The sequence below is a fragment of the Ursus arctos genome, unplaced genomic scaffold (assembly GCF_023065955.2).
Source record: "Ursus arctos isolate Adak ecotype North America unplaced genomic scaffold, UrsArc2.0 scaffold_26, whole genome shotgun sequence".
NCBI lineage: Eukaryota > Metazoa > Chordata > Mammalia > Carnivora > Ursidae > Ursus > Ursus arctos.
The window spans coordinates 22889485-23029485 of record NW_026622941.1 but is presented as its reverse complement, the minus strand read 5'-3'; the positions used below and the strand labels follow the sequence as shown (position 1 = coordinate 23029485).

Genomic DNA, 140001 nt, shown 5'->3' with positions numbered 1-140001 from the left:
CTCCATGTCACTTGGTATCAGGAAAATACAAATCAAAACCACAATGAGATACCACCACACACTAATCAGAATAGCTAAAATTAACAAGTCAGGAAATGAGAGATGTTGGCAAGCATGTGGAGAAACATCTTGGGAGGCAAGGAGACAAGGAGGCCCCCTAAACTGTTGGTGGGAATGCAAGCTGGTACAGCCACTCTGGAAAACAATATGGAGGTTCCTCAAAAAGTTGAAAATAGAGCTACCCTATGACCCAGCAATTGCACTACTAGGAATTTACCCCAATGATACAAATGTAGTGATCTGAAGGGGCACTGAAAGAGCCCATCAACAGATGAATGGATAAAGAAGATGTGGTGTGCATACACACACACACACACACACACACACACACAATGGAATATTACTCAGCCATCAATAAAATGAAATCTTGCCATTTGCAACAACGTGGATGGACGTTGAGGGTATTATGCTAAGCGAAATAAGTTAATCAGAGAAAAACAATTATCATATGGTCTCACTGATATGCAGAATTTAAGAAACAAAACAGGATCATATGGGAAGGGAGGGAAAAATAAAACCAGATGAAATCAGAGAGGGGGACAAACCACAAAAGACTTTTAATCATAAGAAACAAACAGAGGGTTGCTGGAGGGGAGGGGAGTAGAGGAACGGGGTAACTGTGTAATGGGCATTAAGGAAGGCATGTGATGTGATGAGCACTGGGTATTATATAAGACTGAAGAATCTTAAACTCCACCTCTGAAACTAATAATACACTCTGTGTTAATTAATTAAAAAAACTAAACACAAACAAAAAAATCCCTACTAAAAGAGACAGGACATGCTGGCAGACTCAGATCTACATGGGGTACAAGAATATCGGAAGAGTCAAGAATGTCTACGATTTTGGACTGAGCAACTGGAGGACTGTAGCTGTCACTGGTTGCGATGGTTTAGAGGGAGGAAGGAATCTCAGAAGCTCAGTTTCAGAATGTGGAGTTTGAGATGTTACTAAATACTCAGTTGGGGTTGTCAAATAGGTGGTGGATGTGTGGTCTGGATTCTGGGGAGAGGTTCAGCTTGGAGGTAGAAGTCTGGGAGTCCTCAGCATAAACATGGCATGGAAAGCTATGGGTCCTGTTAGATCAGCCAGGCAGTGGAGGTAAATAGAAAGAAGTCCGAGGCCTGAGCCTTACTGCATGTCAACTTTTAACAGCCTGGGTGATGAGATGAGGTGGAACCAGGAAAAGAAACTGAAAAGGAGCACCAGAAAGGTAGAAGGCAGAGAACGGAAAATCCAGTGAGTGTGGTGTCCTGGAAGCCAAGTAGGGAAAGGATTTCAAGAAAGAGAAATGACTAGGAAATGACCTTCAGTTAGCAGTAAGGGAGGAAGTTATTGGTGACTTGACAAGAGAAATTTCATTATAATGTGTCCCAAAGTAAATGGCAGGAGAGAAGTTAGACGTCTGAGTATGGACACTGCTTTTTCTTTTTTTTGTTTAAAGATTTTATTTATTTGGGAGAGACAGAGCGTGACAGCACAAGCAGGGGGAGGGGCAGAAAGAGAGGGAGAAGCAGGCTCCCCGCTGAGCCAGAGTCCCATGTGGGGCTCGATTCCAGGACCCTGGGATCATGACCTGAGCTGAAGGCAGACGCTTAACTGATTGAGCCACCCAGGCGCCCCTGGACACTGCTTTTTAAGCATTTGCTGTGACTTCTATACAACACTGTGCCTATAGTTAACGAGATGGTGCTGTGCACTTAAAACTACGGGAGGCTACCCTTGCCAGCACCCGCCCCAGCCAGCGATTCTCTGCTCACCTCCATCCAGCGAGATGCACTGCACTCGGAGGCAGACAGAGCAGGCACGGACAGAGCGTTGGTGGCCAGGCTGGGACAGGGGCTGCTGTTTCTGGCACTGAACCTACCCGTGCAGATTTATTCGAACCCAACAACTGTTGTAATACTTCAAAGGAACTCCTCCCAGAATACCTGGACTGCCCCAAGTCCAGCTAGCCACCACCATGCCAACTGGGAGCTCTCTGCAGTCAACAGCCAGTCTCTCCGTGATCTCCTTCTTTCTTCTACATCTCTACTGTTAAGAGACTTGGGCCAAGAAACATCTGTACTTCCCCATCTTCTAAACACAATCCAAATGGTGTCTAGACATCCAGCCCTCATTGAATCTGCTATTTCCATACCTTATTTTGTTGACACAGAAAATACTGAGGATCCCAGATTTGATTGGTTGAAGAACATGTGAAGGGTCTATTGTGCAGATGATGAACGTCTATTAAATCTACTGGAGTTTCATGTGTAAGATGAAGAGACAACAACCAAGATTAGTTAAGAGATGATTTCTTTGGGGCGCCTGGGTGGCTCAGTCGTTAAGCACCTGCCTTCGGCTCAGGTCATGATCGCAGGCTCCTGGGATCGAGCCCCCCATAGGGCTCCCTGCTTGGCAAGAAGCCTGCTTCTCCCTCTCACACTTCCCCTTGCTTGTGTTCCCTTTTTCGCTGTCTCTGTCAAATAAATAAATAAAATCTTTTAAAAAAAAAAAGGAGAGAGATGATTTCTTTAAATGCGGCTTAAGAAATATGGACATGTATAATTCTACCTTGAAGATGAGAACAGATCTTTTCTTACCTAGATATAAAGGATGGGGTGTGAACAGATCCAGTTTTCATTTGGTTCATGAAATCCTTAAGGCCATGAAACAAGTAATAGAAAAAGCTTCCATGATTCTACTTATATGTACATTAGAAGGAATTTCCAGGTGTGGCTGTAAATCCTGGATGCACTGTGTCAGCAGTCCTAATTGAACGCATATGTACTCCAGATAAAGTTTTACATTGTTAAGCTATCACTGTTTTTGGGAACTGAACTCTTTCCTCTGAGACTTCGGATTTGACATTGCATTTAATTTTGTATATAGAAACTGACATGAGCCAGGGCGATGATGGATTGGAATCTACCCCAGATTGAAGTGTAACAAGTACATTTTACGTATATACTGATCACTGATTCCTGTTCAACAACAGTGCCAGATTCACTTAGCTAAACTGATTCCAAAGAGTCGAAGTACATTGATCTCAAGAAATTTCAAAATGCTTTTTATTTCTGTATATGTTGAATACTTTTTACAATTACAAAAAGATCTGTTGTGAAGGTAAAATTGACAAATCTTGAAATTAAAAAGGCAAAATATGTGTAGGAACAAAATCATAAATCAAGTATTTGGAAGTAAAGACTGGAAGCTTGCTTACATTAAATTCCACAAATGTTTATGTTCTTTCTGCAAATACAATTTTTTAAAAACTCTGAATCAGAATAGCCACATTTGGAACACTTTCTGTTAGTCAATATTTTTAGATAGAACCAGGTCCTAAGTCTAAAGTGGGTTTGATTCTGGAAAGTAAATCTTTTCACAACTGCCTCGATGCACAGAAAGTTTTTAAAAAATAGACATTGTAAGGACTTTTGTACGCACTGATGCTTAGATGTTCCCATATCTTAATACAGCCACAGGAGCCTCGCTAACCAAAGTCATTTTTTCCTATCTTTAGGAACCTACACCGAAACAACGATATCCAACAGGTGTCAAGGTACTGTGTGTGTGAATGAACATTCTGCTTTGTTTCACACCTGAATGCTGTAATCTATTTTGGCTTATATGTTTGTGTATTTATGCTTTGATTCATAGTAACTTCTCATGTTTTAGAATTGATTTGCATTGAACATAAACTGTAAATAAAAAGAAATGCCTGAAAGAGAAAAAAAAATACAGGAGGGTAGACCTCATGTAACGTATTCTGATGACCAAAAAAAAAAAAAAAGAGGGGCGCGTGGCTGGCTCAGTTGGTTAAGCCCGCAACTCTTGACCTCGGGGTTGTGAGTTTGAGCCCCACATTTGGTGTCGAGATTACTTAAAAATAAAAATAAAATAAAATCTTTGAGGGGCACCTGGGTGGCTCGGTCAGTTAAGCGTCTGCGTTCAGCTCAGGTCATGATCCCAGAGTCCTGGGATGGAGAACTGCATCGGGCTCCCTGCTCAGCGGTGGGTCTGAACCTCCCCCCTGCTCATGCTCTCTCTCTCTCTCCTGTTCTCTGTCTCTCAAATAAACACATAAAATCTTAAAAAAAGAAAAAATTAAAGAAAAGGGACAAAAGGAAACTTTTGAAGATAATATATATGTTTATTATCTTGATTATGGTGATGGTATATTCATATGTCCAAACTTATCACATTGTAAACATTAAATAAATAAATATTTGAAGTATTTGTATATTCACTATACATCAATATGATGGGGGAAAAAAAAAGAAAAATAAAGGAGTTTGCTATAAAAGGAAGAAAAGTAATGGACAATACCAGGGGGAGAAGTAGAGTCAAGGGAGTTTTGGGTTTTGCAGTTTTTTCCAGGGGAGAGAAATAATATCACATCTGCACATTTATGGGAATGATCCAATCCGGAGGCGAAACTAGGAGGCCGCAGAAGAGAGAGCTGGGAACGGTCAACCCGTCCCTGAGCATGTGTCAGGGGGTGAGACCTAAGTCCCGTGCGCTCAGGCTTAGCTGGCTGCAGAGGTGGCCCACCCACAGGCCAAGGGAAGGCACCACGTATGGGCGCAGACACAGGTAGGTACAGGGGAGAGACGGTGAATGTTCTCTTCTGATTGCTTCAGTGACCTCCGCAAAGCCAAAAAGGAGGGAGTGTTGGAAGTTCGAGGAGAGAGGAGAAAGTATAAAATAACGTAGGAGAGAGTGCGAGAGACTGCATTCGCGAAGCACAGGGTGACTGCTGGACAGTATTGCAGAAGAGACAGTATGAAGATCGGTGATCCCCAGTTTCACATGAGACCGGCTAGCGTGGTTGTGTGCTGTTTAGCTGCCTGGGGGCTGCCTTAGAATAGGTGGACCGTTGGAGTTAACTAGGGTTGTCATTTATCTAACAAGTACCACATGAGATGTGAGAAAGAGCAGAGTTGAGAGTGGATATAAACCAGTGACTCAACAGTGAACATGGGGCTTAACGAGGTAGGGAGAAAACAGAGGGACCTAAGGATGGGCATGAGGGACAGTGCAGCAGGAGTAGATCAGTGGGTAGAAGATCCAGGTAGGGTCAGAGAATGGCGAAGCTGGGGTACTGGAAGGCGTGAGCTCAAAAGTTGGAAGATGGCACTCACCAAGTACAGAATCCAGAATCTGAGGTATGACAGGGCTGCAGTGACTGGCAATGACAAGACCACGGGTATGGCCACGGCAGCGTGGGGCTGTGGTAGCGTGCACTAGTAACTACGTAAGCCCAAGTTTATTTTCTTTTTCCAAGAGGAGGGCTCAGCTCACATCTAACGACTGAGCTGTCTGACTTAGGTGCTCTGTAGCTTTATACATCTGGCTTGCGTATCCTTCCAAAAAAAGCCCTTTGAGTGGTTCATGTTTCCAAATTATAGACGAGAAAACCAAACAGAACACACACAAGTACTTTTTAAGTGGAAGAGGTATTTCATTCCTCCCAAATGTGCAATCATAAATACTTGAACTAGAGCCCTATTGAGTTTGCAAGGCAAACATGTTTCTATTTCTCCTGCCTGGCAGGTAAGAATTCATGTTGGGGTTGTGTTACATAAATATTGCATTCCCTTTCTTGTTTTTATGTTCTACAAAATGGAATCACTTATTCACCATGACTTCTCCCCCATAAAACTACTCACGAAGTAACCAGCACACAGAGTTGAACAATAAATCAAACACTCGATGTAAAACCTGGACATTCTCCACTTACCTAAATCAATAGACTTGGGTTTGACACGTTATGGGAAAAATTAAGTTTCTCAGACAAGCGCGTCTACTCTTGAAAATCAGTAAGCAGGTGTGAAACTATTACAAAGGGAGAATGATCCTGACCGCTGTAATACATACCAGCACTCAACAGGTCATAAGAGGGAGACATCATTACTTTTTTCTTTATTAAGCATCTTTCCTTCATTTGTTTTTCCACGGCCTACAAAATCTGCTGGGACAAAACTGGGCTAAATTTCCTGACACTCAACAAGGCTTTTTTTTTTTTTTTTTTTTTTATCAGCAATGACCACGGGGTGCTGAGATTTATTCTTTTCACTAATCGGGTCAGAAGGTGCTCATGGAGCACACATGGGATTTCTTGGCATTCTCTGCAGGGACGAGACGAGGCTGAAGTGTGTCTGAGACCCTGTGGAGACCCCCAGGCGCCTGCTCCCTTCATGTCATCGTAAATGCCAAATACAGGTGCACGGAGGCACTGTGAAAAAACAAGAAAAAGAACGCAAAATAGCCTGCTACTTCCACGGTGAAAATCACAGCAATATATTCTGTTTTATCTTGGAGGGAGCCTCTTCGGGACAATCTGTTGATGAATTCATTGCTTCTGAGTGAATCAGTTGGGATGTTCATTTATTTGAACAAACAGACAGCATCACAAACGCTAGATAGATACGGTGACCGTATCTATCGTATCTATGACTTGGGCTTTCCTCCCTTCTTGAAAAATGCCCCTCCTGCCAAAATAGGCCAATGTCCTCGGAGTCTGCTAGTTGCTTTTAGTGGGAGTGGGGTGGGTAATTTCAAGCCTGTGGATTATGCTTAATAAAGTCAAATTTAGCCTTTCATGAGCATTTTCAACCTCTCGTCTTGCTCGTGTTCCCTCCACCCTGCCCATCAGGGCCTTCTGACTGCACTTGGCTCACTCCTCCTGCTATAATTAATGACAAGACCCGCAATGCAGCACAGCCCTGAAGAGCATGGGCTCAGTACCTGCATTGCTGGAGGCCTTCTCGAAAGTCTGCATCTTGGACAAGTGACTTAACCTCTCTATGGTATTTTCCTTATCTGAGAACTGACCATACAACAGTATCAGTAAACAGTAAAATACATAGAAGGCTGCCTAGCTCCTAGGAGGCTTTCTGAGAGTCAGCTATCTTATTGCCAAAAATATATCAGACCTGGGGTAGTTTTCCCTAGCGTCTCTATGTCTTGAACATTTTTATCAGTTATCTACGGCTGGGAAGCAAATCACTCGGGGTTTAGAGGCCCAGATCAATAGGCATTGATTATGTCAGTTTCTACGAGTCAGGAATCTGGGACTGTTTAGCTAGGTAGTTCCACTTCCAAGACCACTCATCTGATTATTGGCAGGCCTCAATCCTTCTCCACGTGGGCCTCTCAACGGGGTTGCCTCACAGTGTGGCAGCTGTCGTCCCCCAGGGTGAGCAATCCAAGAGAAAGAGAAGAATCTCACACACACATCCTGAGAGGAAGGGAAGGAGAGAGGCCAAAAATAGCATCGGTCTTTGAAACCTAATTTGGGAGGTGATATCCATCTCTACCATGCCCTACTCATTATCGGCAAGCCGCTACATCAAGCCCACACTTAGGTAAGAGATTACACAAAGGCAGAAAGCCCCGGGGATGGTCTACCATCCCACCGACTGTGGACTGATCTAGAAAGTGGCCCTAAAGTATTTTGCCTCTACATATAGAGGAAGAATATTATTTTTACCAATGAGAACAGGTTTCTAACATCTACCATCTTGATAAACAGACAAACATGAGTTTTGTCCATAAAAATCCATATTTAACATCCAAGAAGCTAATTTGCCAAGGCCTGGTTGATGGAGGAGAGAGGACAGCAGAAAACCTGGCTTTTTCCAGACAGTGCTGATGACCACTGTGGAATACCCGGGAAACAGCACGCCAACAGATCACCCCTGGAGATACGACTTAAACAAATTGGCATATACATAATAAGATGCCGACTATATTGAAGTTTTGGTTTGGTTTGGTTTGGTTTGGTTTGGTTTTGGGGGGGAGGGGCCAAGGAAGTGGAAGAGAGAGAATGCCAAGCAGGCTCCACACCCAGCATGGAGCCCAACACAGGCTCAATCTCACACCATGAGAGTATGACCTGAGCTGAAATCAAAAGTCAGATGCTTAACTGACTGAGCCACCCACGTGCACCCACACTGAAGTTTTTTAAAGTAAATTATAGGGGTGCCTGGGTGGCTCAGTCGGTTAAGCATCTGCCTTCAGCTCAGGTCTGATCCCACGGTCTTGGGATTGAGCCTGCTTCTCCCTCTGCTCCTTGCCCTGCTCACGCTTGTGCTCTCTGTGTCAAATAAATAAAATCTTTAAAAAAATTAAAAAAATAAATTATAGACTTTTAACACCTTCCTCTAAGATTTTCTATAAGTCCTACCCAAGTCCTACACCTACGAAAGCCCCTAATTTAAAAAAAATATGGCTGTAAGTAGAAGCATAAAAGAAAATATAAAAAGTAAATGGTAGACCTTACATATTTTTCTAACTTACATGAGTCTCAGAATGGAAAATCCAGACAAGTGGAATGTCTGTGTTGAATCTCACTGCACAGTAGCTCAAAGATGAGAAAGTACTTTGTTGACTTAATAAAGCTCCCTTTGGCAGTTCGAACAGCCGAGGTGGCATTTCTGCTTCAGAGACATCTGAGGAGTTGGTCTTCCACCAGCTCTCAAATACAACTGAGGAAAAGGGAGGCATCCAAAACTGATAAAATGGGAGCAACATGAAAATTTTCTTTAAGTTTAAAAACAAAGGTTTTAAATAAACAAAAGCATATTATCCATGCTATAATCTCAAATATAGGAGAGAAAAGCCTGAGTGATAAAATTTTGCTTTTCTTCAATTTCTATTTTTCTGAAACAAAACTAGAATTGGTAGTATTATCATTGATGTTTTACCAATGATAACAGAGAGGTTAAGCAACTTGCCCAGGGTCACACAGCTCATAGGTAGCATAGCTGGGATTTGAAACCAGGCAGTCTAGCTCCAGTGTCAGCCCCTTTAGCCTCCATACTCTGCTGCCAAGGAAGACAGTAACAGAAGGAAGTGAAATCAGAGAATTCTACATGGAAGAGGTGGCCTTTAAACAAAATATTTCCACAAGAACAAAATCCTGAGTAAGAGAGCCATTTGTTTTTCTCAAAATGGTGGGAAAATGTCTGCATCAACAGAAGGCCCTCTTCCATTTTCCACCCATGTCACAACTGAAAGGGTTTATGGGAAATTTGGAGAGTCAGTGAAGAGCAAGAAAACAGATTATAGCAGTTTACCATTATCGTTCTAGACATTATCTTCTTCTGGAAGGCAGTCCCAAGGTCTGAATCGATACATATTCCTGTTTGTATCCTCAGTTTCAGGAGATAAGAACAACTTTCATATTATGTACACATCTGTGTCAGAAAGGAAGTGCCAGATTTTTCTGACACCAAGCAACCTTTTTACAGTCAAACGTACCACTGTCAAATAGAATCTCTGGGATGGTGAAAATGTTCTACATTTGCTCTATTCAATACAGTCACCACCAGTCACATGTGGTTATGGCACACTTAAAATGTGGGTAGTGTGAATTTTTTATCTTATTTTAATTAAATTTAAATAGCCATACGTTGGCTGCAGAGATCGTAATATGAATTCAAATTCTTCCAAAACCTCTGGTGTGGCCCCCGGGGAATGGGTGGTGTATAGACTGGTCAGCCGAGTTCTCAAGAACTGCAGCTTGTGGACTAATAGGCAGGATTTGCTTTGAGACTGGAAGTGGCTTGCCATAGCAATTTCCTCAAGTTCAGGAAATACAAAGTTGGAAGATAACTGAATTCCAACTTACAAGCTTTCTAGAGTGAATTTTAACTGCCCATTGACACTGAAAGTCCAACGTGGAAAAACTCTATTCAGGGGCGCCTGCGTGGCTCCGTTGATTAAGCATCTGACTCTTGATTTTGGCTCAGGTCATGATCTCAGGATCCTAAGATCGAGCCCCAGGTCAGGCTCTGCACTCAGTGGGGCGTCTGTTTGAGATTCTCACCCTTTCTCTTCCTCTCTAAAATGAATAAGTATATATAGACGTATTTTTAAAAGCTCTATTTAGTGGCACCCAGGTGGCTCAGTTGGTTAAGCAGTTGCTTTCGGCTTGGGTCATGATCCCAGGTTCCTGGAATCCAGTCCCAGCCTGCTTCTCCCTCTCCCTTTGCGCCTCCACCGTGCTTGTGCTCTCTCTCTCTCAAATAAATGAATAAAGTCTTTAGGGAAAAAAAAAAAAAAAGCTCTATTAAAGCATGCATGCACACACGTAGTTTAATAAACAATTTTTCGAAATGCAATAGCCGTGTAAATAGAGGACAAGTTGTACCTTAATTTTGAACTTTGGAGTTTGGAAGAAGTGTTCACTATTGGAAAAAATGCATCATTTAAAGGCAACACACTGGTTTTGAGTGATCAGTCCACACCCCAGGATCAGTGTGCATTTGAAGCTGTCCTCCTCATGCTGATACCACACACAGGTGTAAGCATTTGGCTCCACTGTGCCTTTCTGAAGAGTCATGTCTATACATTTACATATGGAAACACTGATTATTTTATTATAAATTACTTTTCCTTCAGCTTTCCTTTATCACGTGTGTGTGTTTAAATTATGTGTGTAGATAGATCATCTTATCTGTGGGTTTGATTTTAGGATAGTAAAGGAAGCATTATCAAATATTTGCAATAAAAAGGATACTTTGGGTTTCAAGTCTTGAGAGCCTTTGCCCTTGCGTGTGCTGGCCTGCTGCTGGCTTTGCTGGTTCTCATGTCAACACTCCAAGGATGTTGTCATCTTTGGGAACCCTCGCTTCCAAGCAAGTACCACCTCCTTAGAAGTTTCCATTCACACAGAGCTGTTGGTTAGTTTAGCCCCTCTGTTTCTACACAGGGTACAGACTCTTGGGATGTGTGGGCATTTTCTAATAATATATATATTCCCCACTACCCCTTAAATTTTCTGAAGGCCATCTTGTAGCCAAAAGAGATGATAAATTTCACTGCCCACATTTGAGTAGGTACTTATAATCAAATTAGTCAAGGATTCACCTGAGGTGACAATGTTCAAGTTTTAATAACATATTCCTAAAGTTCATGTATTCTATGAACTCAACGTCTGATAAACATTGGTCTATCCAATTTGATTGTAATCTTGATCACTGTTAATAAGAGAGATCTACATAAAATACCTGTGACTAGATTTTTTTTACTATATCCCAATCAATATTCACATCATTTTAAACTATTTTTCTTTCTTCCTCTTTTTCTTTTTTCTTCCTTTCTCTTTCTTCTTCTTCCTCCTCTTCTTCTTCCTCCTCCTCCTCCTCCTCCTCCTTCTTCGTCCTATTATTACTTTAGTCTATGTCAGAATGGATACTTTCCTTCTTTCCTTTCCCAGAATCCAGTTTATACTGAACTTCCCATTGTGGTTCTGCATTCCATCTTTCACTGACTACAAAATACTTCAATCTCTCCTATACTTCTTTGAATCAGCTTTATTCTTATGTTGACTCACTCATTCATGAATTAAGTAAGTTTTTTGACTCATGTTTATTCTATATTTGTGCGGGAGTCATATTATTAGCTTTTGCAATCTATACTTGGAAAGTTTGGGATGGATGGAAAGTTTGCAGTCTATACCTGGAAAGTCACTGAGATGTCCAATGGAGTCACTTGCTGGGACTAATTAAACTGCCTTAGAATTGCACCACATGGGCTGCTTAAGCCTAGTCATGTGTCAGTGGAATTTTCCTCCACTGACTCTCTTCCTCTGTTTCCTTTTCTTTTCATTCTGTATATTTGTTTTTGTATCTTTTCTTGGCCAAATCTATTAATCTGTCCACATCTTGTCTAACTTGCATTTGGAGTTATTTCTCTTTTCATTACTGGGTCCAGGAACTAGTGGGTAAAGGACAATTGTATGCTGGAAAATAACAATTGGCTCTTTGAGGTGGCATAGGGGCTGATTTTCCAGTGTCTACTGATTTCTGTGTTATAAATACTTCCAATATGGCCAATGATAAGCTAGCAATGTGATGTCCCTGAATGCAAAGTTAGGAAGCGCCAAGCACAATCTTGTAAGCCAGTGCAGCCAGCTGCCACACAGAGCTGGTCATATTCCTGAGTATATTCTCAAGTCCTTAGAAAATAGTGGTTGGGCCACATTCTCTTCTATAATATGGTCCAGGAATTAGTGCGTAATGGACTTCGAGGCTGGTCAAGAGAGCACCCTGTGTATATGTGAGTCTGTGACACACATGGCTGATGATTTACTCCTCATTATTGGCAGTAATTATTGTAATAACTGACAGTCTGGTTTTATCACCTGCTCCTTTAGTATTCTCTCTCATGAAGATGAGGATCAATTTTCTGTTGGGTGAAATGTGACAGACAGAGAATATGGTCTGTTAGCCTCTTTTGTTTCTCTGTTCATCTATTTGCGAGCACAAATCAATTAAGAAAGTATTTTACACCCGCTGGGAAGGAGACGAGCTCTTTGAGATCTGACCAAAGAGTTTTGTGCTTCTGTCTTGGCTTTTGACTGTACCTATGAATGAGAACTGAAAGTAAAAATTCTCTGATGCCTGTGTGTCTATCATTGAGAACAGTCTTTGCCTCTTTTTGACGAAAGGTGAAATATTAATAAATTAGATTATAAAGCATTAATAAATTATATTATAATGTCCTTAAAAATGGGATCTGGGGCAATTCCTTAAAAGAGTCAATCTGCCAAGACTCAATTAGAAGAAATAATGATATGAATAGGCCTGTATCTACTTAAAAAAACTGAATAAAAAATTAATAACCTTCCAAAACAGAAAACTACGGGTCCAGACAGGTTCACTGGTAAATTCCAACAAACATTTTAGGAATAAATTATACTAATTCTCTACAATCTCTCTTGGAGGATAGAAACAGAGAGAGTACTTCCTAACTCATTCTATAATGCCAGAATTACCCTACTACCAAAACCAAAGACATTACAAGAAAACTGCAGACCAATATCTCTTATGAAATAGATGCAAAAATCCTCAACAAAATATTAGCAAATCAAATAAAAAAAAAGTATAAAAAGAATTATATATCACAACCAAGTGGTATTTATGCCAGGTATGCCAGGTTGGTAACAATATTTGAAAATCGATTGATATAATCTGTCATATCAGTAGACGAAACAAGAAAGCCCACATGATCGTGTCAATAGATGCATGAAAAATATTTGACAAAATCCAATACCCATTCGTAATAATAGTAATAAAAACCTCTCAGGAAATTAGGAATAGAGGGGAAGTTTACTATTTTGATAAATACCATCCTCAAATAATATTATACCTAATGGTGAGAAGCTTAAAGAATTCTCACCAAAATCAGATACAAAGCAAGGATGTCGTCTCCCACTATTCCTTTTCAACATTGTACTGGAAGACCTTGATAATACAGTAAGAAAATAAAATAAAAGTTATACAGATTGAGAAAGAAGACATAAGATCATCTTTGTTCACAGATGACATGATCATCTATGTAGAAAAATCCAGAAGTATCTACAAAAAAAGTCCTGAAACTAAGTGATTATAGCAAGGTTTTAGGGTACAAGGTTAACATTAAAAAGTCAATTGCTTTGAACCAACGTATACCAGCAATGAATAACTGGAATTTGAAATTTAAAAACATAATGCCATTTATATTAGCAGCCCAAAATGAAGTACTAAGGTATAAAATTAACAAAATATGTACAAGATCTACATAAGGAAAACTACAAAACTCTGATGAATAAAATCAAAAAAGAAACTAAAAACAGTTGTCCTCTCTTATCCACAGGAAATACATTCCAAGACCCCCCAGTGGATGTCTCAGGCCACAGATAGAACCAAGCCCTACGTATCCTACACTGTTTTTACTATACATACATATATATGATAAAGCTGAATTTATAAATTAGGCACAGTAAAATAGTAACAACAATAACTAGAAAATAAAACAGAATAATTATAACAATGTGCTGTAATAAAAGTTATGTGAATGTACACTCTCTCAAAGTATCTTATTGTACTGTATTCACCCTTCTTTTGGGGGGGGGTGCAAAAATGTGATTTTATTAAAGCACAGGGACAGGACGTGTAGGCAGAAAGAGCTGCCTCACCCTTCTTGTGATGATGTCAGATGATAACGTGCCTATATGATGAGATAGGTAAGATGAATACGTGGCATTGTGATGTAGCATTAGGCCGCTATTAACCTTGTTTTAATCCAAATTTTAGAGGTGTAGGGGTGCCTGGGTGCCTCAGATGGTTACGCGTCTGCCTTCGGCTCAGGTCACGATCTCCAGGTCCTGGGATGGAGCCCCATGTAGGGCTCCCGGCTCAGCGGGGAGTCTTCTTCTCCCTGTCTGCTCTCCCCCTGCTCATGCTCTCTCTCTGCATCTCTCTGTCTCAAATGAATACATAAAATATTTAAAAAAAATCTTTAGAGGGGTAGTAGCTCTGGGAGATGAGAAAGTCTAGGTCAGTTGTGTCCAAGGGCAGTATGCATATAGTGGCTCAGGCACTCCTTAAATGCAAATGTTGCAGCTTTACCCCTACGCTTCCCTCCCAGCAGCTCTGATTCAGCAGATCTGGGATGCAGCCTGGGGTGAGCATCTTTAAAAGGAGTCAAGGGTATAACTATGTACATGAATGGCTTACTTAAAGTAAAAATAAAGATTACCTAGATCCTAGGGTGTTAGTCTTCATTTGAAGGCCTAAGGAACTGATAAGATTTTAGAAGGAGAGAAACTTATGAACCATGTAAGGAAGTCTTCAGGCATTTTGAAATGGAGCATCTGAGCAGGTGGTAAATGGTAGCGTTGAGAAGCCTTATAGGAGAATGACTTGAACTTAACTTTATGTGCTCTAAGCAAGATCTTCAGAACTACCAGTCAATTGGTTTGGCTAAAGAAGAGAATGTTTGGGCAGTGATGATTTAGTGAAAAGTCCTTTCGGTTATAGAAAAGCATCCTACCGAATAATAAAAAGAACAAAACAACATTAGATGGGAGAAATTGAAAGTAATAATAATAGCTAATGTATACTGAACATTTAACTATGTGCCAGGCACATTCTAATTACTTTATGTGTATTAGCTCTTTTGGTCCTCATGAAAGCTGTAGGGTTTTTAGTCTCCATTTTATAGGTAAAGAAAATAAGATGTCACACAGACACCAGTTAAGATGCTAATATCCAGCTGGGAGATGATGAGGGTTTGAAGTAAGGCATTAATGAGCATTAAGAGCAAAAGACAAATTTGAGAAATAGTAAAGAGAAAAAAATTATGGAAATTATAAATGATGAAATTGGTGGAGAGTGAAGGAAAGATAGGATCTGAAGTTGACTGGCAATTGTTTGGGCTACTAGTTAAAGAGTATTGTTACTGAGAAAGATAGGAAATGCAAAAGGAGCCTACCAAGCATGCAACATATGGTAGGCCTGTGTGTGTGTGTGTGTGTGTGTGTGTGTATACTTGTTGAGAAAAGGATTTGAGAGTAAATGTAAGTTAATTATACATAAGATAAAAATTTCCTACTGAGTTGGAGATGCCTCTGGATCAAACACATGGGAATGTACATGGGAAATATGAGTAAAGAGTTCTTGAAGCAAGTGGCACTGGAGTAGAGGTATTGTTAAAGTCAAGGAATGCTTTCAATGGTAGTAATAAAATACCTGACCAATAGTGACAAGGCAATAAAGACACCGAATTATATCATAAAACAGACATCTTGAACATGGGCAATTCCGGATTTGGGAGGGTGGCTCAACAGCCCAGGCTCGCTCTCTGCTTTGCCATCTTCAATATATTGGCTTTTGATTTTGGGTTTGTCACTCATGATTGCAGGATGGCTGTTGGCAGCTCCCTGAAACACAAATCTATAAACAAAATTTAAAACTGGAGAAGGGAATGGCACCAGCATGTTCTCCTTGCCTGACTTTTTTGTTGTTTTCTGATCAGAAGGTAAAATCCTTCTTAGAAGCACTTAGATACTTCCCCTTAGGCCTTATTGATTAGAACTTGGTTCCTTGGTCCTCCCTAGCTCAAGAGTGTGGGAAAACAGCTATACTGAAAAGTAAAATGAGATTGTCATTGCTGCTTTAGATTAATAATCATTCATTCCTCAGAACTAAGCATATTCTGCACCCCCACCCTAGAAAAAAATAAGGGTTTTGCTAGAAGAAGAAAGAGGGGGAAATGGTGTTTGGGTAGTTAAATAACAGTATCAGCCGAAGAGGAACTCACCCTTGGAGAGCATTTAAGATCAATGGGAAAAAAGTTGAGGACAGAGGATGAAATCCCGAGGGAGAACAATATCTAAAGAGCTATTAAAAGGTAGAAGAGGACATGATGGGATTGAAAAGGCATAGTCTGAAAATGTCCACTCTCCGTTGAGAACCACAAGTCTCTACAGCAAGTCTTCAGGAAAGCCTGTAAGAGGACAACAGCAGTTGAAATGGATCTTGAAGATTGGATATCATTGAGACAAGCAAGCTGGGGGAAAAGAAATTCCAAGTAGTGTTACGTAAAAGCAATGATGGAAGATTTCCCATGTGCTTAGGCGCACAGCATGTGCTCTAGTCTGGCTCATGTGAAAGCATTTGAGTGCAAGTTTAACATTCTGATGAGTAGGGGGGAAATCTAATCAGAACTGAGGACTAGGAAGATTACTGGCCATCTGGGTGTTGGGTGGATTAGGGTGAGGGGAGACTGAAGGCTGTTGGAGAGGGATAACAGTAATTCAGGGGGAAGGCATAACAAAATGACTAGAGTAGGGCAGTGAGAGTGGGGACAGAATGGGAAGACTAGGAGACCTTGTGGAGATAGAATTGGGAAGTCTTGGTGATAGATGGATGTGGGGGGCTCATATCTTTCCCTCCTACTTTAAATGCTACTCGTGAAGACATGAACTGTATTAAAGTTTGGAGCCTGGATGACTGCGAGGATGTTGGTGGCATCAGCAGAAAGAAGGAAGACAACAGGAGAAGGAGGCTTAAGAGGGATGATTATGTGCTTGAATTTGGACCAGTTGGGCTTGAAATAACAGTGATGAACCAGATATGGGCCTTTGGAAATAAAGTTCTGGAGATCAGGAAAGAGATTAGAATTAGAGGCATATAGGGTGCCTGGGTGGCCCAGTCAGTTAAGCGGCTGCCTTTGGCTCAGGTCATGATCCCAGGGTCCTGGGATCAAGCCCCATATTGGGCTCCCTGCTCAGCAAGGAGCCTGCTTCTTCCTCTCCCTCTGCCTGCTGCTCCCCCTGCTTGTGCTCTCTCTCTCTCTGTCAAATAAATAAATAAAATCTTTAAAAAAAAAGATTTAGAGGCATAGTTTTGTAAATTATCAGACTAGAAGTGACAGTTGAAATCACCTAGGGACAGAGTATAAAGCAAGGAGATACAAGGTCAGATACACGTGGGATCACTATCTTGCCTACATCTAGAAGGCATGAGAAAAAAAAAAGAGTTGGGATTATAATTAAGAAAAAAGGACCTGCCAGAAAGACTGGAGAATATTCGGAATAGCACAGTGTCATGGAAGGGAAGGGTTTCAAGGACAGAGTGGCCAGCTTTATGAGTCAGTTTGGGAGGTGCCCTGAAAGACTATAGAGAACTAGTGGGAAGATATACAGCATCCTTTCAACACAGATGGGAACTAACTTCTTTTTAAAAGCAACTGGAAGAGGCGTGCCTGCTGACTCAGTTGGTAAAGCATGCAGCTCTCAATCTTGGAGTTGTAAGTTTGAGCCCCCACATTCGGTGTAGATTATTTAAAAATAAAAATCTTAAAAAAAAAACAACAATCTGGAAGAAAGATTCCATAAATTCTCCTCAGACATTTTTCTTTTTCTTTTTTTTAATTTTTAAAATTTTAAGTATACTCAACGCCACACATGGGCTTGAACTCATGACCACAAGATCAAGAGTCACACACTCCACCAACTAAGCCAGCTAGGCACCCCAGACTTTGTTCTTGGTTAATAAGTGATGTTTTTAATATTCTAGAATATCTTTTGTTGTACCTTCATTTTATATCCTTTGCTTAATACTCACAGAAGATGAATGGCTGGTACTTGTTCTATGGTGACTGGGATTGAAGGATTTGTAGGAAATATGTGGGCCATACAAAGGAAGCCTCTAATACTAGGCACTGTGCGTGTATTAACTCGTGTCTCTCTTATAACATACTTCCAAATTAGCTACTCCTTTCCTTGTATTAGTGATTTTTTAAAAACTCAATCTGTGTTTCAGAGAGGTTAAACAACTTGTTAAAGGTTGTGCATTACAAATCAGTGCAACTGGGGATGCAAATTCAGATCGGAATCTAAAGCCAGTGCTTTTCCCTAATCTATGTCATTTGTTTGACGATCATTTATTAAATAGCTCCTTGGTCTTCTCTTAACTTAGTCTGGAGATTGCTGTAGGATTAGGCTTGAGTCTGATTTGTTCTTTGAGGGACCTAAACAAAGAATCAAACTAAAAGTGTGAAAGAGTTGTAAAAACACTAACCTTTTTTTCCTCTTTAGCTAGAAATAGTTTACCCAAAGATTATTAAGTTACTTAGTGGCAGTTACTTAGTGGAAATTACTACTTCTTCCATGGTCGATGGGACGTCTTTGGGTATTTACCCTTTCCCTCCTTGGCTACCACCACTCGTAGGATCATCCAACTTGATTTTCTTCCATTTTTGATGGGGTAGCCAACTCTCTCTGATTAGTGAGTCTAATTTTACATGGGAATGAGGTTCTAGAAGATGTACAATAGGCTAAAAATAAGTCCAATGGGTCCAAAACATCCTGGAAAAACCTACATTTCCCATAAAATACAGTATAAATGATTTTTGAATATTGAACTTGGAGTGTGTATGTGTACATATACGTGTACATATATTTCATATGTATATGAAATACAAAAAAAAAAACCACTTTGCAGTATTTTTCATTTTGAGAAATAGAGAGGAATGATTTTCTTCTCCTAAATTTGTAGAGTGGAATTTTAGAGTAGACTTCCCTCTACTCTTTATGACAGAAAGCAACATTACCTTCTGCTAATTCTCTTTCCCAAGTCTGAGGAACTGAGAGTATTTGTGTTTTTCTTCCTCTAGATAAGATTTTGTAAGATTCAGAAGAGAAATTCTGCAAGTAGTTGTTATATAATTTTTGTAATGTTACAACAACAGACGTTGCTCATAACAGTTATGAAAAATGGAGCTCAGCTCTCTGGGGCTCTGAAGTCAATCTCAAAGTTAGTGTCCCTGGGGACTGTTAGAAATTCTGTCTTCCTCAAGCGCAGTCACAGGCACTGCCTACTGGTAAAGATATGGAATACATCAAGTTTTGAGAATTCAGCTGCCTTTAATATCAAAATTTTAACCGTGATTGTCTTGAAGTTTAGTGCTGCTGGCAGAGTAACAGTCTTGGCTGATGATGACCTTCTTCATTTGAAAAAAGCACTTTTGGTGTCTGGGAGGGAAGCTTTGGGAGAGTTTACATGTAACAATGAGGGAGAACTGTGGGACCCTCCTCTCAACATTGGAGGGAAAAGGGAGGACGACATGGCCAGATTGTTCTCATACTCTTCTGGGGGTGTTATTCCCTAATTCCTCTTTCATTTTTAGCTTCTCTTAAAGCTCAATATACCCCCTTTCTCTCTTCCTCTGTTGCTAACATTGAGCAAGGGACAGGCCGGGTTAGGTAGGGAGAGATAGGTAGGGGGCTATGTGACCAGGCTCACAGAAATCCCAGAAATGCTGAGGCCTAATGAAACCAGAGATAAGGCAACATAACCAGACAAACCATGCTTTGTCTTGAACACCAGAGATGAGATATTTGAAGGAGAAGTAATCGTGGTGCTATCAGTGGTGACATCAAGAAGATTGAAGTTCCCTGGTCAGTTTTCTATAAAAGACTGACCATAAAAACCCTCTGTGGCAACCCGCTCAGGACCCCTCTCACTGTAGAGAGCTTTCTTTCTGTTCTCACTTTCCCCTAATAAACTATCACTTCACCCTTTTGTGTCCGAGAGATTCATTCTTCGACTCCGGGAGACAAGAGCCGTGCAACATTCCTGGTGCATTGGCTGGGAAAATCATCCCACTTCCTCCATCAGTAGATGAGTAATGTGGGCTCTTTTTGTTCTGAGAGACTTATCTCCCCTGCTTAGCCCTCCTCTTTCGTAAAACACAGAGCACCTGTTGGCCATGTAAGAGCAACTAGCGTGGCTCCCAATCTTAAAGACTCAAGTGACAGGCTTCTGGGAACTACTTGGTTAATCCCCCTGTCTTGTGGGAAGGGAATGTTGGCCCCATCCTAACCAGCTCACGTATCCTCTTACTTCATACGTTTTTTCTCAAATGGCTTCTCCTTTTCTCTGGGAACTCTGTTTGTATTAGGGCCTCGTCTACTGATAGGTCATCAAGTATATAGGAGAAAGGATGCTTGGGCGCTTTACTGCCAAAAATAAACCAAACATTAAATTGGACTTTTGCTTACTAGAGCCCTGGGCGCAAACACAACAAAGGGGAGTTCCATATGAGAACTTCGAAGATACACGGGACAGACTTCCCCCTAACTAATTACAGGCCTCATCCAGGGAGTGCACAGAAGGACTGGTCATCCAGTGCTCTGAGCCTGCCCCTGGACATCATAAACGACCATAGGGTTTCCAAGACACGTAAAAGGATGGAGACCAGCTCTGGAGGTCACAGCCCTCCTCCACAAGCAGCACATATCTGCCCACAAATTCCTAGAGAGCAGTTTGCATCCTTGACTATGGTTGAGCTACCTACAAGATTATAGTGTCTTTCATTCAGTGTTAGCCCAGAGGAGGGGGAGGGTCGGGTGCTGGGTGCAGGTCACCAAGGGATGCCTTGGCTAAGGGACAGAGAGCTGATATGCAGGGATGCCTTCATAGTCACCTCTCTGTGACAGGTGCAGGGTACTACCAGAATCATGACATGGGAAATAGGCTATCCTTCACAGGGACTCCTCTGGACTGTGTACTGCAAAATTGGGTAATATGCCCCTGTAAAATTTTTCTATTGTCTTCCATGGGTTAAAAATGGCAGGTTCTTCAAGGCAAGGTAAAATAAGGTGTGACCTTTGCGGCACAACCTCCACGGCAGGTGTCTTCTTCAGTTCCCAAGGACTCTCCCTTTGGGATGCCTTTTAACCCACCGGAAACCATTTGGTTTGCAAAATTTAGGAAAGGACTGAGCTCAGGTAACACTACATTGCCTCAGTGGGATCTATCAGTTAGATCTCTTCTGCAAAAAACAGGGCTTTATACCAGGACCCTGGCCTAAGGGCCTCTTGCAGAATGTTTTTGCCCAAACGTGTCTGACTAGTAAATGCCCTCCTGACCTATGGGGCGATAATTATCCAAACAGGCCTCCTCAGAATAAACCCAGGTTGCTTGAGGAAACACAGGCCATCCCTAACAAAGGGGATACTTACTCTCTCTTTCTCACTGCTCCTCCTAATAGATGTGAGGGCTTCTCCCTCATTTATTTTCTAGGTTAATGGCTATAATTGGAACCAACTGTCTCTGGTTAGTCTACCTCAGGATGGGGACTTCACAGAATATTACCAAGCAGCTGCCGAAATTCCCTTTGTTTTGGGGAAATGTTTTCTGTTTTCTTCGGCTGGACATGGACTGCCTAATTCCACTTGGTGGTGGAAAAACAAACTAACGAAAATCTGCATCTGCTCATTTGTCCAAGCCAACAGGCTTTTAGGACAAGGAACCTTCTTTCTCTGCCTTCTGGCAGCACTCTGCCTCTTCTGCCTGCCCGTCCCCCTCTTGTTTCTGCACCCCCTTGGATGCAGCCTGCATACACGGCCCACTTCAGATTTGCCCACCAGGGCAGGGTCTCAGGTAAAAATTAACATTGGTGAACAAACAGACTTTTAAAATAGGATCCGGGTGGAATATAATTTGGTATTTAAACTAACTTAAGTTTATTGGCTTAATTAAGATAGATATATCTTTAAAGTTAGCAGTATTAAATGTGAAACTTTTATTCTACCAAGATTTACTGGGGGTCAAATAAGCTCGTGTTACCTCTTTTGCAGTTTGTCAGCAAAAAGATGACTTAAAATGATAGTTAATTATCTGTCTCTAAGTTTTCATAGGTAATTGTTAAGACAGCTTTCAAAGTCTTTGGTAACCTGAAACTTTAAAGTTTTGCTTGGATGATAAGTGGGATTAAATTCATTGGACATCTAGGTCTTTTGCAAAGAGGATTAAGTGCTAAAGCATTGATTACTAGATGTAGGTTTGTGTTTTTGACTTACTATTGCAAAGAAATTAAGGATATTTGGGTCTGTTGGTAAACATGCTTTGTGTGTAACCAGTTGGTAAATTTGCCGCCAATGGGCTACTACTTAGTTTTCACTGGAGACAGGTTTCTAAGAGTTCAAACTCTGCTAAATGAAATTAAGGCTGATGGAAATAAGGGAAGCAACTCCACGTGGAAAAGTAGGAGATATGTAAGAAAGATATGAGGAATGGGAATGCACTTTTGTTGAAGGTAAAAGAAAGTAATTGTGTCCTAAATGAGACTGGTTGTTTGGAAAGAAATGGCTTGGGACAAAACCTGAACGCAAAGGAAAATTGTAGAAGGCTTGTGAAGGGAATCTTTGGAATTTTAGGTGTGGTCAGGATGGACTAAGATTGAAGTAAATGGATTTTAAAAGTACGTTGTAATAAGACTGAAAGTCTGCTTTCTTCTCCGCTAAAAAGACAAAAGTTTTGTTGAATTGTTGGACTGTTCTTGATAAGAAAATGTAAACTTTTTCTCTTTTCTTTGTCTGCCCAGAAAAACCAGTTTCTCTATTTTGCCTTTATCAGGTCTTTTAATGATCCCTAATCCTATTTAGGCATGTGCTTTAAAACTTTCTAAGGTTTTGGGGCGCCTAGGTGGCTCATTTGGTTGAGTGTCTTACCTTTGGCTCAGGTCGTGGTGCTACAGGATTTCGTTTCCTTTAGTGCCCGTAGTTCTTAGTTCCATCGCTTTGAAGAACGAAGAGGTAGACCAGACAGAGTGGTGGGCAGCAAAGCAAAGTTTACGGATGACAGACATTAAAGAGGGCACATGACGTAATGAGCCCTGGGTATTATGTAAGATGGATGAAACACTGACCTCTAGCTCAGTAACCAATAATACATTATATGTTAATTAATTGAATTTAAATTTTAAAAAATGAGAAAAAAGAATTTACAAAAAAAAAAAGCAAAGTTTATTGAGCTATAATAAAGTTTATTGAGTGAAAGTACAAAGCTCTCCAAGAAGGAAGAGACTTGAGAGGGTTGCCAATTTTGCATTTAAATCTAGGGTTTTTATGGGCTCTTTGGTGTGGACTGCTTTAATCTGATTAATCCCCCCGTGTGCCTGTCACCCAATCAGGTTTTTGTCCATTCACGTGGGAAAGGGTGGAGGTCTCCTTCCAGGGTAGTGTAAATTCCCTTCAAGGGTGGTTTCCTCTGGTCCCTGCCTGCCTTTCTTCAGATTGGCCTTCATTACTGGGATGGAGCCCGGCTCAGGCTCCCTGCTCAGTGGGGAGTTGGCTTCTGTCTCTCCCACTGCCCCCGACCATGTGCACATGCATCCACGAGCCCGTGTTCTCTCTCTCTCTCTCAAATAAATAAAATCTTTAAAAAAAAAAAATTCTAAAGTTTTAACAAACTTCCCTAAGATTTAAATTGTAAACAAAGTCTTGTTGACTAATTAGGCTTGTTTATTTGGTATGTTACCTTCTGGTATAAGGTCATCATCACTAGATATTCTGGTTATCGAAGTGTTATGTGTCATAGAAATAACTGAATTTCCTTGTCAATTGCATCATAATGACCTCTGATATCAGATCATTAACAAAGTCCATTTCTGAGTTCTTGCCATTTATAATTGTTCTTACTCTCTTGTAAGATGAGTTTCATCTTCAAGGAGATTACTAAACAGGAGTTTCAGGACAAATAAAGGTATTCAATATCTTTAAGATCATAAAACTGAAATGCATAAGAATTTCCAGAACTAACTAAAAGCTGCATTCAAAAGGAACAAGAATTAGTAATATGGGACTGAATGAACTAAAAAGATGATTATAGTTTTGTCACTCCTGTTTGAAACATTGCTGGTTCTTTAATATTTGCTCTTCTAGATTAAGGAAACTTTCTCTTAAGATAGCTGTGACTTATAGAAATACGATAAAGTATTCATTTGTGAACAAATTCAAGCATTTAACTTTTCTCTCTACCTGAACCCTCTGAAATTCAAAAGGTCTCAGTAAGCTTTTTTCCATGGCAATCATAGTCATTTGCATAAGTTCAATAAGAATCTGTTCTCCTTTTAACAGGACACCATTGGGAACATTGGTTATTTTACTAAGGCTTTGACTGGAATCTCATATTTGAGAGAGACATGCATAGATTCAGATATGATCAAACAGCTTTAGCGAACTAAGGTTGACTTTATGAAACACGGAGCCATAAAGCCTTAGAAATGTTGGCCTGATCCTTGCTTACAGAGTTCCCAGCAGCCTTACCAGGTGAGTAAAGAATGTCATTTCCTGGCAGGTGCAGGAACATCAGGCTATATTGGGGACCTTGGAAGAAGAATTTACCAAATCTACAGGCATTGCAGGCATGTCTGATGGCAAGTACTTGGCTTGGCTTCGGGCCTAGAGATTCTACTAAAAGTTCAATCTAAATTCCTTATAAAAGTTCCAGCAAAGCAGACTTTAAAAGACCTATATGGCTGGGGCGCCTGGGTGGCTCAGTCGGTTAAGCGTCTGCCTTCAGCTCAGGTCATGATCCTGGGGTCGTAGGGCCAAGCAGGGCTCCCGACTTGGCAGGGAGTCTGCTTCTCTCTCTGCCCCTCCCCATGCTCATGTTCTCTCTGTCTTTCTCAAATAAATAAATAAAATAAAATGAAATAAAATAAAATAAAGATATATATGGCCAATTGCTATTCTTGCTGAGTTTAGTAAGTAATTAGGCCAGGTTTGTTAAAACCGGACTTGCTTTGCAAACCAATTCATCCTGATTTGGCTATCTCTGATTAAAGATGAGGATTATTACTGAGTAAAATTATGTTTCAATAACCCACCTTTGTGGATGTTAAATTCCAGTTCTGATTGTCTTTAAATGTTTGTTGTTTGCCTAAACTAGACAACTCGAGGTCAGCTTCAAAAAATTGCCCCAAAACTCATGTATGGACAGTCTTTGTGCCTGTTCCTCTATGGGCCATTCAAAAGGATCCCTCAACCTCCTTGGAAGACACTTCCGCTTATTTATGTGAACCAACTGAAGATCTCCAATTCTTAATATGGGCACATAATCCACTAAGAAGGTAATCCATACATTACACTTAACCATCCTATGGACTATACTCTAGGCCACCTTGGCCTTTAAATGTACTATCTTAACACCTGAAATCATTAATGTAACTCTAGGGATGTCCCTGATTCCTACTTGTTGGTCCGATTGTTCCCACCAGTTGGTCCAATAGTATGGAAAAAAAGAAGACACGTTATTTTCCAACTAAGGGCCATGAGTTCCTCCCATTTCACTAACTTAACTGACCAATCAAAGAGGCAAAATAAACTTTTCCATACAATTAGGTGTTAGCACTCTACTGTATGCTGGTGAATAGAGACTCGTCCTTCCTGCCTCCCGATTATGACAACAATGTCATCCTCATGTCTGAAGGAGAAACCACAGCTTTTGCCTCCACCATCCTAGGAATTCCAGGCATGACAATAGGTTTACAACATGAATAAGTGAAACAGCCGGTCTTCTTAGCAGAGCCTTAAATGACACCTCACAGGCATTAGATGCATTCAGCCCAGAATTAAGTGTAGCCAGAGCGGGACTTCCCCAGAACTGGGCTACTATTGACTATCTATAATTGCTACATCATTTGGGGTGTGAGGAATTTGCTCACATGTATTGTTTTAACATAACAGACAACTCCCACAAGGTATCCCATTTAATAGAGGACATATGTGATCAATTGAGTAAGATCAGGATGTCCATCGGTCCATTTAACCGATTTGGTGATTGGGGATCTTATCTAAGGGATGTGATCATATTTGGGGGCCTAATACTTGTTTTATGCTATCCTTTAGCATGTGCTGATGCATGTACCTGTTTGCTGCCCATCATGACCCTCTAGAGCCATACCACAAGCCCCTGGACCGAACCCTGGATGGATTCTACTGCCACACAGCCTGCAGCCCCATTTCAGTGGGAAGCAGCCAAAGCCGTCATCATCCCATTTCCTAAGGGCAATTAGGGTTACTATTGCAGGGGGAGGAATGAGTAAGGGACAGGGCAGGCTAGGTAGGGAGAGATAGGTAGGGGGCTATGTGATCAGGCTCACAGAAATCCCAGAAATTAGGCTGAGGCCTAATGAAACCAGAGATAAGGGAACATAACCAGACCACCTGGTTTGTCTTAAACATGAAAGATGAGATATTCAAAGGAGAAGTAATCATGGTTCTATCAGTGGTGACATCAAGAAGATTGAAGTTCCCTGGTCAGTTTTCTATAAAAGACTGACCAGAAAAGCCTTCTGTGGCAACCCGCTCAGGACTCATCTCACTGTAGAGAGCCTTCGTTCTGTTCTCATCTTCCCTTAATAAACTACCACTTCACCCTTTTGTTTCTGTGAGAGTCATTCTTGGACTCTGACTCTGCTGGACAAGAACCCTCTCATCCTGTAACATCAAAAGAATCCTTGGGAAGTCATTGACAGGCATGCTCTAGAATTTACATATTAATTCAGTCAGGTCTATTGCCCCATCATGCATGCTCTTTTCTCTTACCATGCTTTATTTTCTCATAAAATTTACTACTTGCTACTTGATTTTTAAAAAATAACACTCTATGGAGATATAATTCATGTATCATACGATTCACCATTTAAAGGGTATTGTTTTTCGTATACTCACAGAGTGGTGCAACCATTACCACAATCCAATTTTAGAACATTTTAATCACCCCAAAAAGAAACCCTGTACCCATTAGCAATCACTCCTCATTACCCGCTTTCCCTAGATTGGCAACGACCATCCCTTTTCTGTCTCGGTGAATCTTTGTATTCTAGACATTTCAGAAAAATGGAATCATACAATATGTGGTCATTTGTGACTGTCTTATTTCATTTCATGTAATGTTTTCAAGGCTAATTCATGTATGTAAGCATGTATCAGTATTTCATTTCTTTTATTGCTAAATAATATTTCATTGTATAAACCCATTCATAAGTGCATGAACATTTTGCTATCTGACTTAATGTTTATTTTCTGTTTCCCACACTAAAATATGAATTCTATGAGCATAAGAACATTTTTTTCCCACTTTATGCCTAGAATCTTGCCCAGAATCTGACATGTAAAGAGATCAATACATTTGTTGAATGATTTAATCATTCATTCACCTAACCACCACTGCTAAGTACCCCCTACACACATTTGTGCTCAGCATTGGGACCTGCCTTCAAGAATCTCATAATCCAATGACGTACCTTCCGTGCAAACAAATAATTAAAAGAAAATGGATTTTAATAAAGGGTATGGACAAAGCACAGCGTACAGCCAAAAGGTTCAGGTTTGCTTGAGAGACTCAGCGAGGACTTCCTAGCAAAGATCTAGAATGTAAATCTAAAATGATTTACAAAAACAGAACGTTGCCAGAATGAGCCATCAACCAGGAGGGTATTTAAGGGTATTTAAGCAAAGCCCGGGAGCCTAACCTGGAAAAGTAGCAGCGCTGGAACTCCTGTGAAGTGGGGAGGCATCCCACAGAGGATGAACTGGGCCCAGGCAATGTTCAAATCAGAACGAATTCTATATGCTCAAAGGATTAAGGATTATTTTTCCAGATCCAAAAGAACCTGGCAAAAACCCGAGGATGGGCTGTGGAACTGAAACAAAGAGTGGCAGAAAGAGAAACTGGCAAACTTTTAAAAACCAGACACATGTTCTTTCCATTAAAAAATACGTTTAAAATGTTCTGCTTTCGATGATGAGAATCCGCTGTATAATTTTGAACAGGACGTGCGCGAAAGTTACTTCGGGGATAGTGGGAAGTGAGGCGGGCAGGCAGCAGACTAAGAGAAAGGAGTGGCGATCATAATCGTTTCCTCCTTCTCCTTGGCATCGCGGCACTCGCCGTCAGTAACTGAGGGGTAACGTGTGGAAACGTGTTGGGAAACACTGGCACCACCCAGGAGTGAGTGGTGGGGGAGGCCAGCACGGGCGCTGGGTCTGACTCGGTGCTGGGAGAGACTCTACCCTCTGGGGGCGGTCTGGGGGAAACACAGCCTCAAGACTCTTCCTGCTGATGCAATCTGCCAGAGAGCCCGCGATCTCCGCTGCGAGAGGGCCGGGCTGCACTCCCGCCCGCCACGTGTACCAGCCGCCACGCGGGCCGCTTCCCCGGGCATTCATTCCCGCCGCCGCCGCGCGCCGCAGCCGTCCGCCCGCGCACCCCACGAGGGCCTGGGACGCACCGGCCTTGCCCTGCGCGCAGTTGCGGCGCTCCCCACGGCCCACCGAACCATGAAGGTAACTGCTTACGATTTGGGCTGTGTTTTACAAAAACGTGTGTATGGATCGAGCCTGCGATGCCTCAGAGACACGGCTGGCAGAAAGGGAACGGAAGAAAGACTACCGTGGTGTGTTTCCACGCAGACGTTTTTCGTACCTTCTTTGTCGCTCATCGTTGGTCGGGACCTTCCATTCTTTTCTTTTCAAACTTGCTCACAGGATGTGCCTCCTCAGGCTTTTTCACAACTGCATTTGTGAGCGGAGATGAAAGGCTGCTCGCAGCTCCCTCCCCTACCTGTTTTGAAGTTTGAAAAGGAAGAGGAAGCTTTTTTCAATTGCTAAGATGCACAGGAGGTGGGGGATTTGGGGGGAAGAGGTCTTGGGGGTGTTTCTGCCTGAAAACAGGGGTTTCCTGGTGGGTGTGTGGAATGAAGGAGGGAGGTGAAGAGCCAGGGGATGAGAGGGAAAACTGCCTCAGCGCTATTAAAAGCAGAAAGCTAGTCTTTTGCTTGTGGGAATTAAAAGCTTCTACCCTTTGCAAGTCATATTAGCCTAAGGGCATTCTTTTATTAAACTGAGGGAGCCGCCCTAATGGTTTTCATTCTTATGCTAATCAAGGATAATTAGCCTAGCTGCCTATTACCTCCAATGGTTTAGGTGTAGGAAAGACGCTGGTGTCTTCCTCTTCTTACAGCCTTGGAAAACTGCAATGACATTAAAAACTGAAGAGCAGCTTTTTAAAAGGAAAGTGAAGGATGAGCAGGTAGCCCTGTCACCTAAATATCATGGGAGGGGGCGCCTGGGTGGCTCAGTCGGTCAAGCGTCTGCCTTCCCCTCAGGTCGTAATCCCAGGATCGGGGATCGAGGCCTGCAATGGGCTCCCTGCTCAACTGGGAGCCTGCTTCTCCCTCCGCCCCTCACCCAGGCTCGTGCTCTCTCTCAAATAAGTGAATAAAAAATACCTTGGAAAGAAGAGATATGCAGCCTGAACTTTTGGGAGAAATCAGCCCATGTTTCAGCATTTTGAAGGAGGGAGATTGAAGGATGGTTCTCAACTGCACGTACTTACCCACAAGCCATCCCAATCTACAATTCCACTTACAAGAAATAATGTGTAAATGGTGTCTCTTTCACCAAACAAAAATTTCTGCTAAGATAATCGGGAACTGAGTAGAAGCGCTGTTCCTTGTTAAAATGAGATCATGCAAGTGTGCTGCAGTGAAAAATCTAGCAGCCTTTCCTTCCATAGTCACATGTTCTATTTCTGCCCTGCTCGTTCCTGTCTAATTTCAACTGAAAAATACACTTTGATCACCTATAGGGTTAGTGAGTAAAAGGAGAAAATTAGGAGAATAAACACTTCCTATCCCAGGTTTCCCTGTGCTACGTGGAGTTGTAGTTTTTACGCATTTTTGTAAATTCATGGATGCTTTAACATGAGTCCCAAAACCCCTGTCCCTTCTACAAGGTACTTTTATAACACAGGGAACCAGAAGATATCTTCAAGTCGTCTCATATCTCTTTTCTGATATTTTACTGACATTGGGAAAGAAAAGATTGTTTTCTAGGTATGATCTAAGAAGTACATGAGGTTCCTTTAAGTTTGTTGTTTTTACCAAAAATTTCTACTTTCCTCTCGCCTTTTTTTTTTTTTTTTAATGTTACTTGCACATGGCACCAAGATAGGCTCTGATCTTGGCACATGTTCCAGACATGGCTCCCTTCCCTGGGAGCTTCTATTTTAAGATGGACACGTACAGCATGTGCAACTGAGTAAAGAAAACTAGCATATACATTGAATGGAATGTGCATAAGAAGAGTAGTGCCTATTATGATTGACTGAATTAAGGTGGAGATTTGAAAGAGTTGTATATCTAAAGAGATAGAGACAAGAGAAGTCATTGTCAGGGATGTATAGTTAAGTGAAGGAAGCCAGAGGGTTTGACTGGCAGCAAGAGTAGAGAGGGCTGTTTGTTTGTGTGCAGAGGGTAGGACCTGGGGCCTGGCAGGGAGGGGAGTTTACTTTCCAGACACAGGATGTGGCCCAGGCAAGGCTCGGGGATGCATACATAGCTAGTGCAGCAGGCCTAACAAAAGGGCATTGGTAGAAACTGGTGGTGAAAAAAAAGGGAAAAAGGGAGGAAAAAAAGAGAAGACAAGAATTTAATTTGGGCTTATATTTTATTTAGTGAGTTTCCATAATAAATCATTTCATTTGATTTTAGAACTACAGAGAGAAAGGAAGGAAAGAACATTTTCCATTTGTATATGAGAATTTCTCTTGCCCAATCAGCTCACTGAACCCTGAGAAGGTCCAATGATTTGAAATGGGTTTAAAACCTTACAAAAGAAAGTTGAAAGCAGTCATTTGATTATTACAGAGATTTATGCTAAGAATGAAAAACAAGTTGCGGTTTCCTTCAGTAGCTGTGTGTTTTTCCAATGTTTTCATAATTTTAGATTTTATCCCTTATTTCAGGTCAGGACTTTTAGTTCTGTAGGGGATGAAAAATAATTCTCCCTCTACCCTTTGAGGTTCTTGGCTGAGACCCCCTTGTAATAAAACACAGATTAACAGGAGAAAAACAAAAACAATGTTTAATAACATGTGTACCTCCTGTATACATAGGAGATATCCAGGAAAAGTAACTCCCCAAAATGGCCCAAGCTACCACCTTAAATATCATCTTCAGCTAAAGACAAAGGAAAGAGGCTGGGAGGTGTGGTGAGAGGGGGAGCCAGGCTGGAAAGTTTTCAGGCTGAGCGCAATAAGGGTAGGTTGCAGATTTAATCAGTACTCTCCCCATTGGTAAGTGTTTTGACACTTAGTTATCCTTCTCTTCAGAGAAGAGACACCCTGTACAGAGGTGGGAGTCGCCCTGAAAAATGGAGATGTCCCTTATAAATGTAAATTTGCCTCAGAAAAATGCAACTCCCACTCTGTTTTCAGAGATTGTCCTGTGTCTGACATCTTTCAAAAATAACCAGTCCAATATAATTATTATGCCAAAGAGGCATATTTTTGGCGTGGCATATTCTACTCCCCTTAAACATCTTATTTCTAATATCAAGATATAAACCAGTGAAGTGAACAGTTCGATAATAGTGTTATTAACCTGAGAGGTCTGGGCTTATGAGTAACTGTTTCTGTGCGTCAGTGAAAACTTGTTTCTAAACTGGCCATCTTGAGTGTTTGGGTTGGTTATATCTTTTGGGGTTTCACCTTGTCCGCTTTTTCAAATGACTTCACTGGATGTAGGAAGACAGAAATTAAGAGCTTTCTCTTTTTCCCTTTAGACTTGGCAACCACAATTCCTATAAATAATAGATGCCACCGTAGGGAAACCCAGTGGAATGAATGTTCACCCTTATGCCTAAGGGGATTTGGTTATCATATGATGGAGAGAATCTAGGAACTTCCACGATAGGCATTATTATCCCAGGCATGCTCTCCTTTGTATATGGTACCATCATTCTTTCTGAGCACAGGAGGAAACTGTCTGGTCTGTTACCTTTGCAGTTGTAAATGTGGGCAGTCTTCGTTGCAACTTTATTCCCTCAACAGCTGTCCAAATGCTCTAAACATTTAACATAACATGGTAAGCATTCCAACTGATAGGCTTTCCTGCGTGTTTGTAGCCCATTTGGTAATGCATGTCAGTGCCCCTTCAACTAACGCCTTCGACATTGGATTCTGCATAAATCAACTGAGGCATAAATGTGAGGTGCAACTCAGGTTTTTTAAGTGTTTCAAAATTAAGCACTCGGGATGCTCTATTTACAAATACTACTTTGCAAATATTTGCAAACATTTTAATCCTAAGATCTGGTCTGATTCACCACGGCAATGGTGAATGCAAAGCCAAAAGATAACACCAGGGTTCAAGTGCGAATTGCACCTGTGCTTCTGATTAGTTCTCTCAAGTCCACAAGCTGAAGATATTACCTCTAGAAATTGAGTATTTTTATTTTAAAAATAACTTAGAAATTAAATCACCATATTAATGCAGCATAGCCCATCACATAAACATTTTTCTCTTGTCATACTGGCTGTACCTTTTTGGTGAGAAAAGCTATTTTGCAAAAATACTTCTCTTGTGTTTGGTGATTAATGGGAGAGAGAAAAATCTTAAAAGAGCTATTCATGCTCCAAAAATGCAGGAAAAAAGTCAAAGAGAGGAAAAAGGGAAGACAAGTTAAAAAAAAAAATAGAGGAAATTATATTACCACAAGCAATAATCCAGAGAAGTTGTAGTGAAAAACACATGATTCTTTGTCATGGAAAAATTGTCAAATACTTGTAAAACCCAACTAGTTCCCTTAACACTTGTCATTTTGTTCAGCTAAAAAGAACCAATTTATTAATTCTTTATTTTGATATGTAGATCTGAATATTTGATCAATTGCATTTATAGCCTAACCTAATCCGGGAAATGCTTTTACTATTTTAACTGTTTGCCGTAGAAAGTGCTAAGAAGCCTAGGATGTAATTAGAACGTTCGAATCCTGTCTGGCTCCTTCTAAGTCTAGACAGAAGGAGCACCTGTTGGGATGTTCTAGGCCAAACATGCCACAGATATCTCTTACGTGACCAGCAAAGATCTCAACAAAGTTTGGGCATGAGGCCAAGGTTGGATTTGCACAGAGTGATCGCTTTGCAGCTGTTAGCATTCCACCGCTACATTTAAGGGTGAATTTGCTGAGTACATTTTATTTTAGCTGATTCGGATTCATAGTTATATTGTTTTGATTTTAGTACTAGATGTTAGTTCAGGAATCTGAAATCACAGTAAATGTTAATTTGAATGTTGATGATAAAAAGTAGAGTTAAAATGAAGCTATAACGTTTACGCTGGAAGCATACGGCATCCCTCAGGGATTCCGTGGGTTTCAACGTTGTGAATGTTATGTATATTTGCAAGGTTAGTGCTGGTGTTTATAGAAGAAATACATCCAAGCTTGAAGGAGGACTTCTTTGCCAAACCAAGATAAGGATGCTTAATATTTCTAAATGCCATATAAATTACATAACATTGAATTGTAACCTCAAAACGTGTATGTTTTGCATGCAGCTATTATTAACCTCATTTTACAGACAAGGAAAATAAAGATCAGAATACTAGAATTGCTTAAGATCACAAATAGCAGAGCATAATAGAAACTAGATACTTTGAGTCCTAGTCCAGTGCGCTATCCACTTTACCAGTGCTTCTAGGGTCTCTTCTGTCTGATGTCATGTTGGAAATCTTATGAGAAGTATAAACAATCTCTCCAGCAAAATGTACACACACGCATAGGCATACAATTTTGTATCTCAGTTATTTGTTATTGAAACCGGGACAGTAGAGTCCATATAGCGTGGGAAACTGATGGAAAACACTGAAATGATCTAGTTATTAAAAGCAGTAGAGACCTATTGGCTCTTGCCTCTGTAATCAGCTGAGGTATGAAAATATATAAAAGATCCGTGCTATCCTTTGAATATTGAAAAACCCCAAATAATCACCTGCCTTTAGCTCAAACAGAAAGGCAGTCTGCTTGTTTATTAGCAGCATGTGAACTATCAGTTTCTTCTTTATGTTTATTTCATAAAGATCTAAGGTGTATAGTGTAGGAGAGGAATAAAAACTGTTTTCCGATACCCTCTTAGGATCTGTCCCTGGGGCGGTGCAAATTAGACCTACAAAAGATAGATTAACAAGAGAAGAAAAACTTTATTAGCTCATGCAGCATACATGCACAGGAGAGAAATTCAGTGATGAGTAACACAAAAGGGTCATCAGGACTTGGCTCTTACACAGCATCTTAACGAAGATTGATAAACTTGTAGGAAAGCAACTAGGATAAAGGCACAGGTTTTAGGCTTCCAAGTGCATCAGACTGTGGGCAGGTGAATACGTTGGGGGAATCTAGGGCGGTAAGGATTGTTTGGGCAGGTCCATCTCATTGCTGACTTTCTGTCTTAATGCTGTAAAACTTTCTCAGAAGTATCTGCTTTTAGTCAGAAGGGAAACTCAAGGAAGGCTTCTTTCTGCAGCTCTTGGATCTCAATTGCTGTTAGCTCAAAGGAACCCTTATGTCAAAGGGGCATATTTTGATCCCTACACTAGTCACAGAACGGAACTTGATTTATAGAAATCTGTGCGCTAATAGCTTTGGTCTCAATCTAGTTTTGAAGTGTGTGCATGGTTGTTTGGTTAAACAGGGTTAATACATAATTTTTAAGTAGAGTTTTATAGTTTTGGGTGCCTCATTTTCCCGTTTCTTAGATATAATTCCCTACCTGTAGTGCCTGTCAAAGGAGCAGACCTACAAGGCCATGTTCCTACCAGGTGACCCCACTTCAGCCACAGCTGATTGTAGCAAGGGTGGATATTTGATCCTATGTCAACAATCTTTTACTTCTTTCTTTTTCTCTTGCCCCCCCCCCCCAGCCCCATTCAATGAGATATCCTGCCCTGTGGATTCTGTTTTCTCCATATCTATATGGATTTCTCTTTCACGTTGCTAATGGACTGATTTATGCTCTCGTTGCTTCTTGCTTGAATTATTTCAGGTTTCTTGACTGGTCTCAAGCTGAATTTTCCTAAGGCACTATTTTAATTCTGTCATTCCATCACTCAGAATACCTCTATGATTTCCCTATTGTCTACTGAATTGAGCGTAGTGCATGAGGTCTTTTTCTAATCTGTTCTCCCATCACTTTTCTATCTGTGCACTCCTCCAGTCATAATGGGGGTGTTGCTGTATCTCAGAATGAGCGCTTACATTTCCACATATTCGTTCCTAACCCCTTTCTCCCCATTTATGCCTCTCCCTGTCTGTGCCCTCCGGCACACCCCTCACTCTGTGGCTCACTCGCAATGTTTTGAGAACATTGACTTTTTCACAGTGAAATGAACATGGGTGGAAGGTGGAGAGGTAAGAATAGAGTTACATTTTGAAGTTAGGATATCTTATATCAGACACTTATCATACCCTGCAGTGTCTCTGCACTCACCTTTCCTCTCCTCTGGCCTGAACCTTGCACCATCGTTAGTGCTTTACAAATATAAGCTGAGTTAAATCATCTACTATTTCTAGGTTTCATAGGTCAGATTGTGTTTTTTACCTCTTCGTTTCCAAACAGCAGCTACATCTTTCCATATCTGGATTCGTTTGGAGTCAAAACTTTAACCAACTCCCAAAAGATAAAGGTTTATAAACACATAGAGAACAGTAAGTATTTATATATTTTAATGCCTGTTGCCAAACTCATTTTATATAGCTGTTATTTCCTGATTGATTTTTTACAGAATGTCAGTGGTGAAACTATGTAGATTGCAAATAGACTGTAAGCGTAAACAGATTATAAATATTTCTGGGAAAATTCATAGCAATATGAACTGAAAACCACGAAATTCTACAATAAACCCAGCACTGCCGCTCTGCTAAATCACTTCTGTTTTCATATTTCGGCAGTTTGTAACGGGAAACTCCCCCGTCATATCCCAAGGAGCTGACTTAGAATATAGAACAAAGTCACATGTCTGGGAATGTTAACCAATTCCAATACCGTTTAACATGTTTGTTGTTGTTGTTGCGAACAATGCAGTTCTTAAGCAATCTAATGAATGCATACACTGACAAACAAATCCAACAAAAGAGGCACTTAGAGGCACTGTTCATTGAATACTGGAATTTTGAAAGAAAAAATCTATTAGGTCATTTTAGGCATTTACTTCTGCCAAAGAAGGATTGTTCTTTCGAGTTTATTTTTCTAGCTTTCAGTTCTATTCCACTTAAATACTTCGACAACCAAGACTTTTCAAATCTTCTGTGGACAGTTCTGCCAGCTGGTATATTCACTGTTTAAAGTTTCCTGATAATTAACTTATTTCTTTTTCCTTCTGGTTATACACATCAACCAATTATGCTTGGCTATGCTGACTCATTTGCCATGAGTCTTTTTGCTTTTTTAAAAAAAATATCATATAACATTATGTATGTTTTCATTGCTTGGTTTTAAAGTACAATGTTATTTTTTTTAAGATTTCTTTCTTTATTTGTTTGCGAGAGAGTGCACACACCTCGAGGGGAAGAGGGGCAGAGCCTGACATGGGGCTTGATCCCAAGACCCTGAGATCATGATCTGAGGCAAAACAAAGAGTTGGACGCTCAACCAACTAAGCCACCCAGGTGCCCCATAAAGTACAATGTTATTAACTAAACTGGCATTTTCTTTTTCTTTTTTTTTCTTTTTTTTTTTTTTTAAGATTTATTTATTTATTTACTTGACAGAGATAGAGACAGCCAGCGAGAGAGGGAACACAAGCAGGGGGAGTGGGAGAGGAAGAAGCAGGCTCATAGCGGAGGAGCCTGACGTGGGGCTCAATCCCAGAACGCCAGGATCACGCCCTGAGCCGAAGGCAGACGCTTAACCGCTGTGCCACCCAGGCGCCCCGTCTTTTTCAGTAACATTAGAGCAAATACTCTATTAGTAATGTCAGTCATTCCGTGGATATGTAGGTAAAGGATGTCAATGAGTTTTATGTGCCTTTAATAATTTCATGCATGCCTCTTAACATTAACGTCATCCCTGCTCGTCAACCAGGCACCTTCCTTCCTCTTGACCAATGTTCCAAGAACATGATTTACAGTAACCCATCGGTCTACGACTTGCTGTTAAAGGACAACACTTTGAAGCTGGGAATGATGAGTCATTTGCAGCCATATGAACTTAATTACATGAGATAATTTTTTAGTATGAAATTAGTAGTTATTAGTAACCCAATTTATTTTTAATATCAGTTTAAAATATTATTTCTAATATTTAATATTTGAAATAATACAGCTCAGAGAGCAATCATTCTTTGTCTGTAGGATCACGCTATTGGTATCTTAAATTCAAGGTAAATTTATTACGTACCATAACTAATACATCATGTTACATTTATTTCTTATTTATCTGTTTAGTTGACAACAAATATGAACAACAGCAGCAAAAATTTTTTAAAAAGAACCGATATCCTTTTCAACCCTAAATCGGTTTAATTTAGCTTAAATTATCTATTTAAATTATCTATTTAAGCTAAATTAAATTGTATAATTAAACTGATTTAGGATTGAAATATTTGGTTAATATGTTAGTATATGTATGATATGTTTTAGGACTTACGCGATTCACTAGCTTAATTGATAGCCTTAAGTAATTTTGGTATAACAAGGAAAATAAGAATTCTGTCTTTTCTATTGAGGAAAAATTTTCCAGTAAACAGGAACAATATGGTCTTACTTTTAAAATAATTTAATGATCCATCCTTTGGGATAAATATAATCAAAATGTTTTACTAAAGGATGGATCATTAAATTATTTTAAAAGTAAGATCGGGGCACTGGGTGGCTTGGTTCGTTAAATGTTTGACTCTTGACAGCTTGGGCCATGATCTTGGGGTTGTGGGATCAATCCTTGCGTCGGGCTTCGTGCTCAGGGCAGACTCTGCCCAAGATTCTCTCCCTTTCTCTCTGCCCCTCCCCTCCCCACGGCACGCCTGCTTTCTCTTTCTCTCTCTCTCTCAAAATAAATAAATTAAGATCATATTTTTTCTCTATGTTTGCTGGAAATTTTATTTTATTTTATTTACATTCAATTAATTAACATATAATGTTTTAGTTTCAGAGGTGGAGTTCAGTGATTCATCAGTTGCATAGAACACCCAGTGCTCATTACATCACGTGCCCACATGAGATAGATTTAATGGTTCAACATCATTGTTAATACTTAGTTTAATTGGAAATGCCTTGTATGTACTTGTAAATATGTGAAATGATGTATGAACAAGAGTATTTATTGCAGCAATGTTTGTAATAACTAAAGATTAGAACTCACTCACGTATTTATCAGGTGTGAAAAAGAATGAGGTAAAAAAAATCAGTGGAGAGAAGAATGAGTAGGCTCTCTATGTATACAAGAGGAAAATTTAAAAAAAAAAAGGGAAAATCTTCATGAGACTTTTCACTGTACATGTTTACATATTGTTTGATTTTTGACACCTGAGTTTATTGAAATGAAAAAGAGAAATGGAAATGCCTTACAGTGGACTTAACTTGACTCTAAAGCCATTATCAAGAAAACCTGAAATTTTGGGAAATTCAGAAATAAACCAGAACTATTGGGTAATTCACATAGTTCAGTTAAGATGAAGGATATATATATCTTGACAATATTTCAAACTGTTGTATTTAATTTTAACCAATTGAAAATGATCTATTGAGAAGGCAAGTTAAATATAATGTGTACACGTAACTTTACAGTAACTGTTATATTAAGAGTATATAAACTCTACTTTAAACTAAAATTTATATAGTAGTGACCAGCAAACAATGATTGATTCGAGTTCCATTTGGTTAAATACTTACATAGCTCTTACTAAGGCTATCAGGCTTTGTACTAGGTTAATAGGCAAATGGAAGTAATTCAAGCATTATTTTTACTCTTGAGAAATAACTATTCAGGGAGACAAATGTATAAAAAAACAAATGCAGTGAAGTATAATAGTTGCCACAGTAGAAGTCTGCGGAAGGTACAGAGGTGCGTAACAAAGATGAGTCAGAGAAATCAGGAAGGGCTTTCCAGTGGAAATGAAGTTTGAGCAGAACCGTGAAAGAAGGCCAGATGAATGAAGACATGAGTGCATCTTAGACACATGTGTTCCACTTCTGTCCAACCTCAGACTTCTGGACGTAGATTCAACCATGCATTTACTTACCATAGAAGACCAAGAGGAAACATCTGCCCAGCCTCCCTTCCAGACCACTGGTCAACACAGCCCTGAGTTGTGCATCCTCCAGGGACCGAACTGTTGGAAGTCACAACACTGGCGACCTGGCAACCAGTGAAATGCATCCTGTTACGCCTTGTTCACAGGGCCCTCATTCACCTTCACTCTCTCTTGATGCTCTGTGTTTTCTGTCTTGACTCAGCCCACACTGGAACCTCGCACCTAGATGTGTCCACAATACCCTTTGCAAGTCAATATTAGCACATTCCCCCTCACCTTCCCTAAATATATCCTGCTCCTCCCGGCCTTAGGTGAGGTCACTTCCCTACCAACCTCTAGTGGATGTCGCTCGTTTTCTCCACCTTCCTCTCTCAGAATTGGAGGGGTGCTGATCTCCTTTACTGTGCCCAGTGCTGTTTCCACGTCAGGCTCCTCCTGTAAAACCCCAAGCAAATAGAAACCCTATTTCTTCCTTGTAACTGTCATTGAAAGACAGCCTGGTCACTTTGCTCCCATTATCCGCTGAAGATTTTAGCACTTGGTTTCTGCTTCTCTCTTCCAACACAAGACTTGTTTTTCTGTATTATTTCAAGGTGCATGGATGGCGTATTTTCCTTTCTGGTATCTCAGTCCCTTTAATTTCTCATCTCCATTAACTTGCTACGTTTCCCAGATGCCACCCACACCTATGGCCATTCCCTCGACTTTTGAATCACACTAAATTACAAGTCCTGTGGGTTATTTTTGTCCAAGATACAGAAGACATTTGTACAGTTCTCTCCACTTTAGCTGCCATGTGCTCAGCTTAAGCCAATGTCTTCTCTTCGCTGAGTACGTATGTTTCTTGCTCACCCCCATCTCCTACCCCTAATCTGATCTCCATGGAGCAATGACATCATTCATCTGCTTAAAAGGATTCCTGAGCCCCTACCTGTTATGCTTTGAATAAAACTCAAAGTTTCTACTATGCTCTAGAAGTCCCCGAGGGATCTGGCTCCTCTCCCCTTTGCAGCCTCACCTTGTTACCACTGTGGCCACGGCCCCTCATCCCCCAAACTTTTTCTTCAAGGCCTTTGTACTTGCTGATCCCTCTGCTCAGGTCTTCTTCCTACTTCTCATCTAACCAGCATCTTATCGCCCTGCCAGCCTCAGACTGGATGTTGCCACCTCAGAGAGACCCTCATGACCCCCTGTGATTCCCAGTCTTTCAGAGCACTAGCTGCAATCTCCAATTATTCACTGGTGTGATTATCATTGTGATTTGGGGATTGATGTTTGTCTCTCCCACTAGATCATATATTTCTTAAGGGCAGCGAACATACTACCTTTTACTACCATGCAACTGTATGCATTCTGATGCCTGGTCCATTGTATGGCTGGTGATTGTGGTAGGCTGCATAATGGCCCCTCAAAGTTGTTCATGTCCTAATCCCCAGAAAGGAGATTTTGCAGATGCGGATAAGTTACGGGTCTTGAGATGGGGAGATTATCTTTAATTATCTGGGTGGACCCAAGTTAATCACAAGGATCTTTACAAGAGGGAGCAGGATGGTCATGGTTAGGAAGAGATGTGATAATAGCAGCAGAGGGCGGTGCGTGTGTGTGTGTGTGTGTGTGTGTGTGTGTGTGAGAGAGAGAGAGAGAGAGAGAGAGAGTTTTAGGTTTGCATATGCTTCACTGCTTGCTTTGAAGATGGAGGAGGAAGGGGGCATGAACCAAGGAATGTAAGTGGCTTCTATGGCTTCTAGAAGCTGGAAAAGGCCGGGAAATAGATTCTCACCCTACAGCTTCCAGAAGGAATGCAGCCCTGCTAACCTTGACTTAGAACTTGTGACCTCTGAAACTGTAAGATAATAAATTTCTCTTCTTTTGCCACAGAATTTGCAGTAATTTGTTCAGCAATAGGAAATGAATGCAGATTTTGGTACCTGGAAGTGGGGTGCTGCCGTAACAAATACCTGAAAATGTGGACAAGGTTTTGAATTGAGCACTGGGCAGAGAATGGAAGAACTTTGAGGAGCTGGTAGAAAAAGCCTGGATTGCTTTGAAATGGATTGCTGGTAAAAAATATGGAAATTAAAGGTGCTGCTGGTGAAGACTTGAAGTGCAGGACATGGTAGAGAAAAATATATAAAATCTTACTGAATACCTAAAAAGTCATAGACTATTGGTAGAAACATGGCTGTTAAAGCATTGCTAATGAGGGCTCAGAAAACATTGAGGAACGTGTTCATGGAAACCAGAGGAAAGGGGATCCTTGTTACATAGTGGAAGAAAGCTTAGTGGAATGTGTATTATATTTATGTGGAAAGCAGAACTTGTACATGATGAAGTTGGATGTGTAGTTGAGATTTTCCAAGCAATATATTGGCTTTGGTTTTTTTTTGTTTTTGTTTTTTTTAAGATTTTATTCATTTATTTGTGTGTGAGAGAGAGAGAAATCACAAGCAGGGGAGGAGGGGCAGACAAGAAGGATAGGGAGAAGCAGACTCCCTGCTAAGCAGGGACCCTCCCCGCCCCCCAGAGATCATGACCTGAGCTGAAGGCAGATGCTTCATCGACTGAGCTACCCAGATGCCCCTATCCTCTAATTTTTAAATTTTTTCTCCTCTTGTGTCCAATTTTTTGGGTCGGGATGATTTCATCAATGTTATATTCCAACCTTTTTTTTCTAATATTTTAGCCTTCGTATTTCTAAGAGCTTTTAAAATTCTCTAATTATTCCTTTTTAAATTTTTTTAAGATTTATTTATTAGAGAGAGAGAGTGCACATGCACATATGGAGGAGGGGCAGAGGGAGAGAGAGACTTAAGCAGACTCTGTGCTGAGCACACAGCCTGATGTGGGGCTCGATCTCATGACCCTGAGATCACGACCTGAGCTGAAACCAAGAGTCAGATGCTTAACTGACTGCACCACCCAGGCACCCCTCTAACTACTCTTTTTAAAAAAATAACATCCTGTTCTTGTTTCATGGATGAAAAATCTCTATATTTCTGAGAAAATTAATTAAAATGTTTTCTTCTGCTGTCTGCATTGCCCCTCCCCCACACCCATTTTTGTTTCTGTGTTTTTCGGTGGGGGTTGGGGGAGGTTGCCTTTCATGTTAGTAGGCTTTCCTTGAATATCTGGTGACTTGTAGCAATCTATATTTAAGAACGAGGAATGAAGAATCCTATAGGAAGCTCTGTGGCATGCTTGGCCCCTTCTCTGGTTGTTTCAGTTACGTGATCACATGGAAGTGACTAGGCCGTTTTATTGGAGCACTCCCACATAGTCTTAACTCTAGGTATTTTCTGAGGGTGTTATGTAGTTTTTGCAAGAAGAATCATCCAATCTGCACAGGACTTCCTGCCAGTGTTGTACAGGCCCACCAGGGGTAGGGGCCTGGAGCTTTCATCATTTTCATCATTAAGTGGGTTTTCGCTTAATCCCCTGACAACAGTGTTTGGATTCCCTCAGACCTGGCTCTTTTGTGGTCATTTCTCTGGTTACCACACGTGCCATTTCTTGCTGGAATCTGGAAGGGGTGGTTACCCTGTGTTGCTGGGCATAGAGACCCAGAGGTAGGTGTGTGTGAGCCCCCTGTGGGTGACACAAGGTGCCGAATGAGACAGTGACCTCCACGGGGGCCCCAGTGCGGAGCACAGAGCAACAGGTACCTCCACGTTCCAAGCAGACAGGTCTGGTATACCCAAAGCTTTCCTGAACAATAGCAAAACCAATTCTGCAACCTTTAACTCCTTACTTATCTCTAATTTATATTTAAAAGAAGTCTGGAGAGGGACTCCTGGGTGGCTCAGTCAGTTAAGCATGGTCGGATCGGTGGCTCAGTAGGTTAAGCATTCCCCTCAAGTCATGATCCTGGGGTCTTGGGATCGAGTCCCACATCGGGCTCTCTGCTCAGTGGGGAGTCTGCTTCTCCCTCTTCCTCTGCCTGCTGTGCTTGCTTTCTCTTTCTCTCTCTCTCTCTCCCCCCCCCTTAAATAAATAAAAATCTTATAAAAAAAAAAGAAGAAGAAAAAGAAGAAGAAGTCTGGAGATGGAGCAGGCAAGGAAGAAGAGTATTAGTTGGGAAAAAAAATTCTTGGCCAAGCAAGTGTGCTTGCCATTTCCCCTTCTTTACCCCAGAGGAGGGAAGGAGTGATTTTTCCATCTCTCCAACACAATACTCTCCAAACATTTTGTGAGGAGATTGGTAGGTTCCTTTGCCTTAAAGGTCTGGAGTGGCGCCTGAAGACTCTTGAGAGCACTTGATTGGTGTTCCGTGGCCTCTTGGTGTCAGGGGAAATATCGGGCTCTGACTCTCCCCTGGGACAGTCAGGGCTGGCTGTTGCTGCCTGTGATGGGAGAGTCAAGAAAGGGTTTGTCAACCCCATGAGCTTTGTGGACGTTGAAGAAAGGAGCCATATTGGAATCACCTAGACAGGACCCTGTCCAAGAAGGCTGCTTGCTGGGGCAAGGAGGGCCCAGCTGTCAGAGGCTGTGCAAGACATAATGCCAGAGCTGGGGCTGAAGGGGCATCACCAGAGGTGAGGGAGATCGTGCATCATTGCAGGAGGGAACTGTAGGGCAGAGGCCTTCTCTGGCAGTGGGGCTGAGGGAAGACGGGTGTGTGCAGAATCCGTAAATGCTCCATGATGCTTAAAAAAAAAAAACAGCATTTGAGCATTTGCCTCTGGAGGGGAAGGAATGCCAGATTATAATGGTCCCAGATAAATAAGGCCTTCCCATTTCCTCTCACTCATGGTCCAGACATCATCTGGGGGGATGCAGAAGCAGCGGCGGGGGGCTGGAGAGGAAGTAGAACAAGGAGGGGGGGGGATAGGAGGCCCCATTCCCACTGGACCTGTCCATCCCGAACTTGCTGGGGGCGGTGGGGTGGGGGCCACTCCGAGAGACACAGCTTTCGGTTGCAATAGGAGGTGGAAGTTTTCTTTCAGATCAGGTTAGTCTTTGACATACTTGGAAACAAGACTGTGATAGTAATGCTTAAGATACCTAAAAGTGACTGGAAACACAACTGGGCCAGCCTGATCAACTCATGGGGGAGGTAGATTCGGAAGTGGGTTTGAAGGGCGGGGATGAGAGAAAAAGCTCTTCCTGATTGTACTCTCTCAAGTGAATGCTGCTCATAAATGGTTGTACAGATTTTCATCAACACTCCTGGCTTCCGCTGCACCTTTTAAAATCCCTGGTGCCTCTCTTCTGAGTGTTTCTGAGATTCTGTGAGAGAAAGCAGCTTTTCATCCATATCTCCTTCTTTGGGCAGTATGGTTCCAGTTTCTACGGAGTTATTTGTCCACGATCACCTTTCTGCCTTCCAGAATGTGTTGATGTCAGTCGTTGCCGTTGCCTTGTGTCCCATTCTCTTCTCCCTGTGGATTAAGCTTTAAAAAATATTGCTGCTTCAGTGAGTTTCTGGAAAGATGTGGAGAAAGCTATGTGTTCAGTCTACCACGTTTAATTGGAATCCCAGGCATATATTTTAAGGAGAAATAATAACGTTTTCAGTGTTTCCAGTGCTACTACTTAGTTTGTCCATACAGATCACCTTGAACTCTTTCCTTTTTCCCTCCACAACGGGATTTTTTTGTCATTTTGTCATCATCAAAGAGATGAAATTTAACTCAAAATGAGTGTTGTTTCAGATAAGAATTTTAATAAGTGAATGAAGATATAACTTAGAGTTGAAATGGGGTTTGGTGACTGTAAATGGTGTTTGATTATTCTGTCTCCCATTTTACAGATGAGTGAGAAGTTTTTATATGTGTAACTATATATATTTTATATACTTTTTAATATATTTTTACATCTAGATTTATAAATTTAATAAATACTTATTCAGAGAGATACTGTATCATGCATTGATGTATAAATTATATTGGTATGTGCTAGGTAGACGGTGCTTACATGACCAGCCCCCAGTAAAGCCCTTGGGCACCGACCCTCAAAGCCCTTCCCTGGTAGACAGCATTTCCCGTGTGTTGTCTCGACTTGTTGCTGGAGGAATGACGTACGTCCCGTGTGATTCTGCTAGGAGAGGACTCTGGGACAGTGGTGCCTGGCTTCCTCTGAACTTTGTACCATGTGCCGTTCCCCTTTGCTGATTTTGCCGTGTGTTCTCTTTTATCCTATAATAATCCATAACTGTGAGCACGGAGTCCTGTGAGTCATCGGATCATCCAGCCTCTTGGAATTTTCTCACCTGCACAGTAGGGTTTATAGTAATAATCTCTACCTTACAGTGTTATGAGTGTAAAATATGTGGGGAACTAGGGCCTGGTGGAAGATGCATCTGATAGAAGGTGGTGGTTATTACGGAGTGTGCTGACTGTGCATATAAAGAACATCTTGTGTTTGTTGGTGTGTGTGCTCATGTCTTTACGTCAGGTAACACCGACCTGCAAATGAATTAACTCTCAAGTCTTTGATGACTCATTTGATGGGAACAACAGGTTCACAGGTCAGTTTATAAGGACTCCTGGTTCTTTCACTAAAGTGTGTGTGTGTGTGTGTGTGTGTGTGTGTGTGTGACTACCTAACAAGTATTAAATAATTTGGGGCTTGTTTTTTGGTCTGAATGTGTCCCCCCTCAGAATCACATGTTGAATTGTCACTGCCAAAGGGATGGTATTAGGAGGTGGGGCCTTTGGGAGATGACTCATCCTTCATGACTACGATTAATGCCTTATCAAAGAGGCTGTAGACAGAGCCCTTGCCCCTTCCATCATGTGAGGACACTGAGAAATCTGTAACAAAAGAGGGCCCCCACCAGCCATGCTGGTACTGTGATTCTGGATTTCCAGACGTTAGAACTGTGAGAAAGAGGGGCGCCTGGGTGGCTCAGTCATTAAGCGTCTGCCTTCGGCTCAGGGCGTGATCCCAGAGTCCTGGGATCGAGCCCCACATCAGGCTCCTCCGCTGGGAGCCTGCTTCTTCCTCTCCCACTCCCCCTGCCTGTGTTCCCTCTCTTGCTGGCTGTCTCTCTCTCCGTCAAATAAATAAATAAAATCTTTAAAAAAAAAAAAAAAAGAACTGTGAGAAAGAAATTTCTGTTGTTATAAGTTTCCAGTCTGTGTATTCTGTAAGAACAGCCCAGATGGACTAAGACAGTTTTCCTTTTTTTCCCCCCTCTTCTCTTCATGCTTTCCTTTGATGTGTCCCTGGCGTCTGTACAGTAAACACACACTACATTCATGGCAGAAGGTTACAGAGGTGAGGAAGGGGCATGGAGTGGATTTAGAGAGAAACTTTGCAGGTTCTCAAGTTTTGGCTAATGGGAGCTATTAAAACAAAATGTCCCAAAGATATAACATAAATCCACTCCTTCTCCAATTATATTTCTTTTTTTTTTTTTAAGATTTTATTTATTTACTTGAGAGAGAAGAGAGAGCACACAAGCAGGGGAAGCGGCAGGCAGAGGGAGAAGCAGGCTCCCCGCTGAGCAGGGAGCCCGATGCGGGCTCGATCCCAGGACCCTGGGATCATGACCTGGGCCAAAGGCAGACGCTTAACCCACTGAGCCACCCAGGCGCCCCTACAATGATATTTCTTAGAAAGTTTGTCCGTTGGCTGTCTTGAGGTGGAGGGAATGCTGCTGAATGTCTCATTAAATAATCCAAAGGTCTCTCAGGTAGGTGATATCTCTTAGGATCAAGAAAGCAAAGCACTGAGGACGCTGCCCGGCTGGGACGGAACATGCCTCAACACCACGGGCACCACACCGCGTGGCGCCCACTAGGAGGAGGAGTACAAATCACAGTCGCTAAAGGCAGGATCCCAGGGGGTGTTGGCTCTTGGCTCTGTGGCTCCAGACTTAGAACAGTCTCACGCTGAAAGAGCCCTCCGTCCTTGAGAACTGTCCATTCGTGCCTACCTGCGTCAAACATGATGTGGGGAGACTGGAGGCTTTCGAGTGAACGCTGGCCTTCCTCCCCTTGTCTGCCATCTGCCACCTGGGCTGGGTGCAGAATCGCTCTGTTCACTGTCTGCTCCTTTTTTCCTGTGTCAGGCCCCAGAGGGCTGGAATACGCTCCCAAAAAGGTACCTTCCTCCAGTTCCTCCTGCGCCAGCCGATGCTGTACATTCCCAGGGGGATGCTATCACCTGTAACTTCTTGAATCCAGGGCCTTAAAAAGCTTCCCCATTGCCTACAAAATAAACCGTTGGCATAGATGTTCTTTAATAATCCTCACACTGCCTCCCCCAAATAATTCTCATTAATCTCCTTTATCTGCTGTTTTGCCCAACTTCCTGTGACCAAACCATGCTTCCTTTGTACTGCTGTCTGCTTTAAAGAGTTGTATGGTGATGCTGAGTTGCAGTGTAGACCTGCTACAGCCTATTTTATTTGGTCAGAAATAATTTATGACCAATAGGCTGTTATTCTGATGATTTGAAGTAGCTGGACTCACCACAACAAACCGGGTAAACATAAAACACATGTACGCTAACACTTTTAAAACTGTCTTTTTTTAATGGCAGAAGATAGACTGGTAGAGAGAAGTGTGCTTCTTTACTGTTGAGCCCGTGGTTACTCAATAGGTGATTACATTATTTTAAAGTCATAATTTCTGCTTTTGCTTTGTAAGCTAATCCCATTCCTTTTTTTTTTTTTTAAAGATTTTATTTATTTATTTGACAGAGATAGAGACAACCAGCGAGAGAGGGAACACAGGGGGAGTGGGAGAGGGAGAAGCAGGCTCCCAGCGGAGGAGCCTGATGTGGGGCTCGATCCCAGGACTCTGGGATCACACCCTGAGCCGAAGGCAGACGCTTAATGACTGCACCACCCAGGCGCCCCTAAGCTAATCCCATTCCAATGCACAACGCGAATTGCTATTTAAAAGCCATCTGTAGCAAAAGTTTGGCATATTAGAAACCTTATATCTGTTTTGTAAATTGAGACTGTCATCTACTGGGATTACTTATAGTGGGAAAAAATATTTGCCATCATCCTTGGTGAGAAAGCTTCCATACCAGTTTTTTAAAGTAGAGAAATAAGTTAACCAGACTTTTTCAGGAAGCAAATTTTAACTCACTTGAGGGCTGTACCAAATGCAAACAGTAAAGGATCTGCAGTAGAGAATTGCTCCCGTAAGCTGAAGGGAGGCTTAAAACACAGTGGACCTCCTAGTACAATGGTAGAAGTGCTGGCCACATGGAGTGGTCAGTTTGCCATGGGGATTTATGGAGCATCTGAGGTCAAACAGCCACTTCCCAGCCAGGCAGCCGGCTTCTAAAGAAGCCATGCCACAAGGTTTGGTTTATAGAAAAGTGAAGTATCGACAGATCCTTTCTTCTCTCTACAATTATAAATAATTCCAGTTTCACAGATGCCACATTTTCTCTAAATACCTTCAGATTCATATTGATGAATCTTCACTGTAATTATTAATTATAACTAACATAAATTGAGAATTCAGTGGGTGCTGGCATGGGCTTCATGTGAATTTCTCGTTCAGCCTTCGTGAATAGCACTTCCCAAATGGAGACATTGAGGTACGGAGAGGTGCAGTAACTAGACCAAGCTTGCCGCACCGCAGTCTGGCAGTGTCACTCCAGAGTCTGTGTGCTTCACTGCTGTATTGTAGGGCCTCTTTATAAGCTCGATAACCTTCTGTCAGAACGAAGGAACAACTGTGACATATTCTAGTCAATGGTTTGCAAGATGCTCTCACTACATATGTCATTTTTACCTCTATAGGGAAGGTCGCTGAAGTTCAGGGATATTAATGTGAGTTTTAGAGACATCAAGGTCACATATCTACTAGATAATGGAGCTGGAGCTTGAAACAAGATTTTGTAATGAACTCAGAACTCATGGCTTAATAAGAGTCAGAAAAAAAGTTCCAGGGGGACTACCCAGAAATTAGAGGGGATTAGCAAAATATCTTGTTAATAGATAAAGGCAGTTTTAGTAAGTAGGGTTCCATGTATCTGTGACACAGAGCCTGAACAAATCACCTCACTGGAAATCTATTTCTGATACTTCTATGCCTAACACAATGGAGTTTATATAGGTATCGGTTTACTGCTCTCACACACACCCTCTGTCCCTGTGTGTGTGTGTGAGAGAGAGAGAGAGAGAGAGAGAGAGAGAAACATATCAGCTTGTCTATCAGTTGTTTCTGGATTACTGCAGTAAGTTTAGCTAACATCCATCATATCAAGTGTTACTTTAAACAAAAACATGGTGGATTTATATACTCAGACCGTTTATTCAGAAAATATTTTTTGAGGTTTGCACATTTGCCTGGTTGTGTACTAAGTACTGGAAATCCAAAAGATGGGCGCCTGGCTGGCCCAGTTGGTGAAGTGTCTGCCTTCAGGCTCAGGTCATGATCTCGGGGTCCTGGGATCCAGCCCCATGTCTGGATCCCTGCTCAGTGGAGAGTCTGCTTTTCCCTCTCCCTCTACCCCTTTCCCCCAACCGCTCATGCTCTTTCTCTCTCAATAAATAAAATCTTAAAAAAAAAAAGAGAAAAGAAAAGAAAATGAAGTCACTGCCCAGACAGGTGGGGACTGGTGCACAGACAAGCAGGACAGTAATCAAGTGTCATAACTGCTCTAGCAAGTGTAAGGCCAAACTAGCATCTCCAACCTCCAGTCACAGCCCTGAGGAGGCAGGATGACTTCCTCAAGCAGTACACGGGGCAGGCAAGTTAGGAAGCCCAACAGTTTCCAGGTTCCTAACCTTCTTTAAGTCTTTCCCAGCCCCTGCCTGCAGGAAAACGTCCAAGGAGGAAGCATCTTGCCAGTTCTCTCTGCAACCTCCCATTACCCAATGGCCCTTCTCCCAGTCTACAAAGGAAAAGCTTTTCTTTCATTCACTCCAAATTGTCCAACAAACCACCGGAGCATAAAGAAATGGACTGTTCAGATTATTGTGTCAGCAAAACCTTCTTTTCAAGTCACCATAAACCCACTGCCAGGCTTCCTGTCTGTCTCACTACTACTTCTCTCCCACTCTGGGTTTAGGACAGTATTAGAAACCGGAAGTTTTGGTGTGCGTTGCCATAGTCTACATTCAGACTACGTTAAAGATGGAAGCAGCAGGAGCAGTGCCATTTTGTTTAAAAATTTTGCCTCTTCCATGCCCTGTTTCTGGTCTGTGAATCATCGGGGCTGGAGAGGAACACTGAAGAGGGCGGTCCCATATTTCAGCCAGGTGACAGACACATGGCATGCTTTTGTGCCTTATCTCTCCATATTAAAATTAGAGTATTTGAGGTTTATAAAAAAGCGGGAATGACAAATCTATGAGGTGTGTCCTTGTACTGTCAGCAGGAGAAAGCTTGATAGACTCTCTTCCCATCTGTCTCTGTTTCATACTTAGAATGTTCTCAAAGAGATGTTAAGTGCTCTGTTTACTTCTGATGGAGAATGGCATATCTAAGAGCAAAAGAGATGTATCTAAGAGAAGTTAGTATTTTATATTTTCTTGAACATGTATTATACTCGTAGGAAAAGCATTTTATTTTTTTTTTAAAGATGTTATGTATGTATTTGACAGAGAGCACAAGCAGTGGGAGCAGCAGGCAGAGGGAGAGGGAGAAGCAGGCTCCCCACTGAGCAAGCAGCGTGACGTGAGGCTCGATTCCATGACCCTGGAATCATGACCTGAGCCGAAGGCAGACGCTAACTGACTGAGCCACCCAGGTGCCCCAGGGAAAGCATTTTCATTAACTTTTTCCAAAAGATTACCTTATCTCCAAATACCAGATTTTCCTTTGTGCTTATCTTTCCCTCAGTGTCATTCAACCACTTCTCATTTTTTCCCCCTATTTACCACATAATTTAATTAAATTAGTTTCTTGGTGGTAGTATATTGTGGATTCCACTGTAAATAGTGCACTGAACAATCATGAATAAAACTTAATACATCTGGGTTTAGCCCAGTGCCTTTTCTTTTTGCTGTTAATTACCTCCAAGTAGATTAACCTGGACTCTTACCAGCACAACATCTCCTTATGTACTGGTGTAAAACAAAATGTTCTCTAAAGCAATCCAGGATATAATACTCTGGATTTTAAAAAACCAGCCTCATTTAATTAGGATTAATTTCTCCCTCTCAGAGTTGATAATTTAATGTGATTCTGTTTTGGTAAAAAGCAAAATTACAAGCTTACTTATGTCCAGACATGAAATGATATTTCTAGTCTAGATTGTATCTGGAATCTTCAGGTTGTCTGTTCCTCTCTGTCCATCTGTCACTTCTCTTTAGGGTACTGCAAGATGACCTAGCGATTTGCCACGCTGAGGATTTCTTCTGTGTACAAACGAAAAATGGGAAGTGCAAAGGAGGGTGAGGGGAAGGTCAGGAAGGGAGAGATGAAGAAAGAGTCCTGACGGGCAGCTCCGGAACGTGCAGAACCCCACACACAGACTGAGCTCAGGAGTGTGCACTTCGAGCCCAGTGGTTTCAAAGTGGAGTGTGTGCACCCAGGCTGTGGTGAACAGAGAACACTGGGGTGTCAGAAGCACTGATCATGTGTGTGTTTTAGTAGGTTGGAAAAATTACCTGTACTGAACGCACATGGGTTGACATGGGCACTCTCTGCGTAGGCTGTGCATCAGATGATCACGCTTAAAAGATCAGTCATAAACTGTCCTCTGGGAGAGGCAGGGCAGCGTCACCGCTCCACGGGGCCACCTGTGCGGCCTTCTGCATTTGCCCTCTTTCAGCAGGCTGTGATGGTGGCAATTTATGTGAGCTCGGTTAAGAAGCTTTACAGATTACACCAGCCAGTGTTAATTGGTAATCCTCGCAAAAGGGACGACTGGCCTTAAAAGATTTCTGCAAACAAAACAAACACAAACAAAAAATTAAAAGCATAAAATCAGAATAAAGAAAATACCGGTAACATAAAAACAAGGATCTAACAAAAATAAGACAGCTGATATTTTTTCAGTTTTTATTACAAGTTCCCCATTATCCATGTTCCAAGATAAAAATATTAATGATTTAATCAGAACTGACAAGCAGTATGCCACAGAATTTTGGTATCATCAAGAAGACTGTTTAAAAGGGATTTATATCTACTGTCATTAATGATTACTTGGGTCTTGTGGGCCTTTAGTTAAGGATGGTAGGAGAAAACCATAATTCGGAAGGAACATTTTAAAATGTGAATTATTTCATGATTAGGTCATCTTTTTTACTCCTATTTGTATGACTTATTATGTATTCGGTTATTTTCATAAATAACTAAGCAAACATGTTAGGCTTGTATGCTGCTTTGGTTAACGTTGCTGTGTAACCAGCCAACCCAAAGCTTCGTGGCTTAAAACAGCAACGTACTGTTATCTCTCATGATCTGTCAGGTGTCTGGGCTCAACAAGGTAGTTTTAACCTGGGGTTTCTTATGTGGTTCAGTCAGTCTTCTGAAAGCTCTGTGGGGCTGGATGTTCTAGACAGACACTCATGGCTCGCCGTGGATGCTGGCTGGTGGCTGGGAGCTCATCTGGGTTGTTGGCTGGTGAGCCTGCACATGGCCTCTGCACGGGGTTTGGGCTTTTCACAGCATGGAGTCTGGGTTCCAAATGGGGGAGACCCAAATGCCTTCCAAGAGGAAGGAAGCAGAAGCTGCCAGGCCAGTTAAAGGATGCCCCTAAAAATGGAACAGTGTTACTTCTACATTTGTGCCATATTCTGTTGGTCAAAACAGTCACAGGGCCTACCCAGATGCAAAAGGGTGGGCAACATAAACCACCTCGTCATGGGGTTGGGCAGAAGAGCATATACAATGGAAGATAATATTATGGCCATCTTTGAAAAATACAGTCTGCCACAAATGCTAAATTTTTTCCCTATGGAGTATATAATCATAAACTTTGGACTACTGGAATAACTCAGAATTATAGGTAAGATCATAGACCTTGTGGCCGAACTGACTTGACCAGAGCTGTTTCATCTTGGGAAATTTATCTGACCTCTCTGAAAATTGAGAAAAGAGAATCTATGGGATGGAGTGGGGACACTTTTGAGTATTGGATAAGAAAATGTGTACCCAGAGTGCCCAGAATATCATAACTGGCTGGATCAGTAGCAGATATTATTATGGTTTTGAGTTGGGGACTGACTGGTTTGGAAAAAGCTTTTCAGAGCAAGCACTCTGATGAGAGCATGGAGGATATATCAGATAGGGGAGAAGGTGGAAGATCAAGGACGGGGCCAAGGGGACCACCAGGGTGACTGTCATCAGGTGAGGACCATCAAGGAAGGTGAGAAGCAGGAGGAGAAATGTGCAGGCAGAAGTCACAGTGTTAATTGGTGACTTACTGAGTGGGGTGAGAAAGGGAAGGGAAACATCTAGAGCTATGCTTTTATGCTTTTGTGATTGCTCCCTTGTAAACAGTAAGTAAATTTTAATAAGAATCTGGTCCCATAAAATCATAAAGTCCTACTGGAACATTGTGTGAAGGTCATTTTTTTTTTTTTGTAATTCAGTTCATTTTACTGGTAAAAATTATTGTTCAAAGTAGGAAACATGACATTAAAGCTGTCATATCATTAAATTTAAAATAAAGTTAGTTAACTGTTATGGGTTGCATTGAGTTCCCCAAAAAGATATATTGAAATCCTAAACTCCAGTACCTGTGAATGTGATCTTATTTGAAAATAGGGTTTTTGCATATGGAGTCAAGTTAGAATGAGGTGAAACTGAATTAGGAGGGGCCCTGAATCCAGTATGATTTGTCCTTATGAGAAGAGGGAAATAGAGACACCTGTAATCTCCCCTCAGAGACTGAGGTGCTGGAGCTATGAGCCAAGCAACACCTGGGGTTAACAGAAGTTGGAGGAGAGGCAGAGAAGGATTTCCCAGTGCAGGTTTTAAAGGAACGCCTAGCCTGTAGAACTGCAAGACCAAATATATGACAATGCTCAAATCTGCACTGAGACCAGAGCCACATTGGCTATTAAAATATAAATGAAAATTAATTAAAACTAAGCAAAATTAAAAATTCAGTTCCTTAGTCACACTAACCATGTTTCAATGCTCAGTAGCCACATGTGGCTTAGTGCAGGTAGAGAACATTTTCATCATTGTAGAAAGTTCTATTAGAAAGCACTGGTCTAATCCCTTAACAGAATACATTGAAAACCCGTGTTACGGCCAGTTAAGGGAAAAGAAGGAATAGCAGAAGGAAGAGAACAGAAGAAAAGGAAAGAGAAAGATTTAGGGTGAGGGAGAGCCTTTCAGTGAAGAAGGAAGCTTAGATCTAGGGGTAGAGTGGGCTCTGAGGACATTTTTAGTCTGTTATATTGTAAATGTTTTCCGTGGAAATTCCAAAGCATATTAAATATATACTTTTTAAAAATTAGCTACAATTTAACAGATAAATCTGAACTGTGTGCCTGGCATTGAGTGAGGGTGGACTGCTAGGTGGACAAATAGGCCTAACTTACCATCATAAAAATTAGAGCAACATTAATCAAATAAAGTATGACAGTTATTTTGAAGTGGAAAAAATTCTATGGAAATAAATAGAGGAGCTCATGGTAGCCTTGATAGGGTTCAGGGGTGCCTCCCTGAGGACAAAGTGCCACATAAACTGAGAAAGGAAGGATGAAACAACCATCCAGTGGCAGGGGGGTGTTTCAGGCAGATGGTCAGCTGAGAAGCCTGACGCGAAGGACTGAAACAGTTAAATGTGTGGCTGGAGAGAGGGAGAGTAGCAAAAGGTGAGCCAGGGAGTTAGTTGGGGCAGGAATCAGAATTTGGGATGGGTGGGAGAGCTTGCTAAAATATTTTGTCATAAGGGTGATGTAAAGCTTTGAGGATTTTTTAGCCAAGAAGGGATATGTTCAGATGTGCCTATGGAGAGGATTTTTCTGCATGCTAAGGATGGTTTAAAAGGAAGCAAAGCTGAAGACGGGGAGGCTACTTGGAAGCTGTTCGGTACTAGGATGGCAGAAATACATCTGGAGAAATGGCGACTGTCAGGATATTTGGAGCTAGAATGTATAGACATTGGTGATCACTTGATTGTGTTTGAAGGACAACCTTTAGGTTTCTAGTTAGGTTTCTGCGTTGAGTAGAGGTCTGCAACCAACCGGCCAAATCTGCTCTGTCTTATTTTTGTAAATACAGTTTTATGGTAACTCAGCCATGCACATTCTTTTACATACTGTCCATGGCTGCTTTGAAATACATTGACAGATCTGAGTAATTGCGGCAAAGCCCACATGGCCCTAAAGGCTAAAATATTTACCGTCTGGCCCTTTAAGAAAATGCCAACGTGAATAAATGATCATTACTTTCATTTACTGAGGTATTAACATTTACCAGACAATATTCTAAATAATTTTCATATGGTACATATGTTATGGTACTCCATCCCAGTTGGCAAACATGAAGTGTTGCTATTGTCCCATTTACAGAGGCACAGATGTGACACTGTCACTGACACCCATAGCTTCAGTTACCACCTCCATGCCAGGGACTCATCAAAGTTGACTTCTAAGCCAGACCTCTCATTTGAGCTTCAGACAGGCATAATCTCTAACAGCCAGTCTCAGAGATGGCCCAAAAGTCAATATGTCCCAAACCAGGCTCCTGCTTGTCCCCCAAAACCCCATCATCTTTCAGTGTTCCATTTTTCTTAGCGAATATCACCAACCAGAAGAGCAAGCCAGAATTGAAGGAGCCCTCCTTGGCACTTGTCTCTCCCTGTTCCTTCTCTTGGCCGTTCTGTCTAAAGATTGCTGCAATCTGGCTGCTTCTCTTCATCTGGATCACCTGCCACCTGCCAAGTCCACCTTATTAATAGGACCATCATTTATGAGGGTTCTGTAATAGCTTTCTCATAAATCCATTTCCCTCCACCCAGACCCTTCTCCAATCTTCAAACTGCAGCCAGAGTGCACCTTCAGTCCTTTCAACCTCCACCCTCATTCCCCACCTAACCTACCCTTCAATGGCTTTTCTTGTTCTTAGGATTCCCAAGCGTTTTTTCATTATGCTTTTATGTTGTTTCATTGTTTTTGAATTACTCTACAGATAACTGATAGGAAGGCGAAACAATTGTTGTCAATACAAATGAAATAAATTCTGAAAGTCAGGGTTCAGTTAATTTAGCTTCCCAGTTGTGGGCAAAGCCAATTTTATGTCCATTGCAAATTCATGTCACCGTTTCTGACCCGGAAATGTGTCTGTTCCTCCAACAAGGTTTAACATCTGCCTGGTAACTTCATTACAGGAGTTAATACAAGACTATAGACTATAATACAAGTTCATTTTATATGTATATGACAGTCATGCTTTTACCTTTATCAGGGAAATTATCCTTTAACTCTCTTTATAAGGCACTACACCTGGTTGGCTCTCTGCCAATGCTCCCAGTCTCACCCTGGACCACTCTGCTTGTCTCCACTCCGCCCCGACTCTCTTTTGTCTCCTGTAAGCACCACATTCCTTCCCTTCTCAGAGATGTCCTTTCCGAGAATTCACTTTCATCCCAGATGTTTGTCATCCCTTGTAGTGAATATTTTTTATCCTCCAGGTCTCTAGTGAAGGATCCCTAGCTGGAAAGCCTCTCCAGACTTTCTGAGCGGGATACATTCCATTATTGGAGGCTCGTAAAACACAGGTAGCACGCGTTATTTTTGCAGTTTTACAATTGCAGGATTAGTTGATGCTTTTTAACACAGGTAACATTTTTCTATATGGCTAAAGGCAATGCGTGATAATGGGATGGAGGTGTGCCCACATTGCATCCTCAGCACCTAGCTCAGTGTCCCCAGTGTCTTCGCCTTCGCAGATGTTACATACACAATAAATACTTTAGACAGATTTTTGGCCGTAAGTACTTACTGCTCAGGAGAGAGGTGGACTGAAAAAAACATATATTTGGGAGCCATCACCATACAGGGTCAGCCACGAAAATGCACAGGAAACACCACCGTTGGGCTGAACAAAATGAAGGCTATTAGGAACCTTGTTCAGGTGGAATAATTGGACAGGAGTCAAACTTCAGCCACTTGAAGTGGGAAGAAATAGAAGCTGTTAATACAGATGACACCTGGACAAAGTTTGACTCTGAAGAGATGAGAGGTGTAAGTGGCACTGTGGTAATTCTTTAATAACCTCATTCTTGTATTATATATGGTTTCTTGACTGAAAAGCAAGGATTTACAAGTAACATTTAAAATAGCAAGAAAATTGGAGCTGTGTAGTATCTACCTTTAAAACAATAACAGGCCTTTAATGCATGTCTGGTGTAGTCAGTTAAACCAAGCTTTTGAATGCAAATAAATTTGTTAATTCTTCAACTGAGAGTTTCTTATTTTTAGGAATGGGGACAAGGTTGGAAAATGGCAGCCCTAGAGTTTACTTAGTCTGTAGTGTTTTTGTTTTTGTTTTCTTTTAATTTGATTTTAAATTTCTTCAAAGAGACTGGTTTCCAGGGACCTGTGACCTGCCGGGGCTGTATGGTCTTCGAAGCTTTGGACTCCACCCCAAGCATAAGAGGCTTTTCTATGCCTTTTATGAAAGGAAGGGAGGAAGGGAGAAAGGAATGTTGTTTTCTGAGTTGATAAGATTAGAGCTATATTGTCTTTAAGTCTGTATGAAATAATTCTAAAACCAGACCAGATTTAACCGCTCTTACCCAGAATAAATGGCCCTCCCCCTTTCCAAGAACAAATCAGCTCAAGTCACCACTTCCTATTAATTTTAAAGCCCAGAAAAGCTCATAACTTAGGCTGACGTTGCCCTGAGAGAGCGCAGAGGAGGCAGTAGCTTCCTTTTCCCTTTCAAAGGTCGCTTTATCAGCTCTCTAAATATTGCTTTCACGGGCTTACATCAGAAAACGGTCAGTTCGATTGGGAGCTCTTGATAGTCTATTTTGCCTGAAAACCCTGAATGAGTGGGTGCATCTAAGTAGCATCGAGGTCTCTGGGCAGAGGGAGCTCTTAAGAGATGTGAGCCTGGTAGCCCTGCAACACCCCGCAACAAATCCGACTCGAGTGGGTGGCGCAAAGAAAACCCAGATTCACGTTTTTCCTCATCAGTTTGAGCGTGGGGGTCGGTGGCAGATGAGAGCCAGCGCACAACTGCCAATCCTGGGCTACAAACTCGGGGGCTGAAACTGCCCTTCGTCGGCGTGTCCAAGGAAAGTCTCCCCTAATATAAATTAATTTCCCCTTCGCCTTCGCCTTGGCCGAGGGGCGTTTCCAGGCCATTTACCCAGGTTGTTTGGTAAATAAGGATGCTCCTGAAGTGCCTGCATTTGGAAAGGCGCTCGCTTGCGGCGCGCACTCTCGTGCCCCAGCCCGGGACCAGGTGGCGGGGACGAGGGCTTTGGTTTTACCCATTGAAGAGAGAGAAGGACCAGACCGGTGGAAGCTCCTCCTCCAGGGATGCTGGAGGGACTGCGTCGTTCCCTGCGCCTTGCCCTGGCGCCGGGCCCCCGGTGGTGGCAGCCCGCGCCGCGCAGTCCGTGCGCCGGGGCTTGGCCGCGCCGCCCGCTCTCGCGTCCAGCCGCGCGCTGCGTGCCGCCGCCGCTCTCCGCAGCCCCGCGCTCCGGGAGCCTCCCCATGGCCAGCCCGACCCGCGCCGCTGCGGCCCTCGCCCGCCAGGTACCCGAACCCGAGCGTTTGTGGAAGGGGGGCGGATTGGACCCCGGGTCTCCGAAGCCAGCCGGCCTGGTCGGGCGCATTGCTGGCGTTTCCTGCACCATCCTGCTTCGCCGCACCTCGCCGCTCCGTCTCCACCCAGGCGTTTCCTCTCTCCCCAACCGTAACCGAAATCTAGACCTCCCGCCAGCGAACTCCGCTTTGGAGAGGCCCCTGCCGGCCAGGTGTAGCGCCCAGGTGGTGACCCGCTCCGGAGCGCGGCGCGGACAGCCACAGGGAACGTGAGGGTCGCCATGGAAGCCGCTTTGGGGGAGGAGGGGAAAGCGGAATTTCTGGGCTGCCAGAACTGACAGCCACATCCTGCGTGCTTTCGCCACCCCAAAATATTTTGACCGCAGGCTTCTGCCTCCCTGGATTCCCCCATCCCCCCCCCCTCCGTCGCACGTAGCTATTTAGCAGATCAGGCTTTTTTATTTTATTATTTTTTTTAAAGGTCTGCACCTTTTCCCAATTCGTCCCACTTCCATTGTGTCCTTAAGTATCTTTTAAATTACTCCGTAATTCCCTGAGGTTTTGTTCTTAACCTGTGAGGTTTGTTGTCGATGCGCCTGCGTTGCAGGACCCTGCCCTTGGAGGAAATGGTTCATTCTCGTCCTCATCCCTTTCCAGTCTTGCTATTGTGCACCAGTGATTGACAAGACCACGAGGCTGAGCGCGCCCAGGAGATTTCTCTATAAATGGCTTAAAACCCTAGTCTAGACTATTCACTCGGATATAAGGGGGACAATTACCTTCTTGTTCTTTGCTGGTGAACCCTGGCTCTGTAGGGCGACCCTGGAATTTAACCAGTCTGCCCTAAGCCAGCGGTGGAGGACGAAAACAGCTGCGTGGTCTGGAAGGGTAGAAAGTGAAGGACAGCCCTCCCAGGACGCTCTCCTTTGAGGCTGGTGCCTGGGCTCGTGACCCTCCTGTTCCTGTTTGCTTGGGTACCTGAGCCGAGCCTCCGGCATGATGGTGAGTGCTACTGATTACCCCAGGCCGCAGTAACCCACCTGGTTTTATTTAATGAATTTAATTCTTCTTTAAGGACTGCAATAACGGATGCTCCCCAGAATGTACCGGAGAAGCGGGATCAAAGGAGGTGGTGGGGACTTTCAAGGTGAGTTATTTGCCAGAGGTTAAGTGAAACAGCAGTCAACTGAATAAATCCATTTCTTGTTGAGATTTGGGCAATTTTCACTGTGTGGGTTATACGGTAATTTGGATATGCTGTCATACACTTTAAATTCCATTCTTGGGGGGGCGGGGGTGGCAGGGAGTCATTTGGGGAGCAGTAATGTGTTTACATATAAAATTACCTGGAAGTTAATTGTTTAATTCATTTCATGAATCATAATTTTTTCTTGGAAATAATTTGTAAATATTCACCTAGAGGTTTATCTGATTGTATAAATAAGTATAACCCTTCACTAGTGGAAGAAGTTACACTTACAGTTTTTCTCTTTAAAGCAACACCAAACATTTTACAGTCAATGTGTTGTGTTTCCTCACTTTCTCTCTGAATTACAGGGTATATATATTAGATCTCATAACTTCCCAGGCGACTAATGAGGAGTAAATGAGAAAGAATTTTGTAAAAGCACTTTGAAAATCATAAAAATGCAAATATAAGGTGTATTATTATTTTCTCTCTGAATCATTATCTCCTCCCCACCCCACTGCTTCCCACCAGCCATGGAGGGGTTTGCTTCTCTTTATGTCTGCCTCTACTCTCCTGCCTATTTCAGTCACTGTCAATTGTCATCCATAGCACAGAGTGTCCTAATGATCTCACATCCTGGCAGGGTTCAGAGAGGGAGTGGAAACTTGACTCATCGATTTCCCACACACCCAGCTCTTAGTATGTGGTAGGCATTGGAAATCTGAAGATAATTTCAAGATAAGGTCTCTGCTCTCAGGATTAAAAAAAAAAGATAGGTTAGAATATAGTAATTTCCTTACTAGAATAAGTTTTTGGGTTTTATTTGCCCATAATATTCCTGGTCCTTTAAAGATAATATCCTCTATAGCCTTGTAGCTGATCTAATCCGCTCACCTAGTCTATGAAGACTAAATTCTAATATGTTCTGGGGACTTAGATATTGAGAGATGGATTCTAGAAAGAATTACATAAAATGGACTATTTGATCAGCTCTCAGGGTTATTTTATATACAATAGGTATATTCCTCAAAGAGTATATAGACAAGTGTGATTTTTTTTTTCCAAAAGGCCTTTGTATTTTTATACATAGGGAATTTTTACAAAGTTAAAATTAATTCATAATGTTGGGGCCCCTGGGTGGCACAGTCGGATGAGCGTCCGACTCTTGGTTTCAGCTCTGGGTCATGATCTTAAGGTGGGGGGGCACAGATTGAGCCCTGCTTCGGGCTAGAGCTCAGTGAGGAGTCTGCTGGAGTTTCTTCCTCCCTCTTCCTCTGCCCCTCCCGGCGCATGCTCTCTCTCAAATAAATAAATCTTTTAAAAAATTAATTCATAGTATAAATAATCTGTTGAATTTAGATTTCTGTATATTAGGTTTTAATTAAAGGGGGGTATACTGACATTCTACACTTGTATTTACATATTAAAACATGTAATGGTGGTTGTATTCACAGTGCATATGTAATGAGGCAAATGAAAAATGAAATTGATTATTTGGGGGGAAATGGTGGGTTTTATAGGACCATTTTTGCTTTTGACAAAAAGCAAAGTTTTTTTTATTTACTCCATTTGTATTTTTTTTTTATTTTATTATTTTTTTTAAGATTTTATTTATTTATTCGACAGAGATAGAGACAGCCAGCGAGAGAGGGAACACAAGCAGGGGGAGTGGGAGAGGAAGAAGCAGGCTCATAGCAGAGGAGCCTGATGTGGGGCTCGATCCCATAACGCCAGGATCACGCCCTGAGCCGAAGGCAGACGCTTAACCGCTGTGCCACCCAGGCGCCCCTCCATTTGTATTTTTAAATTGCCTTTTGAGTTTCTCATGGGTAGTTTTCATATTGCATCCCCTCCCCCATTTTGATGCAGTCATTTTAAAGCGAGCATGCAGTTTCCCAACAAGGCCCAAAAATGATGCCTTATTACTGGGGAACCGTACAGAATCTTTCTGTGGACTCAAGAGCCTTCCTTGTTTCAAAGAGATTAGCTGTCTGTTTCTTCCACTTTCCCCCGCTTTATAGATCTCCACAGAATGTGACACTCCAAATCTGTAATTCTCGTCTTCATACCTTTCTATTAGATTTGATTTGATTTTTTAAAAATTAATTTATTTACTTGAGAGAGAGTGAGAGCAAGCGAGCTAGGTGAGGGGCAGAATGAACTGGGAGAGAGAATCCACAAGCAGAGCCCCCCCCCCCCCCCGCCCCATGCAGGGCTCAATCCTAGGACCCTGAGATCATGACCTGAGTCAAAACCAAGAGTTGGCCGCTCAACCTACGGAGCCACCCAGGCACCCCTCTATTAGATTTTAAAAGAATATCTCTAAAAGATAATGAACATAGCACCTAAGGATTTTCAAATAGAGTAAGAAAAATGTGCTTATTGTAGAACAAAGTTATGCATTTTCTGATACACTTGTAACGCAGAGATAGCTTTTAAACATTTAAGTATTGTGTCCAATGCAGAGAAGTACGGATGCGATATCTAGTGGTAAACAAGAGACGGGGCCTGAATGCTGGCGGATACAGCCCTCAGGTGCAACCAGGTTGCATTAGCCTGCTCCGGGCTTCCCCGTTTCAGAGCAGATGGTTACCCAAGCATGAATTTTGCGTTAGGAAGTTGTTGTTTTTAATATGCTTTGTTTTTGTCAATATTTCTTGTCATTTCACAATCCAGCCGTTGTGGCCTTCCAAATTCTTCCACAAGTATATGTCCTGAAACATCCTGACTTTGAAGTCATCAGAGAACGTGGAACATCGGAAGGAGACAGATTAATTATGCAGGAGAAAGTGTCATTTTACAAATACTGTTATTTTTATCCATCTTTGGAAAGGAAATGGTTTCTAAATAGTGATAAAAACTGTTTGCAAAATTTGTTTCTTTTATGCCAAAGATTTTTTTCCCCTTAGGACTAGATTTCACATCTACTCAAAACCAGTCACAAACCTTCAGCTGATATTGGTTACTTTTGAGTTTCATTCGGTGTACTAACTGCTTTGATTTAGTAGTCTTAGGTAATTTCTCTTGGAGCTCAGGTTAAAAGCTGTTAGTTTTAGTATCCAGATTTACAGAATTTTTTTTTTTTTTCTGAGAGAGACAGAGTCCATGCACGTTGGGGGGGGGGGTTGCCAGGGTGGGCAGAGAGAGAGGGGGAGAGAAAATCTTAAGCAGCTCCACACTCAGCATGGAGCCCGGGCTCCATCTCACGATCCCGAGATCATGACCTGAGCTGAAATCAAGAGTCAGACATTTAAGCAAGTCACCCAGGAGCCCTAGAAATTGTTTTAAATGAAGGAAATTAGACTTCTCGATCAAATTCTGAAGGCACTCAATTGTGTATTTGAAAACTGCATGTAGGGCAGTCCTTATTTACAAATTAGAAAGAGGGTTGCTATCCCTATCATTAATAAATCACATCTTACAAAAGGATGTAGTGGTTTACTAAAATAGAATACCTGGTAATTTAATCATTTGTATTCAGTTCCAGAAACTTAACTAGTAGTACCAAGTTATAATTACAAGAGCACTAAGTCCAGCATAAAAACACCTTGTTCTATATCTTTGCCATTAACTAACTTGATCTCACAGGACAGTGGATCACTGTGGGTGGTCCTGGAGATATTTTAAGGAGAGAGTTCAGAAAAGTAACAATTATATACTGGGCCATGATCATTCTTAAAATTGGTTAAGGATTTGTAGTAACAAAACAGTCTTTTATGAACTACAACAAGTACACATGATTTTTATAAAAACTACAGTTTTTATAAAATTTTTAATTTATAAAATAATTTTAATTAAAATTTTTATTGATCATGAAGATCAATCTGTGTTTAGTGAAATTTAGAACAGAATTATTAGCCCATATTTGATGTTATAACAGTTACTGTGCTAAATCAGAGTTCAGCATAATCCCAAGAAATGACTCCCTTTTCCAATTGTTCAAATTAATTAAAAGATTTTATAGAGCCAAACCAAACATTTTGGGGGTTGGGATGTCTGTATAGAGATGTTGTATGAGCAACTGCTAGGCAGTTTGAAAAGCTGAGGATACCACCAGACTGCTGGGCCAGATGGGGTGCTACAGTTTCCACACCTCCTCCTACAGGAAGAAGGGAGTTGGGATAAACTGGTTGCACCATGTGTCCCGTGTTACAGGCGGAGGAAATGATGGGGAAGAAGAAAGCGGTGAGGATGGGAAGGCACCTGTAGCCACGTTTTAGTCCTTCCATGTTAAACAGAGGCATGTAGACAACACTTAAGAGCTGGTCAGTGTTCAGGCACTGGGGCACTGTGTACCCCCAGTACCCACCCATGTTCCTTGTTGACAGATTGTTTGCAGTTCTCTGACCTGCCCTGCTAGGCTCCTTTGCAGTTAGATAGATCAGTGTGACACCTTTCTGACCACTAAGGCATACGGAAATTCCTGGGAAGATGTTGCTCTTGAAATCAGAGGGAGCAGACTCGTCTGCTGTTATCCTCCTCTCCTATCTTTAGACCTTGATGACCTCATTAAAGCTGAAGCTACAGCTGTAGTGAGCTTTCTTTTGACCCTGAGGAGAAGGCTAAGAAAATCACAGGGCCTTGAGATTATGGGCTACGCCAGGCCTGGTTTCTCCAGAGTTAACGTGAGAAAACAACTCCTACTTGTGTGTTTGACTTACTTGCAGCTGAATGCATTGCTACGTGATAAGTAAAAGGTTGATGCAGGACGTTAGTGAGAGGTAGAGTTGAAAAAAAGACGTTCGGGCCATACTTGGGGTACTTGATTTTACAGCTAAAGTATTTGGACTTATCTGTAAGCCATTTAGCTCTTCATGGACATTGAACATCATGACCAAGCATGTGATGATGTCCAGAGAGAAGATGGGGAAGAGATACAGGATAGCTGCTACAGAGGGGGTAGTAGAAATTGAGGAATCAGACTTATTAAAGAGATTCGTGAAGGTACGGGTGCCTCGGTTACTGATAGGGGAAACTGAGGGCTGGGAGAATGTTGTTAAGAATGGTAAGTTCTCTTTGAAGTAATGAAGATGTAAAGCAAATAAAAGAAAACATGCACAATGAACTTGTTAATGGAGGTCATGTCTGGGAAGTGGGAATGTGGTGGTCAGGGGACTAGTTGGGACTGTTACTGATCTATTTATTTTTTGAAAGTTGGGGATTTTATACTTTTCATTTTTCTTCCCTTTACAGTAGAATTTTAAAATAAACATGCATTCCTCTTATTAGATGAATTAAGGATTAAGAAGTAAAGAAGTAGAATGTAGTATGATATGAGAAATAGAGATCAAGTTTTAGAGGAAATATATTCTCTATTTTAGATACGTTCAGTTTGAGGTAACCAAGGTCCTTTGATTACGGAATAATGTATGGCTTTTGATAAGAATTCACAAATGAGACTTGAATCTCTTCAGTGGTTCTCAGCCCTTCTAGTGCCTTGGAATCTCCTGGAGAGCCTTCAGTGAAAATTGATGTGAAGTCCCACACCTGAGTTTCTTTTTTTTTTTTTTTTTCTGAGTTTTTGTGCATCTTGGGTACAGCATGGACAGTGGTATTTCCTTAAAAAACACACACACAAAAAAACACTTCCCAGGTGAACCAATTTAGCAGCCAATGTTGGAAACCATTGTTCTTCTGGTTGCTGAAATCTTCAAGGGAGATAGTGGGTATTGTTCTGAGCCCTGAGAGCCCGGTTAGAATCACTTGGGTAACTTTGAACAACCAACCAACCACTCCCCTGCCCTGTCCCTCTGAGATTCTGGTTCGGTTCTGGAATGGAGTGTGATTTAGTGTTTTTAAAAAGTTTCATAGTTAAATCCAATGCGTAGCCAGAGCTGAGGATCCCTGATGCAAAAGAGGAAATGTAGAGGCTCAAGGAAAAAGCTCAGTGTTACCCAGATTCTTATATATTACCTCCGTCAAACTATCTTCTCCCCCCTTCCTGCTTTGCTCCTTCATACTTTTAAAAAATTAAGAAATTAAAGCATAGTGGCCATGTCTCTACTATTATCCCTGATGGCTACTTCAGATTGCCTGGAGTAAAGGGGTAAGCTGGGGTTACTTTAATTGCTAGCAGCCCGGGAAATAAGGGAGATGGGGTATGGTCTTTTTTTTTTTCTTTTTTTAACAGATTCATTTATGAAAGAGAGAAAGTGTGTACGAGTGGGGGGTGGTGGAGGGAGAGAGAATCCTCAAGCAGACTCCCAATGTGGGGGTTGATTGTAGGGCCTGAGATTATGACCTAAGCCAAAATCCAGAGTCAGACACTCAACTGACTGAGCCACCCAGGAGCCCCAGACGGTGTATACTCTTAATTGCACAGAGCTAGAACCCATGGTAAATTGGTATGTTGGTCAGTGTAGTGTGAAGTAACTCGTTCTCTTGGTCCATCTCTTTCCCCTGTCCAGCAGCCACAGTGCCTCTGTGACCTCTTATGCCATTCCGTTTCCCCCATGTTTCCTGAATTCCTGCCACACTGAGCCTTTCCAGTTCCTTGAACATGCCAAGTCTATTCCCATCTCAGGCACTGGGCCCTTGCTTCCTCTGCCTCAAATACTTTGCCTCTAGATAGCTACATGGACTGCCATCTTCCTTCATTCAAGACTGCTGGAGGGACACCTCATCAGGGAGGGCATTCCCACCCTTTCCACGAAAAATAAGCTTTTTCTTCCCCACGCCATCCTTTTAAGCAGCTTTCATTTTCTTCATAGAACTAATCACCTCCCGACCTCTCTTTATCCACTTATTTCTTTGTACTGTTTTCTCTGCACTAAGAGAACAGGACTTGTTTTATTCCCTGAGATTCTTTTGGGCCTATAGCAATAGGTACACAGTAGCTCAACAGATCGAGGTTGACTGAGTAATACTTGCTCGCAGTGGCTGCTTCCTGTCCTCGGCTGACCGTGAGCTTGCCTGAGAAGGAGGGGCTGGGCCAGAAGACGTCTTTGTATCTCTTGTCTTGTGCTTGCTTTCTGCAGTGCCTGGGCCATTGTGTTGGTCCAGTCAGTGTTCACTGAGTGAATAAAAAGGCAGAATGCTAAGAATAATAAAGCAGATAAGGAAGAAAGAACAAGGGAAGGAAAAAAAATTACCCTACAGTTGTTTGATATGAGGCCATAGTCTCATTTTTAAATATATATGTAGGTTGTTATTGATATAAAGTATCCATAGCCTGTTGGTTTCACGGCAGGTGGTTATTGATTGGGGAGCTTAGAAATCCTGAAAGGTATAAGGATCATGTGAGGTTGATTTCTTGTTGATTAGCTCATGGGAGCATTGGTTTGCTAATGATAAAAATAATGGGGAAGGTGATTTTTATTTCACTTTTGAAGAACCATGCAAAGTGTTGGTTCTGTCGTTGGGGGGAAAGGCTAAGGTCTGTTGCCTTTGCGATATTGAAGATATACCCCCTATTCGGCATGTAGAAAAAATGCTCACACTCTCACTTCTCCATTTTTACCTACTCTCATCTTTCTGTTTGGGGTCTTACTACCCTCCCCTGCTACTGAGAAACTTTTATTAGTAGTTTTAGTAGGTAAAAATTTGCATTGTTTGTTACTATATTGATAGGATTACAGGTTTTTCTTAGCCCAGGACTAAGAAAAGCCATTGAAAAAAGCTAACTAAAGCAGAGTCCCAAGTGCTTCATTGGGCAAGAACACTGTGAAACCATTCATGTAATGAAAAGTTTGTTAGAATTTTACTCACTTTAAATCCTGGCCATCTTCTGCGGATGGGTCTGTCATCCATCAGGGAGAACATCTGAAATTAGCCGAATGTTATTTTCAGTATTTAAAATGTATTGTGTGTGAGGCACTGTGCTAGGGTCGGAGGTTTAACTGGAATATCTACCTCGTTCTTGTCTAAACAGTCTAGAGGGACTGGCAAACTTTTTAATGGGTCAGATAGTAAATAGTTTAGGCTTGAGGGCAGGAAGGGTTCTGTCATTATTAGTGGACTGTGCCTTCATTAAAGCTAAAAGAACAGTGTGACTGTGTGCCAGTAAAACTTTTATTTACAAAACAGGCCAGAAGGCTGCATTTAGCCTGCAGGTGAAATTTGCCCACATCCTCCTTGGGGTTTGAGATCTAGAGGATAAAGGGAGAGAAATGGGATTCATGGAACAAAATAATTGAGCTGGAGTGTATCCCTTTAAATTATTTTTTTGCACTGAGTAAAGGTTTTTAACTTAATTTACTTACTTGGATTAAGTAGTGGTAGAAGAAAGTCCATTTGCCCCCAAATTTGGCATTTTATTGGCATATTCCAAAGTAGCATTACTAAACCTGAAAATTACAGTAATATGTTGTCTTTAGTGCCTCAGGCTTCCCTGTAATGTGAGCTTTCTTGTTGTTTTAGAATACATTCAGCTGAATATTATTCTAAAAATAAAACTGATTGTCATTCATAATATAGCAGATGACTAAGGTGTGTATAAGGCAGTGAATTAATCAGAAGCAATTGATTTTTTAAGAGTGTGTGCTCGAGGCGGGGAGGGGCAGAGGAAAAGGGAGAGAGAATCTTAAGCAGGCTCCATGCCCGGCGCGGAGCTGACACAGCGCTCGATCTCATGACCCCGAGATCAGGACCCCGAGATCAGGATCTGACTCTTGATTTCAGATGCTTAACCGACTGAGCCACCCAGGTGCCCCTGGATCATTTTAAATGTAAGGATAAGAGCCGATGATCTAAAGAGAACTCCTGTACTTGATTTTGGGGGGTAATGAGTACTTTTGTGGAGTTTGACCTTCCTTACTACCTGTTAACAAGTCGAACCTGTCCCTGGTTAATACTGTCTTTTAACTGATCAGAAGGCTCCTTCCCCCGTGGTTTTGTGGGCAGTCTACAGCTGTTGTGAAGTTAGTGACGGTACTGCGATTCGGCTGTGTATGCGTTTGGCCATTTGTAATGGGCAAGCTGGCTTTGTGGGGAGTTGGTGAAATGCTGCTGTGTGAAGTTGTTTCCTATTACTCTTATTTATCTTTCTTTCAATAAGGGGTCCTTTGTTCACTGTTTCCTCAACACAGAATAGAGGATTTATATCTTGGTGTTCATTCTCGACTTCTCTGTTTTCAAAGAGGAAAACATTTGTTTCATTCTGCTCCTTTCTTCTATAACGCACCCAGGGGGTTTTGAAGGCTTGTGCCAAGAATTCTTTGAGGGAGCTAGAGTACAGCCATCACAAGAGATTCAGTTCTTAATGACTTTAATTTTAGTTTAACAAATCCTTATGAGTGTTGCTGTCATTGCTCTAGAAGACCCTCCTTGCCTCATTCCTGAGTGCTCAGTAGGAGTCCTGTGGTGAGGGCGAAGGCTCCTTTTTCCGCCGTTTTACCCCTTCTGCTATTTTGTCCCTGTTTCTAAATATCACTGAATTTTGTTCTAGTCTTTATTAGTGCAGAGATTTCAAACACCAAGCCAGATTCCGAATGCCAACATGATTTGTTTGGCTCACATAGTATTGTTAAATTTCTGAGTTAGTTGCCAGCATTTAAAAGTCAAATGATTTCACTTTTTCTTGGCCAGTGACCTAAATTTTGTCTTTTCACCCGCTGCATCGTCCAGCCAGTGGATGTTCAGTAACTTTTCCTTCATGGTGCCGTTTTTTCTTCCCCAGGCGAAAGATCTAATAATCACACCAGCCACCATTTTAAAGGAAAAACCAGACCCAAGTACTCTGGTTTTCGGAACTGTTTTCACGGATCACATGTTGACGGTAGAGTGGTCCTCAGAGTTTGGATGGGAGAAACCGCGTATCAGGCCTCTTCAAAACCTGTCATTGCACCCTGGCTCATCAGCTTTCCACTACGCCGTGGAAGTAAGTACATGGGAATCAATGATGGTGACGTCCTAGATCCTCACTGTGGGTAGTAGCTCTTCCCGCTAAAATAGCTTTTGGGCGGTATGGGCTTTATCACATTGACTCGAAGTCATAAGTTTCTTTAACACTTTTCCCATAGACAGTTGGATTGAAGGTAAGTCTTAAGAACTAATCTTTCAGATAATCTTGAACTTTCCATAATGTCAATAAAAAAATCATTTGCAGCAAATGCAAGGACAGTGGATGAGAAAATATGCAATCGGAAATCCAGGACTGTTAATATTTTACTGAGTCACTTCTCAGATTTTCTAACGACTGAGAAGGTGTCACTGAGTACAGTATTACAGTTAGATTTTAGTGTTTACTGCATGTTTTTATGACCAGCATTAACGTGTAGGTATATGTGTTCAGAGACGTGTAATTAAATGTCATCCTTCAGGCATGAGTGGAATAATTATAAGCATAAAATATTAAATATGTCGAGAATGCTTTCTCTAGTCGTTGTCAGGATACACACCGAGAGCCACAATACACTCCTCATTCCCTTGACCCGCATTTTATTTTACTCATTTGTCATGTGTTGGGTATCTTTCCCAGAATATTGGGGTACTGGACATAAGCAGGAGCCTACCTGTTGAGGGAGTAAAAGTAGTAGGTATTCATAACAATAATGATAAAATTGCTTGTGTTTATTAAACTCCGGCAGTGTGCTCTGCACCTTATATGGGTCACCTCATTTAATATCTTAAGTGAGAACACATAGTTAAGCATTCAGGTTCTGTAGGCAGACTTCCTGGCTCAGGTTCGCTCTCTGTTGCTCCATGGGGAGCTCTATGACTTGGGAAGCTTATTTAAAATCTCTTTGTGCTTCCAGTTTCTTTACCTATAAAATGAGGTAGTGGTAGTCCTTCTTTCATAGAGCTGTTATAAGGATAAGGTAAGGTAATTTGTGTAAGCATATACAGCCATGCCTGGTGCATAATGAGAGCCCAGTTGTTCGCTGTTATTGTTAACCCTTAAAGTGGCATTATCTTTTGTAGAAGCAGGTTCAGAAAAGAGAATTTTCTCAGCCAAGATGACACAGTATTTTTTTTTTTTTTTTAGATTTTTATTTATTTGAGATAGAGTAAGCGAGAGCAAAAGCAAAAGCAGGGGCAGCAGCAGGCAGAGGGAGAAGCAGCTCCCCGCTGAGCAGAGAGCCTGACATGGGGATCGATCCCAGGACCCCGGGATCGTGACCTGAGCTGAAAGCAGATGTTTAACTGACTAAGCCACCCAGGTACCCCAAGATTACACAGTATTAAGGGAGGAGGCAGGGTTCAAATGCTGAGTTCCTACTCCCTGTGACATCACTCCTAAACATATACACTAAAATTACAAAGAGCCCTGTCCAATTCACATGTTCAAAATTATAAATTTGAATAATTTGGACACCTGTGCAATGCCCACATGTACTCACTGGCTGTGGAGTCTTCAGTTTCCATCCCAGCTTTGTGTCTTCACTGTATCCACTTGGATGAGTTCTGATTATTTGCTCTAAGCCTCAGTTTCTTCAACTATAAAAGAGGAGTGGTAGCCGCCCTTGCCTGTGTCATAGGGTATAATAAAGAGCAAATGAAATAAAGGAAGTGCCTAAAAATTTGAAAGAAGGAATATGGCAAACCTTAGAGCAGTGGTCTCAAGCTTAGCACATGTCCTACCCTCAGAGTTTCTGATTTCCACCAAATTCCCAGGCCATGGTAATGCCGCTGCTCCAGGGACCACACTTTGAGAACTGGTGGCCTATGGGAAGTACTTGAGAAAGGATTAATGTGACTTGAAAGCTGAAAACAGTTTTGATGGCCACTGGCTTTTGAAAACTTGTTGGAAATCTAATTAGAGGAGTTAGGAGGCTAGTTTGCTTTGTTTTGCCAGTTTAGATTTTTGTGACCAGGGTAGTTTAAAGATTTTTTAAATTACTATCCTTTCTTAAGTAAAATTGAAAATTTTTCTATATTGGGGCACCTGGGTAGCTCAGTTGGTTAAGTATCTGCCTTCGGCTTAGACCATGATCCTAGGGTCCTGGGATCAAGCCCCGCGTCCGGCTCCCTGCTCAGCAAGGAGCCTGCTGCTCCCTCTGCCTCTGTCTGCCACTCTGCCTGCTTGTGCTCTCTATCTCTCTATCAGATAAATAAAATCTTTAAAAAAAGAAAAAAAGGAAAACTTTTCTGTATTATTACTGTTCCATTTACAATATAGATACAAGAAGTGTTTAGCATGAAGTGGATTGTATATTACATCAGTTGTCAATTGCAGTGTAACAGATTAATGGCTTAAAACAACAACCATCGTTTTATTTTTATCTTCCACGATTCTGGGGTTGACCATGATGGCGTAAGTGGTTCAGGCTTGGGGTCTCTCATGCAGTTTCTGTCAGGTGGTGACTGGGGTTGGAGTCAGCTCAAAGCCTTCCTGACTCCTGTCTGGTGCCTGGGGGGGAGACTTAAAAGGGTGAGGGTAAAAAGCTAGGCTCTGCCAGCTTCCCTCTTTCTCCAAGTGGTCTCTCAAGTATGGTGGCTTCAGAGTAGTCAGACTTGGTACATGGTGCCTCGGGCTCTGAGCTGTGTGTCTCACGACACTGAGCCCACATGGAAGCTCTAGTTCTTTTTCTGTCCTAACCCCCAAATCACACAGCATGACTTCTGTCGTAACTGTTTCCGTGGCCGTGACAAAGGGCTGCTGCAGTTCAAAAAAAAGGAGCTACACCTTTCTTGATGAGGAATGTCAAGTTTCCAGAAGAGCATGTAGGACTGAAAATATTGTGTGGCTGTTTTTGGAAATACAGTCTGTGATACATATCAGTGATAAATGGGGAAGTAGAGGAATGCATTTAGTTCGCTTTTTCAGATTGGGCTCATTTAGCAGGCAAAATGCTAGGACATTGTCATGGGGATTTAGGAAGGGTGATTGTCTTGTGCAGAGAAGCTGGATCCTGGAATTTTCTGAGGCATATTCATTCGATTTCCTTTTTACTTACTGGTGCGGTGGATGTCGAGTGCCTGCTTGGTTCCCTGGGGCTGTGCAGTGTGCTTAGGAAAGGATGACAAGCAAACTGACGTGATCTTGCCCTCAATATATATATTTTTAATCTTTTAATCCCCACTAACAGGCAGATTCTTTATTACAAAAATTTTCTTCCCAAATATGTTTGAAACATTTGTGTTCCAGGATTTTTCACAGGTATGACTGTTTCTCTTATACCAACCCACGTATGGACACTTCATTTTTGGACACCAGCCTGACTTTCCAGTTCAATAATAGTTGTAATTGTATTTTTTTAACTTCAAAGTGAGTATATGAGCAATCTTCTTAAATATCGTTTTCCAGTCATCAGCCCTATTGATTTTAGAATGCATTTTATTTTGAGATCTGCAACTGCGTGTGTTTTTTTAATTAATTATGGAAGTATTCTTTGCTTATTTTTATTTTTTAAAGATTATATTTATTTATTTGATAGAGCACAAGCAGGGGGAGCAGCAGGCAGTGGGAGAGGGTGCAGCAGACTCCCCACTGAGCAGGGAGCCCGATGTGGGGCTCGATCCAAGACCCTGGGATCATGACCTGAGCTGAAGGCAGCTGCTTAACTGACTGAGCCACCCAGGCACCCCATGAAAATATTTTTTTTTTTTAAGATTTTATTTATTTATTTGACAGAGATAGAGACAGCCAGCGAGAGAGGGAACACAAGCAGGGCGAGTGGGAGAGGAAGAAGCAGGCTCCCAGCAGAGGAGCCTGATGTGGGGCTCGATCCCAGAACGCCGGGATCACGCCCTGAGCCGAAGGCAGACGCTTAACCGCTGTGCCACCCAGGCGCCCCCCCATGAAAATATTTTTTAAATAGATACCTATGTGAAGACTTCAAATAGTGAAGTATGAACCATGAGTAGGGAACTTGGATAAAATATGAAACTTGATAATAGTTCATTTCCAGGTTGAAATAGTCAAAATGGAATTTGACAAAAAATGTGTAACATGTGTACTATTATTTAATGAATACTTACAAATGAGTGCTTTGCACCGCCTGTTGTTTGAGGTCAATCTGTTGTTTGAGGTAAAATCTGTTCATCCTGGACCAACGCGAACATCTGTGGGGCCCGGGACAGAAGTGCAAACAGAGACCCAGTGGTTCATCCACTGTATCTCTTCCTTTCCTGGCTCCATCCTGTGCCACGAGGAGCCTCACACACACGTGTAGATACCTGCACCATGTGTAAACAGATAACCCATGGCCATCTGTTGGTCTCAGGCATGGGCACACCAGTGGTGCTACCTCTTTTCAGTAGGACGAAACTATGGAGAGTCATTCAGGCTCTGAAAATGGATCGGGGCCATTTGGGCAGGGCATTCTAGGGAAGTGGGTACTTGGAGCCTCGTCTGAAAAGGGAACTTAGAGTCCAGATGACTGCTTGCCCCAAGGAAAGGTCACAGCTGGAGGAAGGCAGAGGTGAGAGGCTCTCCAAAGGGCGGGGCTCAGGGCAGAGGCCCCGGTTGCCTGGGTTCCAGAGTGGTAGGGACCACATTCATGTACTCTGTGACAACAGTATGCCGTTATGTGAATATATTCAGTCTCCTGTTGGTGGACATTTGGGCGGTGTTTTTCTGTGAACATTCCTGTACATAGTATGCTGGCATACTTGTTTATAAGTTTCTTTAAGCAGTTCTCGAAGTGTGGTTCACAGGCCCTTAGGCCCCCTTTCAAGAGGTCGCCAAGGTTAAAATGCTTCACATTAATACCATGACCGTGTGTTTCTTTTTCACTGTGTTGACATCTGCAGTAAGACTCTGACACCAGCTTCCCTTTAGCCATTATAGTCTATACCGCCAAGTGTTCAAGTATAAAGAACATCAGCTTTACTGAAGAACGTTCTTGGTAAAGCGGCAGTAATTAATTTAATATTAAATTTTGACTCAAGTAAATGTCATTTTAATCTATGTGATGAAATAGCAACTTTGCCTAAAGCACTTCTGCATCCTTAAATACTACTACGGTAGTCTCAAGGAATAGTAATTGTGTGATTTGTGTGTGTGTGTGTGTTGTGAGCTGAACCGGCTGTTTTTTTCAAAGAATGAAGTATAGTTATTCAGACTTGGGCATTTTGCAGGTGTTTTCTTGAAAATGAACCAAGTGACTCTGTGCAAAACAATGGACTATATTTGTTGCCAATGATAAAATTCAGCGTTCAAGTCAAAATTAGGATTTTGGAAAATTTGTATCCACTGCCACAAGCTTTCCACTATTTAAGAGTTTTTTTGATGATGTTAATGGTACTATTAACAGATTTTTTAAAATACATTGTATGAAAAAGGTGTTAACCTTTGGAAGATCTGCAGAAGTTGAACCAACATTTTCCACATAACCATTGCATGACATTACAAATTTATGCATGAGTTAAGATCCATTCAAAATGCCAGACAGACTGTGATGGCTTTTGATGTGTCAGTTTGGCTAGTCTGAACTGCAGTCCCAGGATTTGATTTTCAGTCTCCTTCTAGTTAGAATACCGACAAGATATTCTCTTGTGAATGATGGAGGACGGAGGGAGGCATGACCACTCTATTGCATACACATAACCTTCTTCTAGGTATTCAGTCCACACCCATCTAGGTGCTGGGTGAAGGAATTTTGTAGATGTGATTGAAGTCCCTAATGAGCTGACTTCAAGTTAATCAAAGGGGAACTTATTCTGGGTGAGCCCGACCTCAGGACTTCTGTGAGCTAAGAGACTCCACACATAGCTAGACCTAGCTTGCTTTTCCTTTGTCTCTCCCTTCCTGATCACCACTGGTGGGAGAGCTGCTCTTCATGCCTGGGCATCCCAGCCTGCTTGCCGTCTTCTCTCCCCGATGGCCTGTCTTACAGGTTTTGGCCTTGCTTAGCCAGCCACCACAATTGCAATGGCCAATTTCTTATAATAAATCTGGTAATAATATAGCTATCCCCTGTTCTGCTTCTTTAGTTGAACTCTGCTACACTGTTGGATTTTAATAAATTAACAAGAATATGAAAACTTCATTGATAGGGCTTCAAATTCCGCATTGCAGCTCACCTTCAAGGAACTACCATTAGTCAACTTTTAAAGTGGTATCAGAGAAGAATAACCACAGGTATTTGAAAAGGCTATCAAAAAATACTTCTCCATTTCTCAGCTGCGTATCTGTGTGAGGTTGGGGTTTTCTTTGTGTACTTCAACCAAAACAGCACACCACAAGAGCAAAAGCAGGTATAAGAATCCAGTTGTCTGGGGCGCCTGGGTGGCACAGCAGTTAAGCGTCTGCCTTCAGCTCAGGGCGTGATCCCGGCGTTAGGGGATCGAGCCCCACATCAGGCTCCTCCGCTATGAGCCTGCTTCTTCCTCTCCCACTCCCCCTGCTTGTGTTCCCTCTCTCGCTGGCTGTCTCTATCTCTGTCGAATAAATAAATAAAATCTTAAAAAAAAAAAAAAAAAAGAATCCAGTTGTCTTTCATGAAGCCACTCATGAAAGATTCAAAGTAATGAAAAATTGCCACACGTTAAGATAAGCCTTTTGGAAAATAGTCTTCATTAAAATATGTTAACACGTGTCATGGTTTATTGTTGTTAAATAAATTTAAATGGCACACTTCTAATTTCTACTATGGTAATTATTGATAGAATAACTGCATATATAAAAGCTTTTGGGAGCCTTCATAATTTTTAAAAGTTTACACTTGATCTTAGCCAAAAGGCTGAGAAGCGATAATTTTCAAAAGTCTAAAGACATCCCAATGCAGAAGATTTGAGAAGTAGTGTGTAAGGATTTCCCGAGGAATAGTGCTGCTAGTCATCGGATGTATCTTTAATTTTACAAGAAAAGGGAAACGATTTTCTGTAGTGGTTTTACCAATTTTTACACCCACCAGCCATGAATGAACATTTCTATTCCAAAACCTGGCCAACTCCTAATATAGTCAGATTTTAAAATTTTAGCTGCTTGAGTGTAATGGCATCTCATTACTGTGATATTAATTTCCACTCTAAGAGGTTGAACAACGTTTCATATGTCTATTGGGCAATTGAATATCTTACTTAAAGTGCCTTTTCAGATCTTTTGCTCATTTTTCTATTGTGTTGTCTTTTGGTTTGTAGAAGTGCTTTATATATTTTGAGTATTTTAAGTATCTTCTTTTATACTCTGTTCTTTTAGTCTAATTTTTTGATGACAAGAAATGCATTTAAATTTTAAGTTGAATTTATCAATCTTTGCCTTATATTTGGTAGTTTTGGGTCTTGTTTAAAGATTCTTTTCCTACCCTGAGATTATAAAGGCGTCTTTCTGTATTATTGATTTTGTCTTTCACATGGAAGTCTTTAATCCTAGAAGATGATTTTTGTATGAAATAGGGGTCTGATTTGTATTTTTCTCCCAGCGGATACCCTGTTGCCCAGCACCATTTAAAAGAACTGTTCTTTGGGGCGCAGTATAGACAGTTAAGTGACCGACTCTTGGTTTTGGCTCAGGTGGGTGATCTCAGGGTCATGAGATCAAGGCTGACATCAGGCTCTGCACCTAGTGCATAGTCCGCTTGGGATTCTGTCTCCCTCTCGCTCTCCTCCTGCCCCCACATATATGTGCGCTCTTTCCCTCAAATAAAGGGAAATATGCCATGCCACCTCTACCACATTTGTATGGGTCTGCTTCCTGATCTCCATTTTCCATCGCATTATCTATCTGGATCTCTATTCTGTTCCGTTGTTTACTTGTCTATCTGCACAAACGCCATACTATGTTAATTTCCAAATCGTTGAGTCTTGGTGTCTGCCTAGGACAAGTCCTATTTCTTTCGAGAGTGCTTTGCATGTTCTCAGCCATGTGCTTTTCCATATAACTCTTAAACTCAGTTTATCAAGTCAATCAACTTTTGTAATTTAGTTTGTTAAAAGAAAATAAATTGCCCTGACATGATTTTCATTTGGGTTACATTGAACATATAAATCGATTTGGGAGAGTCAGCATCTTTATGATGTTGCGTCTTTGGATCCATGAGTGTGCACTTGCTTTCTGCATTCGGTTAGGTCTCTAATGACTTGATAAAAGTTTTATATTGTCCTTATGGGTCTTCTCTTCTCTTAGGCCCTCCCTGCCCCCAAATATTCCTCTCTTAATTCTATCGTAAATAGTGTTTTTGCTTTCTGTTACTATTACGTAGGAATATAATTTTGCATTTGGTTACTTTGCCTAACCAAATGATTTCAAAAGAGGATGTTGGTTTTCCTGGATTTTCTACATATTTTCTATATATTTAATCTTATCTATGTTTCATGATCTATGACAGTTTTATTTTTTTTTCAACCTATTGCTTTTTATTTGATTATATATTTGATATATTTGCCTTATTACACTTGTATAGTATTGAATTAAAGTAGTCATAGCAGGCAATTTGTGATGTTCCCACTCTGAAAAGGAAAGCTTTAAATTTTATCATTAAGTATAATGTTTGCTGCAAGGTCATTGTAGATATTCTTTATCACTTACCAAAGTTTCCTTCTTAGTTATCTGGGAAACTTAAAAAAAAAATCTTTCAAATGAACGTTCAGTTTTATCTGTTGCATTTACTATATCTAATGAGATGATCATGTAGGTTTCTTTCACCTAAGCTGTTAATATGATGAATCTTGGTAATTGATTTTTCTAATGTTAAATCAACCTCTGTTCCTGAGATAGATGCGATTTTGTCATGCTGTGTTATCCTTTTGTATTTTTGCATCTGTGTTGCTTAATGAGATTATCATAATTTTTACATATATTTGAACCAACATCAGGTGAATACAATTTTAAAATTAAAGTGAAGTAAATGAAGTAAATGGAACCCTATGAAGTGACTTTCTTTAATCTCCAGTTAAATTTAAATTAAAAATTTATTTTGTATTTACTAATTTTGTTTTGTATTTACTAATTAAAATCTGTTAATTTTCTTAAAATTAAAATTTAATTTCGTTTTGTATTTACTAATAATGTAACCTCACCACCTTTACTTTGGAAAGAATTTGTATGATATTTTGCTTTCTGTGTCTTTTTGTTTCAGGTGTGTTTCAGATGTTCTCAACTGAGTCCAATCTGACAAACTTCTCTTTTAACTGAAGCTTTATTCCTGTTCCATTTAATAAGTTCCATATTTGCACTTAAATCTAATGTAATGCTCTGAAATTGTGCTACATGATTAGATTTCTTTTCTCATGTGAGCCAAGCTTTAAGGCTACAAGCTTCTGAGGGCCCAACTATCATTCAGTTCAACAGATTTTCTAAATTCCATTATTTTTCTTCTTTGACTTATACTTTACTTAGTGATGAATTTCTTCCTTTCCAAAATGTTGTCATTTTGTCATCCTGTTTCTGTTACTGATTTCTGGTTGGAAAATGTGTGAAAAGGGCATACCTTCTGCAGGTGGTGTGTGCAGGGTTCTCTCTGTCCACTGGGTTAGTTTGTTGTTCCTGTTGTTCAAATCTTCCATATCTTTACTGAGTTTCAGCCTGTTTGTTCTGTCAGTTATTTAGAGAACCAGGGTTAAAATTTCCCACTAAAATTGATTTTTCTCTTTTCTCTGTGTTTATCAGCATGTAGCTACTTCAGGGTCTTTTAACATCCCTGCCCAGTGGTTTGTCTGGCATGGCATTTTGAGAACAGTGGCATGGCCCTACCATAGGATGGTCTTGAGCTGCTTGGCTTCTATGATTTGGGGGACTAACCCAGCCCTGGTTCCCATCTAAATTATCTAATATTCAGAGTTTGAGTGAGCCAGATTAACTGAAAGGATGCATGCGTGTTTAGGGCAACAGGGGTGGGTTCTTTCCATCCATTTTCATTGCCTGGGCAGTTAGCCCACGTTGCGTGATTGGAGATGTGTTCTTCCCACCTCCATGGACGTGTTATTTGGTGGTATGGCTCCTGCTAAGGAAAGGATAACTTTGAATTCCTATCAGATTCTGGTACTGAAAGAATTTCTTTTTAGCCCAGCTATAATAACCAGCCTGCCAATTGTTGTCTACTATCTACTTGTCTAGATTTGGAGATCTTTGGTCTTTGTCAACAGCTTGACATGATGAAGAAGATGAGCGCCCATAGAACAGTCAGTCTTTTAAACACAGAGATTGTTTTCATTTACTTATCCCCTAAGATTTATTTCTCTTTTCTTCAGTTATTTGAAGGATTGAAGGCATTTCGAGGAGTAGATAATAAAATTCGACTGTTTCGGCCAAACCTCAACATGGATAGAATGCATCAGTCTGCTGTGAGGGCCACTTTGCCGGTACGTAAATTTAGGAGTTTCTTTTGTGTTTCTCTTGATGTGATGGGTCACTGTGAATGTACCACAAAACAAATCATTTCTGATTCCAGTTGACCCTTGAACAATGCAGGGGTTGAGAGTGCTGACCCCCAGGCAGTTGAAAATCCCCCGAAAAATTAACCAAGAGCCTACTGTTGACTGGAAGCCTTACCGAAACATAAACAGTTGATTAACACATTTTGTATGTTATATGTATTACAGACTTGATTCTTATAACAAAGTAAGCTAGAGAAAAGGAAGTGTTATTAAGGAAAACACAAGGAAGAGAAAATACGTTTACAGTACGTACTATATAAAAAAAAAAATCCACATGCAAATGGACTTATACAGTTCACACCCGTGTTGTTCAAGGTTCAACCGTAGTTAGATCAATATTCAGTAGAAACCGTAAGAACACTTTAGTTACTTCTGATCTACTTTGTAATCAGTGAGGTAAAAATACAAGAAAATAATCAATACTAATTAGCAATTCCACATTCTGCTTCTTCATGAATGTCTGGGGAGGTTAACGTGTATATAGGAGATTATAGGATAAGGAAGAAAAATATACCTCAAACAAATAAATAAAATTTGATTTTTTAAGTGTTTTTTTATTATATTATGTTAGTCACCATACAGTACATCCCTGGTTTTTGATGTAAAGTTCGATGATTCGTTAGTTGTGTATAACACCCAGTGCACCATGCAATACATGCCCTCCTTAAAATAAATAAAATTTGAAGACGCTATGAAATTATAATATGTGAAATGGAAAATAAGGTGTACCACACAGATATTTTGGGAGTATTTTGCCTAATTGCTTGGGACACAGGCAAGTTTGTGGTGATTTAATTATTTTGATATTTTACCCCAAGCTTTATTTTTTTTAAGAAACTGATATCAAAATGGTTTGTCATGGCCCTTGGTGACTGTCTATAACATTGTTCAAGAGCAGAACTCATTATATGGTGGGTTGGATTTAGATCCTAAGACTCACGGCTAGATAGGAGGTGTCTTAGATTACTTCCCTTCCCTGAGATGTAACCAGGCTGCCTTTGTGAACTGAAGGAGTCTTTTTCTTCTTTTGCAAATTCTGTGTACCTAACTTCCAGGAGCCTAGCCCAAGCTGTGCTGTGAAGAAGCCCAAGTAACTACTCCTTTTTAGCCAGGCTCTTCTTCTCCTCCCTATTTTTGTAACTCTTCCCCCCCCCCCCCCCCCACCTCCTTCAGAGGCCATGATATAGTGCCAGAAGAAAAGTGAAGGTAAGTTCTTTAGGATGGTTTCACTCTTGTGCCATTACAGACAAATTACCAGGAAATAACTTTAAAGTGGGGACAGAAGGAAAGGGAAGTAACATCTGTTGGACCTCAGCTCTGCCATAAACTGTGTTGTGTGGTTTTACATTCCTTCTCTGTTTAATACTAACGGTAAACCTCAAGAAGGAATGTGCTTAAAAAAAAAAAGTGCTGTACATGTTAATAGCATCTTTGTTCCTAGAAGAAAACTCAGAGCGTAAATGACCTGCCTAGAGTCACAGAATAAAGGCACAGGGCAAGAAATTGGAAGCAAGTCTTTTTTTTTTTTTTTTTTAAGATTTTATTTATTTATTTGACAGAGATAGAGACAGCCAGCGAGAGAGGGAACACAGCAGGGGGAGTGGGAGAGGAAGAAGCAGGCTCATAGCAGAGGAGCCTGATGTGGGGCTCGATCCCGTAACGCCGGGATCACGCCCTGAGCCGAAGGCAGACGCTTAACCGCTGTGCCACCCAGGCGCCCCATGGATGCAAGTCTTTTTAATTCCTAGTCAAGTTCTGTTTCCACTAAATCTTCGGTGACTCAGGGTGGTGATGTGTCCTATATGATTGGCAATCCCGATTTCTGTATTATTGTGCTGTGGCTTCTGTTCTAAGTTCTTGTTTAAGTAGCCAATTCTTGCTGTCATGAGTTCTACTTGGATGTGTGTTTCTGACTCATTTCAACCTTGGATAACCCGTGACACGCGTCTCTGAGAGTATGCTTCTTTGCCCTGTTAAGTGAGTGGAAACTACTTATTTTACAAACTGTCACCCATCTAGTATAAGAAAAGCTTTTTCTTCTTAGCAATAAACTGCTCTTTGCCTTTGTCCATTTTCCTGTTGGGGCATCTGTGTCTTTCTTACTCATTTTCAGAATATCTTAGCATATTCAGGTTATGATTCTTGGCTAGTTATGGGTTACGAATAACTTCACGCAATTTGTTGCTTCTCAGTGCAGAGTCTGCTCAAGGACTCTCTCCCTTCTTTCTGTCCCTCCCCTCCACTCTCATGCACATGCTGTCTCTCAAATAAAAAATCTTAAAAAACAAACAAAAAACCTCTTTTCTACCTTAAGGTGACAGAGCTATTTCTTAATTTTTACTTTGTAAAAGTCTTAATGTTTTGTTGCATTTAAATGTGTAATCCAACTGTAGTTGATATTTGCTATGGAAAGAGGTAGGGATCCACTATTTTTATCTCCTCTACATCCCATCACAATTTTGGAGGAAAAAATGACAGAAAAAGATTCTTGTTTGGTTTTATTATTACTACTTTTTTTTTAAGATTTTATTGATCGATTTATTTGAGAGAGAGAGGGAGAGAGGGAGAAGCAGGCTCCCTTGGGAGCCCAATGCAGGACTCGACCCCAGGACTCTGGAATCATGACCTGAGCTGAAGGCAGATATTTAACTGACTGAGCCACCCAGGCACCCTTATTACTACTTTTTTTTTTTTCTTTTTTAAACAGTCTAAAGCTTTCATGAGGATCATTTCTTATTGCTACAGTGGAGGAAAATCCCACTCTTCATTATGTTTTCCATTCTTTCAGGTATTTGACAAGGAAGAGCTTTTAGAGTGTATTAAACAGCTTGTGAAATTGGATCAAGAATGGGTCCCCTATTCAACATCTGCTAGTCTGTATATCCGTCCTACATTCATCGGAACTGAGGTACAAACTGACTCCCTGTTTCTGGGTGGGCAGCTTATCATCGTTTATTCATGTGTAAAACTTTTAGGATATCGTTTGAAATAGCCCCCAATAACATAAATGACTCCTTCCTCCTGATTATCAAGACCAGGTGCCAGCAAACATTTTCTTTAAAGGGCCAGATGGGAAATATTTCAGGCTTTGTGGGCCATATGGTTTCTGTCGCAACGACTTAATTCCACCATTGTGATCCAGCCATAGTTACCAATGTAATGAGTCAAAGAGTGAGCAGTGAGCAAGGCTGTTTGCCTTCTCTTACTCAAGATTCACCAGTATTTCCTCGTATTTTCCTGCATGTCCTCAAAGGCATTCCTCGGTGTAGTGTCTCTTGTCTTGGCAGCAGTTCTCCAAGGTAGAAGTGGTAAAGCTTTTTATTTTCATTTTCCTGAAGTCCTGGGATTACCAAGGAGTGGGAGTGGAAGGCCCTCTTCCCCCACAGAAACGTTGAAAATGAAGTTCACAACGAGAGTTAAGGAAGGAACTTGCGAGCCAGAGTCAGAGCTTTACACATCATGTCCATAAGATCTGCTTAGGTCACAGTCTACTGGTTGGTGCCCTTGCAAAAGAAAGACATGCCAGAGAAGCTAAAGCTGTTTGTGTGGGTTGAAGATGTCCTATAAGGACCCTGTCACTTGTCTCCTTCCTCTTCTAGGAAGCTGTGGTCTTACAGAGAGCGGGTGGTATGGAGGAATAATGGAGGGGGAGAAATGGAGTGTGGGTGGCAGATGAAGGGGCTGTGGCATGTGGAGATCTTTAGGAACAGGGAGAATGAGCTGGCACTCTTGCTATAGTCTAGCCATTCTGCTCTCTACTAGGTAATTGCAGGCTTACCAGGTTCTCTACTCTGCCATCTGAATGCAAGAAGTAGGGAAATATATAAGGCCATAGAATAAATACTTAATGGTCCTTTAGCATCCTTTTGATGCCTTTTGAAAGACTGCTAAGACTCTAGGTAATGAATTTCATGAACTGCAGTCTTCCTAACAAACTCGAAAGAATTGGGGCGGGGGCGCCTGGGTGGCACAGCGGTTAAAGCGTCTGCCTTCGGCTCAGGGCGTGATCCCGGCGTTACGGGATCGAGCCCCACATCAGGCTCCTCCGCTATGAGCCTGCTTCTTCCTCTCCCACTCCCCCTGCTTGTGTTCCCTCTCTCGCTGGCTGTCTCTATCTCTGTCAAATAAATAAATAAAATCTTTAAAAAATAAAAAAAAAAAAAAAAAAAAAAAAAGAAAGAATGGGGCAATTAAAAAAGTTATCTGCTCCTTATGTCTCTGACATTTTAATATTAATGAAGTTTTATTTTCTAATTTTATATTTTTATTTATATAATATTTTCAGTTTTTACATTTTAGGATAGGAAGAAGCAGTTTTTAAAGTTTGTTGAAACATTGTTACTACTCTGGAAGCACTGTCTTGCATTTATTCTGAAGTACTTTCCCACTCTAAGATCAGATTCTTCTATTCTGAGTTTGTTGAGAGTTTTTGTTATGAATGGATATTGGATATTGCTGATGCTTTTTCTCAGTGTTTCGACATGATTATGTGGTTTTGTCCTTTATTTTAAAATTACATTTGTTGTATTCATTTTTTGGTGTTAAAACAACCTTGCATCCCTGGACTAAATCCTATTTGGTTACAGTAAATAATTCATATTAAATCTTGTATCAGTTTGCAGGTATTTTGTTAAGAATTGATGTCAATGACCCTACAAGGTATTTCCTAGCATACTTTCTTCTGAGTCCCGGAATCCTATAATCTAGAGTTCGACAAGCTTTTAAACCTGATTTTGTAGTCCAGCATGTTGTCACAATAATCCTCTCTATTGGTGGTCTTCAACTTTTTGCATTTTAATCGCCCAGGTTTGTTTGATTAATTCATTGATTGATGGGGGGAGGGGCGGAGGTAGAGGGAGAAACAGAATCTTAAGCAAGCTCTACCCCCAGCATGGGGCCTGACTCGGGCCTCGATCTCACAACCCTGAGATCATGACCTGAGCCGAAATCAAGAGTCGGATGCTTAAGTGACTACTGGCTGAGCCACCCAGGTGCCCCCACCAGGGTATTTTTTTTTTTTTAATACAAACATTGACCCCAGTCCCCAGAGGTTCTCATGGAGTAGATCAGAATGGTGATTCTGATACCTGCCCAGATTTAAGGATTTCAGTGATAAAAGCCCTGCCAAGTAGTCTCTTCTACTACATTCTATCAACTTACCTCTTTGATTATGCTTTGGAATCAAGAATTTTTTGAAATCTGCTTTACAAGTAGTAAGTTAAGAATCGAAGTAAATAACTGCTATCATTTGGTAAGTCAACGTTATTTATATTTGGTATATTTATATCAACGAGAATTTTTCTAATTAAAGTACAGACAGAAAACAATCGCTTATAATTCAGAAATGAGCATAATACAAATAATGTTCAATAAAGCATATGGATTTAAACATCTGTACACTACACCACACAGATGTCATACAATCTAGTCTGGTAAATTACCACACGCTGTCTTTTCATGGTGGCTGCGTTTGATAAGTGAGGTGCTGGCTGGAGGGCTAGGCCCAGTGGCTTCCGGTTCACTGGGGCTCTCTCATCAGGGATGGCTAACTTTTGCTGGCCTTATTATGTTACTTGGGTTCATCACTGGCATCACAGAATAATTGCAGGCTCACCTCTGTATCAGTTATCTGATGTTTTGGTCTTGTCTGCTGCTGGCTAACATCCACATTTTACTTTCATGTTCTTTTCATGGTTAGATTAACTGATTAAGTGGGTCGTCGATCCAAGAGGAATTTTGACTTCTTTGAATGAGCACATAAATATATGTCAGGGTAATTTATTAAGTGATATGATCCCCTCTTCGATCTCATGTGCCCAGTTTCTATTCCTGGGCATGGCACTCCCTCGTGTGTATAGAATATTCAGTATTCTACAACAAACTTATTTGCACTGAGCTCCAGCCCAGATCCAGGTAATCTAAATCTGTGGAGCTAGGACCAGAGACTCTGCATTTAAACAAACTCTCCAGGGATTTCTTAACTACTTTCAAGAGTATCACTATCTCAAGCCTTGTGAAAGAATTAAATATATGTCTAGCAGTCTTTAATACTCTCTTTGCTCCTGGGATTGCAAACTGGCACCAGGTAGAAATATTTATATCTTTGAAAGCTCAACTTCATCCCAAGGGCAGGGTGTTGTTTTCACTTTCAGGGGCCATGATATAACAGTCTAATACTAATTATTCCTTTTCGCGCCCAGGATGATTTGGTAGCAGCCATGTAATAAGAGAGTGGCTTTACTACCAATGTATGAATTTCATTATATTTGCAACGCGTTCTGCTTCTTTACACGTTTTATAATTAACTGACCCTTCATTTTTACTGATTTACATAGGTAGTACCTATGTATGAATGTTTTCGTGCAATTCTTCATATGTCTTCTGGCCGCCTTTGGTAATAATTAGATCTATTACTAAAATCCTTTTAGATTTAGGATTATAATAATAACAGAATAGTATTTTACTGGAACGTTTAGAATTAGCTACTAATATATAACCAGTGGGTAGAGCTTGCCAATAAAAAATACCAGGCTGCCAGTGGGTGGAAATTAAAAAAAATTTTTTCTATAAGGTTCATATTATTAAACAAAATACTAAACATTAATACATAAACCTCTCGTAAAAAGTTTAGAGAGTAAAATATTCATGTTATCGCAAGATTTCTTATTAAAACAAGAATTTCAGCATCCCTTTACTATCTTTGGGAATACTTACTTATAGGTAGTTAAAAACTTAAAGAGAATCTAGAAGCTGGAGTGCTTCAGACTACTGCTGATTCTATGTCACTTGGAAATTAAGATAAAATTTGAAAGCTTACTATTTAAAGAACATTTACGTGAACAGTTTCTAGATTTTCACCTTACCAGACAAGAAGTTAAAATTACACGACTGTCACGTTCAATGCTGGATACCGAGCAACCTTACATCTAGAGAAGCTGGGTTTTGCTGATTTTAACATCTGCTGTATCCAGCTTCACTCTGTTGAGTAACTCCACACAGGTACAGCTGTATGAATGTACATACAAACAAACATTTTATTTCCTCAGTGATTCTAGTAAGCGGACAGGTGCTTTGACCACAATGTATGGTGAAATAGGCACAACCATTTACTCTGAAATCCCCTGTGTGATCGTGGCGTTCAGCCTTTCCCTTTTCCAGGTTTTCTCAGTGTCATCCTCTCATTCTACTGGCGATGATTGGAGAGGTGGTGGAGTGAGGCTGAGTAGTAGCAGGGCTGAGAAGCCATGTCATGGAGAAGGGTCAAGTCTGATGGTCTAGAGTCAGCCCACCCAGTCCCTCTGACCAGGGCTCAGGCCGAGGCCTCCGTTCTGCAGACTCCCAGCAGATTGGGCTTTTTCAGCTGCACTCCTAGACAGACTGACCTTGGCCTGTGTGGAAGGTGAGGGATCCCTCATATTCAGTTAACTTCTACATTCAGAGCACCCCTAAATAAATTTCTGGATTGAGCTCCACTTACTAGAGAAGCAGTCTGCTTTTGGTTAATTCCAGCCTCAGATGCACAGAATACAATCCGAACAGTGCAGAACATTTTCAGTCACTTCACATAAACAGTTTCCCCATTCACAACTTCTGGAAATCTTTCAGTGTGACATTTTCATGAGAGCTTGCGTTTATAAAATCCTGCTGCCAAATGGTCCACTCCTTGATTTCTGGTTCACTGCATGGGGAGCTTAAGGACGTAAATTTCATAGACATGTCTTTCTTTTCCTTTTATCGCCTTGTAAAATCTTTGTATTACACATATAATGTAACCTATATTCATAACAGTTCCCATGAAAAGAATTCCCTTTATTCACTGCCCTTATTTATGCTGATACATCTAGAATCTTACTGTCATTTCTCTTCACAATTAGCCTTTATAAATGGAAGAATCTGTACAGATTTGAAAACTAGGTATAGGGGCGCCTGGGTGGCGCAGCGGTTAAGCGTCTGCCTTCGGCTCAGGGCGTGATCCCGGCATTATGGGATCGAGCCCCACATCAGGCTCCTCTGCTATGAGCCTGCTTCTTCCTCTCCCACTCCCCCTGCTTGTGTTCCCTCTCTCGCTGGCTGTCTCTATCTCTGTCGAATAAATAAATAAAATCTTTAAAAAAAAAAAAAAGAAAAGAAAAGAAAACTAGGTATAGCAACAATTTGTGGTCCTGTAACTTGTGTTTTGTTCACACTTTTAATGTATTCCTTTGCAATCCTATTTGAGATAGATAGTTAGATATGCCCCTCCCTGCCTTTCTAAAGTAAATAAATAAATATATTTTTAAAGTATTTATTTTTAATGTAATTAAATTTCTTTTCTGTGTATTTTGTGGCTTTTATATATTTTTAAAAAATTCTTCCTTACTCCAAGGTCATACTTCTGTTTTAGAGTTTTGCTTTTCCATTTAAATGAAATCCATTTGGAAGTGAACTTTGTATGAAGGACTCAATTTTATTTATCTCCATATGGATACCACATTATTTCATTACTGTTTATTAAGTGGTCTATCCTTTCTTCCCTGATATACAATGCCAGCTGTTGAAATGTTAAGTTTCCATAGATGAAGGCTATTTTTGGCTCCCCAGGTGTACCTTCTCTCTCTCTTTCTCTCCCTCCTTCCCCCCCCTCTCTCCCTGTCTATCTATATATATATATTTGTGTTTTTGTGTCTCTTTTTTGCAGAAATGGCAGCCATACTATGAACAGTTTTGTTTCTATTATTGTTTTGCATTTACAATTTGTCTTAGAGATTCTTCCGCATCAGTACATACAGATCTACCTCTATTTTACCCATTTTCTTAGCAGTAAGGTATTCCATCATGCATATATATCACTTAATTGAATACAGGGTGCCATAAATTATAAGTCACCCACTATTTTATGCACTGAAATGGAAAAACATAACGAAACTATGATGCAGTACTTTTCTGACAGTCCTGACTGATTCATGAGTTAATCATACCAGCCTTTCATTTTATTTTTTTTTAACGTGTGTTTTCAGAGGACATCTGCAGTTCTTCCTGCCATCATTTGCACTGCTTGGCTTGTGATAGGCATTTTTATTTTTGCATGTAGCTTAATAACAAAAGCTAACACAGCTTTATCTTCATATCGATTTCTTCCTTCCAGAGGTCCCATGAGAAGACTGGTTACTGCTTTGCAGGAAAATATTCAATTGCAGTTGTTCAGTGTTACTACAAATATTTGTTTCACTAATATCAAATACGTGTCCGGCTCCTATTTTTCCACTTTCTATCCAAATCATACTGTAACTTTTTAAAGACCTTTTAAATGGCAAACTCAACATGTATGGCATCACCAGTGCCCATAAGCCATTGGAAGTACCATCAGTACGAACAGCTAATTTCAAATCTGGTAATGCCAGCTTTCCCATGAGTGCTACTTAGCGAATAGCAATTATAAAATGCTGAGTCTGGATTTCAGACATGTTAAATGTGAGAAAAAATGGACGTCTTAGAATCAATGAACTATCGTAGCATAATTTATGCAACCAGTGTCCTGTTCATCACCTGTTATATTGATAGAACGAATATAAGAACTATTATTAGTAAATTGAATAAAATGAGACAGTTAAATTTGGAAATCTTAAAAATGCAGGCTTTCTTCAAGGAATTTATGTTGTAGACAAATCCCCTAGTTCACATGAAGACATATATTGAAGGATATTTATCGCAACTCACAAAATTTTCTGACCGATTGGATGTGAATATGAAAGGGGAAAGGTCAAGGTTTCCTTTGGGCCAGAGCAACTGGATAGTGACCATTTGTTGGGATGGGGAAGAGTGAGGGAAAAGGTTTTTCTTACATATTTGTTGGAGCGGTGATGGGTAGAATCTAGAGTTCGTTTTGGGCATGATAACTTAAGTTCGAATTATCAAGTAGGTGGGCAGATCTACAGGTCTGGAATTCAGGGGAGAGTTTGGGATTTAAGTAATACCTCTAGTGTTTAACATGTAACGCCTTTAGAGTCAAGGGAATGTGACTCTAAGAGATTTCTTAAGAGAAGAAATCTAGATACTGATGAAAAGAAGGTGAGGACTAAGCCCTGGGGCAGACCAGCATTTAGAAGAAAGGGAGATAAAAAGGAATCAGCCAAGAAGTCTGAGAAGTAGCAGCGTGTCAGGTAGAAAGAAAAACAAGAGGGCTTGGCATACCAGAAGCCTGGTAAGGGACATGGAAGCAGTGACCAGCTGTGGCAGATCCTGCCCACAGGACCAGAGAGGCAAGGCCCAAGAACTGACTATTGGATTTGGCAACATGAAGGTCCTTGGTGAGATGGTTGTCCTGGAGTGGGACATGTGATAAAGGGAGTGTGTTTGTTTTAGATGGGAGATACTGCGACATATTTCTAAGCTGATGGAATGATCCAGAGGAAAAGGGAAATTGACTGTTAAAATATTGAAAAGATCTCTCAAGCTCTTCTGTCATGGTTCAGCTTCTAAGGGTGACAGTACAGGCAGGCAGTGATGTGTGACTAGATGGGACAGAAGTAGAGTGCACTTGTTTCTCTGCTCCACTGTGTCGCACAATGCCCCACAAGATTTGTACATACTCGCCATCATAACCTCCTCTCACCCCATTCTCTCTTGAATCCACCACATTGACTTTTTTTTTTTAAGATTTTATTTATTTATTTGACAGAGCTAGAGACAGCCAGCGAGAGAGGGAACACAAGCAGGGGGAGTGGGAGAGGAAGAAGCAGGCTCATAGCGGAGGAGCCTGATGTGGGGCTCGATCCCATAATGCCAGGATCACGCCCTGAGCCGAAGGCAGACACTTAACGACTGCGCCACCCAGGCGCCCCCAGACTTTTGACCCTCCACCCCAACTCCCACTGAAATACGCTTGTCAAGATCACCAAGGACCTCCACGTTGCCAAATCCCGCAGTCAGTTCTTGGGGCTCCCTTGAGTGTAACATCCTTTCGCTTGCACCAGCCCACTCAGGATCTCACTTGGTCGGCTGGGTTGGGACTTGCCTGTTTGGGAAGCATCTTCATCACAGTTATCAGCTCCCTGTGTTGGTCTAAGTTGTCTCTCTATTCCAGGCCCATTGTGCGCTCGGCCCAGTCAATTGAACCAAACTAGATGGAATCACAAAGTGAAAGTCTGAGCGCCGAGGCTAGGTCAGTGACGAGATCCTGGTTTTGAGGCTAGGTCAGTGACGAGATCCTGGTTTTGAGGCTAGGTCAGTGACGAGATCCTGGTTTTGAGGCTAGGTCAGTGACGAGATCCTGGTTTTGAGGCCGTTCTTGATACAAGGAAAATGCTCCTGTAGCATTTTCCTGTCCTCCAGAGAAGGGGTCAGCAAACTTTTTCTGTGAAGCCAGGCAGCTACTCATCTCTGCCTTTGTGGCACAAAAACCTCAATAGGCAACACATAGATGCATGAATGCACGTATTCCAATACGACTTTTTGAAAAAACAGGAAGCAGGCTGAAGTTTGCTGACCCCTGATCTAGTCATTTCAGAAAGGGAAATGAAGCATGGTTTTTCTAAGAGTGACTCATTCTGGCTCTTCCTAGGTACTTCCCTATCAAGTTTTCTTGACCACTTGTTTAATAATCCATGCTAAAATTTCTGTTTAGGGTTGATTTCAAATATGCCAAGCTGTATTTCCTAAGATGTTGGTATAATAATCCTGTCTTTTTCCCAAGTGCTCATTCTCTACAATTCTAACGTTGAGTGTTGAAGGTAGTTCCCTGGTCCCATCCACAGTCATCCTAACTAATGTCACCTTCATGCTTTGCGTATTGGCACATATTGAATTTCTTTACCATTACTGTTACAAATGAGTATTTATAAAAACAAAAAGAACTGCTGTTTGTTGGATGCTTGAAAAAGAGGAGGTTCTGGGTGCTTTCCACAGTTTATCTAATTTAACCCTTACAATGACACTGGAAGCAGTCACTAGAAAAGAGTGCTAGCTCTCTTTTTGTCAAGTGTTAAGTATATGCTGTCTTTCTCTTTGAACAGGCATGAGATCTCCTACCCATTTTATAGCAAGCCTCAGAAAACTCTGGACTTTAGCTTCCCTCCTGGTATTCTTTGAACGTCTGCGTATGAATTCTGTTAGTTTAGGAAATAAGGCAGGGGGCAAAGGGGCATTTTCTCTGGTGTCGGTGCAACATAGGAGGATTGGTATCAGATTTTCTTTTTCATCAAAGTAGTTCAAATTTGGCAAATAAGCCATCTAGGTTATTTTCACACCTTCTTTCTGTAAACGACTTCTTACTAAGATGAAGATTCATTCAACAGATAGGTAGCAAACCTGGTGTAACAAGGCACAGTGCTCTGTGTAGAGGACAAAGATGGCCTTGCACTTCACGGAGTGTGTAGATTAGCGAGAGGTAGAGAATTAAAGAAACATTTGTAAGCAACTGTGATGGACATTTTGTCTAAATGCACAGAAGTGCAGGGTGCTGTAATAGCGTGTAACACAAGTACCTAACTTTGTGAAGAGGGTTCATTTTCTGAAATGACATTTGAATTGAGATCGGGGGGTTTGTATTACTTCGGAAGGAGAGGGGATGTCTTAGTCGGCTCTGGCTGCCATAACAGAATACCACAGATTGAATGTCTTAAACACTAGAATTTATTTTCTCACAGTTCTGGAGGCTGGAAGTCCAAGATCAAAGTGCCAGCAGGGTTAGTTTCTGATAAGGTCTCCCCATAGACGTCCACCTTGCTGTGTCCTCACAGAGCCTTCTGTGTGTGTGGAGAGAGTGGGTTGGGGAGGGAGGGGAGAGCTCATGCTCTAATGTCTCTTCCACTTCTTAGAAGAACACCAGCCCTGTTGGATTAGGGCCTCACCCTTTTGACCTCATTTGACCTTAATGACCTCCTTAAAAGCCTTAGCTCCAAACGTAGTCACATTGGGGGTTGGGGCTTCGAATTGGGGGTAGACACATTTAAGTCCATAACAGGGGCAGGGGAGAGTGTTCCAGGTAGGGGGAGTAGTTCAAGAAAACATGTAGAGGGGCGCCTGGGTGGCTCAGTCGTGAAGCGTCTGCCTTCGGCTCAGGGTGTGATCCCGGTGTTCTGGGATCGAGCCCCACGTCAGGCTCTTCCGCTGGGAAGCCTGCTTCTTCCTCTCCCACTCCCCCTGCTTGTGTTACCTCTCTCGCTGGCTGTCTCTCTCTCTCTCTCTCTCTCTCTCTCTCTGTCAAATAAATAAATAAATAAATCTTAAAAAAAAAAAAAAAGAAAGAAAGAAAACATGTAAAGGCAGGGAAGTGAGGAGGTTTGGACGTGGGGTGCCTGGAGTGTGAGGGGCCGTGCTGAAGCCTGAGGTAGAAGAAAGTGCTGCCCCGGCTTGAACTCTTTCCACGGTAAGAAATCTTGGATAGTTCACTTACGGCTTTAAACTTTGATATTACAACAAGAGGTCTCGATTAAGCGTAGAAGATCGACAACTTAATAACTGAGGCCTTGGGCAAATCATTTGTTCGGAGCCTCAGTTTCTTCAACGTAAGAATAGGAATTATAACACTTAACTTCCTGGCTTGTTGGATTAGATGAGGCAATAACTGTGAAATGTCCTAGAAACCAGAAACTGTATAATTATTGAGGGTTTTTTAATCATTCACCAAACCAACTAGTTTTTCCTACAAGAACTGCTTGAATTTGTTATCCCTCCGTTTTGTAACTCACACACTTAAGGCCTTGCGTGGACTCTGGTCCTCTCCATATCTCTTCTCGCACCCCTCAGTCCAATATTCTTTACTGTTATCCCCTGTAAAACAAAGTAGGCTCTTCTTGGAGTTAAAAAAAAAAAAAAAGTCACGCCACTCTCTTTTTTTTTTTTTTAAGATTTTATTTATTTATTTGACAGAGACAGAGACAGCCAGCGAGAGAGGGAACACAAGCAGGGGGAGTGGGAGAGGAAGAAGCAGGCTCCCAGCGGAAGAGCCTGACGTGGGGCTCGATCCCAGAACTCCAGGATCACGCCCTGAGCCAAAGGCAGACGCTTAACGACTGAGCCACCCAGGCGCCCCTACTCTTTTTGAAAAATGTTCTGTTATTCCCAATGATCTTTCTTCTATCCCATATTTGTCTTGCTTAAACAGAATTATTCTCAAGCCTCCACACGGCTGCTGTGTTCTCTGTCTTCCACGCCGAAACAAGGACTAACTAGTACCTTTCTCAGCTCCTCGGACACTTTCTGCCATCCTTTCCATAATCTGAAATTCTGCCTTTTTATAGCTAATTTTCTGACTGACTGGGAAGTAGTGATTTTCACTGGAACACATTACTTTATTTTCCATCATACCCAAGTGTCTTGTATTTTGTGCAAAATATGCATGTACTTAAGACCTTTATGTATGTATTTGTGAGGTGTAGTATAAAGTAAGGTGAGTATTTTTTTGTACACATCAGAATTTCAACTTAAGTCAGTGTGGTCCCTTGAGAAGTTATATACTTTGCATCTGTGAGATTTTATTTTCCTCATTTCCCATGGCTTTTATTTTTTTTTTAAGCCCTCTTCAATTCCTTATATATTGAAATAATCCGGGAAACTAGAAAAAAGAAAGAAAATGTTCATAAGGAAATGAGACGTATAGAAACTGATCTATACAACTTATCAGATGTTCATATTTTCTCTTTATTTATGTAGCTTTTGCTTTATTTGAACAGAGGCCTGACCGTGTCACCATAGAAGTATATTTCCTGCCATTTAATTAATATTATTGAAGAAGTTGCTCCAAATTTAAATTGCTTTCCAGGATAGAAGGGAGAACTAAGACAAAGCAGATAATGGTTCCTGAGGTTAGAAACAGACCCAGTCCCCAAGCTCCCCTCCTGATTCAGTTATCTTTTATTTATTTCACTCTTGAAGCAGTGTGACCATTTGCAGTAAAGTCAGAGTTCTTTTCATGAGAAGACAATCAATATAAGTAATCATTTAAGGATGAAAGTGACCACGCTGTGATTGACAGTAGTACTTGAAGTACTTGTAAAAAAAAACGTGAGTTGGCTTCGCTTAAATTTCAGAAAATAAAATGTTAGTACACATAAACACATTTTCTCTCAGCATTGAAAACTTCTCATCTATAATTTACCTGCTTGCTAAGAATAAAAGTGTTACTTAAAGGTTTATTGATTTTTTTTTTCCCCAGAAAGAGATTTAATGCATATTATTCTGTTTTTCCATCTCTGCTCTCTATACCACCACCTAGTGGAGTAAATGCAAGTTTACCTGTCAATTAAAGTCAGGGGAAGGACATGAGGAAGATGAAATTTATCCCGCAACAAAATTTCCATGATGATGAGTTATTGCTTTTAGCCTAATGCAGGTTGTGAAAAATACATGAGTTCAGGGTGAAAAAAGTCCAGACATTTGTGTGGTATCCAATAAAATGCTTACCAGTTTGTCCGCAAATAAGCTATTTTATTCAGAACCTTAGAAGCTGGATAAATTACTGAGGCTTTGTGCTGAGATTGTATTTCTAAGTAATGCTGGGAAGCTTCTCTTTATTACTCAATATGGCGGTGCAGAAACATTTTGCTTTTAAGTATTAAGCTTCAAAGCTCGTCTGATACAAAAAGTATCATTGTATTTACTCAACTGGTAGGTACATAAAAGTGTAGAGATAAATTAGTCAATTTTTATCAAAGCTGGGAAGAAAGACAGGTATGTATTATTATTCTGAAGTTTTTTCTCCCAAACAGTGAAATTAAAAAAAAAAAAAAAAAGGCAAATGAAGCTTTAAGGCTCTTCACTCTTTTCTGGTAGGGGAGTCCTGTTCAGCCCCAACTAAGAACAAATCCAAACAAGTGAAAAACCAAAACCTGTTGTTGCTTGCTGACTCTGGCCATCCAAGCCTTTCTTGGTCTCATGTTCACATGGAATGCCAATGGAATCATCTTCCCATTTTCTGAGGGTTGCGTGCCTTTCAGATGGCATCAATATGCATGTATACAAATACATTTTTTATGCCCATGAATATTTTACCTACCTGATTTTTGATGACATGGCCATAAGTAGTGAGTGAGGGCCTTGGGCAAATAGTTAGTAGAGGGAGATACAATGAAATTCAGAAAAAAATATCCCCAGACCCACTTTAGCCAGTTCATCAAACAAAACAAAAGCCATAAAATCAGCTGGAGTTGAGTCTCTTCTTATTCTTACCGTGACAGACTCTTAACCACTGTCTAGCCAGACAGGACTCTGGTGAAGACTAGATATATAGCCTGAGACTGTCATTGTAATAGTCCTGGACTTGTTTTCTCATTCCTGATGGTCTTGAATCGCATAGAATAGCACAGTGGCCTTTTTTGCCTTTATAATACACAACCCTCAAAACTTTCAGTCTTTCAGTTTTCCTCCTTAGTAAAAACTGAGTAATTACTTATAACTGTTTTGTGCTGGAGACAAAAACATAGTTTTGCATTGTTGTCTTATGATTTCCCAGTGTTTGTGGGGAAAGACCATGTTCTGTCTTTGTCATTCATGACACAAGTTTCTGAGTCCTTCATCCTCTGGCTTTTGGGGGGAATATTGATCTCACCTGGTGTCTTTGCGTCTAGTGAAGGTCCACGCTTGCTGTCTGCTGTCTGTGACCGTCAGGGGTAGTAATAGCACACCCACACCCACCACCTGCGGGAGGCCCTGGCATGTCTTGAAGTGGTTAGTAATCTGTGAACACAGAAGGGGAAGTTAGAAAAGCAAATATTGCATTTCCTCTCCAAAGACTAAAATCACGTCTGTGTTCTTCCCTTTTTCAATTCCCAATCAATGCAAGGTGTTACATAGCTGGTTGTCAGAAATACATTTCTCTGCTCGAAGCCCTGCTCGCAGAAAATTGTGACAAATTTGCTTCTCCCCTAAAATCATAACTCAGAAGGCAAAGCAGAATGAATCCTCAGCACTCCATTCTTTGTGTTTTGTTCTTAAAAGACCATCTGGCTTTGTGTAACTCAACTTGAGAAGTAGCAGCTCCTGCGCTTTAGACAGCCCCTCCGGGAGATCGTTACAGATCTATTCTAGTCTTAAGACTGGTGTCTACATTTAAATTAACAGTTGTGTGTACTTTTACTCTACCGCAGCCTTCTCTTGGAGTCAAGAAGCCTACCAAAGCCCTGCTCTTTGTAATCTTGAGCCCAGTGGGACCTTATTTTTCGAGTGGAACCTTTAAGCCAGTGTCCCTGTGGGCCAATCCGAAGTACGTGAGAGCCTGGAAAGGTGGGACTGGGGACTGCAAGATGGGAGGGTAAGTGAATATTAGTTTCTGTCTAAAGGAAAGAGTCCCTCACAACCATTGAGTTATCGCCATCTCAAATCAGTCCAAGTACATATGTTAATATTCAAGTTGAAATGCCCCATTTTTTGTTTTGTGTTTACTCTTCAGTGTTAAATTGCGCTGATAGTTTGGGGGCACCTGGTTGGCTCAGTCGGTTGAGCATCTGCCTTCGGCTCAGCTCATGATCTCAGGGTCCTGGGATCGAGCCCCACATCGGGCTCCCTGCTCGGCAGGGAGGGTCTGCTTCTCCCTCGCCCTCTGCCCCTTCCCCCTGCTCATGCGCTCACGCTCTCTCTCTCAAAATCTTTTAAAAAAAATTGCGCTAGTTCAAAGGATAACCTGTGAGAGAGAACCATCGAATGTTATACAGTGGCAAGAGCTAAAATAAGTAACTAAAGCGGGAATCATGTTAGTGCTTGAATTCACTGCCCCTGGAGGCTGGTGCTCTGGCTGCAGGCGGACAGGTGGCCTTAAGAGCATCTGCTGCTGGGGCCAAGGCTCTCAGTTGGCTCCAAGGAGTCCTGTCTGGGGAAGGTGCCCGCTTCGCTCAAGTGCTGTCTTCATTGCCACAGATTGTAGCCATACCTGCTGCCAGCTGGCTGAGGGACAGCCCTGCTTTGGCTCTGTCAGGCCGGTCTCATTGGCCATATGTAGCTGGCTGGAAATAAAAGAGCATTTGAAAAGTGTTAGACAATTTCAGGGGTGGACTTGGCCGTGATATGAGAATGCCCCTCTGGGGGAGCAAGAATAGCCAGATGAAGCAGTGGGCTCTTCCTTCGTGTCCATCGAGTGCTGATATGTACCACATACGCAGGCGGCCGCAGTCCTGGGAGGTGACACGGTGCCAACGTCCGGGCTCGGGGGAACATGCAGCTTCAGGGAGCCCCGGGAGTGTCCGGTGACGGGTGCTAGGATGTGAGAGAGATGTTGACAGCTGACTTTGAACCCTCTGTAGTCCTTCTGTATTTTCTTTTTCTTTTCTGCCAAAAAAAAGGTTAGAAAATTCTGTGCCCTGTCCTCCCTGCACTTTTGGCTCTGCATTCTCTCATTTCTGTCTAGAGAAATCCTAATGAAGTCCAATAAACCAGGAAGTCCCTTTCATTTCCTTTGGGCGTGGAGCACTCCTTCCTGACCATGTGCTATGCTAGTCAGGTTGAAACAACTACTCTTGTTTATTCTCCTGATACCTTCTTCACCTGTTCAGGCTCCTTCACAGAGCGTAAGCACCCGACACCGTGTGTACCCCATCCTTAGGACTTCCCTAGAGTTCACGTTACAGTAAATCAGTCTTGATGAAGAGGTAGTAAGCAGCTGGTTTGCCTCTTTAAATCTTGCTTTCTAGCTCCCCCTACCTGCCCAGGGTAAAGATGACATGGGGGACATTGAGAAATTGCAGGGAAATCTGTAGTTTTAGTATTGGGGACAGGTTGTTACTTATAAAGATTATATGATGCAGTATCAACAGAATACACGGTCCCTAGAGGCCAGCTAAAAACTGTTATTTGCTGCACAACACAGAGAGTGAACCCTAATGTTACTTTGGATTTGAGTTAATATTAGCCTGTCAGTGTTGGCTCATCAGTCATGACAAGTGTATACTAATGTGAGAGGTTAATGGGGGAAACTGAAGTGGGAGATAGGGCATATGGGAACTCTTTTTGCTTACTTCTTCTGTAAGCCTAGAACTGCTTTAAAAAAATAAAGTCTATTATAAAAAAATTAATACTTTGACTCATTAGGCTCAGGTGGACCATGAGCAGTGGAAGTTGGCGTGAAATCTCTCGGAGAAGAGAATATTGGATCCCACAAATAAAGCAGAAATGGCAAGTGGGAAGGCAGTAACCCAAAGGGTGGACTTTTAACCAAGGAAGTGCGAGGGAAACAGGATTCTTCATTTAGTATCAACCTATTTAGTTGGCAAAGACATTGGCAGCCCCTTTAGATTTTATCATTGCTTTCTCTCTAAACCAATTAATTCCACAATTACCTTCCAAGTTTTTTAGAACCTCTGTAGTCAACTGGCATTTATTAAATAGCTATTGATTCTCCTCAGCTCAAGAACTTTCTGCTTTCTCAGTAAATCTGAGGAAGAGAGAGAAGATTTTTTTTTTATTCTAAGATTATTTCACCTTTTTTTGAAGCCATCAGAGATATTTTTCTTTTATATGCATAAGTGAGAAAAGTAACACGAGGGAACACAGCTGAAGGAGAGTTCTAGCACAGTGGTTCTCGCCTGTGGCTACAAATTGAAATCAGCTTTACCAGCTACTCCTCTCTGGGTTCCACGGCTAGAGATTCTGGTTTATTTGGTCTGCTGTATAGCGTGAGCATGAGAATTTTTTTTAATTTTATTTAAATTCAAGTTAGTTAACATATAGTGTATTATTGGTTTCAGGGGTAGAATTTAGTGCTTCATCAATTGCATAACACCCAGTGCTCATTTCATCACGTGCCCTCCTTAAGGCCTGTCACCCAGTTACCGCATCTCCCCACCCACCTCCCCTCCAGCAACCGGCAGTTTGTTCTCTATAGTTAAGAGTCTCTTATGGTTTGCCTCCCTCTCTGTTTTTATTTTATTTTTCCTTCCCTTCCCCTATGTTCATCAGTTTCTTAAATTCCACATAAGAGTGAAATCATACAGTATTTGTCTTTCTCTGACTGACTTATTTCACTTAGCATAATACTCTCTAGCTCCATCCACGTTGTTGCAAACGACAAGATTTCATTCTTTTTGATGGCTGCATAATATTCCATTGTATTTCTATACCACATCTTCTTTATCCATTCATCTGTTGAAGGGCATCTCGGCTCCTTCCACAGTTTGGCTATTGTGAACATTGCTGCTATGAACATTGGGGTGCATGTGCCCTTCAAATCACTATTATTGTATTCTTTGGTTAATACCTAGTAGTGCAATTACTGGGTTACAGGGTAGTTCTGTGAGCATCAGAATTTTTTAATATGAAGCTAAAGTTGAGAAGCACTGAGTTGGAAGAAGGTCTTTCATCATAGGAACATCTTTATTCCCAATTTGTTAGTTTCATCATTAACATGAAAAGAATGGCCCTGCCTCCACTCTAAATTAATCAATTAGCTAATTAATTAATTTATACTCTCATTGCATACTTGAATACAAGCTTTGAAGTCAGATAGCCCTGGCTTTAAAACCTTACTGTCTTGGGATGTTACTTAAGTGCTTTAAGCCTCAGTTTCCTCGTTTACAAAATTAGGGCAGTAATACCCATCTTACCTGTGCGGGTGAAGCAGGATAATGTAAAGTGCATGTGGTGCTATAACCTAGCAGTTAACAGCATGGGCTTGGCAGTCAGATATCTGAGAGCCCTACACTTGTATCTCTGTGATCTTACATAAAATTAAGTACCCTCTTTCTATAAGTCCTCCAAAGTATAATAAAGTATGGTGTTGTTTTAAGATGATTCGGTGAAATATGGACTTAAGTACTCAGTACCCTGCCTGGCAAGTACTAAGTATCCTCTCAACAGACAAGAGTTGATACTACGAGGCTTGCTTTCTTTCTCATTCCATCTCTTGGACCCTGCCTTAGGAGCTATCAGTTGGATTTCACACAATAGAATTTACTCTCTTGGACAGATGTATTTAATATATCTTCTCCCAGATTTTTATTCCATGTACAATTAAAGTTTTTCTGTATAGATGTTGTCCAAATTTTTCATTTTTCTCTTCTTCCCAAGATCATGTGTTTCTTTTCTGGATATTGAATATTCTGAACATATTATCAGCATATTAATGACCCTGTGGATATTAATAGTACAGTTTACACCTGAGAGAATTTTGAGGAAGAACTCACTTAGGGAAAAACGCCATCTATGGAATATAGTCATCAATCAATCAAATAAACACCAAACAAATAAAAACCTTTTCTTTCAATGTACTGAAACAGTTGAGGTCTTTGTCTTTCTGGCCCAAGTACCTTCATGATGCTAAGGAACCACCATTTTCCCTCAGCTAACATTCTCAACGGTGTGTATGTGTGTGTTCTTAGAAGCTTCTTGGAAAGACTAATTATTCATGCTATGAAAATTCTCCTTTTCATAGAGAGCATTTTATGAGAGGAATTATTTATTTTCAGATATGGTAAGATCTCAATGGTCATGTCTATGAACTAAGCAAAAGTCAATTAAAATAGAATAGTTATTTTAAAAGAAACTTAATTTTATTAGGATATAAGAGGCTCACATAAACTGTTTCTTAGTTTTTATAGTTATTGTTTCATTTTTTTCCAAATAGCCCTATGCAGTGTATAAAGCAAGTATTTGCATTTGCCAAATGAATTCGTCAAGACAAAAATATGAAAATACTGACTTGCTTAAGTTCACACATAGCCAAATAGTAATAGTTCAAGAGCTGCGTTTCGGTCTGCTGGCCCCAAACCCATGCTCTTTCTATGGGACTCCCCCCCGAAGTCTCATTTATTCTCATTATTAAAAAGTATTCCTAATTTTAACTCCATTATTGCTTATTTACCATTGATTCTGAATCTGGGCGGTCCAACTTTTTATGGTCATCAAACAAAAGCCTCCTATAAAAAGAATTGTATCCTCTCTAGATTGGCTGATAACTTATATTTTATTATCTGCATTTTGAAGGTCTTTTTTTTTTTAAAACATTTATTTATTTTAGTGAGAGAGAGAGCAAGCACAAGCAGGGGGAGAGGCAGAAGGGGAGAGAATTGCAAGCAGACTCTGCACTGAGCTTGGAGCCCAATGTGGGGCTCCATCCTACCACCCTGAGATCACGACCTGAGCCAAAATCAAGAGTTGGACGCTCAACCGACTGAGCCATCCAGGCACCCCATTTTGAAGGTCTTTTAATGAATCTTACATTACCTTGATGTGACTAAACCTCAAGACCCATGTTGCTGTAGCCATATAACATAATGCCTATTTCCCATAGTTTTTCTAGAATGTTTTAGTTATTAGTCAATATTCTTTGAGTTGCAAGTCAGAAAACCAACTCAAGGGGTGCTTGGCTCAGTCAGTGGAACGTGTGACTCTTGATCTTTGGCTTGTGGGTTCGAGCCCCACATCGGGTGTAGATATTACTTAAAAAATTTTTTAAAAAGTATTAAAAAAAAAAAAAAAACCAGCTCAAACCACCTTAAGCAGAAAATGAAGTGAGTGGCTCATGTAAGTAGGATGGTAGCAGTGGACCTACTAAGGGCTCAAGTCGTTGTTGCTAAGTTTCCTTTGCTCTTGCGCATGTCCTGCTCAGCTGCTATCCTTCTCCCCAGTCTGCTTCTCTCTCGCTTGCCCTTTCCTTTCTCCTTCCCTCCTCCCTCCATCTCTAGGAGTAGCTTCTGCCTGTGTGTTAGCCTAGGGCTCTCCTACTTCCTTTCTCCTGTGAAAGGTGGGGATCATGAACATAGTAGACCCCAGGTTTTTGTCACAGCAGACACGCTGCCGCTACCCCAGAGGGTAAAATTACATCTTTCAGGTTCCCTGCATTAAAATGAATGAGTGAATCACTCAAAGAAGGACTTGTAAGAGCAGCTTAGGGTACATGCCCCCCTTTAATTCAGTTGTGTAGGGTGAGGTGTAATGACTGTCAACCCAAGCAGAATGACTTGGCTCAAAGGAAGGGCCAAAGAGAAGATAGTGGGAAGGGGAGCTATGAAGATGAAAATGGCAGACAGCCATGGTGAATTTGGCTCTAGTGCTTAACTCAATATTTTTAAGTGACATTTTGATCTTGAGCAAATGTAAAAGTGGTACTTTAAAAGGCCTACGTGGGTATTTTGTGGAAGCTGACATTAATGCTACTTTGTAGTAGTTATTGTAATATGTTTGATTGTTTCTGAATATTTGTTTGGGGGCGTCATAATCCAAGGGTGGGTTTAGGGTTTCTTTCTAAGCCCTCGATTGTCATATGGTGGTGCTTCTCAGACTTGTTTGCTAATGTCCTCGGAAAGCCGAGGAAAGTGAGTTATACAACCAGGGGCTTAGGGAGACAAGCAAACATCGTATTTATTTGAGGACTCTTATGTTTTATCTGAAACATTCATCCATAATTTTCTCATTCAAGTTTAATAAAAGATAACAAATTTAAAATGTTATTAAACTAAACTGTTATTCTAGGAAGATGTGCTGTCTTCCTTTGATTTTGAATAATCTAGAATGAATCGTGCAGGTTGAGGACAAATGGGACTTTGGAATACTTTTGGTTAAAATCAGGATTTTTAAAACATTTTTAACATTTTGTCCCACCCGTTGGAGAATTTAGACATTGGGCATTAGAAAGAAAATATATTTCTTGGATATATTGAAAGGTCTCAGCTAACAGCACAACTTGGTGCTCTGCTACTTCATGTAATTTGATACATGTTTGGCTAACTTAGAGTATTGGTGTGAGGTTTAAATGAAATAATGCGTGGACAGTTGCTTGGAATGTGAAAAAATACTTAAGAACTTGGAACTGTTATCTTTAACTTGGCTATTTACCTTTGTACTCATTATCTCTACTTTTCAATTTAGGATTCCATGATTTTGCTGTGTTCTCTCTCTCTCTCTCTCTCTCTCACGTGAGTGCAGTTACATCATTTGGTCTGTCTAATGAGTTTCCTTTAATGTCATGCAGTTAACTAGAAAACACACACGCACACACGTACGCACACACACACACATAAAGGGCGTGGTGCATTGACTACATCCACGTACAGATTGAAGACCGGAGGATTTCAGTATGGAAGATGGCGGGGGATTAGTATATTCATAGTTAATATGTTTCCTCTTTCTTAAAAGGAATTACGGCTCATCCCTTTTTGCCCAGTGTGAAGCAGCGGATCACGGCTGTCAGCAGGTTCTGTGGCTCTATGGAGAGGATAATCAGATAACAGAAGTGGGAACTATGAATCTTTTTCTTTACTGGATAAATGAAGATGGAGGTAATCCACCTAGATTTTAGCTCTTTGCGGTGTGTCAATCATTTCCACTAGGGCTGGAGAAAAAAGAACGAGGACCTTAGAATAAGGACTAAGTAGCATGAGCCCAAGGCTAAGGACTACTGTGCTTTTGTTGGTCAAGCAGAAATGAGTTTAAATTCACAGAATTTATAAAGGTTTTGTTTTGGGGTTTGGCTCGAGATATGGTTATGACTGAGATGTCAACTTAAGGAATTTAAGTCTCCGCGATTTGAAGATTTGTTGCCTTATCCCCTCTGCCATCTTCTTACCCATTTTCCTCTCCGAAATCCCTTGCATTGGGAGATAGGTCTCAGATCGATTCAGTGGCCATTCCCCAAAGGCTGTATGTATAAAATGCTGTAGTGATAAGCCTAGTCTGCTGATTCTACTGATACGAAATTTAGTGTATTCTCTTGCTAAAAGTTGTATAACAGCTTTTGCCCTTTCTACATATTTTGGTAACACATCAGAAATCTTCTAGATTTACTCTGAAGCTCAATTTGACTAAAGTACACTTTTTTTTAAGGGCAGATTGGTCCATTTTGGTATTGCACTTAGATCCTGGTTCACTCGAGACTGTTAATATGTGTCGACTATAAAAATCTCTATTTCTTCATTGCCTTAAATATCATGAATGCTCATTATCTTTCTTTTCTATTTTTCCAGTTAGTTGGCAGAGACCATAGGGGATTAGCAAAGTGTTGACAATGTCTGTGGTATTAGATGAAATGACCAATAATGGGGAACAATACAGATATATGCATTTATTTCCATTAGAATTTTAATAGTCATAGAAGTTTAAAAAAAACATCTTTTTAGGCTTGTTTATGTTCTTAGGCTGTTCATTTCACAGTACTGAGTATAGAGACTAGAAATATAAGTTTCCAAATACTTATAAAGTCTGAGTATTCATTTCAATTAAAATTTTAAATGAAATTTTTATTTTAAAGTAGCTACAGTAACTTCTATTACTCTTTTGTTTTTTGGCTACTAATAGAGGAAAATGGTGATTCAGATGTGTCTGACTTCAGAGCTATGCACTAATTTGAGCAATAGTTGCAGAGACTAATAAGATGAGCCTTATATTCCAGTCAGATGTACAATAAACAGAAGGTGTGGTGAGTACACCTTGTCCTAGGGTTGGCCATTGGTCATCCTTGGCATTTGAAAAGTCAGATGCAGATCATGCTGGTTTTTCCATTCCCGTTGTTTGTACTTCACACTGGTTAGAAACAAAATTTATACTGGAATATTTGTGATTTCTAAATTTGAGTCATTGCATATGACATATATCGAAAGCTATGCTTGAAAGATGACAGCCAGTGTTGCACTCTGTATTTAGGAGATAATACATTGATTCAACTCATTCTTTCCACCTGCCCACTGCTCCCCCCGACCCCCACACCCCCCCCAAAAAACCCCACACAACAACAATTACATCATACAGAAATGGTACCATCATTATTTATGGATGGGAGATGTCAGGGTTTAAGTACAGTCTGAATCAGAGCTACACGATTTAACCAGAAACACTAGAAACTTGTCCTGGTGAAAAATTACCCCTTACCCAAACAATAATGATGAGCCATTTCCACCATGACTTTTAAAGGTCAGAGTAGACATGAGTGAATTTGTCTTTTGGCTCTTACAAAATTTATCAGACCTTAAGAGTTACTACAGATTATGGTTGCCTGAGATAGCTTTAGTTTTAATGCTTTTTCAATGTGGGTGTTCACCTAACAGAGCAAATAAGATTTGAAGTATGGGGAAAAGAAGTGGAATAAATGTTTGGACAGTACCATGAGAGAAGTCACTAGAATGTCAGGAATAACCTTTGGGCTAAAAACAAAAGAAAACATTGAAGGGACTCTACCACAGCTTTGATTTATGCCATGTGACTTTTGGAAAATACAAAGAAAAATGAGTTGAAAATCAACAAAATACTGATTTTCACAAACCTTACCCCTCAGAGGTATGAGTAGAGTTCTTTCAGTGAAAACCTGCCATCTTTCTATGAGCACACTCACTGCCCCTTTTGGACAAAACGGCTGGTCCAGAAAGGTGTATAAAGTAAATAATCTGTGTTCCCAGCTCGGTGCTATGCACCATGGCTATCTGTGGCACGTGGCCTGCAACTCATGCGGTTTTGATTCTAGTAACAGCGACCCTGGGAGCAAGATCGCATAGCACTGATTCTCTGCTTTCCTGTGTTGCTGAGTAATTTCCCATACATGCTTGTGCTTCACAGCTGCAGCAAACCATTTTACCTAGCACTGGACTCCGGAGCTCCCCCGAGAATAAGACCCAGTTGTGCGGCTGAGCGTGGGGTTCGTTGGGGAGAATGATCGTGGCAATGCACCTTGCTCTTGCTCAGTGCGCTCGGGTCCCTTGAGCCTCCTCAGACATCAGGCATTTATGGACTTGGTGTGGCAAACTCTTCCCGGGGATGTGTGCATGGCTCGCTCCCTGCTTGCAATTGCAAGTCTTTGCCCACCTAGCCCTTTCTCAGTAAGGCTTTCCTTCCAAGCAACTTAATAAATAGCAGACTCCCTCCCCTGTCACTCTAGCATTTCCCTTTGCCTTCCTCTTTTCTTTCTTTTCTTTTTTTTTTTCCTCCATAGTCTAACATGCTGTTTAACATAATAATTGTTTGCCTCTACCTGTTAGCAAGTAAACGGGAGTTATATAAGTGTTGTTCGCTGGGCTATGCATAGTGCATAGATAAGCCAATTGCACGTGGTAGGCACTCAATACGTTATTTGTTGAATAAATAGTAATTATGCTGACGGTGTTTGCGCACTTATACAAACCCACATTCCTGGTTTTTATCAGAAATTGACTTGGGGATGTCACAGATGACTTCTGCCGTTACTGCTTCTAAATTCTTCATCTCCTACAAACGATTTCTTTGTCAAAAACAAGTTGTGTGTGTAGGCTCTGTTTTCCTCATGTTGGGCAATCTGGAGCTAGTTCTGGCTCTTGTAAGCATGTTTGTGGTTGCAGAGGAAAATGAATATTTCTCACCCAAATGTTGTCATGTCATCATCTCTGTCTGGCAACCGGAGAAACAGATGTTCCGTGCCTTGACCTTAGGCTCGTGGTTACAGTTTTGGGTGTTAAGTGTATTTCACAAAACTTCACTTGCACATGCAAGGCCTCTGTTTTTATTTGACTTTATGTAGTCTTAGAGCTCAGCAGGCTTTAGGAAGGGTCCAGTTTGGAGGCCCTGGAAGTGTGTTTGTCTCTGTGTGTGGGGTCTGCGCACATACACACACAGAACCCTACATTTATGTATCCAGCTAGTTAGCCCTATTGCAAAACACAGGTTTATTTTGAGATCAACACTTCTAAACATGACAAAAAGTAGCCCTAAGAACATTGCCAAGAACAAATTTTCTCCTTTCCAGAAAGTAGTTTTCAGCAGATGATTTTTAGAAACAAACTTCAAAAAAAAAAAAAAAAAATCATGCTTCTGTCTCCTAGCAAAAAGGATTATTCATTTATGTATTTATTTTTTAATTCAGAAACACTTATTATGTACCACACTGGGCCAGGCACAACGCCAAGTTTGGGGGACACAGGAATGAATGTAGAGTTTTGGTCTCCCAGACAGCTTGGTTTTTGGGGACGTCTGGTGGAACCACGGTGGAGTAGGGGAGCCCCGACCACAGGATACTAAATGAAAGGACAGTGGCCCCAGTGTTGGGACACTTAAGTTCTGATCCTGACTCTCCCCCAGTGTCCCCAGTCTTGCAAGTCATTTATGTTTAGAGAGCCTCTGTTTTTTCTCTAAAGTAATTATTGCATGGGGCGATTTCTGAAGTCCTTTTTAGCTGCTTAAAATGGCTTGGGGGAGCTTAAAGAGACTGGCGTGATTTCTACCGTTCTTGCTACCTGGTGATCCTTTCAAGCGTACCTTGTTTATTGCTCTGCAACCACATGATAAGCAACACATTTGTTACAAGGTTCAGCATCTTTATAAAGTGATGATTTAAGGCTTCAATTTTCCCTAGATTTAGACTCCTGTGTGCCATATGTGGGCAGGAGAAGGGGATGTTGAGTACCAGAGACTTTTCCTGTAAGGAGAGCTTGTGCGGTTGTCCGATCACGCTGGCTCTTGTAAAGACAGATCATCCTACGGCCCTCATGTTGGTTAGGAAGGCATGTGATCATCTCAGTGGGAGACCAGTGTCTCGGCCTTGGCTCTCCAACAATCACCCATGGAGTTTTGTTTTGATTTTTTGGATTTCTTGTTTTCTTCTTTCTTTTTTCTTTGTTAGTCACATACATGCTTGAGCCTACCCTGAGCCTGTTAACATTTGAATCGCAGAGGGTGAAGTCAGTATCTCCATATTTGATGTGGATACTCCTCCAGGTTTGAAAATCGTTACAGAGCGGTGTGTCTGTAAAGGGCAGTGTAGAAGCAGTGACCACCTGAACAGGCGTAATACTTCCGGAGGCTGGGTTCCTCCACAGTGTTCTTAGAGGGTTGGTAATGACCAGTGTTCCTGCGTGCGATCTGTCTACACGATTCTAACTACTAACCAGCGTTAATCCACAGAGGTAAATGTTTGAGTCCAGCGTGTTCCTTTTACTGTCTGTTAGTGGAAGGAACATCGTCTCAGTTTTTACTAGGTAAGGGTAAATTGAAGATGATTAGATGAGTGGCTTTCTTTCTTTTTTCTTCCTCTTCCTCTTTTTTTTTTTTCTTTTTTGAAATAAAAATTTACCTGAAGTGTGAATTGATTTGGGAAGTTAGGTAACGCAGAGCAGTAAACCTTCTTCATGTCTATTACTAGCAAAGTTGCGAGAAACAGTTTTTAAAAATGGCTGTCATGATAAGGCATGGCTAATGTGGTTCAAGTTTGAAAATATTCCCATTTCTAATTGACAGAAGAAGAGCTTGCAACTCCTCCGCTAGATGGCATCATTCTTCCAGGAGTGACAAGACGGAGCATTCTGGACCTGGCACACAAGTGGGTGGGTGCCTTAGACACGAACAACTTCATAAGCATGAAACAGAAAGTAATCGAAATAAGCACAGCGTCGTGTTGAACTAATACTCTGTAGTTCCATCCAGTGTTGTCTAATCTTTAAATCCTGACTTGAGTGGAAATAACTCTTCCAGAAGGACTGTCTTGGCAACACCACTAAGTAAGTATTGTTTATAGGAAGGGCGGAGAGAAGACAGTTTGGCGAATTATCCTAGTGACGACTAATCTCAAGCTCTCTCCCGGGCGTCTCCTACCAGCTCACCTGGCTTGTACTTATGTGCTGCCATTTCGCCAGTCCTGAACTTCTCAAATCGAAGTGTCTTCTTTCCAATTGGCCGTGATTTGTAGTTCTTCCCTTCCGCTACTTATTCCAGTGTAACCATGCTAGTCAGAGAAATTAAGGAGTTTTACTGACATATAAATGTTTACCAACATCACATTATTAGTTTGGCTGCCTCTTTTCTCCCTCCTTCCTGCCCCCTGTCCTCCCCAATTCCCATACATGCGTATTGGAAAGTCAAAACACTCAAGCAAATGTAGTTGTTTTCAGTAGAGTTTCTGATCCATGTGACACGGGCAAGCGTGTTAAACCATTTGGTATTGAAATGACATTTATAACATACTCAAGATGAATGTTGGATGAGTTGGTTATCTGGCAAAGATTCTTGGATGGAACTTTTGACCCATGTGTTAAAATGGTCTCCAAGGGACATGAAAAGACTTTGAACACACTGTGGTCAAACATTATTAATAGGACAAATGTTTAGAAATGCACATATTATCTAGAAGAGGACTAGCATAGTTTCTCTGGAAAAGGCTTTGGAAATAAAGGAAATGTGCTATAAATAATTCTACAAAACCCTGAAGTAGACAAGACCCAACTGCCACATGCTGGCTGGCACATTGGGCATGACATTTACAAACTGTTGGTATAATTTCAAACAGCTTGCCCTGTCCTAAATATGTTTGCAGTTGGAAAGATGTATTTTCGAAGCTCAGTAATTTTTGTTTTATTAAAGAAAAAAATCAACCAAGTACAGAAGGTTTGATGACAAGTTGCAAGTAGAAATGCTTTCCCACACTAATGATTTGCTAGCTTGAAAAATAGGTTATTATGGAGGAAGTTTTTCCTTGACTCCTTAGCTGTAATTTATTTTAAAAGCTATTTTAAAACAGTGAGACATAAATGCCAAGAGGCATGTGGGGGGTTACCATTACTTGCCAGACGGGGGAAATTGTCCAAAGATAAGTAAGGGTGAGCAGAGTAAAAACAATTCTGTTTATTTACAAGAGATTTTTTTTTTTCTTTTCCAGAACACAGAGCTCATCTTGTTTTTAGTTAACTTGGCTGATTTTCTGGAATTTATTTATTTATTTATTTATTTACCTTTGAACAACATAATTGCAATTGCAGACTGAGATAAATTGAAACTTGCAAAAAGCCATATTTCTATGCAGGCATATTTTCCTACTCTTCCAAATCATAGTTACAGCATGATGCCGCCTTTTTCTAATGTTTTAAATCTTGCCAAGGGCTGTGATTTTCATTTTTATCTATTGTGGTTCTGTAAGTTTTAAAAAATAACTCTCATTTTAAAAAAAAAAAGCAACAAAGAATGGATAGATTTTTTTTAATAAGATGAGACAGACTTTGAATTTTACCCATTAACGTAAAAGAATGAGAATGAAACAATTAAAGAATGAGTATGAAACAGATCATTTAAGCAGATAGCTTAAAAACATCAGATTTTTTTTCCCTTTCCTATCTTCAAGCAAATAAAATATTCAAAGGGTTTAGCAGAAGTCAGTGAGGTTGTACGAATAATTCTGTGATGAAATCTGACCTAGTGGGGAACTAAGAGAAAGAAGAGGATTTCTGCTATAAAGTTAGCTGAATCAGTGAATTTAGGAAGAAAAGAAATATACAGTGCAATTTCTCAAAGTCCAAATATACTTTCTATGTTTTAAAAATAATGAAATATTTCAGATAGTGAAACTCAGTCTGTGTTTTCACTCCATGAAAGACCTGGTAGAGAAAGGAGGAAATTCGGAGCCAGTCAGATCAGACCCGAGTTCAAGTTCCATCGCTGCCATTTAACTAGCTGTGTGAATTTAGGGATGTCACCTAGCCTCCCTTTGAACCTTAATTTCCTCATCCGTGAAATGGGGATTATAATACCCACCTTAAAAGTGAGAGAACTTGGCACGCAATGGGTGCTCAATAAATGGTAGCTGTAATTATTAATATTATTTGATACATTCTTTTATGGTAAGTAGGGTTCGAGACACTGTTAACATAGAGAACACATTGATTAGCACTGGGGTACCTTACCTTGTGAGACTTCAGGCATGGCAACAAATAAAAGGCCAAAAAAGCCGGCAAGTATTAAAATATACCATGTATTTTACAGTGATCGTCCTAGTTTTTACTCTCTGATCATCTCATTTAGAGATGCCGTGACCTCAAGTAGGTAGCCCAACAGCTCCGTGTGTTTACCCATAAGGTGGCAGTGCTCTCTTCCGCCTTCCCTGAGAGGATGATTCCCACATTTTTTGAGTTCAATCAGAATATAAAGTAGGAAGGTAAGTACCACAGGGGTTCTTTTCTGTGGCATGCCTTTTCCTTGAAAATATTAAGATATTTATTTTTTATATTCCAAACAGGGTGAATTTAAGGTGTCAGAGAGGTACCTCACCATGGATGACTTGACAGCAGCCCTGGAGGGGAACCGAGTGAGGGAGATGTTTGGCTCTGGGACAGCCTGCGTGGTTTGCCCTGTTTCTGATATACTGTACAAGGGTGAGGTAAGACTATGTCTTCACCTCCTGTCATTTCCAAGCATTTGCCTATAATTTAATTCTTTGAATGTGTAAATGAAATGCTAGTTGGACCCAAGATGCAAAGGATATTTTTTTAATATAACTTGGCAGTTTGTCCCAAGGAACATGTATTACCAAATTACTTACTGTCGTCTTTACAGTGATTTTGTGTGAGCTCCAGTCTCAGGGGGAGTCGGCTTTGTCCTTGGACAAGTATCACATCTGCCTCATGTCAGTTTAGGGATTGGAGATGTGCAATGAGGTTCCAGTCTTCTTTCTTTCTACTAGCTCACTAAGAGGTTTCTACAGGTAGTTAGGTTTCAGTTTCTGGCTTCCAGAAGAACTCCCAAACTACTGGAATAGTAATGGCAAGCAGCTATGGGAAATTCATTTGAATGATCAATGCCTACATTTATTGTTATTATGATTGCTGCTGCTGTTGTTACTACTTAGACCATTTTATGAAAAATTTTTATTTGGCAAGGTTGGTATACCTGCTAAAATCCTCCAAAACGAATTCAGTCATTTGGTTGGAAGAAATTTTCCCCTGCCAGTAAATTAGTCTGATTTTGTGTGCTGTGTTTCCATTCTTGTTGAGGGGAAGGGGTTGTGGGTGGTTTTTTTTGTTTGTTTGATTCTTTGTTTTAGTTTGGTTTGGGTGTTTTGGGGGGGGGCTCCCCTTTATGACAAAGCTCCAATATTTATTTATTTATTTAAGATTTTATTTATTTATTTGAGAGAGAGAGTGAGAGAACACAAGCAGGCTGAGGGGCAGAGCGAGAAGCAGACTGCCTGCTGAACAGGGAACCCAGTGTGGGGCTTGATCCTGGGCCTCCAGGATCATGACCTGAGCCAAAGGCAGATTCTTAACCAACTGAGCCATCCAGGTGCCCCAAACTCCAATATTTAACATCATCGTCTAACTTTATAGCTTCAAGGCATGTGGTTATTATTCTTACAAGGTGAAAATTGGCTTAATTAATCATATTAATACAAATTTGATTGGTTTTTTAATTGAACATCATTATTTTTCCTCAGTGATTTCCTTTCTGATTTTAATGGTGGCTGCCTCATTGCTTGAAATTTTCAAACTTGATTGTAAGGAATGGCTTTTGACATGATTCTATCTACAGATTGATTGTTTCGAGGGAGAAGAATTAAATTATTATTTATCAATACTTATACTGATTATAAAGCTACTGTTTTGCATTTTATTGTGGTAGTATCTAGGTAAATGCATTATTGGCCCACTTTTTTAATGAACTAAAGCTGCCATTAAGTCTGATTTTTTTTTTAAGTCCAATTATTTTACCTCTAGAAATAAGAAGTTGATTCAGTCCAATGCATTTTTAATAGTCTTGTTTCACAGGGCATTCAGATTTAACAGGTACATCTCATTATCCTGTTAACCTAAAGAGTGTAAGGAGAAAGGTGACAGCATGGGCTATATGTGCTCAAATCAGGCTGTCAAAAGCCTGCAAGCCAGTGAGGCAGGAATGGGCATGACGCAAATGTAAATTAGGGCATGAAAACTCTAGGTGCCCAGTGTACCCATGCTATCCAGCGTGGTGGGGGTTTAGAGGCCCCTTTTGTGAAGCCATAGATTTGCTTTAATTTATGTTCCTGCAATGACTTGCTTTACCTGTGCCAAAATGTTTTCGAGTTCATTCCCTGCAGAAGGGTTAGGCAAGGAGGCCAATCATTCATCCCGTAGATTTGCAGAATCCTGAAAGCAGTAGGATTCTTTATGTCTCGCTGCTATTTTAGGTTCTCCTGGCTTCTCTTTGGTTCCTCCTATCAGCCTGAAGACTGTCATAGAAACCAGTCGTGCCCTAAAAATCAGTTGGTGAACAAGAAACAACCTGTCGTTGGCTCGTTTGTTTTTATTCAAATTCAGAACAGAAAAGAGTCTTTGGCATAAGGAGCTGGCGTGCGTCATGAGGTCATCGTCCTGCCATTCCTTATCTCATTGGCGTTGCTGAGTGTCTGTCTTACTGTCGCCGACTCCGTGGATCTCCTGCAATTACACTGCATGTGGTTTTCTTTCGTAGACTATACACATCCCAACTATGGAGAATGGTCCGAAGCTTGCAAGTCGGATCTTGGACAAATTGACTGATATTCAGGTAAGGGCTTCTTTCTTTTAAAGTGTCATCTTATTTCAATCAGAGCTTAAAGCCAAATCATATTCCAGTGGAGAGAAGAGAGTAGTAAACACTGCCATTTGAGGTTAACAAATTAAATTTGTAGAATAAAGCACAGAAGAAAGCTATTACCTGTGATTCCAATGCTGAGATATAACTACACTGTTAATTTTTGATGTCTCAACTTTCAGTATTTTGTGTTTATATACTTTTAGATGATTTTTCTAACAAAACAGGGTCGTATATGATTTGTTACCTGCTTTTTTTTAATCTGCTAAATCATTTGCTTTTTCATATCAATCAATTTCTCAGTTCCATATAATTGAATTCCATTATATGGGTGCACCACAACTTTTAAAGAGATATTATTATTGAACATTTATGCTGTTTAGCATTTTTTTAACTGTTACGCACAATGCAATCTTTGATTATTTCCTTAGGATAAGTTCATGAGGTTGTAACTGTTGGGTCAAAGAGTGTGTGTACCTTTTTTTTTTTTTTTTTTATACTGTTAACCTTGTTCCGCTTATGTTTTCCTGAGCAGCAGTTTACATAGTGTCTCATTGGGCAGTTAAGCAGGTTTCTAGGCACGCATATCAAGTACCAGGTAATGAATGCTGGTCATATAAAAGAGATTGTTCTGTATTTGCAAACCCCTCACAAGTTGTTGGATGTTTTTGTTGAGCCCACATATCATCATTGCCAGTCATTGAACATAGCCAAGGGAAGCTAAGATTCATACTGAAATGTGAAATAAAGTTTGATAGTTTAGGTGACAGCTGACAGTGCCAGGTCTCCAAGCTAGAAAAGTTGGTTGGCAAAGCAGTAGGCCCTCCAGGCCCCTAGGACTGAAGTCCTAGGGTAAAAATGATGTTTTGGGAAGACTTACTCAGCAACAGTTATACAAAGTTAATAATATTAAACGGTAAGAATGATTGTGGTTTTTGAGTCAATGAACTGTAACTCTTCCCCTCTTCAGTAAAGGCTTTCTATAAAAGAATCTTCCATAAACGACATAAAGGAATTTCTTAATACTGGAGACATATAATTTACTGAGTTGTTTTCTACTTTTGTACAAAGAAACAATTTGGAAGAAATTAAATAAAAATTTAATGAAAAATATTTGGATGTTTTAGTTATCTGAATTTTTTTTTTTACAGTTGTCTGAGTAAATCTGATGAAAGTAATAAGTTATAAGTGTTTTGGTCAAATAAAAAATGTAAATAGAACAAAAATATATAATTGGCTAGATTATGAAACCCTTTAACCACAACAGAAGTTGAAAGATTTTTAACAAGGGGGAGAGTGTCGTTATGGTGATAAGAAAAGATCCCTTTGGAAAAATTTCTGGAACAAGTTGTACAAAAAGAGAAGGTTTCATTCAATTGAAGTTAATACAGAAAACAAGAGATTTCAGAGTCACCTCTTGGAGATTATATGAAATAAGAAAATTTACACTTAATTTGATTTGGTTGTAATGGATTAGAAGAAAAGGAAAAGTCAACTAGGCTGAGGGGAAAATCAAACTGCATTAAATTGGAATTGGAAGAAAGATCTAAGTGGAGCTGTTTGACGGACAGAATCATGAAGCTTTGGCTAGGGCAGGCAAAAGCAGAAATGTGTGTCATCCCCAGTGCGATAGTGACAAAATCCATGCATCAGAACCCTGACGTATAAGTAAGAGAGAAGCCCAAAGACATATTTTTGAGGCAAGATAGCAAGCCATTACAAAAGTTCTCAGAGCATTTTTAAAGTAAGATTAGGACTGAAGTGAATGTTTTTGACTAATCCATTCAATAAATATGTGTATTGAGCACAAACAGTATGCAAGAGGCTATTCTAGGTCCTGGTGATGTAATAGTGATAAAAGGGATAAAAAAAATTAGAAATGTCAAAGCTATAGAAAGACAAAATAAATATTCAACTTAAATGTGAGACCACATGAATATGTTCAAAAATAAAAGATATATATGAAGCAGAGAATGAGAAGAAACAACGTTTTCCTCTTACCTGTATATATTCTCTATAGTGCTTGTGGCTCAGAAGAAATTAATAATTTCTCTTTTTATGCTAGGTAGTAAAGTATAATGGTAGTAACACTGAAAATTGATACATTCAGAGCTCCCTAGGAACAAGAAAACAAAGGGATAGTCACAGGATACATGAAATAATACGATGATTCTGAATTAAACCACAAACCAGAAGGACCATCTCTCCTCCAAATTGTTAAGTAACAAAGGACCATCCATTCAGAATCTAAGACCACATCCTTTTTCCATTATTTTATGCCTGTGGGCCTGGAACCTAAAGTTTCTAAATTATTCTCTTACAAGATGGCGAATTGGTGCTGTCAGTGAAGCTACGGGTGTCTGTTTCTCTCCAAGAAAAATAACTGAAGTGATTATTGAGGAGAAGAGCATAGGATTGCACCATGTTTTATGTTTGATCTCTTTGACATTGCGTGGAAACATGGATATTTCCTACGAAGTGCTCTGGTAAATTGAAGAAGAGGAGAGAGACAACCACCAAAAAACCCTCCAGATTCTTGCCACTGTGACCTAGGGGGGAAATTCCTTCTTAACCACAGATTTACTTCTCATTTAACTTGTGTATTTCTGTATCTGAGTAAGAACCTCTGGGGTTAAGCATTCATTCCATTTGGCTAATTTTCCATATAATTCCATGGGTTTTAGATTGCCCTACAAATACCTCTTAGGAGAGGAGCATTTCAAATGACAGTCTGGTTTTTTTTTTTTAAAGCAACAAACAAAACTACTTTCATGTTACTTAACCAAACTTAAACTTGGAGAACATTAGCCATATTGCCAATATTTCTTTTCTCTCCCATGCCTCTTCGCTAATCTATTTACTCACCATCGTACTCACCTATGTGCCTGCCATTTGGGGTCTTCTCTGTTCTCTAGTATTCTCTGCTCTCTGCTGCTTCTTCCTGCCTTTCTGTACCTTCTACGGTTTGCCCACGTGAGAAGTTACTGGTTGTCCTTCAAGGCACATCTCCTTGAAGAACCTTTAAAATCTCTTTGGAACAACATCCCTTTCCCCAGTATAAACACCTATTCATTCATTCAAATACTAGTTCTTCCTCCAACTTCCATAGCACCTGGAATGATCACATATGGCCTTTAAATTATATTTAATTAGTCACACACTTGTCTTTGTTCCAGGGTCGTTTGAATGTAAGGATTATTTTACTTCCTTCTCGTAACCCCAATATTCAGTGCGGGGCCTGGGCTACGGTACCTGCTCGGTGATGTTTCTTGCATAAATGAACAAAGGAATGAATAAGTGGGTGATACACCAGACAAATACTGAAGAACAAAAACGTGTTGCTCTTGTGTGTTAACACGAGCTGAGGAGAGGTGGGAGGAAGCTCTTGAATAATGCTGAATTCCTTTTCAAGAAAACTTTCAGAGGATCTGATTTTTCACTTTTAAAGAAAGTGAAATACACATACCAAGATTGCTCTCAGGGTCAGATAAAAGCTGGAATCCAGGTCTCAGATATCAGGACAGTATGTTTGTGTAACTAGCAGAGCTGCTGTTGAAGTTTTAGGAAGCAGGAAGTGATTGCAAGGACATGAGAGGTCTTAAGTAGGTTAGGAGAAGGGAAGCCCAGTGAGACAGGAGGGGGATCTGTATTGATCGCAGGCCCCCAGGTGGAATTTCTTTCAAGAATCTGTTTTCCCCACTCACAACTACAGCTTTGTGAGAATAAATGACCATTAATGGTCTTGCCTTTTTCTTGTTTTCAGTGGACCAGCTTGATGGGTTTTAGTTACCTAAGTTAAAGAGCGCCACCACGTTCCCCTGCTAATGTCCTGAGTTACCCTTCTCTTTGTGTGCACACTAAGTGAGCATTGCAGATTGCCTGGATGACTCCGTCTCTTGACCAGCTTGCCAGCCCCTCCTGTTTCCTAATACACACTTCTCCACGTTACAGGGTTACAGAGCTTTGCAGGCCATTGAATAGGATTTAGAACAAGAATAGCAGATTGTTACCTGGTGGGCAGCACTGATGATATTTTGATTGGCCTCATGGAGAGTAAGTGCATGACACATAGATGACCCTTTATGTGCTAAGATCTTTCTGCTGAAGGTACAAGGCATTTTAGCAAAGGCCATGTAAAATCATTTGCCATATGTGCATTGAATGTGAAGTAATGAACTTGTCATTAGTCGTCTTTTGGTGTAGTGTTCTTCCTGGAATTCATGAAAGGTACAGTTCCTGCACCTCACACTGTCAGGCTCAGAGTATCACCCCACAGGCTCAGTCTGACTTGCCACGTTGCTTTCGCTTCGTCTTCAGTTCCAGCGAACAAAGTCAAGTCAGCGTGACTTAGAGAAGACCTGCCAAATGCTGAAGGTGTGGGCCTTCTGCTGTGGTTTTGTAGTCACCCTGACGATGGGATAATGACAGTCTCACACAGCAGACATGTGTTCTTTCCCCTCCTTCTCTGGACACCTACTTCTGAGGAAAGAAGATAATTTCTTTCTCTACTAGAATCTGTCATCTCTGCCTTTGAATTATTTTGCCTTGAAAAATTAAATCGAATTACCTATCATCCACACGAAAGGTTTGATGGCTAACTGCCTAGGTGTAGGTATAATACATTACCTGTATGATCGCATCTCTCGGATGCACCTCAGAATGCTATAATTTTACATAAAAGCATAAATTACAGGATGCGAGGGATAAATCCTTATATATATTATGCAGGCTCTTAGAGTGATATGGCCCGTGACTGTCATTGTAACCAGAATTGATTTTTGACCATTTGTAAAACTAAAACAACTAATTGGAAGCAAATTTACTTCAACTGATGAGATTCAAGATGAAATTACGGTGGTCATGAATCACAATAATGTAGATCTGCTGAAATGTCAATATGGTGACGCTCAATTGTGATTAATGGCATAAGTGTCTAATGTATTAATGGGAATCCAAGTACAAGAAATAAAACACGTATTTTGATCTTAGCTTAAGTCATGTTGGCACCATACATAAACAGAATTTGGGAATGTCTTATCCAGCGTTCATCGTGAATCAACAGTTAATAGTGGGAAGCCACGCTCTTTAGACAACTCTTTCTGATAAGGACTCAGCAAGTCACTTACAGTCATTGGGCTTCCTTCATTCTCCTTTTCCTGTAAACCAGAAGGTTGTAAGTAGACCCATTCTTGGCTTCTGTTTTTTTTTTTTACCAATTTGATAGATTCTGCTCTCTGAGGTCTTAAAGCTCCTTAAGAGGAACACAGCACATGGACAATGTAACATAGGAGAAATAGCATCAAACAGAAGTAAGAGCCGAGGGCTTAGGACTAAGAGTTTTCTAGAGCCTTAATGTCCTTATATGTAAAATGAGAAGCTTGGCTTAAAAGTTTATTGCTCTTCACACTTGATTTTTTTTTAAGATTTTATTTTTATTTATTTATGAGAGAGAGAGAAGAGTGTGAGTGTGAGCAGGGGAGGAGCAGAGGGAGAGGGATACGAGACTCCCACACTGAGCATAGAGCCTGATGGGAGGCTCGATCCCACAACCCTGAGATCATGACCTCAGCCGAAATAGGAGTCAGACGCTTAACTGACTGAGCCACCCAGGCGCCCCCACCCTTGATTTTTAAGCAGCAGAACTTTCTACAAAATAAATCTTCCCTGGAATCCTAACATACAAAACCGATCAAAGTGGAATTTTTCTAAAGTAAAAATCCAGAGCCCCACTTATTTGACTCATCCCCCTGCATTTTATTTATTTATTTTTAAAGGTTTTACTTTCACATTATCTCTGCAACCAACATGGGGCTCGAACTTATGACACCAAGATCAAGAGTCACTTGCTCTACCGACTGAGCCAGGTGCCCCGAATCCCCTGCATTTTAGATAACCATTAAAGTTCTTTCCAATTCAGAACGTCTAGTGTTTGGTATGAATTTCAGCTGAAGTTACATTAGAACTGAAAGGCCAGTTCATGTGAAAAGAAGACATCATCTGAGTGATTTAGGCAAGCACGTGGTGGCAGACAAAGGTGGTAGGGAAGATATGTTCCAAGTCTGTCTCCACACACATGGCTATGTGAACGTGTGGCGGGAATTCTGGATAGTAGCCAAGAACATGTTAATTTGGTGTGAGAGAGACCTTTGGCTAGAGTCTAGGCTCTACTCTTTACTAACCGCCTGGGTAGGCTTTTTAATCTCCCTAATATAGTTTTCTCATCCATAAAATGAGATTGATAATGGCACTTACTATCTGGGGTTACCATGGGGATCAATTTAGTAATAAGTCTGTAAAGCTCTTGGCACCATGGCATTAGCCTGCAGTACTTGCTCAAAGAGTGGGAGCTCATTTACACACAACGGTGTTTGTTGGAATGAATGAATGAATGTATGAATGAACAAATGAATCAGAACTAGCTTTCTGCTTCTGACATCTGGAATATCTTCATTTAATTCAGTTTTAATTGTGAAAATTCCGGTTTGTGAGAGCAAATTACTTGTTGATGCAAATAACCAAATTCTGGTTATAATGTAGTTCCATGACTTTGAAGGAGTGAGAAGAATCGGGATGCTAACATAACAGGAACAACTGTAATTTAGAAGACAGAGCTGCTGTTCAGAGCCACAGGCCTTGTCCATTTAATATTTTTGTCCACAAACACAAAACACTCTTGAGAAGGGAGCTTTTAGAGCAGTGACACTAAGGTCAGAATCCCCTGGCAGTGTTGGCTGAAGCATGGTTGCCGAGACCCACGCCCGGACTTTTCTGATTCAGTGAAGTCTGAGATAGGGCTGGAGAACTTGCGTGTCAGACAGGTTGCCTGGTGCTGCTGGTGCTCCTGACCTGGGGGATAGACTTTGAACATCACTTTTTTAGAGTAAAGAAGACAATAATTAAATTTCACTCAGATACTTTATGTGGACAGCAGAAGCTAAATACGGAATGGTAATAAAAAGGCGTTACTTTGAGACCTGTGCCAACTATAATTAGAAAATTTGTGATTCTTTCCAGGTATTTGATTGTTTCTCTCTAATCCTATTTTTAATGTGAATATGCTCTTAATATTCAAAGCAGGAGCATACTTTTTGTACAATGTCGGTTGTATTACTGAGTTTATAAGCGATCCCTGCACTGTTAGCTTTTACACTTACGCATGTTTTCTTGCTTTTTTGTTGTAGTACGGAAGAGAAGAGAGCAACTGGACAATCATAGTGTCCTGAATGGAAAATACAGGCTATCATCTGTGTGCTGCGGAGACTGACCATTGCAGTTGAATTACGATAGATTTCTTTAGCTACCTGTTTTTAGTTGTGCATAATGTCGTTTGTATTATCGGTGTTACCGGGGTCATTGTTTCCTCACACCGGAGAAAATGAATTGCAATCAAGTGGTCTTTTGTAAACTTGGTAGTAGAAGCTTACTTTACCTTCTCTTGGAAAGATGATCGTGTAAGCCATAGAGCATAGAATTTTCCTCAATAATCTTAGTGCCTCCCTTATTACTTTACTCAGATACAGAAGTGTTTGTTTATTCCTTAGCATAAATTATGTTCTCCTCAACCAAATGAGTTTGTGTTTGAAAACTGATCTGAGTAAATTTCATAGGTAACATTTCCTGTGATGTATCATCATCTTCAGAAAATGGTTGGGTTTTGTTTTGGTTTCTTATCATTAAGACTTCAAAAATTGGTCTCCTTCCCTTCCCTTCCCCCCCCCCTTTTTTTTTTTTGCAGGCCCCCGCACTGTGTCCATCTTAAGGTAAATCTCTCCCCTTCCTCCTGATGTCACAGTCTGCTCCAAGTTCTCCTTGCACATCAGCAAGACCTGTGCACATTTCCACCATTGTTCTTTCTGCATTGTATTGTAGTTGGCTGTTTGTCAGGCTCCGATACAAGACTGAGGGTCTTGTGCCTTAGAGATCTTTGTAGTCCCCTGCCTGGCACGTAATAGATACTCATTAAGTAATGAATGAACATTTAGCTTCTATAGAAGTGTACCAGCTTTGTTTCTATATTATGAAACCTCTTTATTAGAATTCGTGGTTGATTCTGTTGTTGTGCACATGTACCTCATACTGTCTTTATTTTCCAGGGACTGCTAAGTCATTAGAGATACTCAAAGACATAACTTGCTGGAGGGATTATTTTGTATTTGAAGACTGTCTTGGAATTGAAATAACAGCTCTAGCGAGGTTGTGATATCACACCAACCAAATGGAAATGACATTTGTTAAGTGTTAAATACAAAATAAATCCTCATATCTAGCTTTTTGGTAGAAAGCAAAGAGGTATATACTTTGCTTTTATAAGTGTTCATTTCTGTTGAATGGGGATTGGGTGATCACATGGTTAGGGGAGGGAGAGCAATTCTAGATGTTATTTTCCTCATTTAGGAGCGGTGAGTTAAAATCAAATCCTGGTTTATCTAGGGGAAAGTCAGATCTTGCTAGAAAACATTTACCCTTGGAAGGTCAACTCTGAGACTTTATATTTCGGTTTCCCTCAGTTCTAATAACTTTCATCTTGCTGACCATATTTCATTCTCTTTTCAGAGCAAGGGAAAAACATTTCTAAAAGTTTGATGTGTTAGAAAAATTTCCTTAAGGCATTTAGCAGCACATAGCAAATGGGGCTTTGATTCTTTTTCAAGACTTTTGGCCATAGGGTCCTTTTAGATAGGAATGGTAAAATGAAAATTAGGGAAGTATAAGATGAAAAGGAATAGTAAAAATATCTTTTAGGGGGCTTTTAATTGGTGATCTGAAGTCTTGGAAGAGTCTTTTCTTTCCAGGGCTCAAGTGCTTTAACTGGCCTCCACACACATTCATCAAGTAGTATTCTTTGCCTTGACCAAATCCTGTGACCTCGTTTTTAATAGAGTCGTCTAGAAGAGACTTAAAGGTAATTCTAACCTGTCAAGTAGCACTTAATAACTAGACTCACATTTCTGTGAGAAACAGAAATCCTTTGTTTGCCATAAATACATTTTATACATTGCCTCTCTAAATTGAGTGTGGCAACACATGTCCGTTCTAGAAGTTAGAGAACAATATGTCTTGACATTATGTCTCTCTGATTTCTTTCATCAAACCTTAAGAGGATTTTAAGCCCTCTCTCCCAGATGGAGTGAAAACTAAGGATATACATTTTAAAAAACTGGAGGTCTCCTAAAACAGAGAACACAATCTGCCATTCTCTTTTAGGTAATAAGACAGAAAATTGACCTTGACACTAACTTGTTAAATAGATTTAAAAGGAACATCTGCACATCTTTTTTCCTTGTGCACTATTTGTTTAATTGCAGTGGATTAATACAGCAAGAGTGACACATTATAACTAGGCAATTATCCATTCTTCAAGACTTAGTTATCCTAACACTAATTGATCATTTATGGAGTAAGATAGTCTAGCATTAGGAACATGTGAGGCTAATCTGCTCAAAAAGATCAACAAATTAATATTGTTGCTGATATTTGCATAATTGGCTGCAATTATTTAATGTTTAATTGGGTTGATCAAATGAGATTCAACAATTCACATGTGCATGAATATAAACAGAACTGGTGGCACTTAGAATGATAATGATTAACTTATTTTGCATGTTCTCTTCCTCCCACTTTTTTTCAGTTATTACATTTCAGACCAAGTCTGTCAGCGTTTTCCGAAACACGTGGGGAGAAACCACGATTTTAAAATGAAGCGTTCAGACATAAACAAAACTTGGGCATTTCCTAAATATATTTGCAATTAGGAAGTTTCTTGGTTATAGTCATTTTTTAAGGATTCCAATCCCGATGCACCCAAAGAAGCATCAGCTGGAGGGCTGAGCAGACTGCTCTCCAGCACCTGCAACTGGCACGAATGAATACACTAATACCTGTTTTTACCTTTGCTTTTGAAAGTACAAAGGAAGAGGGAAAGGGAAAGAGAAAACTTGTTAGGGAATCATCGTTTTTTTCCCACTTGGTGCACACCCTCTCTTCTTTTCTCAGAATATTACCAGAAGGGGAAAAAAAAAAAAGGTCACAGCCGGTAGCAGCAAGAAAGCGCAGTGCACCACCACCTCCGGGACAGGTGGCATTTGTGCTCCTGGAGTTAGGGGGAGCCTTACGTTAGACGCCGTAGGTTAAAATTCCTCATTGTGTCTGTTTCACTGCTCGATGTAATTGTACCTAAACGGGCTCTTGCTTTCCTCACGTCAGCGCTCTTGAGCACTGTGGCAATTAATGAGCGTATCTTGGTCAAAAGGATCGTAGGAGCCTTTTTATTAAGGTGGTAGAATCAGCCCCCTCCACTTTAGGGGACTTGTGCTACAGGATCAGCTGCCAGAATAAGTTTATTATTCTCCCCATTCCCACTCAGCGCCCGGTCACTGTGTTCTTTTTCCTTGAAAAGTTCCCATTTAAAAGTCTATGTTTGGTTTACCGTTACGATTGGGAAAATGCGTTTATCGTAAGCAGAAAATGACCACACTTGTTCACTGTATCTTTTCTAAAATACTTCGGGCAATCAGTATTCATCAGATGGACTAAAGCAAAGGGCTTTGGGGTTAGAGAAACATGGTAAGGATCCCCTATTTCATGTTCTGATGCGAAATAGGAGCAAAGAAGTCTTTGTAATGTGGATTTCTTCTTATGTGGATACGCAGAAACTTAAGTTATAAGTAGTAATGCTCACAAATAGTTTTAGTGGACACGTCACAACACCTGTCACTCTGTTTTACCACAAGCAGGATTCGTTCACCGGTTCTCCAGATATCTCCCCCCAAAGGAGACAAAGAGTACCAGCTTTTCAATAAGCATTACCTCTGACAAAGGTCATAAAGATTATAGTTCATTCGATCAATTAATTTGATAGCTGTTGAGTACCCACAAATTTGTATCTAACATAACTAGCAGTAGAGATTGAGAAGTTAGTTTTAGAAAATAAATAGTACATAGACATTATATTCATGGAGTTGGTACTCTACTACTTAACCAAATTCTTAGATAAAAAAAGAAATAATGCAGTTAGATAGTAAGGAGATGACAGCCAGAACATATCTCTTATCAAGAAATCACAACATTTTCATCTCATTTTTTCTAAGGAAATTGGTCCCTTTTTTCATTCCTTCCTTCCCTCTAGTGCAAAACTGCTCAGTGGTGGTAGTTTTGAGAGGTTATTCAGCCACAGTCTGTGTGACGTGAATTCCCTCTTGGTTTACCGCTTACTGCCGACCTACCTAGTACATTTGTTAACTACCTTCTTTGGAGCAATGTTAACTTGTCATGGTTCATCTAACAAAAGATCACCTTAAATCACATCATCTTTGCTGATCTTAAACTCAAAGTCAGGTATTACTGAAATAAAATGTTCCTAGGGTGTGTTTTTCTGGAAAATATCCATTATGAACCAAACTGTTTAGAGTGTTAGCTTGAAAATGATGGATCTAGCTACTCAGAAAATCATAGGCGGAAGACTAATATAACAACGATTTTTCATGGTTTGAGGTTTTAAAAGAAAGGCCATTTAGAGTATTGCAACAGGATTATCCTATTCATCATTGCCAAAACACTTTAAAAAATTTAAAGGTACAAGAAAGTGATTTTTCTCCTCAGCATACATACTTTATGACAAGACTTCTCAGATATTAATTTGGGGGACTTGATTTTAAAAAAGATCAACAAGATATAATAGCATTTGTGGGTAAATAATTCCCTGGGATCCGATATAAGTAGATATATTTGCTTTTGTGAATGGTAAAGGCATGAGATTCAGTATTAGAAATGAAGCAGCCTTTAAAATCTGCCGGTTACAATGACTGAAGTCTTAAGTACTCGTATTCTGTCTGGAGCTGTATCTTTCATACCACTGTAGACCCTATTAATAGCGCCTGAAACTTGAGCTGCATAATGTTCGGCTTGGAGAATCCACTGTTGGGACAGGTAGGAATTGACGATAAGCTGTGGCATGAGAACGAGTCGAAATACAGTTTCATTGACAGATTTCTCTGCACATCCACTTCGCAATGGCTAGGTTCCTTGTTGCCCATTATTAAATTATGGGGAAAGAAACTTTTAATTAGAGATGTCAGAAGAACAACCACTGAAGGTACAGGAAGGAATAGAGGGAGGGGGGGAATCATACTTCTGTGTTGTCCAGAGAAGCCTTTTTCTTACCCTGCCAGCCATAGGCACCTTCCGCTTTCAACATGGGTGCCAAATACAAATCGTGCCAGTTAGGAAGGGGATAATAGAGTGGCCAGTTCATCAGACATTAGAATTCAGCCTTGGTCTTGAGGTAATAATCTGATGGTCTTGTTACATGGAAACCACATTACTACAAATTTAGGTAAGACTTTATTTTATAATTGCAATAGTCTGTAAGATCTGTGTCATTTCTTCAACCACTTAAGATTTGTGAAGCTTCTTGAGGCTGAAAAAAATAGGTGACAAGGAGTAGATTGTGACTTTTGCCCCCCGCCCCCCTGAGAAATACAATTTACCACCATCCCCTTTTCCTTGGTGAAGGTTAACTGTTTTGGAAATTAGTTGAATATAGACATTTAGTTTTAAACTAAAATCATGCTGCAGTTTCCCGAAGTTGGTTTCACGGTGGTCGTCAAAGTCATTCTCAGGGTTAACACAGGAATGCAAATATCTGCCTCAATTTTTACTTCATTGATGAGTTTTTGAAGAGTGCAGGAATTCTCTCAAGTGTATGGCTGCAAGTAGATTTTGAACGAAGTCTCATAAATAAGCTAGCTAATCTGTATGTATCTATAAATTGTGCAGATGTTTCCCTGGTGACTTCTGAGGATGAATGATGGTTGTGTAGTGACTCGAGTAGCTAATAAAGAAAGCCTAACCCACCGTTGGGAAGAATTCGCACTTCCTTGATGACGGTGGCTGAGAGAAAATAAGTAGTTTGAGGAAGTCGTTTTTAAATCAGAGTTTGCAGATAGAAACAGGAGAATATCAGCTCAACTCCGGAATTTTTAGAATGTGTTCTCTTGCATCTAAATCTCATTGCAATGAAAAAGCCCAGCCATTGATTGTCTCAAATTTCTCTACTTGGGTAGTAATTCTTGAAATTCTAAGAAAAATCAAGTAGAAAGAAAGAAACACTTTGTAAGTAAGGCTTGGCCTTCTGGAAAAATTGTTTACAGGTGAAAGGATTGAAGCTCATTGAAAGTGTAGTGGAAATGCGGAGGACGACGTGGGTAAAGGAAACTACCTCACTCTTTGAAGGTTTTGTAGAAGCACAATTAAACCTCCTAAAATGTCTTTGTCACGTACGAACCATCTGGTGTGAAAGAACTCTGTATTTGTAGTGTTAAAGGACCTGGAATAATTGTATTTTGCTGGCAATAGACACATCCTTTATTGTTTGCAGATTCCTCATCAAATCTTTACACACTTGTTTCTGTCATCAATAAAACAACTTAAAAGAATCCTGTTTGTGTAGTGTCTTGAAACCGTCATTCGCTGGATGCATGAAATATAACGCTTAATTACCATTTTCATGATGTTCCAAGGCTTTTGGTCATGGGATGTATTTGTAGTGTATTTTTAAACCAAAATGACATTGAGAGTGGGAGAAGAATTGAGCACACCAGAGAGACCCGAAACCATACACCTGGATTAGAGTCTAAATAGACCTATTTTCAGTCATTTGGATACAAATACAATGCTTTTAAGAATTGTCCTTTCCGGGGCACCTGGGTGGCACAGTGGTTAAGCGTCTGCCTTCGGCTCAGGGCGTGATCCCGGCATTACGGGATCGAGCCCCATATCAGGCTCTTCCGCTATGAGCCTGCTTCTTCCTCCCCCACTCCCCCTGCTTGTGTTCCCTCTCTCGCTGGCTGTCTCTATCTCTGTCAAATAAATAAATAAAATCTTTAAAAAAAAATTGTCCTTTCCTCTGAGTATGGATCTGTCTTTAGTAAAACTTAGCTTTTTCTTAAATTTTGCAGAGTAAGGTGAATAGATTGCTGCTTCTATTCACTGTCCTAGTGAGTCTGTCTCATTGATACAACACACCCGTAGATGGCTAACTAGCTTTAGAATTAACACTATAAATACAAAGTGAGAGGCACTCCATCAAAACTCAGAGAACATCAATGATGTGTCCTTTTAGTCAAACCAGACCTTGCATAAACTGCCCTCATATGCACATTATTTGGGAGAATGACGCCAGATATGTTCTGAAGGTCGCGTATACTTATTTTCTTGTGATCTGTCCCAATGATTGCCAAGTACAGCAAAACCTAAGGTTTTTCATCGAGTTACTATAAACTGACTTAAAAGTGTCAAAGCGTTCAGTGACCCTCTTCTTCCAACCCTGTCAACCCGTGAAAATACTAGCCTTTGTCAAGGAGTTCTGTGCAGAGTTTGGAAGGTCCAGGTGAAGGTTATTAGTCAAGTTCTCTAACAGCATCAATGCTCAAATCCCACAAGAGTGACAAAGATAGAGCTGTCATTCCTGAGGGTGATGACATACATTCACTGGAACTTATATGATTTATCAGTTGAGACAGCAGTCTCCTTCAGGGGAGAAAGTGTCTCTTCTACATCAGTTTACTAACAAGCCAGAAAAAAAAAAAAAAAAAGGCTTGGAGGAACAGGGAATTTTCAATCTTTATAATTATTTTTCTGCTAAGCTGATTCGGTTTGATTGTAAGCATATTTTTAAAATCAAGAATCTGATTCCATGGCATGGCATATCATCGTCGCCCTCCACCGTGGTAACTTAGCTTTAGATGAGATGTTCTCTCGTAGCCTGACTTTATTTATGGTGGTGATGACTTGCAGGATCACATTCTTATAACCAGAAAACCCATAGCCAAGTGAGGACGCTTTTTAAGTGTATATAGAACAGTCCCTGGGCTTATTTTCCAGTCATATCTGTATGCAACAGGGACAGTGTTGACTGAAACCCATGGTCATTCTCTCCAAAGTCACTTAAGTCTCCGTGGTCACTACATCAATAGGATTTTTGAAAAATCTACGAGAGTAATTCATGTGAAAAAATTTTAGGGTTATAAGATTCAGGCAGAAAGTACCCCAAATGCAGTGTAGCTATTTTTTAAACTGAACTGATTCAATTGAAAAGAGGCAATTAAAATGCATTTATGTTTTATTTTTAAAGATTTATTTTTTTGAGAGAGAAAGCATGAGCGGGGGCAGGGGGAGAGGGAGAGAGAACTTCAAGCAGACTCCCCACTGAGCATGGAGCCTGACTCGAGGCTGGATCCCAGCACCCTGGGATCATGACCCGAGCCAAAGCCCAGAGTTGGACGCTCAATAAGCCACCCAGGTTCCCCTAAACTGCATTTGTTTTGAAGAGAGCTACAATCTAGTAAACATTTCTTGATGTTCATGATACAATCGTAAATGGAGGTGGTATATACTTTTAATCTCTGGCTTCTTTCAAACCATGGCTGGAGGTAACAAAACCTCTTTATTAATATGCAGGTTGCCCAATAATTAAGAGAATGGTTAAGGGACATCAACTGACCCTGTGATTTTAAACCAGTTACTTAAATTCATGAAAAAAAAGGAGATCACAGCAGCACCAGCTTCATGGGTTATAAGGATTCATGAGTTAATATTGTAAAGAGTTTACGACAGTTCATGTGTAAAGTGTGAGCTAATGAGTGAGCCCAAAGACAGGGAGGAGCTAATAGATACTTCACAAAAATGTACAAAGAAGGTGCAGTGATCAGGTCCCTCCGTGCCTGGGGGAGGTGGTGAAAGTCCCTAGATCCAGACCAGTGGCGCAGGACAAGTGGCATAATCTAACTTTCCCAGGCTGTTTAGGGTTAGTTAAGTGTGATCTAGTCAAACCTGGAGGTAAAATCCACGGCTAGACCAAGCAATGATTGATGAAAAATTGAGAAGTATTTAGATGGTTTTAGTTTTCAGAAATGTAAGTTTAGATCCATGTTCTATAGGAATCCAACTACGATGGTTAATTTTGTCACCTTGACTAGGCTATTTTGCCTGGTTATCTGGACAAACACCAGCCTAGAAGTTGCTGTGCAGAAGGTATTTTTTAGATGTGATTAACATCTAAATGGGTAAAATTGGAGTAAAGTAGATTACTCTCCACCATGTGGGTGGGCCTCATCCAGTTGAAGGCCTTACAAGCAAACATAGGTTTCCCAAAGAAGAAGGAATCCAGTCTTAAGACTGCAACATAGAAACCGTGCCCAAGTCACCAGCCTGATTCAAGACTGGAACATTGACTCTCACCTGAGTTTTCTGCCTAACAGCTTGTCCTACAGATTTTGGACTTGCCAGACCCCACAATTGCTTGAGTCAATTCCTTAAAATAAACATCTCATGAGAGATGTATCTCTCAAAATATATGATATATATTGCATATTATACATCTATAGTTTCTATATATAGACTGGTTCTGATCCTCTGCAGAACCCCGAATAATACAAAAACAAATAACATTCTTAGAGTTTCCTCTTTTTTTTTTTTCACTTATTTATTTGAGGGAGGGAGAGTGAGAGAGAGCACAAGTGGGGGCAGGGGCAGAGGGACAAGCAGACTCCCTGCTCATTGGGGATTCGGACACAGGGCTCAATCCCAGGACCCTGAGACCATGACCTGAGCCAAAGTCTGACACTTAACCGACTGAGCCACCCAGTCACCCCTAGAAGTTTCTTCTTCTAAGAAAGAAAGTCATGTGTTGTATTATTCCCTTTTGACTCAGGTATCTAAGGCACGCCTAGCATTGAGAAAATTGTTAATCGCGTGAGGCGTCAACAATAGCCTGCTCTAATTGTGAACAGTACTTAGGAGGAAGTAAGAATTTCAGGACAAGCAATGGTGCACAACCCAAACCAGCTAAATGAAGGCAGATTATCACAAGTGAAAACGTCAGACACCAGGGAGGGAAATATTTGAGTGTTGGGCCATCAAATGCCCCATAAAATGTTGTTAGCTTAGCATTTCCGGCTTGAATCTATGCCCTGAGAATACAACATGGCTAAAAGGAGGTGGAAAGAACTCCTTTCTGGTATAATTGAGGGATGTTGTTATTTTGACAGGTAAATAGCCTTCTCATGATAAAAATCAGCTTCATAGATTTACTAGCTGTATGGCTACCACGATTATCACAAGAGTCTTCTGGACCCTGCTGACTTCACACAACATGGCAACCAGGTTCAACCCCATACTTACTGATGCTTTCGCTACCACGCTTAATTTAAGAGTCATCTTTTATAGTCACTTGGACTTTTATTTACCTATCTTCCCAATATATTAAAGTTATATTTTGCAAGACAGTTTCTGTAAACTCTTGAATAAAAAGAATAAATAGGTCTGCTTCTCCAGTGAGATTTGACATGGCAATTTAAAAGGCAATAAGAAGCCAAATGAGGTTAAGTGATGGGGGCAGAGATCATCCAAAATAGCTCCTCACCAGTTTGGTTTTTCTCACAGAGGAGAAGGTGATTTCAAATTTCGTATGAGAAGGAACAGTATTTTTCTTGGACTTGCTTTTGTCATAATCGTGAGGTTAACGTTTGCATTTTTTGTAAGGGTATCCCCACCCTCCAGCCCCCAAGTCTAATGCAAACTTTCCTTAACAGCAATAGTCCTCCCCCTCCTGATACTATTTAACAATTATTCTTGCTAATCATTTGAACGGTTAGCCTTTAGTCAAGTGTACGAAGGCCACAGCTCTGCATTTAAGCCTCCCCTTTCATCTAGGTGGCTATGAGAACTCGTAATTCTTTATGCCAATGTTTGCTTCTCCCACTTGACTAGTAACTCTTCAAAGGATTACAATCCACTCTCCTATCTTCCCAGAGAAAAAAAATCTTTAGTCATACGTGAGCAGTATGTACTAAGCATCTTGGATGGTGCCTAGCATCCAGTAGGCAGCTTCACACCTTCCCTTCTCAAAGCACCACTTAGCTCCAAGTATTGAAGACTTCTTGTCTGAAGGCTAAGTCTCAACCAATTCCTGAGTTCATTGGGAATACGTCTGATAGTGCATTTACAGCTGCAGTTCAGGGGCATGAAATTAGCTTTACTGCCCTAATCCCAGCATCTGGTGTCTCTTGGATGAGCCCCTGATCCCAGCCAACTTTCTTTTTAACTCTCAACCTGCATGTCCATTCATCCTGATTAACTGGATTTCTGCCCTGGTATAGTTCTTCTCTGTGGTATTCACTCTGCTCACAGCCTCAGCCTGTTTGACCCGGCCCAGTTATCATCTCAGGCCTGGACTTTGTCTCTTCCCACCCAGTTTCGATATAGATTGACACCTTTGGAACAAAATCACTGCCTCTTGGCTCAATTACCATTATTGCTGGACCCCATCAACCAGACTAACTCTTTGTTATGAAAAATGGCCTTGATTAGCCCTGAGTTTGCCATAACCCCTTGGGCATGGTGATTTAGGCTGATCCCTACTTCCTCCACAGGCTAGAGGCTTGCCTGGCACTGCTTTGTCTGCCAGCTTGCTCTTGAGGTCTCAACTTGCAAAAGCTCCCTTCTTGCCCCGAAGAGACATAACCATTTAGCGTTGAAAATCATCTCAGCTTCCTGTTGCCTGGGCTTAATTTAATCTAATTTAATTTAATTTTTTCAGAGAGTGTCTTGTAAAATCTAAAATAGCAACTGCCAGATGAGTTTAGAAGTTATCTAAAGCCTTGCTACTCAAAGCATCATTACCAGACCTCCAGCAGCATCAGCATTTCCTAGACCCTTGTTAGAAATGCAGAATCACAGGCCCCTCCACAGACCTACTGAATCAGAAGCTGCATTTTAACCAAATGATTCATCTGCACATTCAAATTTGAAAGCACCGATCCTAACACTTCTCAATGAACAGAGTCACACCAAACGGAGGTACTACTAAGAAATCATTGTGAGGGGAGAAACAAGATTCATTTAAAAGGCAGAATCAATTTTGTAAAGAAAGACATTCATTCTGAAGAAGTGATTTTCCATCACTGTGCTCAAGGTAGCCTTGAGTTTGCTCAAAACGCAACATATACAGGTCTGATTATGAAATGTGCCTCCTAAATTGCTAATGCCTTCTGACTTTTTCCTGGCACTTCCTTTCTGTCTCGGCCTCAAGTGAGTAAATTATCATGGTGGTCTCTGAAAATTACCACACAGGAAACAACAGGAGACTCTTAATTACTGAATTCCTGCACACTATTTATTCTTTATATTTAGAGCCATTGGAGAGCCTCTGGGCATATATACACAATTAAAAAGATAAACAAGATTCCCAGCCAAGTTGCAGCTGTTCTTAAGTTTCTTGGAATACTAAGCTCGATAAGTGCTTCCTTTTATATTAAAGTAAGTTCTCTGCCAATGACGGTTGCCTGATGACCCGAGGGACTCAAGTGTTCTTGCGAGGTGCTGCAGGTATAGCACTTGGCCCAAGGGATCCCAGGGAGCTATCCTTCCCAGTTCTGAGTCTAGGTTTCCTAGACTCTGAAATTACGATGTGGAGAATCAAGTCAGTTAGGGTTAGCTCTTACCAGAAACATGGTTCCTTGTTATATTTGTAGACCAGAAGTAATGCTTAGATTGGGCTGGACTGCATCTGAACCAGTAAGATAGGAGGAATTTATTCCTTTATAACTCTTGCCAGAACAGGAAAAGCAGCTGGCCCTTTTTGGAGATCGTTCTAATGTCTGAAGTGTTAGGAATTTTTTTCTCTAAAGTCTAAGTCCTTTTTGATGCCAAAGACATTTTCACATTCTATCTACAGACAGGCATCTACAAACTGAAGAAAATCTAAGTTTCCCCATATAACATCCTTCCATGTGATATAATATTATTATTCAGCTATCAACAATTTTTGCTTCCCTCAGTGAGATTCTAATTTTCCTCTTTGTGTCTCATGTTTTCTCTTCAACTTTTGTGCCTGTTCCATTATGCCTCTGAAAGCTCTCTGCTTCTCTCACCTGTCGAACTCCGTGCCTGGACAGTGAGCTTTAGTGACATTCTTGTCAGTGGAGAGGACACAGTCCTTTTAAGTGCCTTTCCTTTTGTACTTCCTGATATGATGCTCCTCTTCCTACATTGCTTTGCTCCTTCTAGGTAACTAGTTGCAGTTATTTCTTCAGTGTCTTTTTTCTTTCTGGCCCTGGTGGTTATCCCGATCATTGTCCCTTAGCAACCTTGTTTGAGATACTTCCTCCGGTATGCCAATAAACATCATTTTGAGGTGTACTTCTAACTCACAGATGTTCTTTTGTCACAAAAATGAAATTTGGTGCCACCAGTGACTAAACAAAAAGGAAACTCAAGGAAGTTGTGTGATGCTGAGCATGGACTGAAGTCGGGAGTTCTGGATTTGAGATTCTTACCCCCGTGTCCTCCACCAGCTCCACTGGCTACATGATCTCAAACAGATCAACTCTTCTAAAAAGAAGGGCTTCCACTAGTGGACCCCTAAAGTCCCTTCTTGCTCTCAGCCTCCTTAATTCTGAGAAATCTGTCATTAAAGGATTCAGTCTTTTCCATGATCTTTTCCATCCCTTCCCTCCTCCTTCATTTCCCTGTTTTAAGTGCTTACTTGTTTAAATGTGAGTCTTAGGAGAGACTCTGAAGGTAATCATCTACTTAAAAAAACTCTTAAGAAATACACAAAATCCAAAACATTATGAACATGAATTCTTAATCATTCTTGAATCCACATCACAACTTCAATAAATAAGATATTACCATGAAAGTTTAATCTTCTGGATATCCTCTCATATATAGCAATTCCCTCTCTACCCCTAAGAGGTACCCTCTCTTCAAGATCATTACATAGTTTTTAATGTAAATTTAAGTCATAATTTTACTCCTACAAGAAATATTATATCTAAGCCTTATCTCTAATAATAAAATAAGTAAGTTGTATATACCTGCAGCAGAATTTTTGGCAGATGGAAAACATGCGGGGAGCAAGGTGTCCTTCCCACTAGTATGAGCTAGCTCTGAGAATCATAATACACATTTTGTCCTCTGTATATCAACAAATGGATTTCCCCTGTTGCTGGTGCTTTATTTACATACATAGGGCTCTACAAACAGTACTAATTCCAGGAAAAGCATTGTTTCTAACAAAGTGACGGGGTTTTGTTTAGTTTTGTTTTGTTTTCAAAAAAATTCGTTCTCGATCTCTTTCACCAAAAGACCTGGGGTTGTTTATGAAAAGGACAATTATAATGCCATTATTTTAAAATTAATTACAAAGAAGAAAACAAGTTCAAAGGCAAATACAAAAATATATTAGCTCTTGGGGCTAATTCAAACTTTGTGACCTGATTCTGTGCAAAGTGAACAGATTCTAACTGATTTACAACTGGAAACATACCAACGCTTCAGAGGAAGACAAAGACTGTTTCAGTTCCTAAAACAATAAAAGTTCTCAAAAAGGACAGCCAAGTATGCTTATGAGAGATACAGTTTTAATCACCTTCCTTGAATTACAGTGATTGTAATAGCAAGTAGAGAACCACAAAGCTAATTCATTGGCTGAATTGCTCCCTCATATGATCTTAGAGCTTATCCCAGACCTTCAGGGTCACTCACATGTAGTTGAAACACTCAATGCTAAATTCTCAAACGTCACCAAAGTACATCGTATTCTTAAACTCCTATGTGTCAGTCACAGGAAATAGGCAGTATGGTAATAATTAGAAGTCTTCACAAATATTCTGGTTTTCCTCCTTCTGGGCCCCTGTTAAGATTGCAATTTCCTGCCCCACTGAAGTTAAACTTGGTCAGTGACTTGCTTCAGCCAATAAAATGTGAGTGGAAGTGACACATGTCATTTCCAAGTGGAAGCATTTAATTGGTGGTGCTCAACTGCAAACTGCCTTTTTCCTACCTCAGTGATTATGGGATCATGAGTTCGCATGCGGCCTCTGTCATCCTAGCTCCCTGGGAGATCAGAGTAAGCAGAAACCCCTGCTGACCCATGCTGGACATGTTGCATGAATGAGAAATAAACCTGGATGGAGTCACTGAGATTTGAAGGTTGTATATTATTGGAGTTTAACATCGTCCCTCTTGGTTATTATAGAACAGAGAAATCCCTTAAAATATATTTATTTGATTATTCTGTCAAGTCAGGTTTTATTTCTTGAGGCTAGCTATGCCCATTTCTTCCCATTGATGAGTGCAAAAAAAAAAAAAAAAAAAAAAAAAAAAAAGCCTGGTTACAGTGTCTATAAAAGGATATCACCACCAGTTTACCCATAAATATGATTTACTCCTTGTTTCCTGTGAAAATAATCCACGTATGAACTCTACGTGAAAATGTCTCCAGCAACACACACTGGCAATTTGGGAAGATCTCATGACTAGTCGCATGGGAACTAGTTGACTAGTTAAAGGAGAAGAGCAGATCATTAAATCCCAAATCTAGAGGGTCAAGTAACAAAGTCAGATAGAAGGAAGTTGGCTGTGTTTGCTTCTGAGATGCCCAGCATCCGCCATCGATGTGGACCGCTTCCTGCACGCCATCCTTACAGGCACGGAGCGCTCTTTGGTGATAAAAGAAAGGGGGGGGATAGGTACTCACACGAAGTATTTTTAATTATCTGTTAATTGGATGAAATGGCAATTGAAGTGCCTAAAGGCCATATGCATATTCATAGATTGTCTTCAAAGGGTACAATTACCAAAGACGATGAAACAGATTATGAGTTAATATTGGATTGTGATTTGGGGCGGAGGAGGGTGAGGCAAGTTCAGATATCTTCCTCCAAATAGCTGCTAAGATTAATTTGTCTCTCTGGTTTTATATGATAATGTGTGGTGGTACGATTTGCCCGAGAGCGTAGCATGTTTGTCCAAGGAAAAGTTCCAGAGTGGGCAGTCACTGGCAATTTTCCTGATTGCTCTACGCGCACAATACTCTTGAGGTGCAAGATAAATATCTTACTCCATATAAAAGTTTAGATAATATTTTCCATGATATTCATGTCTAATATTATTTCCACCAGAAATAAGTATTTCTGCTTGTGGTAAGGATTAAATATAATATTCCCTTTGTGAATTTCCACAGGAACATAAAAACAATATTTTTGAAAGCAGTAGCAAAATTTTCTTTCAGAGCTCCCAAAAAGAGTACGGAAAAGAGATCTGGGGATACCATGGTGAAGTCCTCCCTCTGCCTTGAGGAATATTTTGACATTTAAGATTTAATGTTCAAGTGACAATGTAGGAAGCAGAAGTTCAAATTCCACAGGGCCCAGGAGTGGATGGGAATTGCAGACACTTTATTCTGTCTGCCCTTGTTCTGCTCAGCTGATGAGGTTGGTGCAGGGGAAGATGTGGAAGGGGAAAAAAGCCACCCGTATCCCCAGGGTGCCCTTTAAGTGCCTGAGTTTTTGCCACTATTTTCCTGCCACTTCGGATAATGTAAGGCAGCTGGTGAAATATAAATGCTCAGTGACCACGGTTTGGAGATTTCCAACAATAAAGTATTTTCACTGACTTTGTTGAGTCCATCTGAAAGAGCCATTGACTTTCTAAAAACTGTATTTTAAATTAATAGACTTTCTCTTTTAGAGCTGTGTTGAGTTTACAGTTCCCATGTACTTCTTCCTTCCCCCCATTTTCCTATTATTAATGTATTGCAGTAGTATGGTACATTTGTTACAATTGATGAACCAATAGTGATACATTATTATGAACTAAACTCTATACTTGGTGTTCACTTTCTGTGTTGTATGGTTTTATGGATTTGACAAGCGCATAATGTCATGTATCCACCATATAGTATTATATGGGATACTTTCACAGTCCTAAAAATCCCCTGTGAGAAAAAGTGACTGTATGGTTATTTTAGAAGCGTGTTCCCAGCCTCGTTCCCCTTGGAACAGTCTAGTTGTACCAGGCTGTATGTTGTGTACCAAGAAGTGCTCTGAAATAATGAGATGCATGGCACGGCAGTCAAGTAAGTTGGCCCTGCTCTGCCACTGTTGAGTCATTTAGCCTTTCTCATCTGTAAAATGGGGATAAGAACTGTACTTCATAAGTATTGAATGAGATTACACATGCAAAGGACTTAGAACAGTGCCAAGCAGGTAACAAGCACTCCATACATTTTAGTTGAAATGGCTATTTAAAAATGAATATAGGTACACAACCAAAACACACACACCAGTACAAGTTAAAGTAGGAAAATCTGAATAAACACAGTGGATTGTATCAATATCCTGGTTGTGACGGAATCCCCCAGGATTGTAACATAGTATCTATGACTGGGGGAAGGTGGGTAAAGTATATCCAGGATCTCTCTGTATTGTTTCTTACATGTAGAACGTGACTCTACAATCAACTCAATAATAATTAATAATAATAATTCCAGTTTAGAATAATTAAAGCAGGGACAGGGGGGCGGTGTTAGAGGTATTGCTGAAGATTTATAAGGACATTAGAGATAAAGCAACGGTCATGTGGAGTGATCGGTCACACTCTGGCTGGGAACCAAAACTGACTGTCAAGACCTTTGGGAAAACTTGGAGAAATTTGAATATGGAATGGGAATTAAATGCTCTTAGGGAACTTTGTTCTTTATTTTTGTTAGGAGTGGTCCAGGCATTATGGTTATAGAAGGGGAAAAAATGAATTTAGCTGCTCAACTCTCCATGGCCTTGAGCTGCAGTCTGCGGCAAGCTGATTACTAGGAAACCTCCTAACATACTCTTCACTTTAGGGTTATAACCACTGCCACGCTCACGGTGTCTGCTCGAATTTTCTAGGAGAGAGACTCAATAAGCCGCAGCAGGCCGTGATTTTGCCCAGGACCTAAGCCTTCAGATACAGCAAACAAAAAGTCTTTCTCTAAGAGGGTCACCAGCTCTCCAAGACACATTCTCAACCAGGGATTATTAATCATACATCATGTGCAGGCTTTCTCCCAAAACGAACTACCCAGATATGAAACAGAATAACAGGCCCTACTGAGCATTCGGCTTCCTTGAATTTAAATGCCACCATGTATTGCCAACAAGAGAAATGAACGAGTAGTTATTGCTCAGCACAGCGATGGCCTGTGTATTGTAGACAGCTAACTTTCGACTTGACTTCAGCAGAGGCGTTTAATGTTCCTGTTCGTAAAACACTTTGTTCACATCAACAGCTGTGTCTTGGGAGTTTCCTTATTGTCCAGCTTTCTAGTTCTTGCAATTCATGTGAGCATTTCCAAGTGTGGAAGTTTGGGGAATGCCTTTTCACCTACTGAAAGACTCACACTGCTTAGAAGTTTCTATGTCTGCTCAAAGAACTGTAAAAACATATGCATTTTTTCGCTAAACAGCTTTTGTCAACCAGACTTCTCTCTCCTTGATCATTTCTGACAAAGTTACCAGCACGAACATGCCTGTGCTATTCCTGCAACTGTTACATTAAACCAAAATTTTAAGGGTCTTTTGAAATCAAATGTGAGAATAAGCTCCCGTGAGGTTTGTTCACTGAGTATAAATATACATATATATGTATTTCTATTCCTATTTTAAAAATTATATGTTTTTAAATGTATGCTTTACAGATCGGATATTTATGATAGGTACCATCCCCTCTGTTGCCCCAGTAGTAGCTCTGAACGCTCATGGAGTCACTTTTTTTTTTTTTTTTAAGATTTTATTTATTTATTTGACAGAGATAGAGACAGCCAGCGAGAGA

General features: G+C 40.7%; 1 protein-coding gene across 4 annotated transcripts; it reads left to right on the top strand.

The window, feature by feature from the left end:
• The first annotated feature begins 28127 nt into the window (after positions 1 to 28127).
• On the top strand, positions 28128 to 127784 carry BCAT1 (branched chain amino acid transaminase 1). Of its 4 annotated transcripts, none has more exons than XM_026502263.4 (11): positions 28128 to 28460; positions 59875 to 59946; positions 69605 to 69805; positions 80002 to 80112; positions 82976 to 83095; positions 97251 to 97414; positions 104224 to 104366; positions 109279 to 109364; positions 112043 to 112183; positions 114250 to 114324; positions 121533 to 127784. In XM_026502263.4, exons 1-11 carry the CDS (start codon positions 28455 to 28457, stop codon positions 121572 to 121574), a joined length of 1161 nt encoding a protein of 386 aa, XP_026358048.1. In that variant the 5' UTR covers positions 28128 to 28454; the 3' UTR covers positions 121575 to 127784. The 4 variants fall into 4 exon arrangements, with proteins under 4 accessions (XP_026358048.1, XP_057174800.1, XP_026358043.1 ...); XM_026502258.4 differs by lacking the exon at positions 28128 to 28460 and adding an exon at positions 58719 to 58790; XM_026502260.4 differs by lacking the exon at positions 28128 to 28460 and adding an exon at positions 58760 to 59801.
• The last annotated feature ends 12217 nt before the right edge of the window (positions 127785 to 140001 follow it).

What these genes read in the sequence shown, in the direction of transcription:
- BCAT1 (XM_026502258.4), top strand. Translation starts at nt 58,749, where the DNA reads ATGGCCAGCCCGACCCGCGCCGCTGCGGCCCTCGCCCGCCAG. An exon ending in CTTTCCACTACGCCGTGGAA is followed by an intron (nt 69,806 to 80,001) that starts GTAAGTACATGG and finishes TCTTTTCTTCAG; the next exon opens with TTATTTGAAGGATTGAAGGC. An exon ending in GGGGACTGCAAGATGGGAGG is followed by an intron (nt 97,415 to 104,223) that starts GTAAGTGAATAT and finishes CTTTCTTAAAAG; the next exon opens with GAATTACGGCTCATCCCTTT.